This window comes from Melanostigma gelatinosum (assembly GCF_949748355.1).
Source record: "Melanostigma gelatinosum genome assembly, chromosome: 11".
Classification (NCBI taxonomy): Eukaryota; Metazoa; Chordata; class Actinopteri; order Perciformes; family Zoarcidae; genus Melanostigma; species Melanostigma gelatinosum.
Genome location: NC_136644.1, coordinates 16049494 through 16193672, shown reverse-complemented (window position 1 = coordinate 16193672; position 144179 = coordinate 16049494). Strand labels below are relative to the sequence as shown.

The 144179-nt window shown below is 41.0% G+C and overlaps 5 protein-coding genes and 2 long non-coding RNA genes across 8 annotated transcripts; 2 read left to right on the top strand and 5 right to left on the bottom strand.

The window, feature by feature from the left end:
* Positions 1–42604: 42604 nt before the first annotated feature.
* Positions 42605–50512, top strand: adra1d (adrenoceptor alpha 1D; the record flags this gene model as incomplete). The annotated part of the gene is made up of 2 exons (XM_079279518.1): positions 42605–43553; positions 49962–50512. The coding sequence occupies 2 exons, from the start codon at positions 42605–42607 to the stop codon at positions 50510–50512; spliced, it is 1500 nt and encodes a 499-aa protein (XP_079135644.1).
* Positions 50513–56502: 5990 nt separating this feature from the next.
* On the bottom strand, positions 56503–57573 carry LOC306784107 (5-hydroxytryptamine receptor 4; the record flags this gene model as incomplete). The annotated part of the gene is made up of 1 exon (XM_079277945.1): positions 56503–57573. One exon carries the CDS (start codon positions 57571–57573, stop codon positions 56503–56505), a length of 1071 nt encoding a protein of 356 aa, XP_079134071.1.
* Positions 57574–64237: 6664 nt separating this feature from the next.
* LOC306785190 (uncharacterized protein) lies at positions 64238–71979 on the bottom strand. The gene is made up of 11 exons (XM_079279433.1): positions 71866–71979; positions 71299–71363; positions 70832–70980; positions 68880–69059; positions 68532–68665; positions 67871–67935; positions 67487–67641; positions 67102–67370; positions 65812–65876; positions 65579–65718; positions 64238–65291 (listed from the first exon to the last, which is right to left on the bottom strand). Exons 5-11 carry the CDS (start codon positions 68631–68633, stop codon positions 65188–65190), a joined length of 900 nt encoding a protein of 299 aa, XP_079135559.1. The 5' UTR covers positions 68634–68665; positions 68880–69059; positions 70832–70980; positions 71299–71363; positions 71866–71979; the 3' UTR covers positions 64238–65187.
* A 157-nt stretch (positions 71980–72136) lies between these two features.
* LOC306784623 lies at positions 72137–72897 on the bottom strand. Its single transcript, XR_013772370.1, has 3 exons — positions 72841–72897; positions 72374–72522; positions 72137–72248 (listed from the first exon to the last, which is right to left on the bottom strand). It is a non-coding gene; the product is annotated as an uncharacterized lncRNA (long non-coding RNA).
* A 915-nt stretch (positions 72898–73812) lies between these two features.
* Positions 73813–75130, bottom strand: LOC306784622. Its single transcript, XR_013772369.1, has 4 exons — positions 75055–75130; positions 74488–74552; positions 74021–74169; positions 73813–73895 (listed from the first exon to the last, which is right to left on the bottom strand). It is a non-coding gene; the product is annotated as an uncharacterized lncRNA (long non-coding RNA).
* A 34592-nt stretch (positions 75131–109722) lies between these two features.
* mettl14 (methyltransferase 14, N6-adenosine-methyltransferase non-catalytic subunit) lies at positions 109723–121024 on the bottom strand (the record flags this gene model as incomplete). The annotated part of the gene is made up of 11 exons (XM_079279553.1): positions 120834–121024; positions 120228–120316; positions 118977–119061; positions 117943–118020; positions 114896–114983; positions 114720–114810; positions 114426–114567; positions 113940–114032; positions 110590–110706; positions 110184–110394; positions 109723–110024 (listed from the first exon to the last, which is right to left on the bottom strand). Exons 1-11 carry the CDS (start codon positions 120897–120899, stop codon positions 109723–109725), a joined length of 1362 nt encoding a protein of 453 aa, XP_079135679.1. The 5' UTR covers positions 120900–121024.
* Positions 121025–122176: 1152 nt separating this feature from the next.
* On the top strand, positions 122177–143577 carry prss12 (serine protease 12). 2 transcript variants are annotated; one of them, XM_079277771.1, is made up of 13 exons: positions 122177–122603; positions 124235–124373; positions 125466–125638; positions 126280–126430; positions 126994–127172; positions 127973–128114; positions 128210–128430; positions 131102–131243; positions 135371–135576; positions 136170–136248; positions 136984–137106; positions 140366–140661; positions 142307–143577. In XM_079277771.1, exons 1-13 carry the CDS (start codon positions 122270–122272, stop codon positions 142636–142638), a joined length of 2517 nt encoding a protein of 838 aa, XP_079133897.1. In that variant the 5' UTR covers positions 122177–122269; the 3' UTR covers positions 142639–143577. The 2 variants fall into 2 exon arrangements, 1 of the variants encoding a protein (XP_079133897.1); XR_013772330.1 differs by lacking the exon at positions 136170–136248 and having other exon boundaries at positions 142307–142447.
* Positions 143578–144179: the final 602 nt, after the last annotated feature.

The window sequence follows — 144179 nt, the reverse complement described above, 5'->3', positions numbered from 1 at the left end:
GCATAAGAATCGGACCAATGAGAGAACAGTTTGCTCGCGCGTGGCATTTGTTTACAAGATTTAGTCCGCTGTTAAATGTTGCAGTGTGAACACAAACCGAACAAAGGAGCAACTGCAACAACGCAAACGAACTGAAGGTGTGAAAACGCCCTGAAACACTGCAACAAAGTTTCAATAACTTTCAGTGACACAAGGCGTCAATTTTAAAGAGCAATACGGATGTGAGGACACACGCACAGGCTCAGAGGCAGATTATCACATTTCATTTACAATTCATGACCGACTAATGTAGCCAGGATGTCTTCGGACAAAGCATCGATGCGGCGCGACACAGTGTTGTTGGACACCGGGATCATGTCCAACTTTTTTGCTTCTTTCTCCCCAATCATACATTCCACCATCTCTCTGGCAGCTGGCAAGCTCACGTCTTCGGCGATTGTGTGCGGTAGCCCCTTTCTCGCTATTCTGTAACCAGATATGAAGCCCGTAGTGCGTCATTTATAGACCCAACACATGAATGAGACTCCAGTTGTTTTTGGCTGTTTTGTAACTCCTCCAATTTCGATATAAACAATGTAAGGGGCTTTTGACTTGCACTGGCATGCTTGGTGTTCAGGCGGCGACGTAAATAAGAGCTTCAGACTGTTAGCCAGAACCTCACTGCACACCACGCACTGTGGCTTTGGGGAATCTGCGTTGCCAATCCAAGTGAAGCCCAGACACAGATACTTTTCATCATATTTCATCTTGTTTTTCCCAGTCTGATGCTCACTCTCGTTTCCTCTTTTTCACCTTGACTCGATGGGCCGATGTGCTCCCGATTTGTCTGTGCTGCACCTCTCCGTTCCCCTCGCCTCCGATTCCTCTCTCTCTCTCTGTCCCTCTCCTCTTTTACGACCGATAGCTTCAGATGTCCCACCTGACAGTTTTTAAATTAAAATTACATTTTTTTTTAATATTTAATATTATTACACCATCAGACCGCCATTACACTTTTCCTCTCGCGCACCCCCTAGAGGCAGCTCGCGCACCCCCAGGGGTGCGCGCACCCCACTTTGGGAATCCCTGCTCTAGATAGATAGATATAAACTTTATTCATCCCCAGGTGGAAATCCGTTTGTAGCAGCAGCAATTTACAGAGTAAAATATAACGTATGGGATGCACAATATATACAGAACAATAAAATAACAGAGCAGATATTGAATTGAAGGAATAGATTAATAAAAAATAAGCCAAAATAGAATAGAATCGAAAATAGAAATGCACAGTATATACCATGAATATAGTGGTATTAATTAAATGAACAACTAGTAAACTAAACAACCTGGACAGTAGAGCCAGGATCACCAACAACAAGCAACAACCGTGTAGCGTTGTTGTAGTCATGTGAAGGACGATGATCTGGCCCGAGGTGTTTTATTATAAAGTCTAATGGCAGATGGCAGGAATGTTTTTCTGAATCCGTCCTTGTGACAGCGGAGCTGGATCAGTCTGTTGGAGAAAGTGCTCCGCTGTCCCTGCAGTAGGTGGTGGAGAGGGTGGTCCGGGTTATCCAATATGGACAATAGTTTCTTCAGTGTCCTCTCCACCACCTCTTCCAGATTGTCTTGTTTGCAGCCAATGATGGAGCCGGCCTTCTTAACTAGTTTGTTAAGCCTGTTAGTGTCACCGGCTCCAATGCTGCTCCCCCAGCAGACTACGGCAAAGTACAGTGCACTGGCCACAACAGACTGGTAGAACATCTCCAGCATCTTGCTGCACACGTTGAAGGATCGAAGTTTCCTCAAGAAAAAGAGTAGACTCATCCCCTTCTTGTACACAGCGTTGATGTTGGTCTGCCAGTTCAGTCTGCTGTCGATGTAGACACCCAGGTACTGGTACTCCTCCACCATGTCTACATCCTCTCCCAGAACTCTCAGCGGTTGTGGAGCCGTCGTCTTCCTCCTGAAGTTGACCACCATCTGTCGGCCACGTTCAGACGCATGTGATTCCTACCGGCCCACTCCACAAAGTCATCCACTACTGCCCTGTACTCCTCCCGTCCATCCCTTATACACCCGACCACTGCAGAGTCAGAGAACTTCTGCAGATGGCATGACACAGAGTTGTACTGGAAGTCAGTGGTGTACAAGGTGAACAGTTCCCTGTGGGGCTCCAATATCACTGACCACCGTACCAGACAGCACACGGCCCAGGCGGACAAACTGTGGTCTGCCCGTGAGGTAGTCAGTGATCCAGGAGATGGTGGACGCGTTCACCCCCACCACCCGCAGCTTCTCACTCAGCAGCACTGGTTGGATGGTGTTGAATGCACTGGAGAAATCAAAGAAAGTGATTCTCACAGAGCCACCGGATCCAGCCAGGTGCGACTGAGCTCGTTGCAGCAGGTAGATGATGGCGTCGTCCACCCCCACATGAGGGCTACCGCCTTCATATTGTTAAAAAAATATGAACTGAAGAGCAATCAGCCTGCATTTAGATAAACATAAAACTTGTGCATGGAAAATGAAGATTTGTTGTCATGAATTTACTTTTGTGAAGAGAAGAGGTGGAGAGCAGAGGTGTTTTAGAATAGCATGCAAATACACAACATCCTACGAGTTAATATAATCACCCCTTATCCGTCAGTTAGCAGGTCAAAATTAGAATGAAGTCCCTGTTAGAGTATATAATGCGGTCAGATGCTACTATGCATGGGAGCAATCAACAGAAAGAGTTTACGTAGGAATTTCATTTGTTAAACGGCCATGCAAATCATTCAAATGCTATGAAGAATGGCATTGCCAGTTAAATACAGAACAGAGCCTTGGCTAAGCCCCGCACTCTGCTGCTATTCCATCAAATGTCAGAACCATGGAGCCCACACTGTCACTAAAAAAGCAATTTCAGAGAGAAGTAGACAGAAGGGACTTCAACATGCATTTGAAGGGTATATCCCGGACGTCAAACGGATTCAGCAAAGAAAACAGGAAAGATCAAGATAGAAGTTACACAGGTTTTTACGTAGAGGTAACATTTTTGAAACATTTAACTTCTTCCAACATCTCTTGGCAAAGAATATCACTTTTACTCAACTTTTAAACATGACTAGCTCTAAATTCACAAAATCAGACTGAAAAATCTGATTGAATTGCATTAAGGTCACTTTTTTTAACCTTCCACAGAGCCATTGAGCCCTGGTCAACGCTGGCCGATGCTAAGCGATGATTGGCCAGTCTGCATTCAAGGTCGGGACTTAGCAAAGGCTACTTGATTTCAAAATTGTGACCTGCTAACCCCGTAATTTGCCCCATGTCACTCAGGTTATCCTCACAACAACTCCTTATCTGAGACCAAAGACTACTGCGCGTTTTCTATTTCTGCTCCCAGGCTCTGGAATAGACTTGTACCACATTAAGTTATATTCCGCCATTGACAGATTTAAAGACCCACCTTTTTTTGCTTGCTTCTAATTCAGTCCAAGGCTGCCCCATGTCAAGTCCCCTGTTTAATTATTTCAAACGTACTTTTACTGCTTTTTAATTTGTTGATTTTTTTCTTTTTTGGGGGGTATAACATTGTTTATTATTCCATTTTATGCATCTTTTGTTTTTTATATTCAGTTTTCAATGATAAATATGATATATAAATAAACCGACTTGACAATATTCTATTTTCAACATTGTGACCACTGCAAAACAATATCACAGCTCACTACAGTGAGTGCACTATGTGCATATTTTGTGTCCGCTGTTGTAGAAACCTTCACTGTCAGACTAACAGTGCAGGACATGGCATAACAATAAGCCTGAGAAAATCTATTTTACTGGACGACCGAAAACACATGACATGTTGACGGGAGGAATATAGAGAATGCATGCAAATTGTAATATGGCAGATATTGTAGGACACACACACCTACACTGTACGTTGCTGAAGGCATACTTAAAACCGTGGAGGTAAAGTTATAAATTGGCCTTCTAATTAATGCAGAATAGATACATGCACAGAAATGGAAGTGCATTTTCTGACTGGCTGTAGTTTAAGATTGTCTGACAGTCACCTGGACACTGGGCCAAGACAATTCTCCTTTTCTGTTGTGCAGCTCTTTGCAGAAATATCTATCAGATTTTAAGGTTTGAAATTAAATTAAAGATGTATTATACACCAATGTACTCCTGCATCAGAAACATGTTCAGGTTCATAGTGACTCAATGAATATGAATTTAACTACCTCCTCAGCCTGAATGAAGAAGGATTACTGAAAGGTATGACAAGGCGGCTCCACAAAGACTCACTTTGTAATCTCTTTTTCAAAGAGATGGAGTAGTAAACATGGACGTGTTCCATTTCAAATCCATTTCACTGTACTTAATTGAAACCTATGGTTTAATATCTTAAAGCGCATTTTGTGTGAAAATGATGAACTCCGTAATACATTACATGAGATTTTTTTATAATCAGCTGTGTCTTCCGCAAACATTTAGCAAAGTATTACGTAATTACACGATGTTGTAATGGTAAGTGGAAATTCAGGGTATTATTGAGAAGAGACGCAACACGGGTAAGGGCACCGTTTATCTACATTCAGGATACATTGCTATGATCACACAAAGCTGCTAGCAAGGACTGACCAAAAGGGCTAATAACTGGATTTTTCCTCACAAAATTTGAATCCAGCTTGTTAATTAAACAATATTATTTGTTTATTAAAAATAGGTTTGCCATGGTTTTCAGAAAAATATAGCAATATGCAATAAATACCACAGTGCCTGAGGGGACAGCAACAAGTAATTGCAGTACACTTACCAATGCTGATATTTAAAGATAATTCACCCAAATTACTAACAAAACAAAAAAAAGCTGTCCAAGTTGTCACTTGTCTTGATTATTATTTGTGAATGTAATTTATTGACGATGAGGCTTATGGATTATCTTGCAGTGTGTGGACAGAAGTCACATAGCCGTGGGTAAAAAAACTAAACTGCATAGTCAGATACCATGGGACAAATTGGAAAAAAAAATCGTGATTTGAGGGAATAGACCCATTATAGTAATGTTATGGTAATCAAATAGACAATGTGTACTTGCATTAGTTGCAACAATACTTCAAAGGCAACAGGGTCGCATGACATGACACAACATGGCCTGTGAACTGTGAAGCAATATGGTCACACAATAACACCGGCCTCTGATCAAGGATGTCTTTAGTGTCACATGTAACTGGATTCCTTGATCTTTTTTAGCTTTCCATTGACTTGCTTGACTTTAATCTTTAATCTGGTTGTTTTAGTAATAGAGAACATGGGAATACCAACTATAGTATCTACTAATTGCAAATTAGCATGTGCACTGAGAGGAAAGCCTCTGTTTCAGCACAGCTCAGAAACGGCACACCAACTCCTTTTCCTTCTCTGTTAATGAGTCCACTCATCTGACACCGTTATTACCTCCCATCCACAGCCTTCACCTCCTCAAGACACTTCCATCTTCCTTTTATCTACCTACGTCTCACTGCCATCCAGACCCCATCATTAGTCAGGTGTAGATGCCTCGGATGTCGACCTCCAACCTTACATACACGATGATGAATGGGCCTGCGTTTACAGTCAGGTCACTCTCAATCTAAGTCATGTCTGTGAAAATGCCACAATATCTGCCACTGTCTACCTAGAGACATTCCAATAGCGGTGCTGAGGCTACTGAACATGGCAAAGAAAGTCCTGATTGAAATTCTGCCCGTTGCATCAACTGTGCAGCAGAATGTGATTGGAATAATGGCAGTAATGATGGAGATTGCTTGGCAGCACTTGGTTGGCCCCGAGTAGAGCCTGAATTGAGTTCTTCAAGATCTTTTTTTGTTTCCCGGCATGAAGAAATGTGTTGCAAAACAACTTTCAGTTTACTAAAAGCATTTGGAAAATAATTGTTGATTTATAGCTAGGTGCAATAGCTATAAGCAAACACTTTGTCTTCAGTGTCAAACTAATCACCGATTTGATTTCATGCATGGGAACAAAGCCACTCATCAAAAGCTCAGCAGAACATGTTTTTAAAAAGGATCCTATTTGATGTCATCCAGATGTTGAAAATCAGCTCTGTATATTTGTGTTTACAAGCATCATACGGACAAGAACATTTGTATCTGCGTGCTTGTGAAACCAATTAGTGTGATGGAGGATTTCTGCTTTCTTGGGACTCTTAAAACCTGCCGGGACTTAAGTCAAGTTATCAAATCATATCCGTCAGGTATACTTTATTAATCCTGCAAGGGGAAATCTAATTTTTGAACAGAGGAAATTGAAAAGAAAATGCCTCCAGCGAGAGCTTTCCCGATTCCTCTATATCAATAGACTGTAGATTTAATAATTTACAGTTTAATAACTACCTTGCACCACAGAGCAGTCCTAAACTGTAGTAAGAAAGGGATTTGCTCGAGGTTGAATTGATATATCTGCCTCCCAATTGCTCCACACCGACGCAGTGCTGTCCTTAGTTAGAAAAGGAGGGATTTATCACAGAAGTCAACACACTGAGTCGACTTAAAATTATTATTCACCTCTATGGATTCAAGCTCATAATAGGCTCTCATTGTTTAATTTTCTTGGAGCAAAAACGTATTTGTATCATTCACAGATTATCTTTTCTGCTAATGAATCATTTTCTGAAGCTCATAAATGAAATCCCCTACTGAGGCTAATAGCCGTTTATAGCTGGCACTGATGGATGTATTACTGGAAACTAAACTTCAGACTCATTGAAGAAAAAATGCAAATCTGGAGCCAGAAATGTTTTTAAGCTTCCAGATTTGTGTGCTGTGCAACCCACTGCACATGTGCATTCGGGATTCCTATGCAGGCCCCGCCAATGCGTTCCACCTCGGTCATAGATGGTAACCGCCGGGTCTGAAAAGTGTAGCCAACATGGAAGTGCTTCTAACTTGCCATCTTAAGATAGCCATCAGGGGGATTAGACTCCTTTTTGCAACTCTGTTGCAAAAAGGAGTCTAATTGTATGGAAGTCTATGAGAAAATTACCCTACTTCTCATTTGATTTATTACCTAAATATTGTAAACATGAGTATATTGCTAGTTTCAAGTCTTCTTCAATACAGCACGATGTTCATTTAGTAAATGATGGTCCAAATTAGAGTAAAATAGATGATAAAGCAAGGTCTGTTTCAAGGTGTGGCTTAGTCACCACTACGTCACTACCACGGCCTTGTTTTTGTCTTACAACTTCAACCATTTCACACTGTGAGAAGGCTAGTTGTAAAATTTAGCCCGAACAAATGTCATATGAAGTTCGGTGGTAGCCTCCTTAGCTCCACCCTGTTGTCACTTCTGGATGCAATAATTCGTGACGTGATGGTGACGGCCAAAACACAGAACTTGGGCTTGAAAACTGTACAAGTTAAATTGTGGGTATTTTTGGCACAAACGTTTTACAAGGAAGAACAATGCATGGAATACAATTGAATTATTGCTGGTTCTGCTGCATGTTGCGGAACCTTTTTTCAATTGCCAATCAAGTTTAAAAAATCTGGCCCCAAAGAGCTTTATAAAAGAAGACCTGAGTGGTTTCCCCCAGACATTGCTGAGATTGAATTTCCTAAAATAACAGTAAATATTTGACACAGCCCAAGCAATCTTCAAGAATGCTGTGCTTGGCAAAGACTCGTTGTTATATAACAGAGCATCACTTGTGATGATGTGATAAGTAGTGCAGATTGTGTAATATTTACATAGATGTAAGATATGAAGAACTGCAAAATGCAAGTGATCAACAGTGACATGATACTTGATGGTGGCTTTGGACGTGTTCAAAGTCAATAGTTTCCTTGTATTACACAAAAAGATGAATAGTTCACATATGTTATTCAAAGTTGGCCATATTTACATGGACATGCAGTACTGCTTAATCTGAATGAAAAGTTTTTGTGCAGAGTCCACTCCTGATCTTGTCTGAGAAGTTGACTGTACACCAGGATTCTCACATTGCAGATTGTCAAGTACAAATCCCAGATAGAGTTGCAGGGGGTTCTTAGCAAATAGAGAATAGCTTAATTTCATGGTTATTTAGTTTTCTTAATGTAGAGGGCTTTAAAGGGAGAGTGTTATCATGAGTCCTGCTCGACAAAACACAAATGTTGTGGATGCGGTCATCATCATGAGTCCACCGTAGGACATGGTCGTCTATACAGAAGAATAAAAATATCATACACTGGTTTAACTTAGGTGTGACATTGATGTTCACGTATCCTAGCTCATATCTTGGGAGCCACTGCTTCCTAACACCTATTTTGGTCTTTTTTGGAAAAAGAAGAACAAAAGCCTCATACGTCCACACAGCTATTTACGGCCAATGTAGGTTACATTCACATACCTTTGACAACAACACATACAGCAGTACGACACTTGTCAGCTTGTTATTGTTTTGTATCTTGTTCGATTACTTTGCTGCTCCTCACATATAGTTACAGTAAGTAATACAATATAATTTAAATATAAGTGAAATGTTAATTCTTATTAACTCCATTTTGCCTGGGGTGTATTTCACCATACGCCAGCAGAGGTACTGTGGCTTTTTTTGAAGCACTACATTTTTCAGGGGGACTGGTTCCAAGAATAACCTCCATATCTTAATGTAGCAATTCAAAAGAAATCCCCTGAGCAGAGGATTTGCTGTCACATTACAGTTTAGTTTATCTCTTGTGTGTCCTGGCTCACATTACACCATAATTTGTTATTTTTCTCTTGTTTTAGTGAAAATAAGAGCCATCGGAAACCTCCTAAGTCTGGCCATGTTTATGCCCTGTGTTTGTAAGTGCAGAGGGTCTTGGCAGGATAAGGACAAAACAGCACTTGGTAGCCTCTGTAATGTGCTGTAATCAGATAGTGCCTAATGGTCCGCTCGGTGTTAACTACTATGGCAGCTCTTTTAACATACACACACACCTAACGTATTGGCTGCGCGATTAAGTCATTATTAACCAATTTCAGGATGTAAGTGTGCTTCATGAAGCCTAGCTTTATCTAAAAACAAAAAAATGTAGGAAAGAAATCATGAGCCGTAGATGTGTGGAATATTATGGAAAGACGCAAAGGAGGTGTGATTCTTGAGAAAGTATACTTTTATGGCTTTCATTTTGTGGCTAGACATTTCTGAGTCATGCAGCAGAGAAATGAGACAGAGAAAACAGAAATGAAACCCTTATTTGGCATTCAAACCTTTATTGTTATAGAACGAAATTGCTTTCTCATTTTTTTCTTAATCACTTTCTGCTATCTGTAAGTGGTAGTATGATGACTATGCGCAGAAGTAGAACTTTGGAATTGAAAGAAAAGAAAAGATGATATCTATAACCAAGCCTTCTCTATCCTCAACATCATCTATAAATGGCTGATTGCAAAGAGAAGGGATGTTTGTCTTCATTTTATTTAACTTTTTTGCTCCCATATTTTCTAACCTGAACAGGACTCTCTCTCCTCTCCTTTTAGTATAGTAAGTTAGTATAGAAACACACTTCAAATGCCTCTTTCCCCCCCCAATTCCTGGCAAATGTGAGTGTTAATCCTAGCATACCAGCATTGGCTGCACAGAATGTACTTGTGCACAGTTGTGAAAAACATGTACGACCCAAAACAGCTAGAGCAAGCATGACTAGCCAGCTACTAAATGCATCTTTGTATCACAATATTATCTTTATTGCTGTCTTTGCACTCACTGCTTGTGTTCTCTGATCCTGCAGTCACAGTGTAAACTCATGAGTAAACTGAAACCATCATTATACATCATAGATAAGAAGTCATTGCCATTCTCTCTCACATTGACTGACTCGTGACATTGTGAGACTCACCATTACTCAAAGTCCAACGAGATGAAACTTTATGGAACACAAAGGAGGCGGGATCTATTTAAGACAACAGACGACAAATGCATCTCGTCCCCTTTGGAATGAATGGGGTGTGGATTCTAGTGTAACTCCTCAGGGGAATTTAATACTGCTACTATTATTATTATTATTATTATTATTAACAGCATTGAGCATGTTAGTATGTACGTAATGGCAAGATCAGCAGGGAAAAATGTGATGAGTGTCATCTGAAAATATGTTCTTTATTATTTTAGGAAAGGCAGGTTTGGTGGTCAAATTACAGCAGTACTTCAGGTACAAAAATAGGGGCCTAAAATTGCTGTATATGGAGTGGAACCGTAATTCGCCCTTTTTAAATGGCATTTTTTTCTTTTGCTGGATTGACCAATTCTCTCAATGTCAGTGTTTTGTTTAAGATTTGCAAAGATTATACATGCAGGATTTTGATCCAAGATAACCACTATTGCAACAATTGAATCCAGTACGTTTTTACCTCAAAGATATAAGTCGTATGCTATGAAACGTCCTGTCAATCTGATCTAGTTCACTGTTTAAATGTACAGTGTGGAACAGTTCTGCAAGTAGTCCTAATTCTTTCCTAATTTAGTTAGTGGTTTAATGATGGTAATCCATTTCAACAACACACAGTGCGTGTTTGTGGAACCTATGGGTCATTTGCTGTGCTCTACTTATGTTTTATTTCTTATACACAGTGCAGATGGAAAATCATAGCTGATGGTGACCAATTCGATTGTGTCACTCAATGCTACAAACAAGGCCACAACCGTGGTATATGGATTTTTGTGTGACGTAAGTCAATATAATAGTTCCATCACAAGCTTGGCATGAACACTGGAGATGTTGAGAAATCAAACAAATACAGATCATGCCAATAATTGACTGCTGTCATTTCCTAACCTACACATGAGTTGCACCTAAATGTAACCGAACCTTAACCATCGAGGTGGTAGATTTGGAAAGCATTGGTATTCTGTGGATAGGGTCGCTAGATCAAAAAGCGCAAAATAATTGTTTTGGAAGGCAATGACAAGATTACCGGTTACAAGAGGAAAATTGGATACAATATTTATATCAGTGTGTCGACTCAAACGTCTATCACACCGAGTCCTCAAGTCTGCCTCTCCATAATAGCAGTGAAGATTGAAGGACAGCTGTAGAAAAACTACCATATTGGATTATTCATGCATTAAACAAAGATATATAAATGTGTTAAACAGGACCTGTGTGTTTGTAATATGTAGTTGTGTATCTTTTAGTTTTTAGGCTGGCATAAGACTGAGAAACAGTCACTACTTTAGAATGTTTTCTTTTTTGACAAAACCTGCTGCTTAGAGGCTAAAACGTTAGGGGATTTTAGTTAAGTTTCCTGACACTTTCTATGTACGGCCGGAAGCTTCCCCGAATGACATCCAGGTAATTGTCCCACAACTAAAGAAGAGGGCAGCCAAGGGATTCATCTTCTTTATATGTTTGGAGTGGAACAGGATGATTCTGAGCCCCAGAGCTCTTACCACTTGGCAAAGGCTCTTCACCTGCAAGATCATTGCAAGGAAACAAATGCCTCAGTTTCCTGGAATATAGTCTCAGATTGCATACAAGGAAATCTCTAAGGATATGGGTCTGACTATGGATAAGCCTTGGTTGCAAGGGGCTATATTTCTGGGGTTCCAGTGTAACTGGGCCAAGACTTCCTTTTCCGTGCGCTGCTCATTGATTAAAGTCTGATTTGCAACTGTAGTCATACAACCAGATGTTTCCCCAGTTTACAAGCTTGTGACGTCACCAGTTAGTTTCTGGACTGCCGATTTGAAGCCTTGAGTTTGGCATTTTGTATTTGTTTATTGCAAACGAAAGTGACATGAGAGGGTGGAGCTAAGAACAACCGAAAACTAAATATGACATTTTAGGCAACCATAAAGGTTACGATTAACTTTCATGAAATGAAAACGCACTGAGAAAGGGTTAAAGATCTAAAACAAATACCCAGCTGACAAGCAACCAGTTAATCCCAAGGTAGCTCTACTCTAAAGCTTCCCCTGCTTTGTGGTCTACTTTTACTCTAAATGGGACCATCATTTACGAAATGATGATCATGGTGTATTCAAGAAGACTTGAAACTAGAAATAAACTCATGTTTACAATGTTTACCGAGGTAATAAAGCAAGTTAAAAGTAGGGTCATTTTTGTCAGACTTCTGTACAATCCAACTTCTTTTTGCAGCCAGAGTCGTCGACCCCTGCTGGCTATTAGAAAGAATGCAAAATTAAGGAATTTCTGCATCTGCTTCACTGTTTAGAACAAGAGGTTGCAGCCTGAGGGATGAAAAAAGTGACTAAATGAAACACATAGAAAGGTTGTTTCACATATCACTCGCAAATCAGATGGATTGTCAGATCTGCTAATCAGATTTGTTTTAGTGTGTTGAGCCTTGTGCCAGACGCTGAACTGGAGAAAAGGCATTCGCTACATGCAAACAATACAAATGGTCATAGGCTTGGTTCGTTGTTGTCTAAAATGATACTTTGTTGTGCTCTTGCTGTACTCAGTTTATAATATCTGGTTTCTGATTCGTATAACACTGTGTCCATTGCAGGTTGCAATCTTTAGCATGAATGAGGTAGCTACAGGTCAGGGAACGAACATACACAGAAACTGACCTGAGACGGGGATTGATTTAAATATTAAAGGACAGATTATTAGGAAAATGATTGTCCACAACTTGGGATTCTTTTAACCAAAGTTTTTAAACTGGTACTTGCATGGAGGACACACATTGATTACGCCCTGGCACAGACCCTGGAAACCACTCCACCCTCATTCTCCCGTTTCCAGTGAGAGGCATCAGTCTTCTCAGTCACATGAATCCGAGAAACTTTGCTCTTATTTACAAACAAATGGCTCCTGAATTTACCGACAACTATGACTGCTGGTGTGACAGTTAATAAATTACGTGTTGATTCAGCATCTCAGACAAATGTTCTCCTTGGTTTGCCTAAACTCTCAAGAATGCATTTATCCAAAATGATAAAAAAAACATGAAGCTATTCTCTTTGGTGAGCTAGACTCTCTACAGAGCCGCCTGAGGCTGCGGCTCACTCGCTGCTGTGGACCTTATCTGAACCATCATAATACACACACACACACACCAAAAATGACAAATGAAATAATCAAAGCACATTTGTTTGTGCTGATCTCTTGGAAATGGAGGTTGTTCAGGGGAATGCAATGCAATTACAGAAAGTCAGTGAACATAGAGAAAGTTGTAGTCAAGCTTGTTCAGCAGACACGTACATGTTCTCTGCAATGTTCTGTGCAGTGCTTTTTCTGCATAAAAGCAAAGCAGTGTGTAGCAAAAAGTATGACAACCAAATAGTTTGATTTAGATCATTCATATTTTATGTCTGTAGAGAAAAGATACAATAGGTGAATACATGTTTGATATAGCAATGTTCAAATCAGACTAAAAGGAGAGAGAAAAGATCAAATATAACATGTAGAAAAGACAAAATATTACATTTTAAACTCAAGAATGAGATATTGAAAAACAAGAAACAAATGGGTTTAAAGAAATTAAATCTACCACTGTTTGAGATACAAGTTATTTTCAATTACTGGCTTTGCAACTTTTATAATTCAGCAATAAGGAAGTCAGTTCATAGCCATTGAAAGGTTTGTCTTAAGGACACACTGAGCCAGCATCTGCTCACCTCTTCTCTGAAATACTGCTGAACTGTCAACGGTATTTTAGCAAATATAGCAGAGTGGTTAGTTTCCTCTGCAGGTGCTCACTTCAGCAAAAGAGGACGCACTGAAGGGCATATTGTCTCAGCTTACACATAAATAACTGCATAAAAATCACAACATAAGCAGAGAATCAAAACCAGCTTATTTCAAGGGCAGATACAGCATACCTTTTTTAGATGTCCCATGGTGATATTTAAAAACTATTTTTTATGCATGTATGACTGCTAAAGAGGAATAGACATGAAAACATAAGGACATATTTTGCTGTTCAGAGGACAATTGAAAAACAATAAGATGGACATCAAAACAGATTTAACTTGGAATAATGCTGAACTTATGATAGATAGATAGATAGATAGATAGATAGATAGATAGATAGATAGATAGATAGATAGATAGATAGATAGATAGATAGATAGATAGATAGATAGATAGATAGATAGATAGATAGATAGATAGATTTCTCTCACAACTATTCAAAATACACATTGGGCTCCAGATGGGAGAATAATAGAAACTAGAAAATTCCTAAATACATTTTGACAGTGTGGCTTCTACTGCCCGAAGAAATCGCAATATATACACACGCCAATGTTATCGGTAGTGTCATTCAGGTTCAATTGAGGTAGCGCTACTCTTTTTTTCTGCATTTTACATTAATACTCTTTGATTGAATCTTGTATTTGTGGGGCTTTTATTTTGAAAGGGTGGGACTGGGTGGGTGAGAGAGGGGGAGAGGAGACAGAATCATAATGTTTGACACTAAAATGAGAGGCTTCATCACAAGCATTCCAGTTTTCATTCTGTGGGGCTTTTAATTTGAAGTGGGGGGGGGGTGAGAGGGGAAAAGTCCCCTAAAAATATCTAAGACCTGAATGACTGTATGATAGAGAGAGAGAGACAGAGAGGGAGAGGGAGTGAGTGAGTGAGAGCTAGTTAGATGGGTTGAGTGAGTAGGGGAGAGAGAGACAGACAGACAGAATATATGGCTGTTCTGTTCTGTTCAGTTCATTTGAGGGTGTGTAAGTGTGCTCGGAGAAGAAGAAGGAGAAGCCTGGAGAGTTTCAGTTAAAGGGACTTAGCTTGATGAATCCCCGAAGTTAAGGAGGCTGTAGCGGACCACAATTCCTTTTCCACCACCTGCTCCCGGGATCAGCACACCTCCAGTAAGGCCTGGTCCTCCAAGAAAGCTCCGTGTATTCAGTCGGTTCATGGATCCTTGCTGCTCCGATTGTAGTCAACATTTTCTTATTTTGAGCTTAACAGGTCCAGAAACTGAATCATACTTACGGTAACTCCATTAAACACTCTCACTCCTCTCTTTTTGCTCCTCCATGCAGCTTTGGCTAGTTGATTAGTTGTTCCCTTCCCCCAGCTCGCAGGTGTGTCTCATTTATAGCCTCTCTTTCCCCACCTTCTTTTCCTGTCAGGTTGGAAAAGGGCTAATATGTGTATTTCTGTTCTGCTACAATACACACATACACCTACATGTACACACATACTCATTTTAAAATTAATTATTTTTATCCTGAAAAACTGTAAACACTGCCAGCAAGGTATGCCTGTGTAGTACAAAACAAGTAAAAAGGCATTTCGTTGTTCTTTGTACTTTATCGACATGGATTTGAAGTAGAAGTGAACTGAAGTGCCCCTGAAGTAGAGGAGAAGTTCACGGAATACAAATCAATATTTTCACATCATTTATTTAAACTTCACCTGCAGCAGCAGGGATACGTGATATCCATTGAATGACCATGCAGTCGTCTGTCACAGTAACAATATCAAAGGGCTTCACAATAAAAAGCAAGTTCAAATGTGGGAAATAATTCCCATGGAAAATGAAAATTGAAGACATGCATTGAATAAAGAATGAAACATCAACCAAATACACATTCACTGTCAGTATCAACTTTAAGGTCAAATAACGTCAAATGAACCCGGAATAATGGCACAACATTCCCGCCTTGAACAGGCTGAGGTAGGAGCTAGTGTTGACATGCATATTTCTACCTTGAAGAAGGAAATGAGTGAAGAGACGAAAAGTCAAATTGTCAGAACAACAAACAAATATGTCACTGTCAAACAATGTCACCTATATTTCTCTGTCACACCATCTCTTTGCACTCTCACCCAAAATGTTTTTTGGGTGAGACAAACAGCATCTCATTATTAAACAGGAGTACTGAGGAAATTGGAAGGAGGAAGTTTATTGTTTTCAGCCTGCCTTTTTTGGCCATGTCTCTCTACTTCACCGACTGAGGCTACCTAATAGACATAGTGCAGTTTTATTATTGTTTCTGTTGCAGAAATGAAATGTCTCACAAGATATATTTCTCTTGTACATGTCCTTTGAAGTTGGAGTATTGCCATGTGGAATTTCAATGAATGACCGGTGCTATTTTTAGGTACACTTAGACTGATTTGTCTTTACCACTTAAGTATCACGCTAAAGAATTATAAAAGCATGCGCGCACACACACAGAACTGCCTGCAGATAGGAGGCATGATGCAATACCATCAATTATCTGTCACGATTTATGAGCCAAATGGAGTCAGACAGTCATGCAGCATGCAAGTTTGTAATCTTATTCTACTGTGGACCACAGGACTCCAGTAAAGAACTGGATTTAAGTCAAGAAGACACTAGTGCCTTTTACCAAGGAGATATATTCCTTTCATCCTCTATGTAATTCTCGGCTGGAGACGTATGGATATTGTAATGGAAAGGTGCAATTTGTAAGGAACAAGATGATAGTTAATACGTGGCAACTCAAAAAAAAACACGATCCACTTTGCTGAGATTTCCAAACTGAATCTGAGGACCAAATGCTATTTGCCAAACAGATGCAAAAATAGATAACTGCTCAGAGCGGCAATCACACTTGGCTATGAAAGAAAAGAAAATGACAGTCCAGTTCCTCTGCAAAATGCTGAGGTTATGTGAACCGACCTGTGTGAACACTCTGCGGCCAAGATGCAGCGACCGCAGAGACTTTCTTCTTCCTCTGTGGGCTGAGGTCACAGTGGCTAATTAGTGTGTTTGTTGTTGCAAATGTTACACAGCAGATAAAAGCAAACTGCTGGAAAGAACAAAAAGAGAGGAATGGTGATTCCCCAAACTGCTGGGAAGTGGGGAGTCACAGCAAACCCAAAAAAATAAATAGATTTTATGAGAAATGCTACTCCGTCGACCAGTCCACAGCACATACTGTTAATGAGAAGATATGAAACATGTTTGCTCATATAAACACCACTGGCCATGTTAAGCTGTTCAGGTTGACATTTTGAAAGGGATCAGCATATATGGTAGATGGGGATTGTGATGACCAAAAAAAACAGAATCCCACATGTGTATAATGGAAGCAATTGTAACGCATAAGACTGAATTAACAATATGCTTCTACGTGTGAGAGTTTGTCCATGTCTGCTAATGGTAGTCAGAGACAGCCCCGGCAGACATGTGTTCACTCAACAGCTTCTGTTATACATGTTCAGATCACACATCCACATCTCTTGGACGAAGGGCCAACCAGGCCCCGAGTCCACGGCCTCACCTACATCTACAGCCATGAAGAAATGCAACATGCGGTGTGAGACGGGACATAAGCGCGTGGTATCCAGGCTAGGCTAATGGCTGTACCATCTATCCTGCTGACGAATGTACGAACATTTGACAAAAACTGGATTATCTGAGACTACAGAGGACTGCACAGCAATAGATGAGAGACTGCTGTCTTTCATTTTCTCAGAGTTATGGCTGAATGTAAACATCTAGACTGATTCTCTCTCCACAGAGCAGATATAATAACAGCACTGACTGCGTGACCTGCTTGTGTCTGTAGATCAACAAAGCTTGGTGTCAAGATGCCGTAGTTGTCTCCAAGCACTGTTCAGCACTTGTGGAGTTCATGGTTATTAATTGCAAACCATACTATCTGCACAGAGAGTTTACAGGCATTAGAATTGGGACAGTGTATATCCCCCCAAATGCTAAGGAGGCTCTGAAAGAACTGCACAACACCGTCACTGAGCAACAGCCCATCCTGGTGTATTTTTCATTTTATTGGGAGATGTCAACTGTCAACAAAGGCATGAAACGCATATACCCCCGCTCCCACTTTGGTTCCTCAGAGCAAATCCCTGTTATGCTAATGCCTGCATACAGATTTTGGGTGAAACTGGTAAAACCAGAAAGCTAACAAATCTCAGTGTGGCCTGAGTGGAGTACCTCAGCATTACAGGACTGCTTTGAGACAACAGACCGGAGCATCTTCAGAGAGGCAGTCACCTACAACCAACACACTTACCTGCAAGAGTACACAGAGGCTGTGACGGGCTTCATCAACGAATACATTGAGGATGTAACAGCAACAAAGACAGTCACTGTGAGCTCCAACCAGAATCCCTGGATGACAGGGGAGGTCAGCTCTCTGCTGAGGACCCAAGACCCTGACGTCAGAGCATGCGACAGGGCAGCTCTCAGGACAGCATGTCCCATGGTATCCTGAGAGCAAACCCCTTTTTTTTTTTTTGCAGTATGTTGCACAATGTGTCGTACACCAATGAATGGAACCTAACCTTGTAACACAGGAATGTGTGGCTATCAAAATGTGTGTTAGCACGATGATGTGACCTAATCAAATTGACAATTTGTAATGATAGTATTTTAGAAAAGGTTATGTCCTTAAGAAATGTGCCTGTCAGACTGTTTTTACATCCGCTTTCTGAGCATGCACCTCAATTTGGGGAAATGTGTGAGCACCAACTTGACAGCAAATGGGGAGGTTTAATAGTTTAGTCGATACACTTCAAATTATCTAACTGCTTCTCACACCTGTCAGTCATCCCCAGGTAGGAGAGTGTAAATTATTTTCAGTAATTAACACCAATCTCCAGAACGAAACAGGCAATGAGCATAGACTGAGGAGAAATGTAATTATCAAATGAAAACAGACAACACCTGGCAGGCTGCCTGTAGGTTGAAAAAGGCACTGATAGAGGTCTACCCTCAAATTTAAATTATTAAATACATCTCTCCAGTCCACATAACATATGGCTCCACAGTGGACACAGTGAACTTGTTGACAGGCAGGCCTGTCAGTCGTCATTAGTTTCTGGAACTCTCATAACCACTAATTAATGACCAATCAGAAATGACCGTTCCTTCAAATTACAGTTAAATCTACACTCATTGTAGGTTAATGGCCTCAGTCTTGCATGGTGCTGTTGGTTGTCTTTCATCCTGCTTTATAGTCAAGATTTTAAAAAAGAACGTCCTGCTTTATCGACAAAAAGAATAAAAATACATCACAATTAAATAAGGTCAGCTCAGATTGGGTCACGTCAAGAAACCTAGCTTTCCATCCAGTCTTGTCAGATCTAGGACCAAGCAAATATTGAGAGACATCTTGTATCTACTTCTCAATGCCCTTGTTGGAATATTTTCCAGGATTTCCGCCAATGTATGCAAGAGAGAGTGAGCAAGCATCTCTTTTAAATTAAATCACTCATTTAAATCATCAGGCTCTAAAAGTTGTAAAATGCAATAATAGCTGAATCCAGAGTTACTGTCGTGCTGCCGTTCATATGAATGAGCCCGAGACAGAGCAGTTTTGAAGCGGAGTTAAAGGAAATGCTAGTGCACACTGCTTCTTAGCAGTATTTAAAAGGTTGAGATATTATCACTTTACTTTGTCTATCAGCCAGACTAAACACCACTATTTTTTAAAAGATGAATCAAGAATATGTGGAATGGGTACACTCTGATCCACCGTAACATCTCTGTCAAATAGATCCTTTATATTGGTGAGATCATATCTAAGTGGGGATTTTAATAGGAGTGTATACACTTCAACTAATCCTTGCGTAGGATTATCTAAAACCAAAGCATAAGAGATGTGGTAATTCCTTTGAGACATCTATTTGCCAGTCAAACCAGAATGACATCAGCTAAATGTTACCTGCACTTTCTGACCTCACTTGTGTGGTACTAATTAGCTACAGTATGTAATGAATTCGTTTGTCATTAAATAAAATAACCGGTTTTTCATTTTCCCTTTCTTCTTTATTAGCTGTGTCTTTGTAATAACTATGTGGGTATTTGCTATTAATGAGCATAGCAGAGTGGATTTCTCTATAGGGTTTAGTAAAAAAAGAAAAAATCCTGCTTTAACACTTTATTTCAGTGTGCAAGTTTTACGCCAGTGAGAATACAATCTATTTCAACCAACCTGTCACTGGAGTTTCCATGGCATAATTGGGAGTTTGCTGTTCAGCTATTCTTGCAATTGTTTTACACGTATAATATTGGACGAAGTAGAGGAGTAGCAGCAGAGTGTAAGATTTTCTTGGCATGATGGAATTCATATTCATATTGCTCCAGGCTTAACACGTCCATGATCCCACCAGACAGACTGCACAGTTTAAACCAGGCTGAATATATGCAAATAAGCACACACACCCTGTAATCCTGTCATCCACTGTTATCCTGCACCATTGGATCCCTATCGGTTTCTATACATCTTACATGTTGCTACATAATCCTGGATTACTTCAGAAATTGAATGCGTCCGCTTTTGGGTTTCAGGCCAATCCTCCATGTTACCTGTATTTGCGTTTATTTTGCTTCTTGATGAGAATTGTCTTGTGTGCAGACCCACCTCAGTCTTGCTAGGTTGTCAATGAGAAGATCCAACATCCTAGAACCTATTTTGTTGTGTCAATGTCTCATCAAATTGTTATTATTACGATGTATATACATTTCTATGTAATAATTGAACATTACTTAGAGGTCATGTCTATTCTGCAATACTGAATGCTTTTTTTTTGTCTCAATGTTCTTCTTGCTTTAGTGGACATGAGTTTCTGCTTAGATGCTCTGTCTCAACTTCTTTTCCACACTGTCTGATACTAATGGTGCCCTCCCTTACCCTCAGTCCCTCATCTTTTAATATCCAACAACAACAGCTACAAATTGTGCCACTGGGTCTGTTGGAACAATGCATTCCTGCCTTAACTGTGCTGGTGACTGTGGTGTGGTGTGTGTGCTACAGAAACAAAAAGTCAGTGTCAGCAAATAAACAAAACAAATGTCATATTATTGCATTCAGGGGAGGAGAAAACTAGTGTACTTCTGCTGTCAGTGCTTTTGCCAATCAAACTCTATAGCTAAAGTCAAAAGCCTGCTGCTGCAGCAAAGGTGTCACTGACTTCAGGGTACAAATGTTTGTTTGCAATTTACAGGTTTGAATTGTAGAAATAGAATCACTGGCATGACAGAGAAAGATCTGTTATAAAGATTGCCATGTTACCCGTAATAGTGCAATTGTCTAAAATCATATGAGAAACGTCAAATTGATGTTGTCATAGCAACCAGCCCTGCTAATGGTATGACCGTGATGACAAGACAATGAGCGAGAGCAGATTTTAAATGCTACACATACATAAATGGTGATCCTATGTCAGACATGGCGTCTGAGTGTCAAAGATGGAAAACATTTTCCATCCAGCGTAACATTGATTCTTGCTTTGTTGTTATGAATGAATTTATATAGCGCTTTTCACAGACAATAATATCACAAAGTGCTTAACAGAGCAGACATTTAAAAGCATAAAAACACAATGTGACCATAGGGTCAATAAATTATATACACAGAGAAAAGTAAAAAATAAAAAATAAAATAAAAATGTAAAACATATTTTAAGAGCAGGTCTAGGAGATGGGTTTACTTTTACACAAATGCCAGCCTAAACAGGTGGGTTTTGAGCTGGCTTTTAAAAGTATTCACAGTATCTGTGAGGCGCAGAGTTGCAGGCAGAGCATTCCAGAGCCTCGGGGCCACTGCCTCAAAGGCTCGGTCACCACGGGTCTTAAATCGTGTGCGTGGGACTGACAGAAGACCTAGAGCGTTTGACCTGAGAGTGCGGGCGGGTGAATAGGGGTGAAGTAGATCAGCTACATAAGCCGGAGCCTGACCGTGAAGTGCTCTGTAAGTGATGGTGAGAATTTTGAAGGGTATCCTAGATGCTACAGGGAGCCAGTGGAGAGATCGGAGTACGGGGGTGATGTGAGACCGTCGATTTGTCCTGGTGAGTAATCTGGCGGCAGCGTTTTGGATGACCTGCAGACGGTTAAGAGCAGATGCACGGAGTGATGTAAAAGTGAGTTGCAGTAGTCAATGAGTGAAGAGATAAGTGTGTATGATCATCTCCAATTCAGGTGTTGATACTACAGATCTCAGTTTACTGATATTTCTTAGATGGAAGAAACATGACCTGGACAGCTGCTTAACATGAGGGTCAAACGACATGGATCGATCAAAGAAAATCCCAAGATTGCGCAGGTTGCAATGGGCAGCAGAGGAGAGTGGACTAATAATCTGCCTGATCACGGGGACAAACTCCTCTGGAGCAATAACTAGGACCTCCGTCTTAGAGTCGTTGACTTGCAAGCAGTTTTCTGCCGTCCAGTCTCTGATGGCATTGACACAGTCCAGGAGAATACTTAATGTGAATGCCTCGCTGGGTTTGAATGACAGATGGAGTTGGATATCGTCTGCATAAAAGTGATAGGACACATTATAGCTTTTTATAATCGGCCCCAAAGGTAACAGATAAAGGGGAAATAACAGAGGCCCCAGAACCGAGCCCTGCGGTACACCACAAGACAGTGGAGAGGTAACAGACACAAAATCACCCACAGAGACATTGAAACTTCATTGAGGTAAGATGTAAACCAGTCTAACGCTATGCCAGATATGCCCACCCAATCACGTAGCCTCTTAATCAGGATGTTATGGGCTACAGTGTCGAATGCAGAACTAACACAGAGCAGTCACCTGTATCAGCACACATGAGTGTCATTTGAAACCCTCAGGAGAGCGGTTTCAGTAGAGTGTTGCTTACGAAACCCAGACTGGAACTTGTCGTACATGTTGTGCCTCTCCAGTGCAGCAGTAAGTTGTTTAGCCACCACTTTCTCAAAAAATTTGGACAAGAAAGGCAGTTTTGATATGGGCCTGTAGTTCATGGGCAAAGCTGGATCTAAGTTAGGTTTCTTTAATATAGGCTGGATAGTGGCATGTTTGAAATAGGAAGGGACAATTCCTGTAGACAGAGGAATTGACAATATATGTTACTGCAGGGCCAATAGTTAGCAGAACTTTCTCAAATAGAGAGGATGGTATTATATCCAGAGGTCAAGATGACGGCTTTGTTTTGTTAATTAAGTCCATCAAATCTTGAAGGCTGATAGGCTGGAAAGAGCCCATAACAGCAGGAGATTGCGAGGAGCTACAAGTAGATGAACAGATCCCAGGCTGAATGCCAGACCTAATACCTGTTACCTTGTCAATAAAATAGATAAGGAATTTGTTGCAATCATCAACAGAACAGCATGGTAATGTAGAGACAGACGGCGAAACAATTGTTAATTGTGTCAAACATAATCTTGGGATTTCTCTTTGAAGAAGAGATTAGGTTGGCAAAATAAGCAGTTCTAGCTTCATTTACTCCAGTATTAAAAGAAACTCTGAGGTCTTTGAGATATGAGCGATGCACTTCTAGCCCAGTAGCTTTCCAGAGCCGCTCTGTCCTGCGACACTTCTGTCTCAGGCTGCACACAGCGTCTGTCATCCACGGAGTAGTGTTATAGGCTGCCTTGGTCCTTTCCTTAAGAAGTGCCACTTTATCCAGCAAAGTGGTGCAATGTTCATTAAATGACTGTATCAAGAGTTCAACATCATTGAGATTTGTGTTAATATCACAGCAGAAGTGCATAGATAACTGATCAGCTGTACTCTGAGTAATAATGCGGGAGTGGAATGTTTGTTTCAGACACAAGGGGTCAGCATTGACAGAAAGTCACTGATCAATAGGTCCTCAGAGAGGACACAAGGTCCAAGGTGTGACCACCCCTGTGAGTAAACATGTTGCATGAAATTAAAAGATTCAGTAATATTGAGAAACTCAGTCTGGTCTTACAGTCTGTGGTATCATTGATATGCAGATTAAAATCACCAACCAGAAGCACTTTGTCTAGCGTGATAATAGAGGTCAGAAAGTCTGTGAACTCTGATAAAAACTGACCTGCAGGACCTGGAGGTCGGTAAATTAAAAAACAGAAAAACTGCTTTAGTCGGCCCACTTTAGTGAGCTGCAGCGCAAAATTAGCATAGGATTCTGTGCTCCCCAATTGGCAGGAAAGCTGATTCTTCCAGACCACGGCAGGTGATCAGAAATGACTATAACAGTGTGTAAAGATCTCAGTCAGTGTCATGCATCCCTGCAGTTTTTTTAAGTGTCTTATGCTTCGTAATGAACATACTGCTGTATACACTTTTGTACCCGAATATCAACTATGCACATATATTAGGTTCTTTAGTTTCTTTCCATTTTGTCTTGCATCACCACAAACACTCCTTTCTGTGTTCTCTGCTGTGAATTCCTCATGGTGTTTCTGTTTTCCTGAGGGACGATAAGGAGAAGATGTTTAATGAATGTAAAAAAGTAAGCAGCTCACGGAACCCATGCCCATCAGATTTTTGTATACTACAGTATAAAGTGCAGAAATTGTTGCCGCTGTCTCTTCAATGCTTTTTGAAAGCCCCCTAGCCTAAACATACCATCAGCCTCCTGAAGATGTGGCTTGCTTTTGCACAGTGAAACACAACATGCAACTTGACCCAATGTTTGGTAATAATTCCAGCAATCTAATAGCAGCAACTTGATAATCGCTTCAATATTCATGCTATTTTTCAACCAAAAATAAACGAACAAATAAATAAACATAATCAGGGTCCAGTTGTTTAAATGTGCTGCTTTTCTTTCATGTCACTGTAAACTGAATCTTTGTTTGGAAAAATCAAGACATATTAACGGACCAACTTGGGCTTTGATATATATTTTTCACAAAATAGAAAATAATCAGCAGTCCAGTCAATAATGAATATAAGTTATTGGCATCCCTAAATTGGCCAAATACATAACACTAGCTGTAACAGTATGAAGAAAAAAGAAAAAAAAAGGTCGGTTAGTATTTGTTGATCGTAATGAAGGTCAGTGCTGACAGAAATTACATTCATGCCCTTTGAAGTCATATTTCATTGTCAAACCAATACCTCAGCAAATACATAGTTGTCAAAACTGATAAAGATGCAAGACTCATACATTTCCTAAACAGCTTTCTTGTTCCAAAGCTTACATTTAAAGAGATTGTCATCTCAGCTAACCTGACCTGCCAGATGGTTTGTTACACAGAACCATCTGAGAAGATGTCATTGGAAACTGTTTGGGAAAGGGCAGGCACTAAACCAAAAATAAATCACTTGACAGGTGATTGGATGAATCGTCCGTCAATCATCACACTGTCATCTGGTGAAAATGTGAGAATCCAGCTTCCCTGCAAGGCAACATCTGAGCAACACTGGTAAATCAAAAGTATCTTTGGCTTCATATTGGTGCATCCATGTCCATCAACAAAGCAAGAGTGAGTAATTTCTAATTTGGAGTAATGACAGGAAGAATTTAAAAAATCCCTTTGCCAGGAAAGGGATAGTATTGGGTTCATACTAAACGATCAATGTCCATTGATTGATATCAAAATTTCCAATCAAAAAAGCTGTTGGAGGAATTTATTTGTGTGTTGAGGAGAAAGTGCAACATGTTTGTGTATGTAATTATTAAAGAAAGCAAGCACAAATTGTAATTATGGAGGAAGTGATTAAATCAGACATAACTGTCAGATGTAAACAGGAGATGGATTTGGAAAGAATTTGGAAGTGAACCCCCTTATTGTTCTTATCCTTCGATCGACTCTCACAAACTCTCTCACAACGATAAGTCATGGTAAATTAGTCTGTGGTGAGCAGCCAGAATTCTAGAGGGGATCAGCGTTGATTTCATCTGTCCACATCCACACTGACACTCACTCAACCAAGTGCATGTAGTGTGAGAAAGGCGCTGCAGGGGACACGACGAGCAAATCTCAGGAGAGTGGTCCCAGTAAACTCAGTCGGTGGTGGGTAATTAAGTGGGATTGACATCGTATCGGACAGAGGCCAAAAGAACAAAACAAGCGGATGAAAAATGTTGTTTTAATAGTAAATGCGTGCCTGTGTTTCACTTTATTACCCGGTTACTGGGAATGACTCAGCCTCTATTGCCTGAAGCTGGTAAATTTCAGAATTGTCTTTCGTTTTGTTAGATCCTGGGGTACTTCTGGCCCGATACGGGGCTACTTACTGACTCAGCTCTCTATTAAAAGATTGTCGAGCTGGTGTTCTGGCGAGGGAACTCGCCTGGCTCCGCTAACTGCCGTTACTCCCAACGTCTACCCTGCTTCCTCCGGTCAGAGCGCACTCGGCCGAGAGACCAGTCCTGGCCCCGGGCGCTCCCACCAGTCGCGTCGGTTATGGCAGCTTCCCTCTTATGGATCCGTGCTCTTGGTAAATGCCAGGTTAGGTTTTAACGGCTAGGATTAATTCTTTCTAAAACCGTAAGGGATTGTTAAGTGGATTCGGTCTCTAGGATAACCTTTCAGAACTCAGTTGTTAGACATACAATGGCTTTAACTTTTTACTACCACGAGGAACTTTTTACTACTTGAGCAAATTAATGCACTTGAGAAATTTACTTTAAATGCAGATTAGATATTTATTGCAGGTTATATTTGGTTAGTTTGCAAGGGTTAAAGCTACAGCTCACATAAAATGTCACTACACTTGATTCGTTACGTTAATTTTCTTCTCTGATTATACTCATTAGTTTTAGTTGCCGAGACGGCTCGGCTGGAGCTGGATGTTCAATGGTGCGATGAAAAAGGTTATTTTGGAGTTGTTAGGAGCGAAGGTCTGGCCAGACCCTCGGTCCTCCTGCTCTGCAGCGGAGCCCGTTCAACAGTCCTCAAAACTCAGTACAAAGTCTTTCTCGGGCTGCTGCGTCTTCTCCGTTGTCCAGATGTTAAGAGTCGAGCAGTGGGGAGAGGAAAACCTCCGTCTTTAATTCTTGTTGTCCACGAACAGCGGTCTTCTTTCCGTGAACGGAGACGAAGTCCTCAATACATCAGTTGCGATCGTCCGTATCTTCCCTCGGTGCTCTTGGACGGCACTCGTGTTGAAATCCCAGTGTGCTGCCTGCAAACGTCTCCTTTTATGTCTCATTCGGGCTTTATCAGCCCCCTCCTGTTCAATACATGATCTCATCCCCCCACCCTCTGGAAAGGGCGTTGGGTTCGAACATGTCCGTATAAGTCCAGGCTTCCTGCCTCTGACTCATCTCTTGCAACATTCTCCTCCTAACTCCACCCATAACATCTGCCTCTGATTTTGCAAGTCATCCTGACTAGTACATTTATCGCAAGTCATTCTGACTATACATTTCTATCTCAGCTTCAGTTACACAGAACATTTGTTAAACACTTATTACAATAGTTAAATCACTCTATGCAGTTACACATTCGTTACATATTGATTAAACATTTCGTTATATAATTCATACACTTTATCTTTTGATTACACTTTATTCTGAGTATATGCTTTGTGCTCTTATATCCTGATTCTCCCTTGAATGTGCTCACATGTTACCGAGGCAGCTCTGAGGGGTCAACTCTTCTTGACAGTTTGTTTTTGAATCTTTGCAAGTCCTTCCTCCTGGCTATATTTCAAAACTTCTGACCCACCTCAGCATTGTTAGGCCCCTGAGATCTCCCTCCACTGCTAGTCATCCCAAGGTCTTAGCTTTAAAACTGCAGTAATAAGGTTTTTTTTCTTTAGCCTTCGAGACTATAGGACAGTCTAATTAGCAGACTCTATTCTGTTTATCAAGAAGTGCCTGAAAACACAAAAGATTGATCTTTATGTTCATCTTGCAGTCTCACTTTTTACAATGTGACATTGTTTTCAAAAGCTCAGTGTTGATGTCTTTCTGTGAGTTTGTGCACCACAAAGTCCTTCATAATCTGTTCAACTGCTCTGCTCGGCCATTCTCAAAGCATAATGTAACCAGCAGTCTCTTTGCCCCACTGATCTCCTCAAAGTTTTCAAACATTTCTAGCTGAATGAGGCTCTGCAATCTACCCTACCCTATAAAACTGAAACATGTCTGATCAGGTATAGATCCCACCCTCATGTGGCTTATTGTCCACACAAATGTAAACATCACCACCTCCGGTAGAGCGCACGGTAGATCCACTTCATCATAAACATTTAAACCAGCAGTGTTATTCATGCTTGTGCTAGTGAGCCATAACTATTCCATAAGTGCCGAAATTGTAAAAGATATCGTACAACTCAAAACTCCAGTCAAATTCTGCTCAATGTTTCATCAGCACTGTCTCACAATCCCCAACCCCGGAGTGCAGAGGAGAGAGCTGGACTGCAGCCTGTGGACACTCATGGTTAGACATGCACCTGTACTTCTGGCCCGATACGGGGCTACTTACTGACTCAGCTCTCGATTAAAAGATAGTCGAGCTGGTGTTCTTGCGAGGGAACTCGCCTGGCTCTGCTCACTGCCGTTACTTCCGACGTCTACTCTGCTTCCTCCGGTCTGAGTGCACTCGGCCGAGAGGCCACCCTGGCCCCGGGCGCTCCTACCAGTCGCGTCGGTTATGGCAGCTTCCCTCTTCTGGAGCCGTGCTCTTGGTAAATGCCAGGTTAGGTTTTAACGGCTAGGATTACTTCTAAAACCGTAAGGGATTGTTAAGCGGATTCGGTCTCTAGGATAACCTTACAGAACTCAGTTGTTAGACATACAATGGATTTAACTTTTTACTGCCACGAGGAACTTTTACTACTTGAGCAAATAAATGCACTTGAGAAATTTACTTTAAATGCAGATTAGATATTTATTGCAGGTTATATTTAGTTAGTTAGCAAGGGTTAAGCTACAGCTCACATAAAATGTTACTACACTTGATTCGTTACTTTAATTTTCTTCTTAGATTATACTCATTGGTTTTAGATGCCGAGACGGCTCGGTTGGAGCTGGCTCTTCAATGGTTCGGTGAAAAAGTTATTTTGGAGTTGTTAGGAGCGAAGGTCCGGCCGGACCCTCGGTCCTCCTGCTCTCGCAGCGGAGTCCGTGCAACAGTCCTCAAGGCTCAGTACAAAGTCTTTCTAGGACTGCCTCAGTTGTTCAGTTGTTAAAGTCGAGCAGTGGGGAGAGGAAAATCTCCGTCTTTCAATCTTTGTCCACGAACAGCGGTCTTCTTTCCGTGAACAGAGACAAAGTCCTCGAATACTTCAGTGGCGATCGGCCGTATCTTCTTCTCAGAGCGTCTGGACGGCTCGTGCAGAAATCCCAGCTTGCGGCTTGCAAGAGTCTCCTTTTATCCTTGATTTGGGCTGTCTGTTCCCCCCATCCGATTCTGAACACATGATCCTTATCCCACCCTTATGCGTGTGTGCTTCTGTAGTTCTCCTTTTGCTTCTATGAGTCACCTCTTGCAACAGACTTTGCTGCCACGTGTCTGTTTTTCCGACCTACGCCCAAAAACATCTGTTCCTGACTTACTCGGTCTGCTGACACACCATGACAAACACTTTTCCACATCTCAGCTCCGGTACACAGATCATTATTATAATCAGTTTTTACATTTGTTAAATCACTCTATGCATTAAACATTCGTTATATAATGATCATAAACCTTATCTTTCGATTATACTTTAACTATTGATTTCTGAGTATATGCTTCGTGCTTTTATATCCTGACTTTCCCCTGAACGTGTATGCATGTATCCAAGGTGGCTTTCTCTGTGAGCTCAACTCTTCTTGACACACCGGAGAATCATCATCGTCAATCCAAGATAACATCAAATAGACTTAAAGAAAACAGAAAGAGAAGTATCTGGCAAAACAGAGAGTTTATAGTTTCAACAATATCTTATACATTATACCACGTAGTATTTCAGCTTTTCATAGTTTTGTTTTTGGTGAATGGTTGCAGTGAACACAAGTGAGCGGTCACTGGAGACACCGCAGTGCCCCACACACTCTGTGATGGTGACTTGACTGAAGACATTTCAATCAGGAGAGACTTGTTTTGTAATTTAACAATGATTTATTATACAAGCTTCAAATATGCAAAGTGCAAAGTCTTTGGCGATTGGACTCCATCCGGAAGTACTATCACCGAGGGTAGGGATACAGAGGTCCAATAGGCCTAATCCCCCAAAAGAAATGTATTTATATGAATAAATAAATGCCTTACCTACTGCTGTGGTGAATTTCCTACGAAAATAGACAATTTGTCATGAGAGAAATCTAAGGGTAGAAGGAGTAGATGTTAGACCAGAGGTAAGAGGACCGGTTGAGTCAACGCAAAGGATAGAGGAATGTCAAGACGGACTGCAGACTAGGATACGGGTGGTCTGGAAGACCGCAGAGACAGGATAGTGTGGGGCTAGATAGCCCATAGTGTATGGTAGGATTTCAACAGATCCCGAAATATATGGCGGGGTCGGCCCTGCGGCGGGTCCGAGCGCAGGACGGGATAGGTGAGGGTCAAGCTAGACCGCAGACAAGGACAGGTTGGGTCCTATTCGACCGTAGGGTAGGATAGGAGGGGGTCACGTTTAGACCGGAGAGCAGAATAGGGGGGGGGGGTTCAAGGGAGAACGTAGAACAGCATGGTTGCAGGTCTTACGGCCCCGGCATGTTTGGGGTCTCACTGCCTCAGCACAACCAGACCGGGTGAGCTCACCCGGGAAATTAGAAAGCATGTCATACTTTGACAGGTCACACAGCACTGGGACCGTGAAACAGAATGTGTCATATCTGACTGCAAAATTAGAAATTGTCATCCTTGGACACAGTCTTACATCACTTAGACCAGGAAATGAGAAACGGGGCACCTCAGACCCTCCTTTTCTTTTAGGAAAGGAAAACGGTCCCGTCCGACCAGGAAACAGACACGTTAAGCCAGGTCACGGTCACCTAGGAAAACAGTCACGATAAGCCAGGTCACGTGAGACCAGGAGAATGGGGGAAGCAGTGTTACACCAATCAGGTGGAGGAAACGGTCGAGTCACACCAGAGAAACTAGAGCAAGGTAAACGGGAGAGCACAGTCTTATACCGTTCTGATAGGATATCCATTTGCACAATATAATGTGATCCATACCTTAGTGTTATGATAAGGAACATTTCAAGAAGGGTATAATGCAATCCCCTGCTATGAGCCAATACTAATAATGTGACCTACCAATGATGCACCAATTGATGTGAACATGTCACCACCACCAGTTATATGCAATCCTTACCGGATTTCCAGGCGTCAATGATCTTTGATTATCGAGGATAGTGTTGAGATCGGGGCGAATGTAAGATGTGAAGGCAGAGGATGACCAACGTCCCAATTTTTGTAGGGTAGCAGCGGAGATGCCTTGGTTAGCTGCCGAAGTAGCAACCCCTATTCTAAAAGAGTGCCCTGAGTATAGCTGATTCTAGTGACGATAACCTCCCAATGCTAGTTAACCACGTTTAGCTAAAGGCACGTTACCTGGGGTAAGAATAGTAGAGCAACTAATAGGTCTTTATAATAGGAATTTAAGCATGGATTTGAAAAGGCAAAACCCAGAATCTATCCAAGCCCTAGCTACTGTGCAAGCACCTCCGCATTTGGAGTGTTTAAGCCATGAGTTGCCAGCCAAGTCACGTACCCATTAGACCAGAATAGTGCGTCCAACAAATTAAATGACGTGCCAAAACTGCCAGAAACAACGTCCACATGACGCATGATTTATGCATGGCTTGCCGTACACATTTTTAAGGCTTTAATGCGCTTGCGTTACCATACGTGTCTAGTAAACCACTGGCCTTGACAGAATCCCCCAAAACCCACGGATGGCCTGCATCCGTGTTGACGTTTTAGTGAATCAGTGAAACTCACCAGCTTGTTTGCAGAATGTTACACCATTCAAGTGATCGCACAGTGACCTGACACGCAGGTCAGCGCGGCACCTGTCATCAAGGTAGATTGTGCATCTTAGGACAAGGAAGATGCCATGTCCAATGGGAAAAGCGCATCCCTGAAGGATGAGCCTGAATGGAGCTAATTATACTTTATGTGTAAATGTCCAAGTATGGTTTTGCCACATATCCGTCCCTGTCAGGCATCACAATAGCGCAGTTGTGGCAGATTACTGGCTGCAGTGCCCCTCGTCTTGGAGCTCTGAGGAATAATAGCCCTACTCCATTGCTCTTCTGCGCACATGAACTCATCTCTGCCAGTGCTGCCTGTTTACCGATTTGGTCTTTTACTTCCGCCAACCATGCCCCACACTTCATCCCGCATGCCTTCTCGTTACATAACTGATGTTACAGACTGTCACACTTCACCATTGGTAGCCGTTCTTTGCTTTGTTATCATAAATACCTTTAAATCCCATCCTGCCTCGTGTCCCTCTGCACTAGTCACAGCTTGGGAGCCGGGTTACGACATTACACATGGCAGTCTCCAAATCACCGAATGTGGACACTTTAAATCAGCCTTATATGGACAGCCTCTTAAATGTTCATTCCTCCCCTGCAGTTTAACCCAGTGTGTTTCATATGTCCAGAGACGATTATTCCCAGCAGCCAGGTGACGCGCCACGAAGCAAAATCATTTGAGCAAGCGCATCCATGCCAAAATAATAGCGGCCCAGATATGAGCTACGAGCCCAACAATCTGAATCCTATCACATGATTTCACTGCCCAACTATGATGTAAAAGAGAGGAATAGAGCTGAACCAAATGGTTTAATAACCATAAATCATGTTGCTGCACACAATGCTATGTGTATGACAATACAATGTAATGTCCTACTTCCATTTACATCGCTTCACCCTGATTGCACTGAACTTTTACCGCTGCATGAACATCCAGTTCCCTTAATTTACTAAGATTAGGTACTTTATCTTTATAAGATGCAAGTACTTAAAAGCTTCTGTTATGCAATTTTAAACTACAAATGCCTCCCTTACTTCACCTGACATATGCCTTTGACTTCTTGATTTAATAATCAGCTGTTGATTACCACGAACGTCGATACAACTGTTTAAGCTACTTCAATGTATAGGACTAAATCATCGCGCACATTTAGACAGACTGATGTTCCAGACCTTTGCATGAGGAAACGCTCTCAAACTGGACTTTGTTAAATTTCATTGGAACACTCTGCTCTATGTGTTCTTCTCTGAAACACCAGAGGTGTACCGACAACATGGGCTGTGAAGAATAAAACACTCGTGTTACTCATGGATCTACCCCTAGAATGTTGGTATAGCTGACACAAGCCATGACCCAACGTCCACAATGCCGAGGGATTGTAGTCATCTGTTACCTCATATTCATAAACTATTTTATCGCCTTAGCCAAGCCCTGTTAGGAAAGAAGGAAATAAGTAAAGTATTAAAAAGGTATCAATAAGCAACCAAGGTTAAATATCCTGTACACTATTGGACTTGCCCACCAAACCTTTACTCGAAATGCAAACTATGCTGTTCTGAAGCATCTCAAACGAATTGGCCCATCTCCTATCATCCCCAGACATGTCAATAGTGTTTTATCAGTGCACTATTGGTGACAAGCAATTGAGCATGAGCACAGCCCGCGCCAGACTGAATTCGGAGGTGCATGACAAATCGTGCTCACTTGCGGGCCTACCGGCATCACGCGCCTTCCGTGATTACTAGCCGCGAGTACCCATCGCGCCAATCACTACGAAGAGGATAACTGCTGCTTAGTTATGTTTATTTCCGCTCATAATGATTCGTAGTCTGGTGAATGCGCTCCACTCCCACTACTGGAACAGGCGCTTTCAAGCTAATCAATGAGTGATGCTGCGGAGCACCAGACGTGTGTCAGCCCCATGATTTCCTCATTTGTCGGGGAATGACGAGGAGCGGAAACAAAGTCTCCGTTTCAACAGCGAGGAGCCTGCCCTGTCCCGTGGAGCTGATTTACCATGGCGGCTGGCGGCGCCGATGTTAACAATATAATAGCAGCTGCATCGTTTACCAGAGATTGAAGACCAGTATCGATGGAGTGGATGGAGCGGATGGAGCTATCCGATGGAAATGACGCCGTTGTCTGCATTGGAGGCCCGGAGTGCTGGTGGAGAAAGAGTATGGGACGCCGCCTGCGGAGCTCGGATGAGCCTGGCGATGGATCGACTGATCGCGAGTAACTGTTAGACTTACTAGGATACCACCGCAAACTACTAGCCGAGCCAAGAGGGCTTCTTGCTCGTCTGCGGGGAGCCGCTGCACCGCGCTGGGCGAGTGCTCCTGCGCCGGCTCCGGTTAAACCTCGATGTTGAGACCCGACTCTTCCTGAAACGATCAAAGTCGGAATCCGCTATTGTCTCAGTTACGCCCAACTAGTTGTTGTAATGCTGCGTTCACACCGGTCGCGTTGATTTTTTGACGCACTGCAAAAAAGCGTCCAACGCACTGCACAATCGCGTCCAACGCGCCGCCGGTCGTGTTCACACCAGACGCCGCAAAATCTCGTAGCGCCGGAGAGGGGGCGTGGTTTATCGTCCTGGAAGCCTCCATCTGGCCGCCATTTATTTCCGCTGTCAACCGTGAAAGGAATAAGGACAATTGCTGCTTTGTACGTGTTGTGGAAGTCCCTCAAACATCGGAATGCCAAACGCCGTCATGTCTGGTTCATAATATTGTTCAGAGGAGCTCCGTGGATTGTATCGAGCTGTATTCACTGTGTCTAGCAAGCCACCGGTCGCTGTTTACTACAGCTGTAGGAACACAAAATAAACTGATTTGGCTGTGATTCAACGGCAATAAACCGACAAAAAGGGACTCCGAAATAACTACGTAATGATGCCGATTTGTAGGCTACTTGTCTTCTCAATGGAGCTCTGATGGATCGGTGCTAGGCTATGCTAACATCGTAGCAGCTCCACCAGCACTCAATAACGTCACGTAGACGTAAATACGGCAGCGTCTATTCATTGTTTGTATCGTATGGTTTACACACACACATGTATACACATAGTTTGGTCCGGTCTCTGTTGATATGAGGTATCGTAGCGCTCTGGGTGAACACAGACTGCTACAGGATTTATTTCCTGATTCAACAACGGCAGGAAGCCAGTGATGACAGGGGGAGCAACTCAACGCTGATAGGCTATCGCGCCACAGCGTCATGCGATTATGTCGCTGAAGTTGAAAAATTTCAACTCGCGCGTTGGCGATTTTGCGGCGTCCAACGCGTCCACCGCGTCCACCGCATCCACCGCACTGCAATAACGCGTCCAACGCGCCGCGCCATCGCAAAATCGAGGCGCGCCAGTCTCATCGCGTCTGTGCATAGACTTTGTATGTAATCTCGACGCGCGTCAAAAAATCAACGCGACCGGTGTGAACGCAGCATTAGGGAAATAGTATCGCTTCGCATCTGCTTAACGCTGAAATGACAACTGACAGCAGCAGAGAGGAGAACACTTTAAAGTTTGACAGCAACGAGCTGATTGGCTTAAGGAAACTGTGTGCCGAATCTGGTTGGTTGCTTAACCGTGCACGCCCCCAATCAGCTGATAGAGTAATTACAAGGAGAGGAGAGACAGCGATCACAAGCGAATGTCTTCCTGACTGAATTTGCGCATGAGCTACATATAGCCAATTTAATAATAGCTGTCAGTTTCGAGCGGCTTCACATGTTTTATATGCAGAGTGAAAAATGGGCTCTTCAGTGAAGGTCCGGATCTCTGTGACCTCATAGCTGGCTCTGGCCAGGCTGATCGCACCAGAAGCTCATTTCTCCACGGCCGTCAACAAACGATTCTGCTCCTCTGCTCCTGTCTTTCTGGCTGTTTGTCTTATCACTTGTTTGTAAAGACATGTCACCACTGTCCATATGCAAGTGTAAACTTGGAACAATTTTGGAAATTTGACATTTCCAATTCTTGGCAATAATTTATTCTGCCCCAACTCCTGTGAGTCACCTTATCCCTGAGCAACTTCATCAGTATGCATTTTAGAATATCCAGACAACCGTGGTGTTGTCCTGACCTCAAAATAGAATTGTTTTGCACAGTCTCACTCAGCAATACTCCATGGACCATGGTGCATATTAAGCTCCATAAAAGAGAAACTACAAATGTACAATGCCTTAAAAAATATGGGCATGCAACTGTACAGAATAGTCTTCCAGGAAAACTGCATCTGTTTTTACAAGCTGTAGTGCAATCTGAAATTTTCCAGAAAAATGCAATGAGAAATCACATTGGCGTAGGTCTGTTATGCTGCCAACAAGACACCAAAGTAAACTTAAGAACCGTAGGAAAACAAAAATCAACATTTCCAATGACCTGACAGCACTGCTTTTAGCTTCCTTGTAACCAACCCAACAAAAACTCTGCGGGCTCGTGTTATTTGCCATTTTGTTACACTAACTCTTTCTGTATTGTTTGAGACGGTAGAGTTAAGTTACATGGCCAGTTTAGTAACCAGATGAAGTCCCACCTGTGTATCTCTGACTGCCCAGACCCAAGTCTCCTCTCCAGTGGAAACCTGGGAGTCGCAGTCGGCATTTGTATGTAAGGGGATGTCAAATTTGAATATTCGTTCCTAAACTACACAGGATACCTTCTGATTTCACGACAAAAACCTAAATAAGGTGGCAGCTCGCCAGAGATCGCCTGAATGTTTTTGGCTTGCTTTTGGCTATGTTGTATGTCATTTAAATATCCAAAAGTCATCTCCAGTCTGATCTGGAGCGCACAGCTTTAGGTACCTGGTTCGTTAACATGACATAACGTAGTGCTTGCCCCTCAGACGCGGTGTCTCTCTCTCTCTCTCTCTCTGTCTCTCTCTGCGGCTGCATTTTCTGCCATCATTACAGTTGCTGTTGAATTATTCCTCATCCAGCTTGACCTAATGTTGCATTTAATTTCCAATTAATGAAAGTGATGATGTTATATTTATTAAATATATTTTTTTATATTCCAAAATCAGTTTTTGTTACTTTCAGAATATATATTATAATTTAGAATATTCGTTGACAGCACTAAGGTGTGTATCATGGCACATGGTGAGGATCTACCACACACATGCACACACACACACACACTCTCTCTCACACACACACACACACACACACGTGTTGCATCGGCCAGTTATATCAATCATGTAAATCATAATGCATTATATAATATATTGTGCTTTTCAGTCTGAATAGGAAAAAGCACATACACACACACACACACACACACACACACACACATCTATGACGGGCTGACTGCTAGCAGGTACTGACTTAATGGAGTGCCACACATCCTCTGTCTGAGCAACAACAGGTGCCTTGGAGATTTGATCCAAACAACGGGGTCTTCAGGAGGAACACTGGTTTCTTTTGGATGTGTCTCAATAATCGACTGATCTGTATTCTATTCGTACTTCTGTCTTTTCAGCCAAGAGCAGTGACCACATTTGGAAAAGGCACTGCCATCTGCCCCCTCAGGTAAGCAGTGCTACATGGACATAACGTACAAACATACAATTGTAATGTAAAGTGTCGATGTTCTTATGTGAAAATAAGACGTTGGAAGTTGGAGGTGGCCCTATTATTGCAAGTTTGCTATATAGTCTTAGTCTACATACCAACATTATGAAAAAGAAGGCTTTCTAAAAAGGTATTTCTTTGGCACGAGGAACAATATATGTCCTGGTGGGTTTTTAATCAATAAATAAATAATACAAGAATCATCCGAATAATTCCAAACCATCCAACCAAGGAAAGAAAGGAGCCCCTGCTTCGATGATGCCATTATTTAGAATGAATTCTAAATATGGTTTGCATTGGCCTGAAACTGATCACATCTGTAATGTGAGTTTCCAGAAATATCTGAACCAGTGTAGCTCATTGCTAATTCTTAAAGCTTATCATTTCAAGTGATTCACATTCTCCCCTGTGTGCATGCTGGTACTCTGGTCTTGCTCAGGTCCAGTGCCATGGCCTCCACAACTCACAGACAAACAGAATAATCTTGAAACATGCCAATCCAAGCTCACCATCATAATTCCAACAGCATTCCACAGCTGCCAGAATAACTGACTCCTTGTTTGATTTTTTGCTATTTTTGTGTTTTCCAACATCTTATTTTCAAGATTTTAGGTTTCACAAAAGTAGTACACTAACCTTTAGCTTGCCTGCAAGTCCAAATTCATGACCTCATTAAGAGCGTCCAGCATTGTGCATAAATGAAAGATTTTTCACAGCTGTTCTAAAAAACAAACAACACAAGTATAAATCAGATGGATAGCTTTTATTTCTCTATTCTGCTTAAAATAAACATGAAAGACCTCGCCTGCAAGGTTAAAAGTAAAGATATTGTCAAAATGTCTGCACTGTCATGGTCGGAGGACATTCGCAGGATAAAAAGGTGATAATATTGCAATGCACCCCAATGACACTTCTTTCAACCCGTCCTCTCTAAAAAATAGGTGCCTTTTAGTAATGGCATTAATTAGCCGAAGCATTGGTAAAGTGTGATAAATGCACCCATTTCCACAGCAAATCAGTGAATGCAACGAATTGTCCCTGTCTGACAAGGGCACTCTGCAGATACAAGGTGTAAATCAAGACTTTTGAATTCAGAGAGGGTGAGAGGCACATGCTGTTGCTGCTGGTTTACAGTAAAACTTGAGTTTCACCTTGAAGCAAAGTGGCTTCAATTTGCAGCAAAAACAGGAGCTTGCTTTTGTCATATCAGGGCGAGAATTTCCCCAAATAACACCAAAGTGCAGTGTAACACATGCTGATCAATTGTCTTCCCGAGTACAAAATGTGGCAAACCAAGAAGCAATTTGAGAAACTTCTGACCGTTTGACCCTCGTCATTTGAGCCTTTGAACAGTCATGACGTGATATCAAAACTCGACATGACTTGTGGCTGACTGAATCCCAGCGCTCTGGAGGACTGATAAGATGGCCCACAGATAAAGTCTAGGGCAGATTACCATATTGAGAGTCTGAGGGGGGAGAATGAGAAATGTGTGTGTGTGTGTGTGTGTGTGTGAGAGAGAGAGAGAGAGAGAGAGATGGCAAATATCTGGGCTAGCACCCGAAATATGCATAGGCAACAGAATGCCCCTCCTTCTCCTTTTTGTCAGCCTGCAACATCATTTAAAACATTTAAAACCACAGACAGAAACAGATAAATCCCTCAAAAGACGCTTTACTTTCATCACTTTGACGACAGACTTTTGACAAATGACTCAAGAAAAGAAAAGAAAGACATGAGCCAGGAGGCTGAGTGTTTCACTTCTCTGCTGTAAATAATCACATTACATTATTACAGGAAATACCAGGCATTTTGATAGAGGACGAAAGCCTCTGGCATGAGTGGAATGCAGCTGACGGGCAGGTTGTGTATGATACAGACTTTTCTTTTGCAATCACACAAGTAAAGATAACAAAATGTTGGGAATGCTATAGAATAGCATCATACATGCACCAATCTCATGGGAATTCATTGCTAAAGACTAGGAAAGCCTTGTGTTGCCATACAATGAGCCCATTTGAAAGAATTGCTTCGTGACCAACAGAGCATTTCATGAGCATTTCAACAGTGAGTGTCATTTAAGTCAGTCAATCACATGCAGTGTGCCAAGCCAAGCGATCAAATGAAAGGGGAAAAGACTTCCAGGATGCACCAAGTAGTTTGCCGTTCGGGGTTTCAGCATAATACATATGAAATGAATCAATGGCTATGAGGTTGAAGTGCTGGCATCTATAACTTGTGGGGTAAAAATTAACATCAGATTAACAGTGAAGCACTTTTATTTTGCATTTCCCAAATAGGACAAAGTAAAATAAACTGGGCTACATTACATCACTTCCAGCAAACTTCAAGGAGACCAAGAAGGGCAAAACAGCATCACCAATCAGTTTCCACCAAATATTCTCTGGTTGAGCTCAGCTAAAAACACAAAAACACAGAATCTGTCAGCACGTTAGTGTGCTGGTCACCACTGAGCCTGTATGTAACCAGTACAGACAACGTTATCTTCCCTTCACCTTTCTCTCCTCTGCTCCATGTGTGGAAAGAGTAAACGGAGACAATGTCTTGGGGCGTTCGCTCTATAATTCTCTCTCGTCCACGACTTTGGCTGCTTAAAGTAGAGATAGCTAATTTATTGCACTCAGGGATATTTTTATATAGCAGCAGTGCTAATCATTTAGCAGGAGTGCTATTCATTTCACTGTATGCAGGGGAGACACTGGAGCCATAGAACTGCAACTGATAGAATGTGCACTGTAGCGCAATTTGAAAGAGTTCTCTGTAAAGGCAGATCATGGAGACATTTTAATCGTTCACATTTTACTGTAGTCATCGCTCAGCCCTATTACCAAGTTTGCCATATCAACTCAAAAAAGTGATGATATATCAGTGTTGTGTTCACACCTTGTTTCTGCTGTCCCCAAGTGGCCAAAAAGAGTTTGAAATGCAAACAGTTAAGGTTTACCCAAGTGTCTCTTTCAAGAAAACATATCTAACTATCCAGCGATGTTGCTTATTATTACAGTAACTGATTTAGAATAGTTTCGAAGTGAATATGCAAGTAATTGTACACTCGAGCTCGGGGAACAACCTGAATTCCTTTTCAAATCAAATAATAAGAGATGATGTGCAAACCACAATCAGCAGTGAATGATTAGCATTATGTGAACAACACCAGTGTAGTATCAGCAGAAACGATAGTACCGTCTTCTATAAATCTGGAATTGGATTTACTTCTTGGATACAATAATATTACGTCATTAGGGGGGGGGGGGGGTTGATGATATAACATTAGCAACAAGACCACTTATGTCCAAACAAACAGATGAGCTCTCTGCACTCTGCAGTCTGTGCAAACAACTGCTTATCAGTTATATAAATATACAAGTGACTTCCTCAGTGTAGCCTCACAACAATTAACCCCAAAAAAGACAAAACTCAGAAAATAAAAAAATGATGGATAAAAAAAATACAAGCTATGACACCACAGCACCTGAAACTTATCTTCGAATAAACAGTAGAATAAAACATTACTCCAGTAGATAACGTGGATATGTACAAACAACAAACTCCACAAAAAACGCAACAATATTAGGTTTACAGCACAGGAGAGACCGCACACACAACTACGTTGCTTAGCAATGATGCGATTGTTGACTTTCGGAGAGTTCAGCAGTGTGTTGTTGCACTCACCTGTCTAAACGGCACCGCAAGGTCCTCTGCTCGGTTCCACTTCTCTTCTCGTTCATTCTCAAAGCATAATGAAACCAGTCCATCCGGCCTTTTTTTCCCATAACAAGTCAACTTGAAGTCTTTGTCCCGCATCACCAGTCCACTGCGCTCAGCAAGTCCACTGCAAATCAGGGATTAACATGAGCATGTTAGCATTTACCATGTTAGCCAGATGCAGCGTGCCCTGACTGTTAAGGTCAGGAATGTTGTGTGTTGTGCATTACAAAAGTTATTAATTAAGATATATACAAAATTTTGCAACATCATGCTGAAGTACAAAAATGCTAATTGAAATCACAACCCATATGGGATCCTTAATTTAACTGTGATTGCATTGTCATGGCAAGGCCCGGCCTGTGAACTCAAACTGTGAATGCAAACATTTATATAAAGCAGAACGTCTCCTCTCTGGAGCTCCGCCCGCGCAAACACACCAGGAGCATCTTCTCTGCTGCAGCTGCTGATTTAACTCCTTTCATCTCTTCCATTCAGGACTTGAACACGTAGTGAAACACAATAACCTGCTCGTGGTGGTAAAGTATCGTAAAATTTCATCCGATCGATGAATTATTCCATTTAATCTAGCCAACAAAAGATTTTAAAAAACATATATCAATATAATCTTAGTCCCTTTTTAAGGTTACAAAACCGAAATGTGTGTTTTCTTGAATGGGTTATCTAATAAATAAGAAAACATGAATAAAATTGAAATCTTAGTCGCAAATCTGTTTATTAGTTGTTGGCATTTCGTTTGGTAATCTTATCTGCAGATTATTTTAAGCAACGTTTCATGCATTTAACCGATGACACTTTTTGTCCTCATTGATATTTTATTGAAACATGAAAGTTTAGACAGTGATGTTGTGATGCTCTAGTATGAGGGGAGACAATAACGCTCTTGTTCCCTCATTGACTTTGATTTGCTATAGGCATCTAGAACAATTGAATGATCAGATGATATATGGACCAAAGTAGCCCACCAATAAGCCCACACACACAAACACGCACACATAAAACAACCATGCCGGGATTGTTTGTCCGCTCTGTGACTTTTCCTTTTGACCTCTTCTCTCCCCCAGGCTCCCTGGTGGTTTGTACAGACCTGTCTATATGCACAAAAGGTTGGTGCCCGGTGGATGTTAAGATGATTTGACAGATCCTGCTTTTTCTTATATTTGAAGGGTGGATGAGAGGTTGTCTCGGATAGTTTTCCATGAGGGCTTTACTGATAGATCCATTGAAACAACAATCGTAAACACTTATGACCCGTTAATGAAAACATGCCAGATAAAGAAGTAAAAACATAAAGTGGCAGGACTACTGGAATCCGTGCCCATATTGAAAGTGTTGCTCTATTGTGGAGACTCTGAACGCACCAGTAAATATGTGACGTGTGGGTGGAGCTGTAGGTTCAGACCTGCTGTACCAGTTCCGACTCTGTGATCGGGGAGTTTTTAACAAAGGATGCCACCGTGGAAAACCACCGCAAGGAAAGAATGCGTAAAAATGCATTTTATGTTTTTGTTGTTATTGCCTCAATTGTTTTTTGGGTGCGATTTTTTTTTTTAAACAACAGCTTCATAATCATGCATGCATTTGCCTGCAGTCATATGGACTTTTGTTTGGTCGTTTTGTTTTTTTAGATATCAGTCGCTTGAGTCGAAAGACGACCGCTTCACTGGAAATAGAGACTCATTGCGTTCTTGAGAAAACTTACTCTAAAGTTCTCTTTATGGCGTTTCAAAATGACTGACTTCAACTTGAGGAACGAAAGCAATGGGATATATTTGGCTGAAGCTTTTAATGGATCTGTTCTGGACCAAATATTTCCAAACGACAGCATCACGACATGCCCAAACTTCAATGTGGACTCGCAGGTTGTCGGGGTTGGGATCTTTCTCTTCGTTTTTATTTCGGTGGCAATTGTTGGGAACATTTTGGTTATCCTGTCCGTTGTGTGCAATAAACATTTGCAGACGGTCACAAACTTCTTCATTGTCAACTTAGCCATGGCAGACCTGCTGTTGAGCATTATCGTGCTGCCTTTCTCTGCATCTCTAGAGGTTCTGGGATGCTGGGTGTTTGGCCGGGTTTTCTGTAACATCTGGGCAGCGGTGGATGTGCTCTGCTGCACCGCATCCATCCTCAGCCTCTGCGTCATCTCCATCGACCGGTACATAGGTGTTAAACACTGCCTGAAATACCCGACTATTATGACAGAGAAGAAGGCAATAGCTATTTTAGGGCTCGTTTGGGTGTCATCTACGGTCATCTCTGTTGGGCCACTCCTGGGATGGAAGGAACCGCCGCCTGTGGACGACAGAATCTGCAGCATCACAGAGGAGCCCGGCTACGCGCTCTTCTCCTCTCTCTTCTCCTTCTACCTCCCGCTCATGGTCATTCTCATCATGTACTTTCGGGTTTACGTCGTGGCCCGCAGGACTACTAAGAGCCTAGAAGCGGGCGTCAAACGAGAGAGAAATAAGTCGATGGAAGTGGTCCTCCGGATACACTGTCGCAGCGTGCTGGAGGACGCGACCAGCTCAAAGAGCAACAAAAACCACCCGTTTCGAAGTTCGCTGTCGGTGCGGCTGATGAAGTTCTCCAGGGAGAAAAAGGCTGCTAAAACCCTCGCCATCGTTGTGGGGATGTTCATCTTGTGTTGGCTGCCCTTTTTCTTCTTTCTGCCTATGGGTATGTATGTCTTATGACTTATGTGGTTAAATGTTCCCCAGCGCGTCTATTCCACTGTGTATCAGAATCAGAATCAGCTTTGTAAGCCATGTATGCTTACGCATGGAACTTGTCTCTGGTTTCCACTCCACTCTCAATGTACAAACACAAATTTACAATAAACAAGAAAATCTATGTATAAAGAATAAAAAGGGCAGCAAAAAAAAAGTAGAACGGATGTAGGTATACACATTTAACCGCTATAATATAAGTATAAATATATATCCGAGAGAAAAGGTATATATGCATGCATAAAGGGATGTTATAACGTGAGAGGCTATGATAAGGACATCGAATTGATTCATTCTTAACATTTCTAGCGCATTAAATGAATTCAATGAACTAAAATAACAATTCAACACGTGCTGATTATGAGGTAAATCGTTTGCAGTGATATATTTTCAAGTTAATTCATTTTAATGTGAATAGTTATGAATTCGTGTCACTTGTGATTAAACTGTATCAGCCTGTAGCTCCTCCTTAGAACGGCGTAGATCTTTATACAACGTAATATACTTGCTGACAGTATTAAACCAATAAACTACAGTTTATGAAAATGTTCAACATAAACTACAGTAAGATTGAGGTATTAGAGAAACTAGAAAACGGGACATGTTGAATTTCATTCACTGTTTATTCAAAAATACTATGCCAGGAAGTGATCGAAACTAAGATTGTTCTAAAAACAAATATTTTGGTGAGTGCAGGTCAAAACTGCAACTTGACTAATAATGTGGCTTGTTTTCATGGCTGTCATTTTTTTTTTGCAAGCATATTTTTTCAGATGGCTAATATAACATTCTTAAAAGAGCAGTCATAATAGACTAACATTCTACACCAATGAGAATTTTCCCAACATGTTGCAACTATCACAGCCGCCTAAAGTAAAATACCATTTCCAGTGGGCTGCCTGTTTTAGTGAGTGTAACACAATTAATATATGTATAATATATTTGTTTGTGAAGGGGTTTGTGTTTCATTATCTTCAAAAAATGTTTACACTGAGGACTAACAATGGGTGTTAATGTAAGCAACATGCCACAGTACTGATTGGATGGGACAAGCCCTTCAGAGGGGATGATGAATGAAAGTCATTATGGATTATACATATATCAAACTGATGCAACATGCATATACAGCTGCACTTTCAGAAACTAGCCTGACAACACACACTTATGGTGGCCTCATGAATGTTAATTTAGCATACTATATCACATAATTGATTGTGAAAGCCATTATGAACAAATGGCCAGTGTCTTATCAGATATAGCACGTACAGACCTCTCATTCTTGCTGCACCTCCAGATTTGTTGAATACAATTACCGTCAAGCTTGCAGGGAGAGAGAGGGTGCAAGAAATTAAGTGGAAGCTGCTCATAACTTTACTCATTCAATGGAAGTGAAAAGGGCAATATTTGTATCCAGAAGTGTTAGATGGATATATACTCTATCTCCTCTTGTGATTGAATATAAGCATGGACAATAATGAGATTGATTGTTAGTGGACTACAAATCAATACACCATCACAATCTCATATCATTTTTACAAACATATTACACAGCCTCTGCACCTGGTAAACATCACCCAGGATCTTAAGTCTGCAGAGTCCATTATTCTTAGTTTGGCACTATGCTAAAAAAAAATGTATTTCAAAAGAGAAAACAAAAAGGGAGCTCTGCCAAAAGGAATCATCATCTTGGAGATTAAGTTATTTAAAATTGTTGCTTAGATGGTAGAGGTCTCTAATTGGCATGATCTGTTCTGTTGAGGTTTGTTTCCTACATGACCGATTGACGAGTGTGGAATAGTCACCACCCACAATTCTTAGCTCTGCTTACTGGTCAGTCAGTCAGAGAGATCGATGTTGGAACATTGTTGAGAAATCATTAACCTTTTGCTGAGAGACAAACATATTTTTAGTACCTCTTGTGCCAATCAGGCCCGTTCTCTGTGATGATGGAGTAGTCTGACTCATCTGAAGCTCCAGAGAGCGCCCGAATACAATTAGCTTATATTAGTGCACCAGACTCATGAATAAACTGATGGAATAAAAAGAAGTGGCCTTTCAGAAATACTTCTCTCACAGGGAATATACATTTTAGTTTTTAGTATGAATTATTCAACTGTATATAATTTGCTGCTTTTCCTTTATTTTTAAATCCAAGCAGCATAAAGTCACACATTCATGCGTGTTTCAAGTTTCCAATCATTGCATTTAGTTGACTTTCTTTGTTTTAAAGGTGTGCATTCTGTACAGTTACTTCAGTTATGCTTAGATGGATTTACATTTTTACTTTGAGCTGTATGAGGACCCATACAATTTACTTAGGGTGAGCAAATTTCAAACCCTGTTGATCAGGATGTGAGCCGGCAGTAATGGGAAGTTTGGAGAACGAAAATGAGCACAAGAGTAAAGGAACTTGGTTTATGGTTTCTTACTTAATAATTAGTATACATAAGACAAATAGCATTGATACAAGAATAAATGATACTCCCTGACACAAAGGAGAGATCCCCAGCACACAGAAAAAAGGCTGAAAACTTTAAATACTTCCTGGTTAAAACGACTTTGTTAACAGTAAGGGTAAAATTAGGCAGACAATTAAAGCTAGTAGGAATTTTAGTAACATCAGTATTTTCATTCAGGCATTAAGATACAATAACTTTAAAACATACATGTCAAGCTACAGTGATTCTATCTAAGGCTGAAATTAAAATAAAAAATGAATTCCTCCCCCATCCCAAGGTCCCGTTTGGTACAGTCCACAGTACCAACACCTGGTGGAGCAAGGGGCATTCATGTGTGCATGTTAATGAGAGTGCCATCCTCAACCAGGAAGTGGACGTAGGAGAGAACAATTATTAGAAATCAAAGCAAACAAGAAACAATAAAACAAATATTTGAATGAAAACATACTTAATGAAGCAAATGTATTGATCAACAAAAGTGGATCCTACATTTAGATGAGGAACACATGTCAAATAACTCAAAACCATGTATTTAACTAAGCTGATAAATAAAGGAGCGTTTCACCTGACTGGTGAGGGAGTGGGTGTATTATACTTGTACATGAAGAACACAAGGCTTTCTCTCTATAAAGGGTAAGTCTGGTGATATTCTATATTTTTCTATTTGTCAACAAATCCCATGAGAAGCCCAAAACCAACAATGAATTGATATGACCAACAAGTATTGTAATCTGTGACCTGATGAACCTAACTTCTCTGTGTTAGAGACTTCCTTTGTTGTCCATCAACAATACAAAAAAGCAATATCAATTAGCCACACTGTTCCTCTGAGTGACATGTTCCTTTATGATGAGGCACCTGTGGAGGGAAAAATCTCCTCATGATGAAAGTGGAGCAGGCCAGCACACGTGGACTGATAGCTTTACAGTCACACGGCGCTAAAAACGTTACCGAAACTGGTTTACCGTCAAGAAGGATTTTAATCCTGCTGTTGCAATTACAGTTATACAATGGTGTACATTAATCTCATGAAATAATACACTATTCGCCCCACTTTGGAAAAACTCTTCCCGATCACAGTAAACACGTCTGTTCTGGATCCTAACCTAACAGGAAGAGAAAACACTTTTCTATATCCCGCCCACATATTCGTTCGCGACTCCTCCCCTTCCGTCTATCTCAATTTTTATTAGCTAACTTCTCTATGCATTTCAGTAAACGCCTATCTCCACATCTCTCTCTCCCTGAGCAGCTAACAAATTCAAATTCTGTCAGTTATGACTTACTCCCTTCTATGATAATCCTTCAGTATAAAAGCTAAACTTCTGCAACTTGGCAGAAGTTTCATGTCTTATTAGCTACTAATCCTACAACACTTTATGTTTATCTTAATTATGCATTCCCAATACCTTATGATTATGACTAATGATGAATTCTTAATTATGAATTGTTAAACACTTTTATTTTATCTACTAAACACACCGTTTTTTGCTCAAATTTCTTACACCCCTGGGCACTGTCAGTCATTTATACACCTCCTGCTGCTTTAAACACTACCACAGCAAATCTGAAGCTGCAATTAGTCCTCAACAAAATCACTGTCTACTCCTGAGGAAATGGTTTTGCCTTTAATAATAAAAATAACGTATTCATGATACGTTTTTTAAGATTCATGTCTTCAGTATAGAACAAATGTGCTTGGGGCAGAGTGTTTTGAAAGAGTGTTTTGTTTTAGTTTTTTCATAGAATTTGTTGACAATAAGAAAATGTTAGAATACCATCAGTATAGGTAAGAATAGTGATCTTACAGTTCATGGCTAATCATTACAATATGTCATTTGGTCAACAAGACTCCCTATAAATGCATACCAGTGGTGTTCACGGAACTATAGCTTCATCCTTGAAGCATCAAATGTCAAGGAGATTATCCTCTAAACTCTTTCCACCCACCCGGACCTCCTCCTTACACAGACGTTGCTCTTTATACAACACTTACCTGACTTTCTCTAAATGTAAATATCCGTTGCATTAAGCTGTTTACTGACTTATACTGGGGTTTTGTTGGGGAGGAACGGTCTGCAGCTAGCAGACATCAAACTTTAAAAGTTATTGTTATCTAATAGGAATAAAACAAAAATCTTAAATATATAATCTGCTGTCATGGTGTAGTGGTAGTGCGTCACGGTACTGAATCACTTGCTGTCTGCCTTTAAGGTGATGTCATTTCAGGAAAGAATAACCAGTGGATAACATCACTCCCGTTAATCACTTATTCATCTTAGTCTTTAGTCAATGACTTACAGACGAGACGAAAGCAAAGTAAGAGGCAGGTAGCCGGAGCTACACAGAATATTGTTCATGCTGCAGAAAAACATAGTCAGAGAGAGAACTGTTTTATTATACAGTTTTTGTCTCTGAATAAATGGCACATAAAGTGTTCAGTATGTTATTGGTAGCTGATGTCAAAACAGCATGAACCATTGTTTGAATGACATACAAGCCATTTTGTATATTTCTAAATTGTACGAACACATTTGGAATGATAATGGCCTTCTGGGCTCAGGCAATGCAGACTTGACATTAGCAGTGTGACATGTTGCCTCTGTGGTCCAGGGTCAACAACTATGTTAAATTCAAGGGGGAGAAAAAAACAAATTACAATAGGATAAGGCAGCTTTCCATGAAAAATAGCATGTCATTTAATGTCACACCAAAATTGCCATAGCAAGTATGATAAAATGAGCAAAGCAGCTATATGGCTTGGGTTGATCGTAAGCAGAAAGAAAACTGACCTTTTATTGCAAAACGTTGATCTAATTAATGGTAAATTACCATTCTGTAATGTTATTTGGAAGAACTTTAAAAAGCCTCAATCCATTTTTTTTAAATGCCTTTCGGCAGTTTACAAGGAAACATCTTAGCTGTTACATTTTAATGCTCTGCCATCCCAAAAGAAGCTGATAACTGGAATATTTAATGTTGTCCAAGGCAGGATTTTTCATAATGCAGACATAATGACAAAGACATGGTTTGAATGAACCTGTGCACAAGCTAAGGCAGTGACATAATTACATGTGGAATCGGGTAGAGCTACACTACTTCTGTGCTGACTCATTCAAACGCCTGACAAGACTATATCCCCTCAGAGAAAGCATTCGCCACAGGAACATTTAAATGCCCTTCATGTTGGTAGCAGTCTGGTTCATGAAGACACATGTTTTAATCAATTAAAATCACTCAAGAAAGGATTCAAGTACTTTGCACAAATAACAAAACAACTCACATGTTCTACTCCAGCAAAAGCCTCATGAAAGGAGTTGTGGTTGAAACATGCTCAGTAAATATCTGTCCCCATGAATAAAAGTCCACAAAATGTCTCAGCCTCCCATCACTACTGGTACACAACAAATCACTTCAAAAAGTATGCTGTTAATACCTTACAGTCAAAGGGTTGAAACACATACATGTTGGACAAGCATAATACAATGGTATAGTGCATTGTTTGTTTCAGATTCAGGTTCCGGTTTCCTGTATAACTTTTTAAAAACACAAACTATTTAAAAATGGACTCATTGATACAACAAACCTTTTGTCAAATTGATATAAGATACAATTATTCAAATTACTAAAAAATATTTTATACTGATTAAAGTCCAGATTGACAAAATTAAATACAGCATAATTTTGCCAAAAATCTTTATCTGTTATTTATCATAGCATTCGGTATACATAAAAGAGAATACAACATATCTTACTGTACCTACATTGAGCTTCAAAGGTCTTAGTTTTGAAAAATATCTTGTGAAAATTTTCTTGAATTTTTAACAGAACAATGACAGCATTGTGCATTTACTGTATGTTTCCTCACAAATATTTCTTATGGATCCATCTCCTTTTAGGTGCCTTCTTTCCAGCACTGAAGCCATCAGAAACGTTGTTTAAGGTGGTCTTCTGGCTGGGCTACTTTAACAGCTGCATCAACCCCATGATCTACCCCTGCTCCAGCAAAGAGTTCCAGCGGGCATTCACTCGGCTCCTCAGGTGCCAGTGTCATCAAAGACAGAGGGTCCTGCGTCGCTTCTATGACCACAGGTGGCGGACGGCTGTCAAGGGAATGACAAGGGATCAGAGGGGAGACTGTAAGCCCGGCTATGCTGCGCACGAATCCTGTGACAACTCTTTGTTTCACAAGGGAAAAGGGCCCTCGCTAGCTTTCAAGAGATGGAATCTGTTTCCACCTCTGCAAACATCTTCTTTTCAGCTCAAAGAGAAAGTGAACAATCTGTCAAATAAAATCAAGGGAGGGCCAGGAAAAGGAACCAAACCTGCATTGGGTCGGATGGATACAGTAGACACAGTCTCTATGGGGAGTTACAACTCTTGTGAGCAGAGCAGTTATCAATTCATTGATCTGGAAGACTGCTATGGTCTTAAAGAGACTGACATTTAGGGGGCAACCAGAGAATCTTTTATTCATTTTCAGAGCGCCATATTGGACCGACGTGGGACGCACTTTTTTGTTCACAAAACATCTGTGAGTCCAAGCTTGATTAAAGCTGCAGACTGAGAACAATGACTTGATCCCAGCCCAAACAGGACTAAACGTTTTTCTCAATCCCTCACTCACATCATATTTATATTGATAAAAAATCTTGCCATTTAAGTGGACACAGTAGTAGCCACATTCTTTGCTGTCACTTGGAATCACTGTGCATCGACATTACACAGCCTAGTTGACACGCATACGCCCTTTCGGCAAGACATTTAACATTAGCCTCTATATTAACGCTTATTTCTTTAAATTGATATATTCAATTTATATTTCAGCTGATTTCAGACAAAATAAGAACATACAAATGTAAAGGATTGAAACAAATATCTTGAAAACTCTAACAGAGCAAAATAAGAGTTATAAGGAACATTTTTGTTGTTGAATGTTTGAGGTTTAATGAAAAGTAATATGTCAAAATGAATCATGATATTTCATAAATTCTGGGGGTTTTTACAAGGCATTGTAAAGGTAAGAGTCCGCCTATGAATAAAGATGCTGCACAGTATTTATTCTAACTGTTGGATTGAGGAGTTAACTTGACATTGATATGTACACTTATTTGAATAAAAATCCATGTGTCCTCTTCGCCCGCTTAACTGTAATTTCTTTGCCAAGTGAGTGCTAATGTGAGATAAACATGCTTTTTTAGGGATACTTCATAATGGTATGTTTGTTGACGTAATATATAGATGAGAAATAAAATAAAAAGCAAAACAAGTTGAGCCATTGATTTTCTTTTTGTACAATCTGCCTCATCCAGCAGATGTCACTATTGTTCTTTTTGTTTCACCTCTTGCATCTTTTCACCTTTAAGTCTTGTGCTTTTGGGAAGCAAAATAGTGTGTTTTGACAAATTACCAATAAAATTGATGGAAATAAATCAATATCTACACGTGTCAACCAAGGTGAACAGAGTAGTGGGAATCTCCTGACACACAAACACAAATACAAATTGACAACCTTCACAAAAGGCTTGAGCTGCAGGTAATTGTTGGAATGCTGTTAAGCATTCCAACTATTGTTATCCTGTTTCTTTATTCCACTATTTCTTCCGTCCCCCGTTTCGTCGCAACGCTTCTTCTTCATTTTTTAAGCTACAGAAACCGTTCAACTATCAAAATGTTCAGCTCCTTCAGCTCATGTCTGCTATGACTTTTTCTATTTCTAACCTTTAAACCTTTTGAATTATTAAGCTTTTAGCAACTTGTATTTGAATGGGATCTCTATGGAGAATATTTACAAATCCTCTTAAACTTCTTCAACTTTCAAATCCTTCAACTTCCTCATACTTTCAGCTACAGACACCATTTCAACTTTCAAATGTTGAGAAAACCCTCAACTATTGCCAACATGATTCATCTTTTTGATATCTTTTAAACTTTTTGAACTGCAGCAATTTAACTGTTATGATTTTTCAGCCCTTTTCTGACTTTATAATGGGTGTGTATTGCGCAGCTTAGAGTGCGTGATGTCACCGCTAGAGTGAAGAGCGGCTTGAGATTCTTGTGAAAAAAACATTTGTATTTTGCCACTGTGTCCACAATCTTCACTCTTCATGCATAATTTCTGGATGTAGAAGTAGCTAATATTGTCCTTGTCGTAGAAAAATTACTGTGGAATCCCACAGATTTCCACATTTGACACGGAAGCTGTTAATTGAGAGGAAAACCAACTTTCTGCTCCATAGAGACCAATGTTAAATTTTGCTTCAAAAACATCTTCCACAGAACACGGTACCCCATTTCTAGATCGCCAGTTAAGCCACAATTATTACAGAATCTGTTCTTCAACTCATTCTTCCCCTCAATTATTAATATCGGAGCAATAGGAGCTACGATTATGGGAGTTTTGATGATTTGTTTGAGAGGTGTTTCCCTGTTTTATCTCCATGAAATGGCTTCAGGCACACAGGTGTTTGCGATTGAGCCAATTAGTGATGTTGATAAACACACAGACTCACAGACACACGCGCACATACACTCCTCTCCCTCTATCTCTCTGTGTCTCTCATACAGTCATTCAGGTCTTAGGGATCTTTAGAGGTATTTCCCCCCTCCTCCCCCCCCCCCCACACACACACGCCATTTTAAAATAAAAGCCCCACAGAATGAATCCTAACTGAAATGCTTGTGATGAGCCTGTCATTTAATAACCGGTTTGTGTTTATCGAACATTATGATTCTGTCTCCTCTCCCCTTCTCCCCCACACCCCACACCCCATTTCAAAATAAAAGCCCCAGAGAGTGAATTCTAACTGAACTGCTAGTGATGAACCCTGTCATTTAATAACCTCTGTTTATGTGTCAAACATGATGATTATGTCTCCTCTCCCCCTCCCCCCCCCCCACCCAGTCCCACCCTTTCAAAATAAAAGCCTCATGGATTAACTGTATTTAAACGTTTCGCTCAAAATTAGGCTTTTTTGTTGAAATAATGAATGCTCTTACTAATACTGCGACAACTACTACTACTGCTAATATTTCTAGTATTACCACTACTACTACAACTTTTGCTGTTGCTACTATTACTACTACTGCTACTGCTATTACTGCTACCATAAATATTATTACTACCACTACTGCTATTACTACCACTATCACTACTATTATTACTGATACCACAACTGCTAATACTGCTATTCCTGCTACTACCAGTACTAATAACCAGTACTAATACTACTCCAGCTATTAGTACGACTGCTGATACTACTACTTCTCCTACTTCTAATTACAAATACTTCGACGACAACTTCTACGACTACTGCTACTACAAATACTGCTACAACTAGTACTTATTCAAATGCTACTCATACTTATACTGTGAATAATACTTCTACTACTACTACAACAAATATCACTACTGCTGGAATTATTTTAAGCTACAGAAACTGTTCGAATATCAAAATGTTCAGCTCTTTCAGGAGAGGGGTGACATAACTTCATATTTGTAATCTTTCAACTTTTGAATTATTCAGCTTTTTGCAAATTTTTAAAAATTAGATATCTATTTTCAGCAATGTTTTTGAGATTCATTTCAGCTTTCAGCATTCCAACGCATTTTCAGCAGGAAATGCATTTTCTAGTTTCTGTTATTATCCTCATTCCACCATGAGTTTTTTCAAATGTTCTTTGTTTTTACCCAGGCGAAAGTCAAACAGTTGAATTTATACTTTTTAAAATCTGTAATCATGACCATAAATGACAGAGAAAAAAGAGCTCCATGAAGAGAAAGAAAGCGATGAAAGAAAATAGAAGAACGTTCTTATCGGTTGACACCTCATAAAGTATACAAATTCAATGTACCGGTACACAAATAAAAAAGCATAGCTTGTTGTCATGCTTCACATTCTCTTTTGTTGTGTTCTTTGATTGATGCCCTTCCAAATATTTAGCAGTTTATACTCAGTCACTCTTCTGTCCCTCAAAAAGAAAACAGACTCGAAACAACATAACTCCATCAAAGCCACAGTATTTTTTTAACTGGAGTGATAAAATGTACTGGCTCCCACTGCAATGTGTGCACAGTTACACAAAGCAAAATAGCCTGCCAAAGAGACTGCCACTGCCTTGACTCCTAATTGTGTATACTGACAGCACTGGCATTTTAACAAAGAAAGACTTTGACTATGGTTTAGAGCAGACAAACAGACTGACAGATAAACATCTAAGTTTATCATTTGCACAAAGCTGTCTGGTCTTTGACTGTATTTTGAGTATGACTGTGCATTCTGGGCACTATGTCTGTGCCTTGCAGGATTAGATTATAAATGAAAAGAAGATGCAATAGCAGAAACTAATATATCCTTAGGACCAAACAAAGATCCACAGTGCTGACCCACAAAAACAAAAGAGAAATAACTATAGTTACACACTAAATGAGGTTTTGGGAAAATATACTGCAAGAATTTCTTACTCAATGTTCGTAGATTGATTTAAGGCCTTTTGTGCTATGCGGGAGGCATTGTGTGTCATTATACCACAACATAATCCAGATTCAAGATTAGAAGAGCAACATATAGCAAGTAGAGACTAAGAAATGGGACACATTTCATGTTTCTAAAATAAGCATTTCAATTTACTTAAGTGTAAACGCCTTAGAGATGAATCATTGCAGATGCAATTTGTAGTTATTTCATGACAAACTTTGAATTCCAACTTCATGCTAAATGTTGATTTTAGAATAGATAAAGCATTTTTATACTGTCTTATATTCTTGTATGGTGTACTCTCTTTTTTAAATGTGTTATGATAAAATAGAAGCAACTTGAGAGCACTCACTCAGGCATGCGCTCAATCATCCACCACCTGCCATTCTGTCACAACATCTTGAGATCTACTACTTTCTGAAATTGTTAGTGTCGCTAAACTGTGCTGCAACTCCTGAATTCCGTCTATCCTTTCTCAGACAGCAATCCTTTCAGAAGAACAATCAAGAGACAACCTCATTGAGAAAAATATAAAAATACAAGTTCAAGGCAAGACGATTTTTGTAATTTCACCTTACTCTCGCCTCAAAAAGCCCAATTGGATGGGTGCCACACATTGAAGTTAGCCAAATATATATATTTAAATTTAAATAATGAATTGGTTTATTATTAGAGTATGAGCTGTTTTCATAACGTAAAAAGCTATATCAACACTGCATCACAAAAGGCAGAAAACTGCTCATTTGTCAAGCATGGAACATTTCAACAAATATTCTTTTTTCTTAAACATCTAGAGATGCAGTTGACAGGGATACAGTACTCTTTCTAATTGGTTTTGATTCACCCTTCCATAAAACAACTGACACATTTTGATAACAACTTGTAATTTGTCATCTTGGTAGATCAATTCGAGTACATGTACTGTATATTTGATTGGGAATAAAAAGTGGCTCGAAATTTTCATTTTACCAAAGAATCCTCAGCTGTTTTGTCAAATTTTTCTCACTGGTCCTGCCCAAAGCTGTGGCTTGTTCAACAACTGCATTTACTGCTCCTCCTCCACAGTTATATTACACAGATTCCCAGAGTAAATATGAGAGGTACAGTCAAATCTCTGCTTTGCCTTTCATTGTATTTTGCACACTTACCTTCAAACTTGTGCACCTTTATTCTGTATCTGCATGTTTTTACGAGGATGTTTTAATTGTCCTGCAGTTGTCGGAAGACATTCCTGTTTTGATCAGCTTGACCACTGTGGTCTTCGTTCCCTCTGAAAGAGTTCCAAATCACGATCAACACATTTTTTTAGTAATGACAGAGAGACATTAAAAGAACAATCATAATACAATAATCATCAATAATCATCTCTTTGAATTCGTATTGTATATGTATTACAAATATTAATATCAACCTCTGTAATACAGCCAGGTTATGTGACGATACTTAAAGTCCAAATGTCATTTGTCAAAAGATATGCCTGGCCGCTCTCATTTTAAGTATCAATAAGGTGTTTACCTGAGATGTAAAGCTCTGTTGTGTCATCATAGCTTCATCAACCCCTTTAATGTGGCCTCTTCAAGTCTTGCACATTTTCCAAACCTTTGCCCTTTTTCTTTTTAGTTCCAGAGAATTCAATATTCTATGATCCTTCTAATCACTAGTAGGCCGACATAGATTGAATAAAAAAATGTATATTTTCAATTGTAGCAATGTCTACGCCCTATCTGTTCTGGCATCCTCTTGGATCCTTTTGAACCCTTATTATTATTGAAAAATCATTTTTCAAGCATAAGATTTTCAAAATATGTAAAAAAATGCCACGTCACTGATATTTCTTATCGTAGAAATACTATTCCTCCAGTTTTACCAAATTAAAAAGTGACATTTATTTACAAAAATGTAGCCGTGTCTGTTCACTTTGTATGCCTACAGAAAATGTACAGATACTATCTTTATTTTAAGGTTAATCTGCACGTTCATTTGCCTCTTTCCTTGTGTGCGACAGGTCCATCCCAGGGGAGGATCCAGGCAGACATACCCTGCAGCCCATGAACATCAGGAATGCCCTACGGAAGGAACGGTTGAAGAACCCATACAGGAAGGGATTTAGAGATGAGTTGATATATCCTAGCCATAAAAATGTATCCCAGACAACCACCTCCGTGCTGTAGTCAATAAACGGATCCACAATGTTGACTGTAAAAAAGGGCATCCAGAAGATAAGGAAAACTCCCATGATGATACCCAAAGTTTTTGCTGCCTTCCTTTCCCTTTTCATTGTGTTTCGGTGTCTTCGTTTCTTGCTTGAGTCTTTGCCAACTCCAGCAGCCATCTGGCTTTCCATGGCGCTGATCTGCCTGGCTTGCCGTTTAGCAGCTTTGAAGATCTTCCAGTAGGCTATTAACATGATAGCCATCGGCAAGTAAAAGGCTACCAAAGAAGCCATGACAGCATAAATGCGATTGACCAAAAACACACATACATCTTTAGGAAGCAGGATGTCCACACCGGCAATATGGAGATCTAGCATTATGGGGCCAAAGGAGATGAGCGTAGGAACAGCCCAACATATAACAATAAGGAGAGCTACCCGACTGCGGGACATCTTTAAAGAGTAAACTAGCGAGTTGCAGACAGCATAGTAGCGGTCAAAGGCAATGCAACTGAGATGGAATATAGAGGCAGTGCAGAGCATGACATCTAGGCTAGAGTGAAGCTTACAAAATAGGACACCAAAGTACCAGCATCCCTCCACGGTTCGAATCATACTATACGGCATCACTACCAGGCCAACAAGGCAGTCAGCCACTGCCAGGGACATGACAAAGGAGTTTGTGGGTGACTGCAACTGCTTGAAGTAGGCGATGGACAACACCACAAGGACGTTTCCCACTACTGTGCAGACGATGCCAACAGAGAGGAAGGCATATAGGAAAATGCGAGCAACCTGGTTCCTCAATGTAATGCAGGATGGAAATTCAATCTGAAGAGATGTGTTTGCATCTCCAGGGAATCCCAAACTGCTGTTGTCCATGGTCAGATCAAGGCTGTCAAAACACACACAGATACAGTTGTTAGTAATGAGTGTTTTGGTCACACTCCTCCGTAGCACATTAACTGTGAAAACATTGACAAACCACCCAGGATTCTGTTTGTTTTGTCCCGAATGCTGCTCCATGGTAACTTCTCATTAGTTAATCTCGAAAGAAACACTCTGTGTCAGATAATACATTGCAGAGCTTGAGCAGGTAGAACATTTTCATACGAGTCATTAGGTTAGTTGAAGGGGAACTTGACACCACACTCACATTTTCTTACGAAGACATTTCGGAATGTTAACCCTGCCTGTTACATGCATCTCATACATTATTGGAAGTCTTTGAGAATATTGGTCATATTTTATTTCACAGGTGTGTTTGCTTCTGGGAGCAATTACGTGTTTTGCTCCTCTGGATTCATACATTGCACATTACAGTATATCACACAACAGAGTACATATTACTGTAAAGAATATAATAAGAATACATTTTTATGAACACTACAGGGACAGTGCAGTGGTGATGGGAAAGTGATGCTGAGTGAATATAGAGTTTTGCAGGGCTTGTGGACTTTGAGGGGAATCTCTCTCTCTCTCTCTCTCTCTTTCTCTCTCTCTCTACACATTGCACTTTTAAAATTGACAGAACTATAGACTTCTGTATTTTCAACTAACCTGGCTGTCTATCTGTGTATCTTATATAAAGGCTGTTGGCATACTAATCATTTATTTAATAAAAGCATGTGAACATGTCCTTTACTTTGCCAGTTCCGTCTGCAACAATAATACAGCTGTATTAGAATCTGTTATTGTGGTGCAATACCTCTGTTTGCTCATTAACCACGAAATAATGTTCTTATTGTCAATTGATTTACACTGCCAGTAGACAATAATTAGTACAATTTTAGTGCAAAAGCTTACTGTACGTAATGTCTTACTGTCAAGCTTATAAAAATGTAATTTAGTTAATAATAAAGGTTGCCTGGTAATAATGACAATACCGTAACATATTTAATTAAAAGATAATGGCCATCTCTTAGTTTTGTCATGGATAATAGGTGGTTACATCCTTTGCAATGCAGCAATACAGGAAAATACAATACTATGAGTATGATGGTAGGACTGTCAACAGGATTCTTCCATCTGATTCTACAGAGAACAGCTCAATTACTAAGAATTTGCTTAGTTATAGAAGTCAGCATTTAAAACGTTTTTTGAAATCAAGATTAAATACAAAGGGTTGTTGATTGTAAAACGTCACATCATGCACGACCAGAAAACTGTGTAAAAAAGGACACTCACCTGTAAAGCAGAGAGATGTTCGTCTGTCCCCTTGTCTGCATCGTACTGCACCTTTTACACAGAGATGAGAGGGATGGGCTGGGAAGTGGGCTGTAATGAATGCATGCAACAACAATCACAGTCACAAAATACAGTCTGTTGCCAACTCCCCTGCCAACTCAAATCGAATGACTGTCAATTTGATTCTTATCGTGATATGTTGAATAGGGGCAGACCAGTATTTGTATCTGTGTATCACTTTGGAAGGTAAACATTTGTATAGCAGAGCGTGGAAAAATGATGTTATTCCCAACACTAAAAAGACAGGAAACTATATTTGACACCAAACCGATGTAAGAACATGACGCTGTCATTGAAACCATTGATAGATCCATGAACTGTATTGCTCCGGCTGACAATACACTATGTACTTTACAGCAAAACAAACTAAATATATTCTCCAGAGTCAGTGGACATCCTGAATGTTTTTGCTGTCCGTCAAAATACTTTGGTTTTTTTAGCCATACTATAAAATGTGGGTCTAGGGATGGCAATGTCAGTCATTCTACCACCACTTTGGTGCATATAGAAATAACTACATGTCATGCAATTTTTGTACATTGACAGTCCCAGAGGTGTATCCAACTGACTTTGGTGATCCCTCCCCTGAAGTGCTGCCAGCAAGTGGATAGATATTTATATATATCGAAACAACTGGGATGGATTGCCATGCCATTTGGTTCAGACATTCATGTCTCCTTTAGGAGCTGTAATAACTTCACCATGGACGAGTCATCTGTAATGAGTCAAATGGAAGTGGAAGTCACTGAAGTGCTGTGTCTATCCCAAATAGAAATTATTTAAAAAATGTTGTGTTGCTTAATGTTTTGTATAATACAATTCATTATTAAATTGGAGCACAAAAAAGAAATAACAACACTAAATAAAAATAGAAGATTTACAACATCACAATTTTCTGTTTTAAATACATATGATGGATATATTATTATTATTATACTTACAAGTGCAACTTCACTTACTTCATACCCTTAAAACGGCTCGCATCATCCCTTTCATGTGTTTCAGTGAGGAGTAGAGCGCAACCAATCCTGCCAAGCTTGAATACCTTGGGCCTCAGCCAGTGACAGACATATCTCAAGTGTGGCGGATGTGTTCTGATTAAACATGGGGGGATTTTTAATGAAGGGTGCAATAAAAGGCAGATTGGCTCAGATTGTTTTTTTTTTGTCAGACCAGTCATTCATATGTGTAATGCAAGTGTGCCTTACAGACAGGATAGACTGGCTGCACATCTGTTCCTTTGTTTCTGAAAGAGGAATGAGCAGAGGTTGATTCCCGGGGTAAGCGGTAAATAAAGTGACCTATCTAATATGATTAAACATGTCATTATCAACAGTGTAATATTGATGAATAATACTACTATACCTCATGATGCTTCAAAATTGCATTATAATATTCTGGACTACCCTGTCTTCATAAAATGCTTGATTTGTTGAAAATTTGTTGAATTAACATGATGGGATAGGTTTTTAATAAACAAATCTGAAAAGCTGCAAAACGTTGCTGGTGAACATAATCCAGGTGGAAGGTAGACAATTTCTGACTGTTTTAAAGAAAAGGTTTTGGTTGTTTTTTTCGGTAATGTGGAGTAAATTCCATTTGTTTCCTTTCCTCAACTTAATTAAGCTTAGTTACCATACACTTACACACTCTCTGTGATTACCCGTCTTAAAAGTGTAGTGTGAAGGATTTGGCGTCATCCAGTGGTGACTTTGCAGATTGCAGCCAGTTGAAACTTCTTTAGTGCCCCAAGCTTCTAGTAGAACCACAGTGGCCGATAAAATATCGTATAGGTGAATGGACAGGAGGTGTGTCAGTGTCAGGTGATGCACCAGGAAGGGACATGTTTTTTTTACCAGAGCAAGAGAGCAGAGGAAGAGAGAGACCGCATGAGAAATATTTGCTTTTGATCAACACAATAAAATCCACCTGAACTGGAAATCACGACCAGACATTAAACTTCTTGTCTGAGTTACAAACCGACTAAAATGGTGCATCAGTGGCCTTTTGATGTAGGCTTTTTTTGTTGTTGTATTTTTTCCAATAGCCACTACAATGATGACAATATTATCCAAATAGACCTTGTTGCAGAGATACACTCAATTCATTTTGGGCCGGAGCAAGAGCATAGGGTGGAAGAAAATGGTTTGTGGAGTTCATGTGACTTCATTCACTGAGTGGACAAAATAAAGAAGATAATAAATGGAATAACAGTCATTTCTTTTTCAGATTTTTCAGATGAATCAGAATCAAAACTCATGTCAAGAGGCCAGGAGTGATGTGAGAGCTGTGTGACATTGACTAACAGCAAACAAAACTGTAAATAAAACATTTTAGGGATGAAAGACCAGGTTTGAATGAGATTTGGGGCAATGCAGCCCTCTTCTGGTGTGTCATTCCTATTGCATGTACTGTATGGGAAGATGACAAGTTGTTGTTAATAAGCAACAACTGGATTTTACGTTCTGTATTAATAATATCACTGATGCACAAACTACACTCATGATGTGGTCTTTTGTTCAGATTAATAAAACAGCGCTTCCATGTGTGACGCTAGTTGATACTCACACAGTCAGCCATGAAAGCATTTTGACATACAAGATACACATATCGTGTTCCAGAAAATGAGTACAGTCCTAACTCTGATGAGTATGTTATTAGTGTATTCTATTTGTAGGCCAATAATGTTATCATGGTGCTCTTGTAGTACAGACCATCCAGGTAGCAACAGTGGGATCCCCCATTGCCTGTTACTGGGAAAAGTTGTTGCCCAGCAAATATTGACTGCATGGCCCCCATCAGACATACTGAACAGTTGGTCATGTGCTTTGGGGATGGAGTGGCTAGGAAAGCCCTATCCAAGAAATGCCTGGCAGGATGGTTTTGTGAGTGCATCTCCCAAACCTATAGGCAGGCACGAAGAGACCCTTCCACTGTGGAGTGCTCACACTCTACATGCAGCATGGCAATGTCAGCGTCCTTGTTCAATGGGGTGAGTTTTGAGGACATATGTTCAACGGCAATGTGATCAATATATTGTTCATTCATACTTTTCTGTCTCTTTGACATGTCAGGCTCCTTTTCAGGGTCTGTGCTCGCTGGAACGATACAGGACTGGAAAAAAGGGCGGTGTGCGTCGGTTGTGTTGCACCTGCCGCTTGTCTTTCGGTCAATGTTTTGTCGCGGCAGGGCATGCATTCATCTGGCTCCAGCCACTGTACCCACAGATTCCAGGAGAGGGCGGAGCCTGGGTTATTTAGAACAAAGGTTACAAAAATGTAACCCTAGTTCTGGTGGAGCTAGGGTAGAGCCCTCTTACAAGGGGGCCCTGCCTGTCCTGTGTGTGTGCGTGTCATCATGGCAAAATGTATTCCTGGAGACACCTATTGAAGCGGGAACTACCCCAGAGGCGGTTTTGAGTACTGTCTGTTGAGATCCAAATAAAGGCTGAGTTTGAAGACTGCTGTCGTCTGAACAAAGGTACCGTAAGTAGTGGGGTAGGAAGTTGGGAATGGGCCATTGGCCCACCCAATTTATGGCCCTGTCCCGATTTGGTGTTACAGCTGGTGTGAGTGGAGTGGAAACCGGAGACAAATTCCATGTATGCGTAAGCATACATGGCCAATAAAGCTGATTCTGATTCTGATTGTTGTGGCAAAAGCACCACCATTATGGTGTGGCTGAAATGAAGAGAAGATACGTAGTTCTTGGAGTAGCAACCACTGGGACTGTTTAATGCACACAATGGCAATTCATAACAAATCCAAAGTATTACTTCTTACAGCTTACTCTGATGCTGCGTTCACACCGGTCGTGTCGATTTAATAATAATCGAAATAATCGCGTGACGCTGTGGCGCGATAGCCTATCAGCGTTGAGTTGCTCCCCCTGTCATCACTGACTTCCTGCCGCTGTTGAATCAGGAAATAAATCCTGTAGCCGTCTGTGTTCACCCAGAGCTCTACGATACCTCATATCAATAGAGACTGGACCAAACTATGTGTATACATGTGTGTGTGCAAACCATACGGTACAAACAATGAATAGACGCTGCCGTATTTACTTCTACATGACGTTATTGAGTGCTGGTGGAGCTGCTACGATGTTAGCATAGCCTAGCACCGATCCATCAGAGCTCCATTAAGAAGACAAGTAGCCTACAAATCGGCATTATTATGTAGTTACTGCGGAGTCCCTTTTTGTCGGTTTATTTTCCGTTGAATCACAGCCAAATCAGTTTATTTTGTGTTCCTACAGCTGTAGTAAACAGCGACCGGTGGCTTGCTAGACACAGTGAATACAGCTCGATGAAATCCACGGAGCTCCTCTGAACAATATTATGAACCAGACATGAACCACAAAAACAGCACACCTGGTCTCCTCATTATGTCATGCTCTATTGTCCTCATCTGGATCAAGATAACCTTTTGGCAGAACAAATGATACATGTACGGGAAATGTTTTGTATGTAATTACAATTCGTCTGGCGCATCTTTATCATTTCCTAGGAATGTGCTTATGAAACCAAGTGTCAACAAAACAAGTTGTATGAGGATTTCCTTCAACATGATAATTATTATAATTGTTTGCCTTTGGTTGACATGGTTTCTCATGCATCAATTCTTAGGAAACACAATTATTATTTGATCAACTATCGTTACGTCTAGGTGGGATTCTGACTTAGAGGCATTCAGTCATAATCCCACAGATGGTAGCTTCGCACTATTGGCTCCTCAACCAAGCACATACACTAAATGTCTGAACCTGCGATTCCTCTCGTATTGAGCAGGATTTCTATGGCAACAATTCCCAATGTAGTGGTAACTAATTCAACTACCGTCGGGCGGCAATTATGTTGTGGCAAAAGCACAGTTGATCTCCACATGGCTGTGCTCAGTCACGTTCAGGAGCAGTCGATCACGTCTTGTCACTCAAAAATGACTTTTAGGCAATAAGCATTTGGAACAATAAAAAATATTCTGTCTTCATTACAGATACATTCACCTACAACAGACGATGTAGATGGATTGTGATTCATTGAACGTGTATAGAGAAGCATATTTTATTACAGTGTTCTGTATGTCTTGGCAATGATCATGAATATTGTTGTTGACAGTTATAAATACAGAAAAAAGTTGGGAATGATTCGATTCAGTCATCACATAACAGATATGTAATCTATAACAGCACTAATTCTAAATGTTAAAATGTGCCATTCTGCTGACCAATCATAATGAAATATTGTATCCTAAAAGAGAGTCGAAAAGAAAAATTTGAAAACCAACAAGGTCATTGGAAAGGTAACATTTTAATAATTTTAAATGAACAAAGATACACATTTATTATTCCCCTTCTTGAAAACATACAGGAAGAACCGGTGTTTAATTTGAAGAGTTAAGCAATTACAATCAATAATCTTTCTAAATGTTAGAATAATAGCAGGACACTTTTAAACTTGCATCTACCAATCCACTTGTCATACTATTAACTTGATAATGGATGGTTCTGCAATCCCAACATAGTGCTTAATGACAGCTTATTTCAATGTTCAATGATATTTTCTTTACTACAACATTCTCATATGGCAACTGTGGTGTTGTTAACGTAAGCTACCTGAAACTACATGGTTATGGTTGGAGAAAGATCATCTTTATAATGATTGGTCTCACAAGTAATATAAGTTATTGGTCTTCAGCATCAACATTAGTTCTACACCCCTAGCTGTTGGCATCACACTAGATTAACTGCACAATTCTTCCTTCATTTGCACTTCACAATGGCATCAGATGTAAATTGTGTCCTGCTAAATCGTACAATGCTTTAATTGGAAATAAAATCCTAATAAAATCCTACATAATTCCTATATGTATTTGCATGTTTTAACTATGTTAACAATGTCACATGAAAAATTGCATATGAAGAAGCATTGCCAAAACAAACACATTGTATGACATGTGCCACAAAAATGCCCATAAAAGTGTCATTAAGTATTTTTGATTACTCACAATCTTTATGATAATGAAATACAATTGAATTAAAACACAAGCGATTGTAACATAAAATGTGGAAAATACTGAAAAACTGTCTCAATCTTTAACACAGTACACATCTTTTCACCAAAATACATTGTATTGGTAAATTTCATTATGCACACTTGTTATGTATTTTGATTTTAGTACGATGGCACATTGCTTTTTTCTCAAACTTGATAGCATAGCAAAAGCTATTGGCAATTTCCTTGGGTTTGGGTTAAAAGTCTATCAGCATCTGTGCTACAGCCAGCAGTGTTAATGAAAAGACAGCCAGTGAGCCCAGTGTGGACTGAGGAGGACTGCTTGATGTTGATGTTGACTCTGAAATATAAGAAAAAGCAAAGATTGTAGTGACTGTTGGATTAAGTGGTCAGTGAAAATATCTGGACAGAAAGTAATTAAGTAAAATACTTTAGTTCAAAGTTCAAAAATATAGGCTAAAAAGGAAGCTGCATCATACTTTTATATTTAAAAATGAACAAATAATTACAAATATCACATTGTAATATTAATTTCATAATTTAAAACACTAACATATGTAAAACCATGAATTTAATACATTTTGAAGTAAAACGATATACTTTAAGTTTAAGTCACCAATAACTTACGTGCAGAAACGCTGCCTTGTATGATGTTCAGGGTGGTGCTGCTGAGTGCACTGCTTAATTGTGAAGTTGCAATGTCTGCTGCAGGAACTGAATTTGTATTATCAAACACAAGGGTCAAGTTGGTTCTCACTGATCCACTCCTACAGTGACAAAGAGGTAAAGCAACACTTTTTAAAGCAAAGTCAACAGCAAATGTGTGGGAGAAGTTGGTTCGTGATCGAAATTAATCTTACGTGAAGCTGTTTACAATGCTACGCCTGAAGGATGATCGATAGAGATTTCTAGCCACGTTGTTAACCTGAAAGACAACATTATGGTCATTTGCAATTCAAATATACAAAAATGTCTACAAGCACCAATGCACCAGTTCCCTGATTGCCCTGTAAATCAGGGATGTTGCTAAGGTTTGAAGACAATGGCGATTGAGCTGAACTGGGATTTGGCACAAACTCATTTTGGGGACGTGTCTAACTTGCAGCAAGGGAGAAAAGAAAAAGAAACACCTTTCAATATAATGCAATAATCACTGTGTAAATTATAGAAATTTTGATATTGAATTCTTAAAACATGGCTCGTGCATACTGTATTCAAATGCAGCAACAGCTCTATGAGCTACAAAGCTCTTGCATCATTTTAGTACAGGCTTTCATTAATTAACATTATCCCAATTAAAAATAGTAGGACAAATTTGATATTTTCTCAAAGATTATGTTTGGTATTGCTTGCTCTGGTGTTGTTAGACGACAAAAATGTCTGCTTCAAAAAAACTGCCATAAAACACAAAAAAAACAAAATAATAATAAAAAAAAAAATGCAGAATGAGTTTACATACAAGACGTGCTTTTCTTTCCGTTTCAAATCGCTAAATCCATCCAAGTTTGTATGTTTTGTTTATACTTTGCTGAAGTGTGTTGCCACATTTTGATCAGGTCATGTGTATTCTGGTCAATTGGCCACTGATCATTATCAGCTAAAATCTCTTCTAAATAGTTTGATCGGTGAACTCTATAAAGGCCGATCATGAGAATTGATCAGATGAATCAATGGGGCGGATGTGTGTGCTATATCGCACATACACTGGTCCCGGCACTGTGGAGCTCGCCGCTGTGCGTCCTGTGAGAACAGTTTGATTGTTCGAACAGTTCGATCAGTGACAACGCTTCTTTCTGTGCCCATGTTAAATTACTATGCAGACTATAAATCTATAGACCAAACGTGTGTAACCAGTTAAAAATGTCCTCAGTGGTTAACTCTCATGACAACAACATTGACTTTGTCTAATTGTTTCCATGTGAGAATTATAGGGACAGACTGAATGATTAATCTACATCAGTGCAAAAATGTAAGCAACATGTGTGTTCCTATAGTCAGTGTGCACGTTGAGAATTATTTAAAAAAATACATTATTTGCAGTTATATTTAGAAGACGCTTCTGTTTCTTATGATGTCCATGGAATAGTATTGTAACAAAATAAGATCTCAGTTAATTTGCAGTACACTATTATAAGGCAAAGACATCTTACCTCTCTGACCACTTCTGCAGCCAAAGTCTGAAACTCTGTTGATGATGGGTTGGAGAGGGCGGCTGTAAATGCTCGGTCGAGACGAAACGTAAGGCCAAGGGTTCCCTCACTGGATGTAGGAGGATCTGTTGATGCAGTGGTGGTTGACGTAGTTGGAGCAGCAGTTGGGGCCACTGTAACATTAGGAGCAGCAGTTGGGGCCACTGTAACATTAGGAGCAGCAGTTGGGGCCACTGTAACATTAGGAGCAGCAGTTGTTGCAGATATTCCTGTAAAAACAAAATGCAGATGGTTGTAGCATTTGAAGAAGCTTTGGATGCAGTAAAACATGCAGCTCTGCATACTGTATAAAACATGACGAAACAAAACATAAAACAACTCTTACTTGTTGCAACAACACTTGATGTATTCAATGGCAGGGAAAAGTTGGAATTGTTGGACGCTGCCTCCACCAGAGCCATTACCACATCACTAGTTTCTGGCACTGAGCTGCCATTGTTATTCAAGGTCAGCTCTGATTCTACCACAACTGAACCTTGTCTGTAAGAGAAATGATAGTTATCATAATTATTGTTGTCTGTTATTTGTGACAACTCAGTATGAAATGGTAATATACCGCAGACATGACAATGACAAAATTATTAAGAAGGGAAAACAGCCACTCAGGTTTGAAGAAACACTTAGATTTGTGAGATAACTATAGCTTAAATAAGACATACTGTATATAATTTTTTTCCTCAAATGTTTCATCAAGAGTCATTTCAAATACCTGAAAGATCTTATCTCGATTCGTCGGAAAAGCATTCCAAATGCTTCTCTGAAGACACGTTCAAGCTGGGGAAATGAAACATACAAATGGTTAAACAATATCTAAACAAAATTAGGACGACAGATGGGACAGGATTGCTATTACAAAAATATGATGTCATTTTGGTTGTTTATTCTTCCATTTTATTTCAAAGCTGCAAAATCCATCCGTAAACACTAGATTAGCCAAATATTGTGACAATGTTTGAAGTGTCTGCTTCCTATGTATGCATATGCAAACACATTGACTTGTTTCTTACTTTTCAAAATAATTTAAATTTCTACTGCTCATGATGATCATTTGTTTCTCACACCGGTTATGTTTTTTTTCCAAAAATACATTTAGGTCATGTGAAAAGTCGCCTATATTCTAGTATGCCTACGATTTACCTCTTTCTCAAACACTGATCATTAAAAATATCATGAGTTACACATATGTGCTGTGTTTTTAATTATATTTGCTAATGTCCTAATAAAAGCTAATTCATCACTGTCTTCCTATTAATGTTGTATGTGCTGACCTGCTGCATTGTCATTTGATGTTCTGTCATCAAAACGTTTCATTCTGTATTTAAATACGATTGTGGAAAGATGAAAAAAAAAATGAATATATAACAACTTACCACTAGGGTCACTTCGTTCTTTAATGTATTGAACTCTGGTGAGGAGTTGTTTCCAAGTTGTGGTGTAAAGTTTTGCACCAAACTAAATTCCAGCATTATCATTGAGTCTGCTCCTGGGACAGCTGTAGTTGTGGCTGGAGAAACAGTTGTGATATCTGGTTGAGCTGATGTTCCATTTACGAGTAGAGAGGTTGCATTTCTTAGAAATATATTAAATATGAACTGGTACCAAATTGTACAACTTTAGGAATATGACTTTGTGCGAACATTTTCATACCTATGAAACATGAAGATTTGTTTGAGTAAAATCATGTAATGATGTATTGAGTGTGGGAGACTTTGTATTACCCAGTGGTGAGGTCACGTTGATCGGTGGTGAGGTCACATTGATCGGTGGTGAGGTCACGTTGATCGGTGGTGAGGTCACGTTGATCGGTGGTGAGGTCACGTTGATCGGTGGTGAGGTCACATTGACTGCTGGTGTTGAAGGTGCAACTGTAGCTGGGGCATTAGTTGGTGCAACGACTGCTGAAAATAAAGATTATGAAGTCATTATTGTGTCCTTTAAATATATTATTCAAATCATACATTCAGTATGTGCTTGCTATAACTATTGAGAAAATTTGACATTGGGAAATAATATGATGTCATACCTGTTGCAGTAATAGAAGATGTGTTGACATTGAGGGTGAAATTAGAGCTGGAAGACGCAGTCGCCAAAGTTTCACCCACAGAACTGGCATTTGGTAGTGTAGTCACATTGTTGAAAATCAGTTCAGCTGCTACTACAACGGATCCTTGACTGTAACAGAAATGATTTTTGAAAAGTTATGTTTTAATGCTGTAATCTTATTAGGCGTTTATCCCCGTTATTGTTTAACTAAGGCTCGATGACAAGGATGACGTTATAGTAATAATTTCAAAAATATCTATTTAAATATGCCAATAACATTCTGGATACTGACTTCTCATACCTATGATATAACATATCATAACAGAAATATAAAACAAAGTGCATTGTTCTGCTCTGTTGTCATTCATAACCAAAGAAAAATTATATTATTTAGCATTGAAGTAAAAATTACTTTTTTAAGAGGTAGTGGCGAGCAATGTTTTTTACCTGAAGCCGATGATTTCAGTTCGATTGAAGGCAACTCCAAATCTTTGTGAATAGACAGTGTTGAGCTGTGAATGAATTTTGTTGAAAGATAAAACAAACTTAATATGGGAAAAACGAGTTGCTATTGTAAGAAAAACAATATTCCATCTTTTTTATCTCCTCTTATGCTTTGTATTTTTTTTATTCATGTTTATTACTTTTCAAGAGAGTTTAAATATCTACTGCTCTGTCCTGATGATCATTTGTTTCTCACACCGGCTATGTTATTTTTCCAAAAATACATTTAGGTCATGTGAAAAGTCACCTATATTCTAGTATGCCTCCGGCTTACCTCTATCTCAAACACTGATTGTTAAAAATATCATGAGTGACACATATGTGCTGTTTTAATTATATTTGCTAATGTCTTAATAAAAGCTAATTCATCACTGTCTTCCTATTAATGCTGTATGTGTTAACCTGCTGCATGAGATGTAATGTTCTGTCATCTAAATGTGTCATGCTGTATTTGAATATGATTGTGGAAACATGAAAAAAAAAGAATCAAATGAATATGTAAAAACTTACCGCTGTGGTCAGTCTCTCCTTTAATTCCGTGAACTCTGGTGAGGAGTTGTTTGTAAGTTGTGATGTAAAGTTTTGCTGCAACCTAAATCCCAACTCAATTGTTGGCTCTGTTGTTGTTGCAGGTGGTGAGGTCACGTTGATCGGTGGTGAGGTCACGTTGATCGGTGGTGAGGTCACGTTGATCGGTGGTGAGGTCACGTTGATCGGTGGTGAGGTCACGTTGATCGGTGGTGAGGTCACGTTGATCGGTGGTGAGGTCACGTTGATCGGTGGTGAGGTCACGTTGATCGGTGGTGAGGTCACGTTGATCGGTGGTGAGGTCACGTTGATCGGTGGTGAGGTCACATTGATCGGTGGTGAGGTCACATTGATCGGTGGTGAGGTCACGTTGATCGGTGGTGAGGTCACATTGATCGGTGGTGAGGTCACATTGACTGCTGGTGTTGAAGGTGCAACTGTAGCTGGGGCTTTAGTTGGTGCAACGACTGCTGAAAATAAATATTATGAAGTCATTATTGTGTCCTTTAAATATATTATTCAAATCATACATTCAGTATGTGCTTGCTATAACTATTGAGAAAATTTGACATTGGGAAATAATATGATGTCATACCTGTTGCAGTAATAGAAGATGTGTTGACATTGAGGGGGAAACTAGAGCTGGAAGACGCAGTCGCCAAAGTTTCACCCACAGAACTGGCATTTGGTAGTGTAGTCACATTGTTGAAAATCAGTTCAGCTGCTACTACAACGGATCCTTGACTGTAACAGAAATGATTTTTGAAAAGTTATGTTTTAATGCTGTAATCTTATTAGGCGTTTATCCCCGTTATTGTTTAACTAAGGCTCGATGACAAGGATGACGTTATAGTAATAATTTCAAAAATATCTATTTAAATATGCCAATAACATTCTGGATACTGACTTCTCATACCTATGATATAACATATCATAACAGAAATATAAAACAAAGTACATTGTTCTGCTCTGTTGTCATTCATAACCAAAGAAAAATTATATTATTTAGCATTGAAGTAAAAATTACTTTTTTAAGAGGTAGTGGCGAGCAATGTTTTTTACCTGAAGCCGATGATTTCAGTTCGATTGAAGGCAACTCCAAATCTTTGTGAATAGACACTGTTGAGCTGTGAATGAATTTTGTTGAAAGATAAAACAAACTTAATATGGGAAAAACGAGTTGCTATTGTAAGAAAAACAATATTCCATCTTTTTTATCTCCTCTTATGCTTTGTATTTTTTTTATTCATGTTTATTACTTTTCAAGAGAGTTTAAATATCTACTGCTCTGTCCTGATGATCATTTGTTTCTCACACCGGCTATGTTATTTTTCCAAAAATACATTTAGGTCATGTGAAAAGTCACCTATATTCTAGTATGCCTCCGGCTTACCTCTATCTCAAACACTGATTGTTAAAAATATCATGAGTGACACATATGTGCTGTTTTAATTATATTTGCTAATGTCTTAATAAAAGCTAATTCATCACTGTCTTCCTATTAATGCTGTATGTGCTAACCTGCTGCATGAGATGTAATGTTCTGTCATCTAAATGTGTCATGCTGTATTTGAATATGATTGTGGAAACATGAAAAAAAAAGAATCAAATGAATATGTAAAAACTTACCGCTGTGGTCAGTCTCTCCTTTAATTCCGTGAACTCTGGTGAGGAGTTGTTTGTAAGTTGTGATGTAAAGTTTTGCTGCAACCTAAATCCCAACTCAATTGTTGGCTCTGTTGTTGTTGCAGGTGGTGAGGTCACGTTGATCGGTGGTGAGGTCACGTTGATCGGTGGTGAGGTCACGTTGATCGGTGGTGAGGTCACGTTGATCGGTGGTGAGGTCACGTTGATCGGTGGTGAGGTCACGTTGATCGGTGGTGAGGTCACATTGATCGGTGGTGAGGTCACATTGATCGGTGGTGAGGTCACATTGATTGGTGGTGAGGTCACATTGACTGCTGGTGTTGAAGGTGCAACTGTAGCTGGGGCATTAGTTGGTGCAACGACTGCTGAAAATAAAGATTATGAAGTCATTATTGTGTCCTTTAAATATATTATTCAAATCATACATTCAGTATGTTCTTGCTATAACCATTGAGAAAATTTGACATTGGGAAATAATATGATGTCATACCTGTTGCAGTAATAGAAGATGTGTTGACATTGAGGGTGAAATTAGAGCTGGAAGACGCAGTCGCCAAAGTTTCACCCACAGAACTGGCATTTGGTAGTGTAGTCACATTGTTGAAAATCAGTTCAGCTGCTACTACAACGGATCCTTGACTGTAACAGAAATGATTTTTGAAAAGTTATGTTTTAATGCTGTAATCTTATTAGGCGTTTGTCCCCGGTATTGTTTAACTAAGGCTCGATGACAAGGATGACGTTATAGTAATAATTTCAAAAATATCTATTTAAATATGCCAATAACATTCTGGATACTGACTTCTCATACCTATGATATAACATATCATAACAGAAATATAAAACAAAGTGCATTGTTCTGCTCTGTTGTCATTCATAACCAAAGAAAAATTATATTATTTAGCATTGAAGTAAAAATTACTTTTTTAAGAGGTAGTGGCGAGCAATGTTTTTTACCTGAAGCCGATGATTTCAGTTCGATTGAAGGCAACTCCAAATCTTTGTGAATAGACACTGTTGAGCTGTGAATGAATTTTGTTGAAAGATAAAACAAACTTAATATGGGAAAAACGAGTTGCTATTGTAAGAAAAACAATATTCCATCTTTTTTATCTCCTCTTATGCTTTGTATTTTTTTTATTCATGTTTATTACTTTTCAAGAGAGTTTAAATATCTACTGCTCTGTCCTGATGATCATTTGTTTCTCACACCGGCTATGTTATTTTTCCAAAAATACATTTAGCTCATGTGAAAAGTCACCTATATTCTAGTATGCCTCCGGCTTACCTCTATCTCAAACACTGATTGTTAAAAATATCATGAGTGACACATATGTGCTGTTTTAATTATATTTGCTAATGTCTTAATAAAAGCTAATTCATCACTGTCTTCCTATTAATGCTGTATGTGCTAACCTGCTGCATGAGATGCAATGTTCTGTCATCTAAATGTGTCATGCTGTATTTGAATATGATTGTGGAAACATGAAAAAAAAAGAATCAAATGAATATGTAAAAACTTACCGCTGTGGTCAGTCTCTCCTTTAATTCCGTGAACTCTGGTGAGGAGTTGTTTGTAAGTTGTGATGTAAAGTTTTGCTGCAACCTAAATCCCAACTCAATTGTTGGCTCTGTTGTTGTTGCAGGTGGTGAGGTCACGTTGATCGGTGGTGAGGTCACGTTGATCGGTGGTGAGGTCACGTTGATCGGTGGTGAGGTCACATTGATCGGTGGTGAGGTCACATTGATCGGTGGTGAGGTCACGTTGATCGGTGGTGAGGTCACATTGATCGGTGGTGAGGTCACATTGATCGGTGGTGAGGTCACATTGATCGGTGGTGAGGTCACGTTGATCGGTGGTGAGGTCACATTGATCGGTGGTGAGGTCACATTGATCGGTGGTGAGGTCACGTTGATCGGTGGTGAGGTCACGTTGATCGGTGGTGAGGTCACATTGACTGCTGGTGTTGAAGGTGCAACTGTAGCTGGGGCTTTAGTTGGTGCAACGACTGCTGAAAATAAAGATTATGAAGTCATTATTGTGTCCTTTAAATATATTATTCAAATCATACATTCAGTATGTGCTTGCTATAACCATTGAGAAAATTTGACATTGGGAAATAATATGATGTCGTACCTGTTGCAGTAATAGAAGATGTGTTGACATTGAGGGGGAAACTAGAGCTGGAAGACGCAGTCGCCAAAGTTTCACCCACAGAACTGGCATTTGGTAGTGTAGTCACATTGTTGAAAATCAGTTCAGCTGCTACTACAACGGATCCTTGACTGTAACAGAAATGATTTTTGAAAAGTTATGTTTTAATGCTGTAATCTTATTAGGCGTTTGTCCCCGGTATTGTTTAACTAAGGCTCGATGACAAGGATGACGTTATAGTAATAATTTCAAAAATATCTATTTAAATATGCCAATACCATTCTGGATACTGACTTCTCATACCTATGATATAACATATCATAACAGAAATATAAAACAAAGTGTATTGTTCTGCTCTGTTGTCATTCATAACCAAAGAAAAATTATATTATTTAGCATTGAAGTAAAAATTACTTTTTTAAGAGGTAGTGGCGAGCAATGTTTTTTACCTGAAGCCGATGATTTCAGTTCGATTGAAGGCAACTCCAAATCTTTGTGAATAGACACTGTTGAGCTGTGAATGAATTTTGTTGAAAGATAAAACAAACTTAATATGGGAAAAACGAGTTGCTATTGTAAGAAAAACAATATTCCATCTTTTTTATCTCCTCTTATGCTTTGTATTTTTTTTATTCATGTTTATTACTTTTCAAGAGAGTTTAAATATCTACTGCTCTGTCCTGATGATCATTTGTTTCTCACACCGGCTATGTTATTTTTCCAAAAATACATTTAGGTCATGTGAAAAGTCACCTATATTCTAGTATGCCTCCGGCTTACCTCTATCTCAAACACTGATTGTTAAAAATATCATGAGTGACACATATGTGCTGTTTTAATTATATTTGCTAATGTCTTAATAAAAGCTAATTCATCACTGTCTTCCTATTAATGCTGTATGTGCTAACCTGCTGCATGAGATGTAATGTTCTGTCATCTAAATGTGTCATGCTGTATTTGAATATGATTGTCGAAACATGAAAAAAAAAGAATCAAATGAATATGTAAAAACTTACCGCTGTGGTCAGTCTCTCCTTTAATTCCGTGAACTCTGGTGAGGAGTTGTTTGTAAGTTGTGATGTAAAGTTTTGCTGCAACCTAAATCCCAACTCAATTGTTGGCTCTGTTGTTGTTGCAGGTGGTGAGGTCACGTTGATCGGTGGTGAGGTCACGTTGATCGGTGGTGAGGTCACATTGATCGGTGGTGAGGTCACATTGATCGGTGGTGAGGTCACGTTGATCGGTGGTGAGGTCACATTGATCGGTGGTGAGGTCACATTGATCGGTGGTGAGGTCACGTTGATCGGTGGTGAGGTCACATTGATCGGTGGTGAGGTCACGTTGATCGGTGGTGAGGTCACGTTGATCGGTGGTGAGGTCACGTTGATCGGTGGTGAGGTCACATTGATCGGTGGTGAGGTCACGTTGATCGGTGGTGAGGTCACGTTGATCGGTGGTGAGGTCACGTTGATCGGTGGTGAGGTCACGTTGATCGGTGGTGAGGTCACGTTGATCGGTGGTGAGGTCACGTTGATCGGTGGTGAGGTCACGTTGATCGGTGGTGAGGTCACATTGATCGGTGGTGAGGTCACGTTGATCGGTGGTGAGGTCACGTTGATCGGTGGTGAGGTCACGTTGATCGGTGGTGAGGTCACGTTGATCGGTGGTGAGGTCACGTTGATCGGTGGTAAGGTCACGTTGATCGGTGGTGAGGTCACGTTGATCGGTGGTGAGGTCACGTTGATCGGTGGTGAGGTCACGTTGATCGGTGGTGAGGTCACGTTGATCGGTGGTGAGGTCACGTTGATCGGTGGTGAGGTCACGTTGATCGGTGGTGAGGTCACGTTGATCGGTGGTGAGGTCACGTTGATCGGTGGTGAGGTCACGTTGATCGGTGGTGAGGTCACGTTGATCGGTGGTGAGGTCACGTTGATCGGTGGTGAGGTCACATTGATCGGTGGTGAGGTCACATTGACTGCTGGTGTTGTTGCATTAGTAGTAGCAGCTGATACTGACTTTGTTCCCACTAGTCCTGTACAGAAAGATGTCACAAAGATTAAACTGAAATTCCGTCCAATTCAAAATATTATTATCATTATTAAGTGTTATAATTAGAGTCTCCCTTAATCTCTGCAACTTTATTACTTTAATGTCCCTTTCTCTCTCTCTATCTCGTTCTGTCACATATCAAGCTTTTTGTCTGGCTTCATTTCAGAGTAAGGTCTTTCTTTTTACATGTATTACTGTCGTAAGGCTTTCCCTCAAACCCCTGTACTCACACTTAAATAGACTCTGTGCTCGGATTTCTGCTCAAACTGTATGCTTACACTCAGATACCGGTATATTGTTGCTTGCACAGATTTCCTTTGATCCAGTTTCAGCCCTTCTCCTCACACTTAGGCTGCTTGCTTGTAAAACATCTGCTCTCAGAGTTCTCCTCTGCTCTTTGATTTTTTTATGCAATAACCCTGTAAAAACATGAGCGATGTGCTGATATACGTATATATATATATATATATAGTATATATATATGTATAAACTAAAGAAAGAAAGCAATATCATAAAGCCTTTGAGGAAGGCAGTTGAACCTTTTAACTACCTAGCCCTATTTTTAGGCATCTGCTCGAAAATTGCATACCCATACTCAAGAGAGTCCAGAACTCTAACGACAAGGTCTATTTTAATAATTTTGATGGTGTAATACAGGTACCACTTGTGAGATGTGTTCAATTGTGTAAATATTGTGTCTATGTTACTGGTTAATAACTGATACACTTATGGCACAGCTCAAATTCAAAAAGTTCCAGGTTCGCCTTTTTTCAAATAATGCAGATTGAAGCCTAAAAACACACCACAGACATAGAACAGCACGTTTCACATGTCCCCACAACATTTACTTCGATTGAGTGACGCAGGCCAGTATAAATGGTCTGATTCAAGCAAAATTTTGATTTTCGGAACCAGCAGTTGCATTGCTATATTATACTTTTATATAATTTCTATATAACTAAATATTAACTACCGGTATATATTCACTTTTCTTATCACTAAGAGTGTTCAATAATACCAATAAAGCAGTTTGACACCATTTGGAATAATTTTGAGCAGTTATGAGTGTCATATCTGTCAATCATAAAAATATATGAATCATTATGTGTGTATGTGAGCCTAGTATGGCCTGGAGTCGCCGATTTACTCGTGAAACACCTTTTTCGATGTGGGATAGTCCAACGGGAGCCATGCGGGGGTGTTTGATCGTATCCGGGTCTGTTTACTGACTAAAAATCGGAAAATGCTGGGCGAACCCCCCTCCCGACATGGATTGGTCCACCTCACAGAATCGCCTGCATTTTGTCATTCATTCTACCAGCGGATTGATATCAGTCACAGACATGCAGCACAACATGGGGGACACAGCTGCGCCAAAATCGGCTGGAATAAATCCGTATTACCCAATTTTTTTTCTCGTGACCTGTGGCTGATGTTGGCATATATATCCATAAGTTTTGAACAGTTTGAAAGAGTGTTATTTCGATGACGCTGTTCGTCTCCGGGTCGAATCACGAGCCTGTTACATGTATTCATTTGCCATGTGCGATCTATGCTTCGTGATGAGAGAGCCATACAGCGGGCATAGTTCATAGATTTTTGGCCAAAACTGTGGCAAATCTTCTAGATATCTTCCAGATATGATATTAGTTCATGTATAATTGTGTTTGCAGTGTATAAAATGGCTTACACGACGTTGTTACCCATACGTTCTTCGTTAAGATGGTATGTAGCATGTGTGTAGCAGTCATTATATTCGTTTCTGAAAAGTGCATTTTATGACACGCTCTTCGCTAAACCATCTCACTCTGCCCCCAAAATGGGGGGCGCTGGTAGCCAGAAGGTCCAGGTTAAAGAGTGACCGACGTCAGGGAGTAAAGCGAACGCAATCGCAACAAGGCAAGGATCATCTCGTCGGTCAACACTACACCTGGCATACTATTGTTTGGGGAATTTTTATCGGGTTCTTGCACAAAAAATCCAAGAGCAGAGGAGAACTCTGAGAGCAGACATTTCACACAAGCATGAAGAAGCAGCCTGAGTTTGGGGAGAAGGGCTAAAGCTGGACCACAGGAAATATGTGCAAGCAACAATATATCTGCGTGCAAGCATACAGTTTAAGCAGAAGCAGAGCAAATCCATGCGCAAGCCGAGGCTATTTCAGTGTGAGGACAGGGTTCTGAAGGAAAGCATTACAAAATCTGAACGTGAATTTCACAAGTTATGCTCTCAAATTAAAAAAGCACACTCTTGAATAAAAATAGGAAAAAAAGCCCCATAGTTACACACACACACAGAAGCATGCACTGCAACAAATACCTGCTAACAGGAGAACAATTATCAGAGGATCCATCCTCCTTTTTTCTGGTTCCTGTGAAATATCAAGAACACATTATCAATACATTCCAAATAAAGTTTAGTATGCAGAACCAATATGCAGACTGATGTAATTTGAATACAGGTTACAATAATTTGCCAGTTTATTGTGTATTGAAGTAATGCATTCTAACACAACAGCTCTCCAATAAATTCATTCATAATGGTTATGATGTTCAGTTTTAGTAGAAGCTGTTTTTAAGGTTTTGAGTAACTGAAAGACCAGTTGGATGTTATAGTTAGAAGTACAATTCAACAGCACAAGTAACATCCTGTGAAGTGAATATAGATTTGAATCAACACATCTTTGACAACTGTTTCAAGAAAAACTAAACCGTATCACCATTTTGTGGGATTTATTGCAAGGCTGTTGTATTTGGCCACATTAGTTCTAACAAAGTGCACCTAATAAGCAGCAAACAAAGCCTCAAATACAGCATAATAAAAAAAAAGGTCTCATCTTCCTCTGTGTGGCAATGACACACTGATAAACTCATCCTCATACTGTAGCCATGCTTAAGACAGTTAACACATTCTGAGTGTGAGAAATGACAAGATCGGGTATGTCAACATTCTGGAGAGACGAGATTGGGTAACTTCGTCATGTCTTACTCTGTCAGATAGTATCACACCTCCAGGGCTGTTAAAGATTCAAACAGCAAGTGTATGGTGCGCCTACAAGACGATCAAGATGTTCTTTCATAAGCTCAGTTCAATTCATGCACAGCCTAAAGCACAATATGATCCATTTATATTTCTCAAAGGAAATCATTTATGTGACCGCTGACCAGTTTATGAGGCATTTCGACTGTCTGTGTGGATTCAATTCACATTTCTGTCACCTTTAATACATCTCATATGGGCCAAAATCAGACAGAAGTGTCTGTCAGGTCTTTTTCAAACACCTGCTTTTTGATACCAGCTCAGTAGACAATAACAATACATATAATGACAAAGACAACACATCATCTTTTCAATTATCTTGTCTCAATTCGATTTTGATCTGGACTCTGCCACCTTTGGACTTCAACATTTTAATATCATCCGATATTGATACACTTATGGTTTGTAGGATTATTAATATAAGAGAGACAAACTAATTCATTATTCAAGATGACATCCTGATGCGGTATTGATCTGTCTAAGCCATGTATGCGTCAACCTTTCAGTTTGAGATTATCTGTGAAAAACTGAATTAGTTTTGAGTAATTTGGATTCGAATACATTTCTTTACTTCATACCTTTTCTCCAATTAGAAGCCATTTTTTTGTTATTATTTAATTATTATTAAAATAATTTCATGGCAAATATTTATATTTGTCAAATAAAGCAATTATTTTACAAGAGTTAAATTAATTCCCATTAGACAATCTCGGTGGCTACAATACGGGACGTTCTGCTTTTTATATTCATTGTATACAGCTGACAGAACATGAAGGTGCAAGATAGCAGCCACACCCTGACAAGCCAAGCATCACAATCCATTGGTATATAGGCTATTGAATGTTTAACTGTTACAGCCTTCAGAATCATAGCCGTTACTTTTAATAATCAAAGGTGTATCGGAGCAAATACCTGAAAAGTTAAGAAGAGTCAATAAAAATGAGAGCCGTAAATGTTTTACACATCTTAAAGGAAAAGCACAGATTGTGAATTAGAATTAGAATTTCTTTCTTTCTGACCCCAAATTGAAATGCCTTCATTAAAAATCACACAATTCAATTCACAGTCACAAAAAAGTGGTACAGAAAACCACAAAATCCAAAGTACATAAGTATTTATGCATGGGTTGAACATTGAAAAAACAAAAGCTACCTTTATGGCATCCCATATTCAGCCTTTTTAAGGTAAAAAGTTAATTGATTTCTTATGGTTGACATTTTATATGTATATCCATGTCAATATAAGTTGTTGCTTTCTTACCTCAGTGGAGTCCAACTGTGCAGAAAATATTGTTATATTCGCAACAATTCTTCAATGACTGGTAAGAGCTAACACTAAGAAGGTACCGACACCTTGAAGACGTGAAGATGGAAGTTAAGTCTTGTCAGTGACTGAGGGTTTTGTTAGACAGACCAGAAATTCTTCCTTTTCAAACCTCTGACGTAACTTGCAGGACTGGTTCTGCTGTGTTATTTCCATGTTAAAGGAATGACGTAGGAGCTAAAGCACAATGTGAAAGTGCCAGGAAAACGGGGGGGGGGGGGGGGGTAGTTGAAAGATTTAAATACCAATGTAGGGTGAGTAATGAAAGCATTCTGGCTGTTTGAAACATCCATGAGGTGTCACGATACAGTCTCAGCCTCTGGTGGCCATCACTCAACTCTGCCATCAGTTCTTGTAAAGAGCCGAGCTGCACAGTTGATTTGTCTGTGATAACACAAATGAAAAGAATAACTTTTGGTAAATCTGTGTAACTAATCTGCATCATTACCATAAAAGATCAGCACGGCCTATCAACTGTCTCATCCAAAAGCAAAAGCTCAGACAGGAAGACTGCTTCACTCCTTTAAACTCATCTCATGCATCCATTACTGTATCCAAGCAATGTCAATGTCAGGCATTACAAAAAGGTAAAGCGTCTACCATTTAATGTCACTCTTTGTCACATACTCTGCTGTCATACTGTAGTAGTTCCAACATTAACATATTTAAAATCCTTTAAAAATGTTTGATAAATTGTATTTGCAAAACATTGAATTATCAAACACATTATGTCATTACTAAAGTTGCCCTAGGCTATTGTTTATTTGTATTTATTAATTTTATTTCAAAGGGACCATGTACAGTTTAAAACATAAATGTCACCATTTGATGCACTGTACCAGATTATAGCTTTAAGCTAATTCACATCTGTAGTCCCTTGGCAGGTCAAAACTAGGAAAGCACAACAACAAACACTACAAGGTAAAGACACAATACAAAGATATACATAAAGGAACACACAAGACACACGATACAAAGCTACACACAATAGCACATCACAAATGTATGTTTGTCAGATAAAAGCAAGTCATAAAGACCATACGATTTGAGGTCAGTGAGTACAGAGCTGAGCAGCATTTAACAGACTTTTTAAGTTGCTTTTGAAAGTGCTGATAGAGCTGCAGCTCCTCACATCGTCAGGCAGGGTGTTCCTCTGATGTGTGGCTTTTACAGAAAAAGCTGATTGACCAAATGCAGTGCAGCAAAATGGTATGGTACAGTCTCGTATGGAGGATATTATTGAGGATCTAATAGAATTTACTGAGCGAGTATACACAAAGTTACAAAGTGGAGGAGGGGCCAAACCATTTCAAATTGTATAAACCAGACACAAATTGGAAAATAATCTAAAATTCTCGAAGCTCAGTAAATTGTATTTCTCCAGTACCCTACAGTGGTGAAAGTTCAATGGCCTTTTGTCCAGAAAGCTGTAGGCAGATCTAAAAATACAGCACCAACTACTCCTCCCTGATTTAATTGGCTCTATTAAGTGCAAGGTAGCAGTTTCTGTGGAATGATTTGTTCTCAAGCCAAGCTGCATACAATGTAGACCATAAATGCTTGTGTTAAGAAATGCTGTCAGTTGTTCAATGACATATTTCTCTGTACTGGCAGTATACTTGTCGGTCTGTAATTACTGGCATCAAGGTGGTTTCCAGGTTATAAAATAGGTGTGACAATGGCTCATTTCAAGTCATCAGGAAACAAGCTGTGTTTAAAAGACACGTTAATTAAATGAGCAATGATGGGAGTTAAAATATCTTTGTGAAATTTAACAAACATGGTGTCAGATTGAAAAGCATCCCTACATACAAAATCAGCCTACTATCACCTGAAGAATATATCAAGGATTAGAGGACTTATGTCTCAACAGGATTTGGAAAAACTTGTCCACGCATTTATCTTCAGCAGACTGGACTACTGTAATGGTGTGTTTACAGGTCTCTGTAAAAAGTCCGTCAGAAAGCAGCAGCTGATTCAGAACGCTGCAGCTCGAGTCCTCACTAAGACCAGGAGGGTGGATCATATCACCCCAGTTCTGATGTCTTTGCACTGGCTTCCTGTCCAACAAAGAATTTACTTTAAAATCCTACTGTTGGTTTACAAAGCACTGAATGGTTTAGGGCCAAACATACATTTCTGATCTGCTGCTACCTTATGAACCATCCCGACCCCTCAGGTCGTCTGGGACCGGTCTACTATCTGTTCCCAGAGTCAGAACTAAACATGGAGAAGCAGCGTTCAGTTTTTCTGCTCCACATATCTGGAACAAAGTCCCAGAAAGCTGCAGGTCTGCTGAGACCCTCAGCTCATTTAAATCAAGATTGAAGACCTTTCTGTTTGCTGCTGCCTTTAATTGAACCACATTCAATTAATATATTAATCAATTTCCTGCATGTCTGCATTTTACTACTGTATTTTATTTCTTACACTGTTCTTAATTGCTGTTAAATCTCCTTTTCTTTTGCCTTATGTTTTGATGCTTTTAATGGTTTTAAAAGGACTGCACAATATACCGCCATTTCCTCCGGGACCGAGTTTGTGCAAGGCTTACACTATAAAACGCAGATCGGCAGAGATCTTTTCCAGACGTGGTTTGTGTGCGAGTAATTGCAGAATTGCGGCAGTGTATGGTTGATTTCGTGCAGCGTAATGTCTCAGGGAGACATCAATTATTGTTTCAATGTATGTTTTAAATCTCCTTTACTTTTTACTACTGAATTTTATTTCTTACACTGTTTCTTTAATTGTTTTTAAATCTCCTTTTCTTTTGCCTTATGTTTTGATGCTTTTAATGGTTTTATGTGAAGCACTTTGAATTACCTTGTTGTTGAAATGTGCTATACAAATAAACTTGCCTTGCCTTGCCTTGCCTTACATTATCCATTTGACACAGACACAGTGTCAACAAAGAGTCAGATACAATACCCAACCCATCACAAAACTACCATAAACTAGTGCTGGGCAAGTTAACGCATTCATTTTGCGTTAACGCATTCATTCATTAACGCCGACAATTATTTTATGGCGCGTTAACGCATTAAAAAAATATATATATATATTAACTGAAAGACAAGAGACAATACATATACATAACAACAAGAGGATGACAAGAACAGTGGGATAAAAGCCAGCAAACATCCTATAGTCAGACTGTCTCATGTTTATCGTTTTGTATTAGACATATGATGTCCCTTCAGGGTTGCCGTAGAGCAGCGGTTCCCAAACTTTTTAGGCCGCGCACCCCCTTCTACATCCCGACCGGGTTCGCGCATCCCCCCCCCCCCCCCCCTTAAAAAAAAAGAAAAAAAAGAAGCAACAGAGCCTTTTAAGCCTTCATAGCCGCATAAGAATCGGACCAATGAGAGAACAGTTTGCTCGCGCGTGGCATTTGTTTACAAGATTTAGTCCGCTGTTAAAATGTTGCAGTGTGAACACAAACCGAACAAAGGAGCAACTGCAACAAAGCAAACGAACTGAAGGTGTGAAAACGCCCTGAAACACTGCAACAAAGTTTCAATAACTTTCAGTGACACAAGGCGTCACTTTTAAAGAGCAATACGGATGCGAGCACACACGCACAGGCTCAGAGGCAGATTATCACATTTAATTTACAATTAATGAGCGACTAATGTAGCCAGGATGTCTTCGGACAAAGCATCGATGCGGCACGACACAGTGTTGTTGGACACCGGGATCATGTCCAACTTTTTTGCTTCTTTCTCCCCAATCATACATTCCACCATCTCTCTGGCAGCTGGCAAGCTCACGTCTTCGGCGATTGTGTGCGGTATCCCCTTTCTCGCTGTTCTGTAACCAGATATGAAGCCCGTAGTGCGTCATTTATAGACCCAACACATGAATGAGACTCCAGTTGTTTTTGGCTGTTTTGTAACTCCTCCAATTTCGATATTAAAATATGTAAGGGGCTTTTGACTTGCACTGGCATGCTTGGTGTTCAGGTGGCGACGTAAATAAGAGCTTCAGACAGCTGTTAGCCAGAACCTCGCTGCACACCACGCACTGTGGCTTTGGGGAATCTGCGTTGCCAATCCAAGTGAAGCCCAGACACAGATACTTTTCATCATATTTCCTCTTTTTTTTCCCAGTCTGATGCTCACTCTCGTTTCCTCTTTTTTCACCTTGACTCCGCGATGGGCCGATGTGCTCCCGATTTGTCTGCGCTATCCCTTCCTCCTTTTCGGTTTCCTCCATCTCATCTTCCTCTGACTCTGGCTCGATTTCTTCTCCCGGTCTCTCCCCAACGCACCTCTCCGTTCCCCTCGCCTCCGATTCCTCTCTCTCTCTCTCTGTCCCTCTCCTCTTTTACGACTGATAGCTTCAGATGTCCCACCTGACAGTTTTTAAATTAAAATTACATTTTTTTTTAATATTTAATATTATTACACCATCAGACCGCCATTACACTTTTCCTCTCGCGCACCCCCTAGAGGCAGCTCGCGCACCCCCAGGGGTGCGCGCACCCCACTTTGGGAATCCCTGCCGTAGAGAAAAGGCGACTTCCGCTGCTCTCCCTGGAGACTACTGTACATCGCTGCGGTAAAGTCAGCAGACATTCAGATCTCCGTGGTCAACTCAGCAGACACTTACCGGTACATGTTAGTGCACCTATATGCTGACATTCACGGTAAACACATTTAAACGGCACAGATCGGGAGCGAGCGAAGGACTTTGAAAGTTAGCGGAAACATTAACGTGAGACAACATCCGGTTTCTTCAGATCAACATCCGGTTTTCAGAATAAGATGCCAACAAAGTATGAATTATATTCACATTAAGTATGAAACATGCTACCTGCATCTCGTGAACCAAATGTTATTGACCTTTTGTTCATATAGCAGTACTTTTAAAATAAAAGTGCGCAACACACTACTTTTGAATTAATTATTGAACTTTGCCATAACAATGCGATTAATCGCGATTAAATATTTTAATCGTTGCCCAGCACTAATATAAACACAACTACTTTAGACAAAAGTCCCTTATGTATGCTAAATGTAAAAGTGATTTCGACACACTGTCATACCTGCCATGACGTAAAAGATGACAAAAGGACAACAGTGTAGGTATAGGTAGATCCACGCAACACAACTCATGTCAGACATAAGTCTTTAGTATGCTAAATGTACAGATGTGACATTGTGGTCATACTAGTCATTCCAAAAAGAGGTGATACGTAAAAGATGACAAAAGAACAACACTAAGCAGCAATCTTCACTGTTAACTTGTTTTTACACTGCAAGTATATTTGAAGTCATTTGAAGAGATAGATAAGTTATCTGTGTTATCTGTTCGTTTGTGCATTTTATTTTATATTTCACTTTATTTTATATTTTACTGTCAATTTTAATATGTTTCTACTTTTCACAAAAAGTAAAATGATCGAATTACAAAAATTGAATATCGGAAAAGTTCTTACAAAGTGTCAAAGTTGTCTGGAGCATGCACCTAACAGGAGTCTCAACCCGGTCCTCACGTCCGTGAGTCCAGCCAAAAAAGCCTCGAACCGCTCTCCTCTCCTCTCCTTTATCCTCCTCTCCTCTCCATCCTTCATGTCCATATTCGGTAGACAATAGGTCCTTCTCCGATTATTTAACAAAACAGTAGAAGCGTTCATTACTTTCGACAGGTCAACTTTTAAGGTCCCGACCACTTCCCCATTAATCCTTTATTACTCAAACAGGGGTGTAATGGGAACATGTGATACACGCTTCTGATCGCTCGCCCCCCTTCTTTATGACCTCGAGAACATGCACTCATTGTATTTTCCTGTGTCACATGCTTTAAGGACACTCGCATGATTATACTTCGCTTAAGGATATAAAGACATACATTAAATCTAAAGTCATCCCTTGCCCTTCACACAATATGGGAATACATGTAACGATATAAGGGTCAGCCATATGCTCAAACTTTATGATGCCGCCATTACGTTCTTTCTTTGTTGTCTCTCGCCCCTCAGGCTGAGACAGTTCGTTTAGAGTATCAGAGTTCATCTGTAGTCCACACCAGCACTACAGTCTTCTCCTCTCTACAAGTATTTGTTTAAACATAGTTACATCAAATAGACTAATCAATTGATGTTTTTTCATTATTTTTAATACCACGATAGTAGCGTGTCTCGGACATTATTGGTGGATACCTCAACAATACCATGGCAATAAACGGTTCTGATTTGAAGAATTGATGTCCTATGCATTGAATGTGTTGTAACTTTGTTATGTTGTGCATGCTGTACACATGACATCTATTGCACTTCTGTCCATCCTGGGAGAGGATCCCTCCTCTGTTGCTCTCCCTTAGGTTTCTTACTTTTTTTGCTCCCCATTAAATGTTGTTTTGGGGGAGTTTTTCCTGTTCCGATGTGAGGGTCCTGGGACAGAGGATGTTGCATGTGTACTGATTGTAAAGTCCTCTGAGGCAAATTTGTGATTTTGGGCTATACAAAATAAATTGAATTGAATATCTTTTTTGAGTATCTATCGCTTGAAGCAGCTCATTTATTTTGGTCTGACAGACCCATAGAAATGGTTTGGTACACATTTAACAAATATAGAAATACAAAACTTGAAGCATTAATGATTAATTGATTTTATCATTTAGGAGCACCACTCCCCAGTTTTGGAACCTCTGGTTTAGGCTACCTGACTCTCAATCAGTCTACAAAGACACCTAATTGACAGCTGCATTCATGGCTATGAAGAAACTTAGATTGGGAATCTAATTATATTAATGTCACGTTTCACCAAACTTTTTAGTAAGAAAACGTCTTGTCTAAGTATAATTTGTGTAAGGAAGTGTAAGTATAATTTGCTACAAACAATGAAAAATGTTTTGAAAGGACAATAGTTTTACCTCCACGGAATAAGTGTGCAATAAGTGTTTTTTTTTATTTAATTTGTTATGTAAAATGTTTTCCAGTTCCTTTTCACCTGCTGAAATTATTTTATTGCCACTTAAAATGTAAGTGCAAAAGGAGGCAGACTAAATTAACATTACAGACAACATTGTTTGCAAAAACACAGTCAAACTACATCTGGAGAAAACATATCTCCAGAGAAGAACTCAAAGTTGGTAGAGTGTCATGTTCTGTCTTCTGTTTGGAACTGCATTTTTAAGTCTTTAGATTCTCCTGCTGAAAATCCCTTTTCGGACACGTCTGTTTGATTTAGATTCACTGCAATTTAAAAGGCAACAGTACAGGGTGGGTGCTGACAACAGATGCCTGACAGGAAGACACTTCAAGTGTTAAACCTGCAGAACAACAGTAGCCGCACAATTCAGACTCATGAGATATAACTTCCCTCCACAGGGACTATAATAGCAAGTTCGATTTGATTAATGCGATGAGACAAAATATCCTGCATCTTTGTTTCCCTTTGTGGAGACACAGTGCAGTACCAAGTTTCTGTCCCCTCTTTGTCACAGACATACTTTGTACGAGGGAGTATTTTAATGTCCAGAGGATTTAGCTTATGCTTAAATGATAAACATAGGCTGTCTACGTTATAGGGCCACTGCAGAAAAACAACCTTTGTGTGCAATACATTTGATTTAAAAGGCATATATTCACAGTTACTGCTGTATAAGAAAGTCAGTTTTGGAATTGATTTGATTACAAAGATGATATAAAGCTTGTTTTAGTTTGAGGAGGACGTTTGCAATATTTATCCCGGAATACCAAAACGTCATGTGAGCAAGGGGACTTCCAGCATGTGTTTTGTGGTTTTTCTGTTGGGAGGGAGTATGTTCCAGGTGTCAGGCAGGTTTGCATTGTTGCATTGTTGTCATTTATTTTCTTTTGAAGAGCTATTGTACACTGTAAGAAATTTGAGCAAAGAACTGTATGTTCAGTAGATATAATAAAAGTGTTTAATAATTCATAATTAAGAATTCATAATTAGTCATAATCATAAGTGTATTGGGAATGCATAACTAGAAAATGCATTTCCTGCTGAAAATGCGTTGGAATGCTGAAAGCTGAAATGAATCTCAAAAACATTGCTGAAAATAGATATCCAATTAAAAAAAAATTGCAAAAAGCTGAATAATTCAAAAAGTTGAAAGATTACAAATATGAAGTTATATCACCCCTCTCCTGAAAGAGCTGAACATTTTGATATTCGAACGGTTTCTGTAGCTTAAAAGAATTCCAGCAGTAGTGATATTTGTTGTAGTAGTAGTAGAAGTATTATTCGCAGTATAAGTATGAGTAGCATTTGAATAAGTACTAGTTGTAGCAGTAGTGATATTTGTAGTAGCAGTAGTAGTAGAAGTTGTCGTCGAAGTATTTGTAATTAGAAGAAGTAGTAGAAGTAGTAGTATCAGCAGTCGTACTAATAGCTGTAGTCGTATTAGTACTGGTTATTAGTACTGGTAGTAGCAGGAATAGCAGTATTAGCAGTTGTGGTATCAGTAATAATAGTAGTGATAGTGGTAGTAATAGCAGTAGTGGTAGTAATAATATTTATGGTAGCAGTAATAGCAGTAGCAGTAGTAGTAATAGTAGCAACAGCAAAAGTTGTAGTAGTAGTGGTAATACTAGAAATATTAGCAGTAGTAGTAGTTGTCGCAGTATTAGTAAGAGCATTCATTATTTCAACAAAAAAGCCTAATTTTGAGCGAAACGGAGCTTCTAATAAAGCATACGCACACACGTTTCACCAAAATCCCACACTTTAATTCCACTCATACGCCCTCTGTCTCCTCTCACAATCCACTGGTTATTGTTGGAATGCTGTTAAGCATTCCACCTATTGTTATCCTGTTTCTTTATTGTTGGAATGCTGTTAAGCATTCCAACTATTGTTATCCTGTTTCTTTATTGTTGGAATGCTGTTAAGCATTCCAACTATTAGCCTTCGAATCTTTATTCAACTTCTATTTCTTCCGTCGCACCTCTTCTTCTCTTCATTTTTTAAGCTCCAGAAACCGTTCAACTATTAAAATGTTCAGCTCTTTCACCAGAGGTCTGCTATGACTTTTCATATTTCTAACCTTTAAACGTTTTGAATTATTAAGCTTTTTATTTTCAATGGGATCGCTATGGAGAATATTTTCAAATGGCTTCAGGCACACAGGTGTTCGCGATTGAGCCAATTAGTGATGTTGATAAACACACAGACTCACAGACACACGCGCACATACACTCCTCTCCCTCTCTCTGTGTGTCTCTCATACAGTCATTCAGGTCTTAGGGATCTTTAGAGGTCTTTCCCCCCTCCTCCACCCCCCCCCACACTCACACGCCATTTCAAAATAAAAGCCCCAGAGAGTGAATTCTAACTGAACTGCTTGTGATGAAGCCTGTCATTTAATAACCTCTGTTTATGTGTCAAACATCATGATTATGTCTCCTCTCCCCCTCCCTCCCCCACCCAGCCCCACCCTTTCAAAATAAAAGCCTCATGGATTAACTGTATTTAAACATTAAACTCAAAATTAGGCTTTTTTGTTGAAAAAATGAATGCTCTTACTAATACTGCGACAACTACTACAACTGCTAATATTTCTAGTATTACTACTACTACTACTTCAACTTTTGCTGTTGCTACTATTACTACTACTGCTACTGCTATTACTTTTACCATAAATATTATTACTACCACTACTGCTATTACTACCACTACCACTACTATTATTACTTTTCCACAACTGCTAATACTGCTATTCCTGCTACTACCAGTACTAATAACCAGTACTAATACGACTACAGCTATTAGTACGACTGCTACTGCTTCTTCAAAAACTGACTTTACTATTACTACTACTACTTATTATACTACTACTACTGTTATATAAAATACTATGACCACTACTACAGCTATTACTACGACTACTGATAGTACTACTTCTACTACTTCTTCTAATTACTAATACTTCGACGACAATTTCTACTACGACTGTTACTACAAATATCACTACTGCTACAGCTAGTACCTATTCAAATGCTACTAATATTTATACTGCTAATAATACTTCTACTACAACTTCTACTACTACTACAATAAATATCACTACCGCTGGAATTCTTTTAAGCCACAGAAACCGTTCGAATATCAAAATGTTCAGCTCTTTCAGGAGAGGGGTGATATAACTTTATATTTGTAATCTTTCAACTTTTTGAATTATTAAGCTTTTTGCAATTTTTTAAAAATTGGATATCTATTTTCAGCAATGTTTTTGAGATTCATTTCAGCTTTCAGCATTCCAACGCATTTTCAGCAGGAAATGCATTTTATAGTTGTGATTCATTAGTAAATGAGATTCTGATTGAATATTTTTGAATACAGTGATGGAATTTGAATTTAGATTTTTAATTTTAATTAATTTTTTAATTGATTAATTATTCATTCTTTTTAAATTTAATTGTAATTGCGATTTTAAACCTTTTGAATTCTGAGTTGGAAATGGATTGTGATCTTGATTTTGATTCTGATTTAGATGTTGAGTTTGATTTAGGAATTCTAACTTCAATTTTGGATTCGAGATTCCTTCACATATCCATTATTGACTAATTTTGCTACATTTACTGTTTTACATAGTTCCGAAGAATCAATTTTGACACGGACAGCGCTAAAATAGATGAGAGATCGTTGACCTCTCATACACTACAGACGTATGCTGACATTTACTGCTGAACTTTGGGCAGTTTTGTGTTTGTTTTAGTCAAGGTGCGTGATTGAGTGCATCCAGATCTGGGAAGTGGAGCAGTGGATCCCAGTTTTGGAGTCAACGACCGCACACAATACAGCACAGAGGGTGAGTTGACTTTGGTTCATGTGATGACAAGCATGTACATTTAATACACACATTTGAATACTCCTAGGCTGCGTAATGTTTACATTAAAGAGGCAGAGAAGATAAGTAAAATAACTGGTAGGAAGACTAAAATGTGAATTAAGAGAAGTAGAATGCATCAGAAAAGATTTGCAACAGCAGATAGAGGAAAGACGAGCACAAAGTAAAGAAGATGAGGAGATAAAGACAATGCAGCGGCGGCTGCTGAAACTTCAAGTAGCAGAGGTCGACAGAGAATTAAATAGAAAACGTCAGGCCAAGAAGCAGATGACAGTAGCAGAAGCTCAGCCTCCTCCAGCAGCACCTCCCGCTCCATGTCAACAAACTCCAGCAGTACCAGCCCCCACCGTGGTGTACTACCAACTTCCACCACATGACAGAGGCAGAAGTGGTGCATCCAACAGAGGGAGAGGTAACTATAAAGGGGGGCAGAAGGTCTTGTAAGTAGAGGAGTGTGCTACGTATGTGGGAGAGAAGGTCATTGGGTGAGAGATTGCCCTCATAAAAGAGCAGGAGGACCGTTCAGTGCAGCACCACAACATGCTCCATTCCCATCACAACATCAGCAGCACCTAAGACCAACGGGACCATCTGGACCTCCTCCCATGAGACATCAACAGATGCACATGCTGTCACCAGGACCATGGGGAGGTTCAGTGTATAGCCAAGATACATAGATGATTGCCACGTGATCTCTTACAGCAGAGATATCGTGGTGAAGGGGAGATTGGTAAGGTGTAAAACATTGTTTTGTAGATCCACATTTAGAATAGTTTTCAGTGAAGGTGCTACTCACAATTTGTGAGATTTAATAACGTCATGATAAACCACAACTTTTGAATTTAAATACAGCAAAATCCAAGGCTTCTAACTCAGTGATAGGTCTTAGCCTAGACTTGCTAGCTCTAGAAATTGAGAAATATACGAGAGCTCTAACTAACATGAGCCGAGTTTTGTTTTCTCAGGTGACAAACGCAGAAGCAGCAGCTGACGAAGGGAAGCAGGCTGACATGTCACCAGGCAGTCTGGTGTGGATAAAAGTCCACAAGCGCAAGTGGAGTGAACCAAGGTGGACAGGTCCATGGGAGGTAGTATTGGCAACCTCACATGCAGTAAAGGTAAAATGGGAGCGACTTGGCACCACCTCACTCACTGTGCAGCAGCAAAGGTAACGAGTAAGACACTCGCAGAGACAGGATTGAACATCAAACAGGCAAAATTTGAAGCTAAAGACACCTCAAAAGAGGGTTTAGACAGTACTGACAATGACGTTTCCCCCACTGTTTAAGCGAGGCCTTCCATTAGGAGACTCTAGGTTCAGTGGGTTATGGAAATCTGTAATTATTTGCTTCCTGATTTCAGCAGTTTCCCTCTTAGTATGGAGAATTAAACACAGACAGGAACCAGAACACATGCATGACTACATCGAAATTCGACATTTAGCCTCAGTAACTAATCAAACCGATCTCCGACCAGGTAGAGAGGCTTCTCTGACGACACTCACCTATGAAAATGTAACTCTCACTCTTACGTTCAAAGAAGGTACAGCATAAGTATGAAGAACCAAAAGAGGGGCCGAGAGCCCGAAGGGAGGTTTTGATGACCAAGTGTACATAGATGTCATAAGGGTGCCAAGGGGGGTGTTGTTGAGGATGAAACTCACCCTAACATGGAGGAGGCCAGACCACACGTGTGTCCAGCTGCTTCGTGCAGTTCACACGCTGCAATAATAACGTTACCAACACTGGTTTACAGTTAAAAGGATTTAATCCCACTGATGCAAGTATGATTACAGTTAAACATTGGAGTACATACTCCTATGAAATATTACAATATTAACCCACTTTGGAAAAAACTACCTCTGGTCCCAGGACACAGCCGTCCCAGGGAACCACACGCTAGAAAGAGGCAGAAAAACACTTCTATCCCGCCGACATATTCGTTCGCGACTCCTCCCCTCCCGTCTATCTCAATTTATATTGGCTAACTTCTCTATGCACTTCTGTAAACGCCTATCTCCACATCTCTCTCAAGTAAACAAGTATGTTATTAAAGTGTATATTAATAGGAAAAGAAGTGCAAGGGTATTTAAGGAAGAAATTGTCTTGGGGATGTAAGTGTCAGAGTCAGTGGGGGTCCCGGGCTTTGTTAATGAGTCCAACTGAAGACGGGAAGAAGCTGTTCTTGTGACGTAAGGTCTTGGTCCTGATGGACCGCAGCCTCCTGCCAGATGGAAGGGGCTCGAACAGTTTAAGTCCAGGGTGAGAGGGGTCGGCTACAATCTTGGACTGGGATGGGTGGTACAGACATGAGCCCCTGCTGGGCTGGGGGAGGGGGGGACATGGTGGTCTGGAGCTGGTGGATGGGGTCAGGACTGTCCCATTGTCTTTCAAAGCGACAGTAGAACTCGTTCAGCTCGTCTGCCAGACGTAGGTCATTCATTGAGTGTGGGGGGGGGGGGCTTTAGGTTTGTAGTTGGTGGTCTGTCTGAGACCTCTCCAGACAGAATCAGAGTCACTTGCTGAGAGCTGGTGTTGCAGTTTCTCAGAGTACTGTCGTTTCGCGTCTCTCACCACCTTGCTAAACCTGTTTTTTGCCTCCTTGAGCATGTCCTTGTCCCCACTCTTCAATTAAATGTTCCTTCTGCAACCTTAGCTGTCTGAGTTCTGCTGTATTGTGGGTCGTAGTCATTGATGTAATGAATACGACCCACAATTGGCAAACCCCCCATCTAGCGGATTGATACTCAATAAAAATGCATGGAATAGCTGTGATGCAGTCAGCTGTTTGTATATTTCCTTTAGCTGTCAGCTAAAGAAACCGTCTAAAATAATACAAGTGGGCGAACTGTTGTTCCCCATAGCATACAGCCTATGGTTTCCCTCCACTGTGTCTCAGGCAACAGAGTCGCGGCTGGGGGTTGGCGATGTACTTATCTGTGTTATCCCTAGTGGCCCTATACCAGCCAGGGACCGGTTAAGAGTAGTGAGTGAGAAGTCAGTAGGCAGTCATTGGCAGTATAAAAGAGGCAATAAAGAGGTTTAAATGTATGAGCACCATCGAGCATGACTCAAAATAGTATGCAGTTTGCTGCTGAGAGTGAGGGATTAGTCCCTCACCCACGGACACATGCACTCATGCATGCACACATGCAAACACACCAGCGATTGCATGATTCTCCTGACAGAGATAATAATAACAGAATAGAATAAGGTTGTAATTAAAGACACTGGTTGCAACATTTTGTAATCCTCCTCTCGATGTCTGTATGGATATGACGCATTACACATACCAGAACTCATAGTTGGGCAACCTCAAGAAGCGCAGGAATTTCCCCAAGACTGAATCCAGTTTGCCAACATTCTGGAGAAACAAGTTTGAGTTACCAGAAGTGCTCCATGGCTTTAGGGGCTTTTAAACATTCCAGCTTTTTGATCCACCTACAGGAGTAGTCAAGAATTTCAAACTTTAGTTTTTATTTTGTAATCTGTCACAAAATAAGGAATTGTGCAGATTAGACTTGAAACTTGCTGATAAAGTATTTAATCTCTCTAGAATATAAATGACACTTTTGAATAATTACTGTTACGTTCCCCTTTTGAGTCCAAGGGATGAGGGGAGTAACAATATAAAAATTCCCGGGGAAACCAATGACTTAACAAAGTGATTTAATAACAATAAACGCTGCTCCACAAAAACACACAGCTTCTGGGCTGCCACTTGGATCACTGGCAGCGGGGGGGCCTGTCGGTCTGGATCTCGCAGCCTCTTATCCACCCTGTCACTGATCAGCAATTGAGGCACTGCAGCTGGGAGACAGGGAAAAGGGCTGCACCTGAATAGACACTGGGAGTGGGATAGAGAGGGCACAATGGAAACACGGCACGTAACACCCCCTCCCATAAGTCCAAACACCCGTTTGGCCACAATCAACCCACATAATATATACATTTACATTATAACAACAAACAACAAAAACCTCACCCACGGGAGAGAGCATCAGCCACCACATTGTCTGTTCCCTTCTTGTGCTTTATCTTGATATTATACCCTTGGACCAGCAGGGCCCAACACATCAACCGCTGGTTATGGTTGTGATTCGTGTATACTGTGACTGGCGATGAACTGGAGCCCACATACACTCAAAATGCTGAAGGGATAGAAGCATGGCCAGCGTCTCCTTCTCGATGGTGGAGTAGTTCAGCTGGTGGTGCTTGAACTTCACAGAGAAGTAGCACACAGGATGGCACACATCTCCCTCTCCTTCTTGCAACAGCACAGCACCGGCTCCCGAAGCGCTAGCATCAACTTCTAGTTTGAAGGAAAGTGAGAAGTTTGGAGCAGACAACACCAGATCACTGCAGAGGAGACTTAACAGCCTTAAATGCATGATTATACTCACTGGTCCACACAAATGGAACAGCCGGACTACACAGGTTGGTAAGGGGCGTAACCACTACAGAGACATTTTTTTTAAAAAACGACAGTATCCAGTCATACCCAAAAACCTGGGAAGTTCACGCCTGGTGGGGGAGGCTGGGGGAGGCTGACAACACAGCCTGAACTTTCACCTCCACTGGGCCAACCTGTCAATGGCCAACCTGTTTCCCCAGGTAGGTTCCAGCAAGCTACTGGAACACCACTCCCAGTCTTGCAATGTGGTCTGCCAAGTAATTTGAGTCCACCACAACATCATCAAGGTACACATTACAGTGGGGCACATCCCCGAGCACCAGTTGCATGAGTCACTGGAAAGTCGCAGGCGCATTTCTCATGCCAAAAGTCATACAAGTCTACTGCATAAAATGGTCTGGTGTTACGAATGCCGAGATGTCAGATGCTCTAGAGCAGGGTCACTGAGAGCTACTTCAAGGGTACTGAGTAGTACGAAGGGCTACTTGTTTGATACAAACTTCCTGAATAACAAAGTTGCACAGATCACCTTTTAATAATACTAATATATGTGAAGAGACTGTCTGATCACATGTTCATGTTAATTATTCCTCACAATAATTATTAACAATGATTTCCACAACAATGATGGTGAAACACAGATATATTTAAACATGCAACATTTGTTTCTGTTCATCTGTTTCAACATTTGAAAGTCAGAGGTATCACATATGATATTTTTGTAAATATCTTTCTTGACAGTTTTGTATGAATAAGCACAAATTATTATTTTTGTGCAATATTTGAGTTTAATGTTGTCATGGTGTAAATGTCTGTTAGTGGGAAGCCTGGCATTGCATACTGATGTTACAGATGTTAAAAAAATGCAAGGTCAAGTATCCACTCAGTGTCCTCGAGCAGCGAGGCGTCTTCCCCTTTGGATTGCATAAACTCTTTAATTTGACCCAAAAGGGACAAAAAACGTTGCAAAATTCGTCGAGACCTGTAACAATTACATTTTTAATAAAACAGTTATAAGGCATATATACTGTATTGCTTCCAAACAGAGGCCAATTTTGCATTAAATATTGCTATGTATTTGTCCAATAAAGCTGATTGTGTCTACAAGCGATACAATGATTCAAATACATCTTAAGAAGCAATCTATGTCTACATACACTGTTGTACTGCTACTAATTTTACATATATTACATTTTTGTGGTGTAGTGGAAAAAGGTAAAACCAAAGGTGATTCTGAGCAATTAATTAAACAAACAGTCAAAAGAATGTCACTTTAAAGCAGTATTCTAGGGCAGTGATTCTCAACTGGTGGCTACCTTATCACTGACAGGTCGCTGCTATGGGGTTTTCGACTTTAACCCTTTCAAGGTGTGTTTTCAGTTCATGAAAGTTAATTATAACTTTTTTTTGTCGCCCAAAAATGTGTTATTCAGCATTCGGTTGTACTTAGCTCGACCCTTTCATGTCACTCACTTGGTTGCAAAAAGCCAAGATGACGAGGGACAAAATGGCAAACTCAGAGATTCAATATGGCAGTTCACAAACCATTGGGTCACGTCCCGGTGACTACGCCTAGCTATGCTGGGTGAGCGCAGTTCAAGATCGCGGTGACTTTGGTTATATTAATTTGTGTCTGAAGAAATATCATTGATTATCACACCTGATAACAGTCTTTAGCCAAAAGTATTGAAATATTGCATTGTTGAAGAAAATACAAGAGCTGGTAATACCCCTTTAACTGAACAAACCTTTTACCAACTTCCCTAAACAAGCAGAGAACAATGCAATGTCTGGAAAAAGAGGGGAAGAAGATAAGAATCCCTTTTTCTTAAGCAGTGAAGTGAATCCTGCAGATATGCATTGTCATGCATGCTCAAAAACTCCTGACTGTATGCCATCACCGGACACCGTGCACAGTACTCCTGCTCCGAAGAAAACCAGAGCCAACCCTGACTGAAATGCAAGACAATATTTTGAGACTGCTGCTTGAATAAAAAAAACGAGAGGGCTCAACAGTATAGACGAGAAGGCTAATCATCTGGAGAAGTTGATCAAACTAAACAGAAAGAAAACTGTTTTTTAAATCTTTTATATAGTTTTCAAAGATATGAAAGCAGATGTCACAACACACACAACAAGACGGCAAACCGCCGACCACAAGAAAAGAATATCTGAGCTTGAAGGCAAGATAAATGAGACTGAACACTAGCAAAGAACAAGCAATATCAGGCTAATTTGCCGTGCTTTCATTCTAAAACTTGGACATAATCTTCGTTTCCACATTGATGTCAGCTACAGAGTTGGAAAGAGAAATGGAGGCAAGGTTTGACCAGTGTTCACAAGATTCACAACTAAAGCAACCAAATAATTGGTATGGAAGAATGCAAAGGGATCCAAGTATTTTATGTCCAGGAAGCTACAGTTTGTTGAAGAGCTGAAGGTGAAAAATAAAGAAACTCGTATCAGGCTGTGGCCCCAAATATAGGTGGCACGTAAAGAAGGAATAAAACTGAGCCCCAATAGTTCAATATATAGCACTTGGAGGCTCAACTCTTTTTTATGATTTTTGACATAACTGTTATACCGCACATAAAAAGACATGTTTGAGTTGTATCTCCTTCTAGCCATGATTGAGATGTTTCGATAGAGGTGCAGGACTTAAATATTGAAGTGAAAAACAAGGCCACAGACTGCTTGGGGTTCAATACCTCGGCCAGATAAAGCTGAATCTATTTGAGGGCGCTGATTGGCTAAATTGTATTTCACTCATTTATATCTTTAATCAGCAATTGGCTAAACTGCTTCATAGACCCGCCTCTTTTGGGCCAATTCTCGATGGCCTGCTGACACGTGCACACAGGTGGAGAGGACGGGCAGGAAAAGCATATATTTTGCGCAGATAGGTTCTTTTGACGTGAGGTCTTGGTCCTGATGGACCCGCAGCCTCCTGCCAGATGGAAGGGGCTCGAACAGTTTAAGTCCAGGCTGAGAGGGGTCGGCTACAATCTTGGATGGGATGGGTGGTACAGAGACATGAGCCCCTGCTGGGCTGGGGGAGGGGGGGACATGGTGGTCTGGAGCTGGTGGATGGGGTCAGGACTGTCCCATTGTCTTTCAAAGCGACAGTAGAACTCGTTCAGCTCGTCTGCCAGACGTAGGTCATTCATTGAGTGGGGGGGGGGCTTTAGGTTTGTAGTTGGTGGTCTGTCTGAGACCTCTCCAGACAGAATCAGTCACTTGCTGAGAGCTGGTGTTGCAGTTTCTCAGAGTACTGTCGTTTCGCGTCTCTCACCACCTTGCTAAACCTGTTTTTTGCCTCCTTGAGCATGTCCTTGTCCCCACTCTTCAATTAAATGTTCCTTCTGCAACCTTAGCTGTCTGAGTTCTGCTGTATTGTGGGTCGTAGTCATTGATGTAATGAATACGACCCACAATTGGCAAACCCCCCATCTAGCGGATTGATACTCAATAAAAAGCATATATTTTGCGCAGATATCATATTGAACAAATATTACTGTGTACATTCCATATTTCAAAAACACAAATATTGACAATTTGTATCATTTTCTTTTTTTTTTGTCGCTCAAGGAGGGGCGCTCAAGGTGGGGCCACGCCCCATGGCCCTCTATTGGCCAGCCGCCACTGTTAAAGAGTCTGTCCATTCTTGGTTAAAGGCTCTGGTCTCTCTGGTCTCGCTGTCCACTTTCCTCATTTTCAACACAAGAATGGCATCCATAGGGATGCCCCCTGATACCCGGTTTTAAATGGGAACCGATAAGACAGTAGTAAATACCCGGAGTATGGGATAAGGTCCGGAGTTAACGGCTAAACAAATCAGGGAAGTTGTGCAGGAATATGCAGTGTGAAAAAACAACAACACCAGACCCTTTGAGATCTCATCCAGTACCTGAAAGAGCATGGTCGAAAGTTTAAATTGATCTATTCCATAAATTTCTACAAATTTCAAAGTCAAGTAGCACAGAACACTTAAAATCAGATCAAACTCATTTTAGTGTTGAACGTCAGTCCATTGTGGTCCATTTTCTTAGCTCAATTTCTTCACATAACGTAATCAGCTCATCACATAGACAAGTCTGTTGATTTAAACTGTGTGGTATTGTTGTATTCGCTTTCTATTTCATCCTTACTGACCGCCAGAGGCAGTGCTTAACACTGGATGTATCCCGTCTCGCGCATGCGCAGGTCGAATATTTATATCAACAAAGTCACGTGTGACCTCGGATGACCACCGTCATCTATAAGTTCCGGTGTCATCCTGAGCTCAGTCCTTTTTTTCTTCTCGCGTCGCAGGTTAGCTACCATGGTAGCTTAAACAAGGATGTGTCTACGATCAAGACATATTAGAGCTCGTCGCTGTAGCCTTGTGACTACCGGTCGGAGTTGCGGTTCTCTCGCCCTCCAAAGGCTGCGACGAGCTGTCCCTCTTCGGAGGGAACGGTGTGTTCGCCGTTCGGACATCGAGCCCCGGACTGGTGAACGCCCCTATCATCGGTCGTCACCAGTCTGATAAGGGTCAGCTAAGTCGTGATGACAGCAATCGGTAAGATCGATTAACGTTGTTTTCTATAACAGTTGCTTGTTCCACGGTTGGCAGAGCGCTTCCGCTCTAGTAATCGAGTGGCGCGCGAACGAGAGCGTAGAATTACGCTGTCGGCCCGCCCTTCACAGTGTTACGGCTATCACAGTTAGCAGAGTGTTCCGGCTCAGGCAAACTTTGTGAGACACTAGTCCGCATTGGCGTTGTGTACATGGAGATTAATCTTTACATCTGACGTAATTCGCAGTTAGCAGTGTCTTCACTCAGGCTAACTTGGATGCTAGCTGGGACTGCGTCCATCAACTTTGTAAACCTTACGGCTGTCACAGTTAACAGAGCGTCCTCGCTCAGGTTAACTCAGTGGAAAACTAGCTAAACAAAGCTGATACTGGGGCTGTAGCCATCAACTTTGTATCCTTACAGCTGTCACAGTTAACAGAGCGTCCTCGCTCAGGTTAACTCAGTGGGAAACTAGCTAAACAAAAGCTGATACTGGGACTGCGTCCATCAACTTTGTATCCTTACGGCTGTCACAGTTAACAGAGCTGTCACAGTTAACAGAGCGTCCTCGCTCAGGTTAACTCAGTGGGAGACTAGCTAAACAAAGCTGATACTGGGACTGCGTCCATCAACTTTGTATCCTTACGGCTGTCACAGTTAACAGAGCGTCCTCGCTCAGGTTAACTCAGTGGAAAACTAGCTAAACAAAGCTGATACTGGGGCTGTAGCCATCAACTTTGTATCCTTACAGCTGTCACAGTTAACAGAGCGTCCTCGCTCAGGTTAACTCAGTGGAAAACTAGCTAAACAAAAGCTGATACTGGGACTGCGTCCATCAACTTTGTATCCTTACGGCTGTCACAGTTAACAGAGCGTCCTCGCTCAGGTTAACTCAGTGGAAAACTAGCTAAACAAAGCTGATACTGGGGCTGTAGCCATCAACTTTGTATCCTTACAGCTGTCACAGTTAACAGAGCGTCCTCGCTCAGGTTAACTCAGTGGAAAACTAGCTAAACAAAGCTGATACTGGGGCTGTAGCCATCAACTTTGTATCCTTACGGCTGTCACAGTTAACAGAGCGTCCCCGCTCAGGTTAACTCAGTGGAAAACTAGCTAAACAAAGCTGATACTGGGGCTGTAGCCATCAACTTTGTATCCTTACAGCTGTCACAGTTAACAGAGCGTCCTCGCTCAGGTTAACTCAGTGGGAAACTAGCTAAACAAAAGCTGATACTGGGACTGCGTCCATCAACTTTCTATCCTTACGGCTGTCACAGTTAACAGAGCTGTCACAGTTAACAGAGCGTCCTCGCTCAGGTTAACTCAGTGGGAAACTAGCTAAACAAAGCTGGTACTGGGGCTGTGGCCATCAACTTTGTAGCATTACAACGATCACAGTTAGCGGAATGTGCTCGCTCAGGCTAACTCGGTGAATGCTAGTTATACTGAATCAACATTGAGGTTGTGCCCATTGATGGTTTTTACGCATTACGGCTGTCGAGTTCGCTCCGGCTAACTAGACTAAGCTAATACTCGGTGTGTCCATTGATTGTTGTAAACATTATGGACATATCGGTAGCGGATATCAGTTAGCAGAGTGCCCTCGCTCAGGCTAACTGGTAGCACACCAAGAGTTACAGCACCTGTCCAAGTGGAGAGTGTCCTCGCACTGTAAGGACTGTGGTTTTTTTTTGTCCGTTTTCACAGTAGCAGAGTGCTCTCGCTCAAGCTAACTGGTGGGGCACCAATATCTGCAGCAACTATCCGAGTGAAGAGTGTCCTCGCTCCCCTCTCACTATGAGGACTGTTTTCCTGACCTGTTCCACAGTGGCAGAGTGCTCTCGCTCAAGCTAACTGGTGGGACACCAATATCTGCAGCAGCTGTCTTAGGGAAGAGTGTCCTCGCTCCCCTCTCACTGTAAGGACTGTGTTCTTTTTGGCAGTTTTTCACAGTAGCAGAGTGCTCTCGCTCAAGCTAACTGGTGGGACACCAATATCTGCAGCAACTAGCTTAGTGAAGAGTGTCCTCGCTCCCCTCTCACTATAAGGACTTGCCTGGCCTGTTTCCACAGTGGCAGAGTGCTCTCGCTCAAGCTAACTGGTGGGACACCAATATCTGCAGCAATTAGTTTAGTGAAGAGTGTCCTCGCCCCTCTCACTATAAGGACTTTGCCTGACCTGTTTCCACAGTGGCAGAGTGCTCTCGCTCAAGCTAACTGGTGGGACACCAATATCGGCAGCAACTATCTTAGTGAAGAGTGGCCTCGCTCCCCTCTCACTGTACGGACTGTGTTCTGTTTTGTCCGTTTTTTACGGTAACAGAGTGCTCTCGCTCAAGCTAACTGGGGGGACACTAATATCTGCAGCAACTATCTTAGTGAAGAGAGTGGGCTTAGAGAGTGCCCTCGCCCCTCTCACTATAAGGACTTTGCCTGACCTGTTTCCACGGTTGCAGAGTGCTCTCGCTCAGGCTAACTGGTGGGTCACCAATATCCGCAGCGGCTGGCTAAGGGAAGAGTGTCCGAAGGATCACTCGCCACTGACTGCCCCCTGCCTGTTCTCTTAACATTCAGCAGAGCGCTCCCGCTCGGACTGATTTGGAATTCCGCATAAACTAGTGGGACAAGGGTTCCACCAGAATCGCGGCCATGTTAAACTCTCCCGGCTGTAGGACCTGTATAGCTCCTCTTCAGCCGGAGGACGGCCCTGACCTCTTGCCCTAGCAGGGAGAACCCAGGCAGGACCTGCGGCATCACGCCTTGAGCAGTAAGGTCTGCTAGGCTGGCCGAAGTGGAACACCTGATGCGGGAGGGCTACCTCCCCCTGTCAGGGCAGCTGAATCCAGACCAACCTACCCTGGTCATTTGTATGGCGCTTGCACGCCGGGCATACACAGCAGCTGGAACATCCACCTGTGAGTGCCTTCTTCAGGCACCTTCCCGCCCTCACCACCTTTTCTGTTCCTCCCTCCGAGGAATATCTGAGGGAGTTGCGTGCAGGGTGGAGACACCAGGGCTCTCTCCCGCCTTACATCAGACCATGCAGGAGGTGGCAAATCTGGCCTTGCACGTATGCCAGCCAGTTAGACGACTATGGCGTCCATCAGTTTCCCCTGAGGAGACTCTGAGGCCCGATGCCAGATGCCCTCGACCCAATGTCGGGTCAAGGATGACCTGCTATCCAGGGCTTAGGACACAGCAGCGCTGTGCACCGTATCGACAACTCCCTCTCCCACCTCATGCTTTCCCTCGCAGATTCTCTGCAGCGGGCTACTTCGACGCTTCTGCTCAGTGATGCTTCATTGCAGGCGTTTGCGCTCATATCGAGGGAACGTGGATGTATGATGTCCACCCTGGTTCAGACTCGCCGCCAGGTTTGGCTGGCGCAGTCACCCCTATCTGAGACATGTAGGAGGACCCTCCATACTGTCCCAGTGGAGCCTGGTGAGCTGTTCGAGTCAGCTGCTGTACAGGCGCTTCAGCGGACTGTTAGAGCTAGCCAGACCTGGCAGCAGTTCTCTGGTCTTTGCAGGGACATGCCTGCACCCCCAGACCTAGGGGTCCCACTTTTGGCCCACAAGGCCGTTTCTCAGCCTCCAGCTTACCCTAGTAGCGCAACAGGCCTCGGCGTCCTGCTGAGCGGCCGGACCGCTACCTATACAACCCTACTTACGTCCCCGTCCCCCCCGGCAGGGGTGCCAGGAGATGTCTCCAGGCCGGCTGTCAGGGTTCTTTCTCCCATCAGCGGATTTCCAAGGGAGAGTGGTTCACGTCTATCGACGCCTGTTCCCATGGTGCATCACCACAACTTTCAGTCCTGGGTGCTTCCATTCGGACTCTCCCATCTCCCCATGGGTGTCCACAGTGTGTTACTGCTGTCCTTTCCCCCTGCAATCGCAGGGCGTGAACATACTGCCGTACTTAGACGACTGGCTGACCTAGGCGCCGTCCCGGCTTCAGGCGCCACAGGACACTGCTCGCCTTCTCTCACGTGGCCCGGTAGGCCTCAAGGTGAACATGGAGAGGAGCTACCTGAGCCCTTCTCAGAGCATAACCTTCATTAGGGTGGCCCTATGAGGGCCTGTCTGTCGCCCCAGTGCGGATGGCTGAACAGCCTTCACTTGGATGCCAAGTGGCACAGATACAGGGCAATAATATTATCGAAACAGTGTCTATTCATCTATTCACTATCCCCATGGAGGGAGTGCATATCTGGCGAACAGTGTCCCAGGAACCGAGCCCCAGGGGCTCGGTTCCATTCCACCAGGAGATTGTCACAACAGTTACCTGCCTCTCAAGGCGGGTGCAGGGTGACAGAACGGGACAGCCTGGGGGCAGTTGTCTGCTGAAAGACCGCAGGTCCAGGTTCTAGAGCTAGCGCTCGAGCACTTTCTTCCATGTTGAAGGGAAAGCATGTGCTTGTCCGGTGGACAGCACCTCTGCTGTGATTTCCCATGAACTATCGATGGGGCACCAGATCTGCAGAAGTTGCTACGGGGATCACCGTGGCCTTCTGACTTGGGAGGCCCCTCGCCTGACCAGCCTGTGGGCAATGTACCCACCAGGAGAATGGAACAAGGTTGTGGTTTTCCTGTTCCGTTACAAGCCTCCACCGGGAGAGTGGCGGCTGCATCCAGACGTGTCGACCCACTGCCCCCACTGGGTCTCCCTGACGGAGAGGACCAGCCCTCTGGGTCAAGATGCCCTGGCTCACACGTGGCCAGAGGATCTTCTTTATGCCTTTCCACCAGTCCCTCTGCTTTTGCTATAAGCTTGTCAGAGTTCTTCCCCGACAGGAGGGATCTCCTGTCACAACTAGGGGGTCGGATTTGGCGTTCCAATCCCTGCCGCCTTCAATTAGGGGTCACGGGAGGGCCCGACCGGATGCTGAGTGGCTGCATAGAACCAGTCTGACGGACTATTCTGAATGCCAGTGCGCGGTCTACCTGCCTGCAGTACAAGAAACAGGTGGAAGCTGTTCTCCGACTAGTGTGCGGCTCAGAACAAGGTCCCAGTACAGCGCCCCGTGCCTGCTGTACTGAGTTTCTACAGTCTCTCCTGGATAAGGGCCGGTCTCCCCTGCATGGGACCTACCCTTGGTACTGGACAGCTTATGCTTGTCCTTTTGAACCCCTGGCACAGGCGGAGCCTAGATGGCTATCAGCAAGACGGTTTTCTCCTTGCTGTCAATTCAGCTCAATGTGGGGGCGAGCTGCATGCCCTATCAGTGGAAGAATCATGTCTGAGGTGGAACTCAGATGGCTTGGGTGTCACTTTCTGGCCTAAGGCAGTGTTTCTCCCAAGGGGGTGGATACGTTCACATATAAACCGGCCTATCCAGCTGGCAAAGTTGACCCCCCCCTCCCCCATCGGGAGAGGAGAGGTCAAGGCTGCTGTGCCCAGTGTGGGCCCTCAGAGCTTATATGGAAGCCACCGCCTGCATAGTCAGTTATGGTGAGCCTAAGAAGGGCTGTGCTCCTTTTTAAGAGAAAAAGGAGAAACGGCACCTGTCCCACTGGATAGTGGAGGCCATTGCCGATACATACAAGGCGAGCGGCTGCGCTCGGCCATCCGGGGTGAAGGGTCACTACCAAGAGTGTCTCCACACCGAGGGCAAGCCTGAGTGGGGTGCCTGTGGGGGATACATGTGCGGCGGCCTCAGGGGCATCACCGAGCACATTCACCAAACACTACAGAGTTAACGTTGCCGACCCTCACCCACTGGGGAGGGTTCTTGGCCAATTTTCTCTGCCGGAGCTATAAGGGGTAGTTACTGTGCTTCCTCGTGACTCTTTTGGTATAAGTCATCCAGTGTTAAGCACTGCCTCTGGCGGTCAGTAAGGATGAAATAGAACGAAAGTTACGAACGTAACTACGGTTCTATGAATCCTGGATGACCGCCAGAGTTCTTGGTCACTCGGAATCCCGTGAACTCGCGAGAAGATTCCATAGGACTGAGCTCAGGATGACACCGGAACTTATAGATGACGGTGGTCATCCGAGGTCACACGTGACTTTGTTGATATAAATATTCGACCTGCGCATGCGCGAGACGGGATACATCCAGTGTTAAGCACTGCCTCTGGCGGTCATCCAGGATTCATAGAACCGTAGTTACGTTCGTAACTTTCGTTTTATAGGCAAGGCAAGGCAAGGCAAGTTTATTTGTATAGCACATTTCAACAACAAGGTAATTCAAAGTGCTTCACATAAAACCATTAAAAGCATCAAAACATAAGGCAAAAGAAAAGGAGATTTAAAAACAATTAAGAACATTCATTAAAACATTAAAAAACAGTACAAGAAATAAAATGCAGTAGTAAAATGCAGAACTGCAGGAAATTGATTAATATATGAATTGAATGTGGTTCAATTAAAGGCAGCAGCAAACAGAAAAGTCTTCAATCTTGATTTAAATGAGCTGAGGGTCTCAGCAGACCTGCAGCTTTCTGGGACTTTGTTCCAGATATGTGGAGCAGAAAAACTGAACGCTGCTTCTCCATGTTTAGTTCTGACTCTGGGAACAGAAAGTAGACCGGTCCCAGACGACCTGAGGGGTCGGGATGGTTCATAAGGTAGCAGCAGATCAGAGATGTATTTTGGCCCTAAACCATTCAGTGCTTTGTAAACCAACAGCAGGATTTTAAAGTCAATTCTTTGTTGGACAGGAAGCCAGTGCAAAGACATTAGAACTGGAGTGATGTGGTCCACCCTCCTGGTCTTAGTGAGGACTCGAGCTGCAGCGTTCTGAATCAGCTGCAGCTTTCTGACGGACTTTTTACAGAGACCTGTAAACACACCGTTACAGTAGTCCAGTCTGTTGAAGATAAATGCATGGACAAGTTTTTCCAAATCCTGTTGAGACATAAATCCTCTAATCCTTGATATATTCTTCAGGTGATAGTAGGCTGATTTTGTAATTGTCTTGATATGGCTGTTCAGGTTGAGGTCTGAATCCATAACTACACCTAGATTTCTGGCTTGGTTTGTGGGTTTTAACATCAGTGACTGAAGCTGAGCGGTGATTTTCAATTGTTCGTCCTTGGTACCGAAAACAATTACTTCTGTTTTATCTTTGTTGAATTGAAGAAAATTCTGGCACATCCAGTTGTTGATTTGTTCAATGCAGTTACCCAGCCCTTGTATGGGATTATAGTCCCCTGGTGACATAGTTATGTAGATTTGTGTATCGTCTGCATAATTATGATAACACACTTTGTTGTTATATGTTAACAAATGTGAGGCACATGCGAACCCACAGTTGCACACCCAAAGCTTCTTTTAAGTGTGTTTATCCTGGATGTCATAGAACTTTCCAGAAGTTCAGAACATTGTGTTTCTAAAGTTTTTATTTTGCTTGTTGTACAATCACTCGTCATCAGAGATTGAAGATACCAGCCAGGTACATACCACTGAACAATAGCATACCACTTCAGGGATAGGTACATACCGCTGAGGTTACCCTCATGACTTTAGTTAAGCCGGTCATTAAAGATTTTATGATTGTATTTGTTTTCGTCTAAACATGCAGTACATTGTGAGTTTTGTGATCGAATACAAATGTCCCTTTATTGTTTGTCTTGAGAACATGTATTAAACTGCAACAATTATGTATTGAATGTCTTTTGTTGTTCTTTTATTTGTTGGGAATTAAATGTAAAAGTATTGGGTTGTATTACCCTTTGTAAATAAACGGTAACATTCTGACATATACCGTAAAGTCACCGTAAACCCCAGTTATCCTACTATCACATGAGGTTTAAAAATAGGGCCACAATTCATACAGGACAAAACTGCCTTTCCGAAGTGTCAACCCCCTCCCTACCACAATTATCTCCCTCAAAATCTCATCGAACACATTTATTTAAGGTAATAATAAAAAAGCTTCAAGTCCAAAATTCTTTCTCACTAGTGCCATTCTACTCTGCAATAGATTAATCAAGATTAGTTCGGGATGGTTTAAGAGGTCAAGGCAAGGCAAGGCAAGGCAAGGCAAGTTTATTTGTATAGCACATTTCAACAACAAGGTAATTCAAAGTGCTTCACATAAAACCATTAAAAGCATCAAAACATAAGGCAAAAGAAAAGGAGATTTAAAAACAATTAAAGAAACAGTGTAAGAAATAAACATAGTTAAATAAACAAGGCTAAACATAGTTGTTTGTGTTTGGCTTGGCTAGTGTTTGAAGGTAAACATGGTGTTGTTCACTTGCTGGCTAGTCTAGCCAGCAAAAACAGCGAGTGAAAGAACAGCTAGCAAATTTCAGGGCGGCATTCAGCATTTTTGTGGTTGATAAGGGATCCGCACACATGAAGAAGTTGGGAACCACTAGTATACACAATGGTTCTCTGTTGCAAGGAGCAAGCATTGTCCCACTCACCCAAATTGTGAGTGGGACAAAATATAATTAACACAATTCAAATTAAATAAACTGCTTTGATTTTACTGCATCAAAAGTTTGTAAAATATAAAAGCTAAGACAAATGTATGACCTTATGATGAAAAGGTGACCAAGCGTGTCATTTTCCCCACCTCGTGCATTGCAGGAGTCATTACTTCCTCTTTGATGTCTTTGCTCTGGAATGTTTTAATGCAATGAATGTTCTTAATTGTTTTAAAATCTCCTTTTCTTTTGCCTTATGTTTTGACGGTTTTATGTGACGCACTTTGAATTACCTTGTTGTTGAAATGTGCTTTGCAAATAAACTTGCCTTGCCTGCTTGCCCCTCCCACCTACGTGATGTTACCACAATGAGGCCATGGAATTTAGACTGGGTGGTTTGCCAGCTAGGGACCAACAAAATAAGTTTTTCTCACAGATAAGCTGAGAAAATAAACAATGTGTTGTTTTACTGTCCCATTGGACATGTTAGAATCACCCTGGATTCACCCTACAATTTATTTGAAAATGATAAGCACAGAATACTTCTAAATCTACCTCATGTCAATTCCTTTTGAAAAGGATTACTGTTAAACAGTGCCAGACCCAAAGCTGAATGATTTCTTCAAAGTAAGTTGAATGGTATTCCTCAAATAGCACCCCTCCAAAACTGGCTGGATGACGTGTGACATACATTCCTCAACAGCACATTTAGAGAGCGTGAACAACAGATCACAGCCAACCAGCTTCTATCGAGCCGATACTCATGACATGCAAACACAAATGTCAAATATTTTGGCCGATGATGGCGTCATTACCTCCATGAACTAGATATTCAAGGAGAAGACAGACAACAAAAATAAACACACATTAAAAGTGAAAATAATATTTATTCAGACAATACCCTTTTAATCTAAAGTATATGTATGAAAAAATATAAACAAAAACACAAAAGTTCAAAAAGATTGTTCACATTCACTAACTTCTCAGCTGTCACACACTAACCATAGCATACACTGAGTGCATTAAAATAAGCTTGTGTTTGCAAGTTAAGCAGACGGGGATTTCAAGCATCAGTCTGGGTGGCATGAGCCCTTTGCTCTAGCGAGGTGGAAAGCCCCGATGTAGCCCCCCCCTGCCCCTGAACCCTCCCCTGTCCCCGCGGAAATTTGGCCGGTTTCTTTCACGGCCTCGGTCTCCGCCTCTTCCTGCATTTGGCCCACCACGGCCCCCTCTGGTTGCCCCACCACCACGTTCCGACTTCAGCTTAGCGGGGGGAGACTTAGGCCGCAGCCTCTCTATATCCTCTGTGCAGCCAGACAGGTGGGAATTGACAAAATGCGAGGCGTAGCTCTCTTGGTTAAAGTTACTGTTTGTCAAAGTAGGACCCACGGTCAGCCAGCCTAGAAGGAGAAGAAAACCAAAAAGCAAAAACATGAGTATTGAGAAACAAGCAGAGGCACAGAGGAAGACGAGACACTCAAACTAAAAGCAAACATAGCCCACTGTACAATACGCAGTTATCACCTAAATTGACCATGGAAAGAGATTGTCCAGCTCACCTGGTCTGATGGTCGAGTCTCGGCCGAACAAGTGCAACCTCCTGCGGCCCAAACAGAAGTGCTCAATTATGTGGAAGATCTCAACAGGCTTCTCTACATTTCCCATCTCAGGCTCCTCAGTGATGATCAAGTCAATGTCCACGTTAGCATGGATGAAGTCACCGTCAGTACTCCTACGGACTGTTCCCTTGATTCCCATTAGGCAGTGTTCCTGGAGGGAATAGGTTGTATACATCATAATATACAGTTTAAACTGCTTTTACTTGACATTCATCATATGTAGAGGAGTTCATTTAAATTGGGTATCTATAATTACAATTTACAGATAAAAAGGAACAAATCCCAAAGCAATTTGATTTTGTAAAATTTACATTAACATGTACCGTATTTCACATTTCTGCTGTACCTTGGTCCTCTGGAATACTGCTTTTGGGTCCAGTGCCTTGGTCTTGCCTGGGTTATTCTTGTTGGTCTTGATCCAACAGATATCCTCACAGCGCCTAAAGCCCCACTTCCTCAAACACTGAAATGGGTGTAAATACAGTTAATGTGATGGACTATGCACTACACACACTCACCATATCATAATTATGCAGACGACACACAAATCTACATAACTATGTCACCAGGGGACTATAATCCCATACAAGGGCTGGGTAACTGCATTTAACAAATCAACAACTGGATGTGCCAGAATTTTCTTCAATTCAACAAAGATAAAACAGAAGTAATTGTTTTTGGTACCAAGGACGAACAATTGAAAATCACCGCTCAGCTTCAGTCACTGATGTTAAAACCCACAAACCAAGCCAGAAATCTAGGTGTAGTTATGGATTCAGACCTCAACCTGAACAGCCATATCAAGACAATTACAAAATCAGCCTACTATCACCTGAAGAATATATCAAGGATTAGAGGACTTATGTCTCAACAGGATTTGGAAAAACTTGTCCACGCATTTATCTTCAACAGACTGGACTACTGTAACGGTGTGTTTACAGGTCTCTGTAAAAAGTCCGTCAGAAAGCTGCAGCTGATTCAGAACGCTGCAGCTCGAGTCCTCACTAAGACCAGGAGGGTGGATCACATCACTCCAGTTCTGAGGTCTTTGCACTGGCTTCCTGTCCAACAAAGAATTGACTTTAAAATCCTGCTGTTGGTTTACAAAGCACTGAATGGTTTAGGCCAAAATACATCTCTGATCTGCTGCTACCTTATGAACCATCCCGACCCCTCAGGTCGTCTGGGACCGGTCTACTTTCTGTTCCCAGAGTCAGAACTAAACATGGAGAAGCAGCGTTCAGTTTTTCTGCTCCACATATCTGGAACAAAGTCCCAGAAAGCTGCAGGTCTGCTGAGACCCTCAGCTCATTTAAATCAAGATGGAAGACTTTTCTGTTTGCTGCTGCCTTTAATTGAACCACTTTCAATTAACATATGAAATAAATTTCCTGCATTTCTGCATTTTACTACTGTATTTTATTTCTTACACTGTTTTTTTCAAAAACGTTTTAATGCAATGAATGTTCTTAATTGTTTTTAAATCTCCTTTTCTTTTGCCTTATGTTTTGATGCTTTTAATGGTTTTATGTGAAGCACTTTGAATTACCTTGTTGTTGAAATGTGCTATACAAATAAACTTGCCTTGCATTGCCATAGAGATATTAATATTGACAGTTCATATTTTTTTGACAGTCTGTGACGTCCAGCCGTCTGTTGTCAGAGCAACATTACCTAAACGCTGCGGGGGAAGTTTGTAGCGCGTGTGCTGCTGTTAGTTTCCTGCTCAGCTAGTTTAGCATAGCGCACTTCCCAGAAGACAGGTGCCTCAGATGACCGTAGAATGTTTTTCTTTCCTGGTGAGAGTGACAAGACAGCTTGTTGTCTGTTACGTCGTGGTGGGAGTGTCAGACAGTACAGGCGAACTTCAAATAATTGAAGGAAGGATGAATGGAAAAATGTACCGAGACATTCTTGATAGAAATCTGCTCAACTGGTTTCAGAGAAAGAAAATAAAGCTGCTAGAATGGCCCAGACGATCAGCTGACTTGAATCCAATAGAAAATCTATGGAAAGAACTAAAGATCAGAGTTCATAGAAGAGGCCAACGGAACCTTCAAGATTTGAAGTCTGTTTGTGTGGAAGAATGGGCCAAAACCACACCTGAGCAATGCATGGGACTAGTTTCTCCTACAGGAGGCGTCTTGAAGCCGTCATTATCAGCAAAGGCTTTTGTACGAAGTATTAAATCAATTTCAGTCAGCGTGTTCAATACTTTTTCCCTGTGTCATTCCATTTTTTTACACATAACTTAATTTCTGAACTTATTTGTTTGTATTTCTTTGTATGTATGGATTACTTGGGTTGTTACCGACATCTGTTGAAAAGTTCATGTCAACAGCATCTTTAGAAATATATTTACTGAGAAAAATGGTGACTTGTTCATTTTATCCGCAGAGTGTGTGTGTGTATGTGTGTATATATATATATATATATATATATATATATATATATATATATATATATTAGTGCTGGGCAACGATTAAATTAGCATTTAGTTATCGCTACTGAGAATTTATCAAACATTAAAAAAAAGGAAAAAAACATGACATAGATAGGTTTGCAGTTTTCAAGGTGTATATTTCAAATTGCATCTATTACACACATGAAAATATAGATGTGAACACCGACTGAATATCTATTATCAGAATGATTATAACTGTATTATAACTGCTACTGTGTAAAGGGAATACTGCTGTTAAAAAGCACCTTATTTGTTTCAAGTGTTTGCAAACCAATTGTTATTGCACTTTTGTTCATATAGCAGTACTTTTAAAATAAAAGTGCGCAATACGCTACTTTTGAATTAATTATTGAACTTTGCGCATAACAATGCGATTTATCGCGATTAAGAACTGTCATCGTTGCCCAGCACTAATATATATATAAAAGCTTAAATGCAAAACTTGACATCGGTTTGCCTCGATTCAGTTTTCCATATTTGACTGTGAGGCAGTGTTATTTACAAGCTCAAAGACGACATACATCACATCGATGACAGACAATAACATAACAAAGTGATAAATACTGCTTAAATAAGGATTAAAGGACTTATGTCTCAACAGGATTTGGAAAAACTTGTCCACGCATTTATCTTCAGCAGACTGGACTACTGTAACGGTGTGTTTACAGGTCTCTGTAAAAAGTCTGTCAGAAAGCTGCAGCTGATTCAGAACGCTGCAGCTCGAGTCCTCACTAAGACCAGGAGGGTGGATCACATCACCCCAGTTCTAATGTCTTTGCACTGGCTTCCTGTCCAACAAATAATTGACTTTAAAATCCTGCTGTTGGTTTACAAAGCACTGAATGGTTTAGGGCCATTCAAGTTTATACAAATAAACTTGCCTTGCCTTGAATTACCTTGTTGTTGAAATGTGCGGTACAAATAAACTTGCCTCGCTTGTCTGACAGCCTGCCAAACATGAATCAGGGTGTGTCTGCAGTCAGGCTGAATAGTTTAATCTGTTTTGAACAGACGAGATCATAACATTACATGAACAATTGCCCAACTGTCAGAAGCACACTGAACCAACCAGTTCCTGAATGACTGGCAGAACGCAGTGTTAAAAAGAACTTGCAAGCCTCACATTGCAAAACCTTGAGAACCCAGTAAAGAATGAGAGATGTATTGCACACAGAGTAAGCGTTTTCCTGTAATTGACTTTGCGCTTTTGATTGATTTAAGGACAATGTTACCATTCTGCCCAAGTCCAGGCCTTCACCAGAGCCGCACCAGAGAAAGACAAAGGAACGAAGAGAAGATATCTCCTCAATTTCCAGTTTCATGATCTGCAATCGCAGAGAACAGAGAAGGGAAAGAGGGGTGAGGGGACACAATGTCATAGTCATCCATGCAGGGTGAATAAACCACTCACTAATCACTTTAAGACAGAACAGGACAGGTGATTCTGCTATGCCATCTTCACATCTGGACATTGACAGGCTCATTCTGAATATTTGTCACCACCTACTGGGAGAAGGTCGGCATACTCCTACTTATTTGCACTCACAAGCTCTTAACATTGTGCGTTCACACATCACCGATACTGACTTCCACACCATATGGCATTTAGAATTACAGCTTAGAGATGTGGCCCATGAGCCAGTCATAACAATATTCTATATTTTTCACATACTAGCACAAACTGCTAAATGTAAAACCAGTATAACATGCATACATACATCATCCCAGGTCCAGAAACGCTCAGTGTGGCTGATGCCTGATTCTCTGTAGTATTCCTCTAAGGGAGGCTCAAGCAGAATGACATCAAACTCGCACTTCAAATCTTGCAGGTCAAAGTGCATTGGATCAGCCTGGAGGTACCTTAAAACACACACACGCACACATTATAAACATTTTAAAGTTAATACCAACTTGATCTCAATTTGGTCTTCTCAATTAAAGTTTTTTTTGTCTCTAGGTGTAATCACATTGACATTCCGGTAAATATCTACTCTAATATTCATTTCAAATACATGGGAGGAGTGTTGGTGGTGGAGATGAGCTCGTCCTTCAGTCGGATCAGCTCTCGAAGCTTAGGGTATTCTTCAAATCGGTCAGCCAAGCCTAAAACACAGAAGGCAACCAGGTCAGAACCACACACAAGCACGCACATGTACATGAAACAGATAAAACACAAGCACACACTCACCAACATCTCTGATGAAGTTTTGTGGCCGGTGCCCTGTGTCAACAAAGTGCTGACAGTAGTCATTGTGAGGGTTCAAACTCTGGGTACCCTGAAAAAGAATGAATGAAGATAAATAAGAAATGCAGGAGGAAGGGTAATAAGAGAAATACATCTGCATAAACAGAGCCAACATATCGCTGGGTTGTGTATTCAAGCATTTTAACAAACATTTGATGTCTGGAATTGGAAAAGTTCTAATACAATTTCTGCAATATCTAAAAAAACTTTAAAACCTTTAGTTTTTTAACATAATAATATAATATAAACACCACTCTGGATTTATAGGGCTTTTTTATTTTAACAGTGTGACGTTGTACACACTCTTTACTTGATTAAATGCAGATCATGTGCATTGTAAAAAAATCAAAACTAATGATGCTGCAAACAATCAATAATGTCTGACCGAATTTCCTTTTGCTGTAGCTACGTCTCATTTATTATCCTAATTATAATGTTGAAAGTGAGACGTACAAATACGTGTAATTCAGTTTTCCATATTTGACTGTGACGCAGTGTTATTGACAAGCTCAAAGACGACATATGTCACACCGACGACAGACAACAACATAACAAAGTGAAAAATACTGTTTGTCTGACAGCCTGCCAAACATGAACCAGGGTGTCTGACACAAACACATTTAAAAGATGGACATTAATGATCCACAATTATGTCCAAAAGGGATCAAATTGACTCGTTTTTCTTTGGGAATATAACGCTGTTATTGCATTTGAAACAACATCAAAGAACAGAAAACTAACTTTACTTTTAAAAACTGCACACTACAAGAGCTATAACTTAAACCATCTTCAAATATACCAATTGTAAAATGCAATCAGTCACCACATTAATTAAATCACAAAGGGACGGACAATCACTCTTAAAAGCATTAATCAGAATCAGAATCAGCTTTATTGGCCATGTATGCATGCGCATACATGGAATTTGACTCCGGTTACACATTACTCTCATCGTACATACACACATATGAAATAGATACAATAAACAAGAGAAATATAAGAAAAACAAGGACATTTAACAGCTATATACAATATCAGTAAAAAATATGTCCCACACAAAAGTGTGGGACATAAGAGTGATCAGCGGGTGAATAAATAAAAGAAGCTCATTCCAGAAGTGCTTTGACAGAGTTGTCAGGCAGTATAACCTCATCTGAACACCTGTGAGATTAAAGAGGCTCGCATGACCCTGTTATACTTACCATATGACAGAGGTGGGTTAAATCTCCCTTACCTCCAAGGATACTATTGGGCTGCCCAATTACGAGCAGCTTCATATTGGTTTGAACACCAGTCAACGCGGCACTGGATAAGGATGGAGGAAACCACAACTTCCAAAATCCCCTTATATCTCTACCTCTACTCAGCAAACGTAGCCACTTTGAAGAAACACACTGCAAAACCCTTTGTTAAAAATACGCTGACAGTATGGCATGAGGTGTTAAGCTATCTTGGGGAAGAAACTCCTCGATCCCAATACTCACCTATTTGGGGGAACAGAAACTTTACGCCAGGTACTAACGACTCTGGTTTTAAGTTATGGGCAGACAGAGGTATCGGAAAGATTTCAGATTTATATGATTGTGATACTCTTACTCTTAAGTTTTAATGACACCAAGCAAATGTTTAGCACAGCTACAAAACATTTTTTCAAGTATCTCCAGATAAGAAGCTTCATAACAAAGACACAGAACTCTGTAAATCTCCCCTCTCTAAATTCTTTCGAAAAGATAGCTTTAAACCATTATGGATCAGATGGACTGATCTCAAAGTTCTATCAGACTATCATAGCTGCAGCAAAAGAATCCTCCGATGACAAAAGGCTAGCATGGTGTTCAGACCTAAATGAAGAAATCACTGAAGAAGAGTGGCAGGACATATGTCTACAGAGTCATGTCCAAACAATAAACTCAAGGTTCAAACTTCTCCAGTATAAATGGGTGATGAGAACATACATTACTCCAGAGTTACTGCATCGCATGTACCCCAATACACCGGATGCTTGTGTTAAATGTGGTATACATAAAGGTAGCTTGTCTCATTGCCTTTGGGAATGCACCCTCATTCAGGATTTCTGGAAAGAGATTCTTACAATTATATCTAACTGTATTAACGAACAACTTCCATTATGTCCAAAACTCTGTCTTTTTGGGTGTTTCCCAGTAAACTGTACACTTAACAGTAGCAAAAAGAAGATGGTCATATTTTGTCTTCTTGAAGCTAAACATAAAATTGCAATGGCTTGGAAATCTGTTCACAGGCCGAGCAAACGAAATTGGATAGAGGGACTGATACAGTGCCTCGCCCTGAGAAACTTACATCTGCAGTTAAAGGGAAATATAACATCTTTGCAAAGATTTGGGGCTCATTTATGGAGTTTCTGGAGGGGGAAGATTTTGTTGTAACCATATAGTCTACCGTTTTCCTTTTTGTTTCCCTTCCCCGTTTTTTTCTCATTTTTTTTCTTCTCTGACTGGTCACATTAGGGAATGTGGGAGCATTCTATTTGTTGGGTATAATATGTATCTACCTGTGCATGTACATATCTGTCACCCTCTACTGTTATTTTTAATTTTTGTTCCTGCTGAGAAACAGTCAGTAACGTCCAACAACACATGCCATTTTTATCTTTATTTGAAATCTCTCTAAGTGCCTTTTGTTGTGCCTTGTTTGTGTATTGTGGAAAAGCCAATAAAAACATTTGTAATAAAAAAAAAAAAAAAGAGGCTCTTTTTCCTGCTTCTCTCATACACATGGGACCAGTATTACCAGTGCAACTGTAGATTGCTTAAAAAGGCCATGCCTTGCATGCACAGAACCGGTAACACAAAAACTGTGTCAATGTGCCAAATACTGGCACTATTTCTGTTGATGTTTTCTAATGTAGCTATACTTTCTACCTGCTTGATATGCTACAACAGCATAGTTAGTGAGACGCGACATAAAAGAGACATTGTGTGCATAAAAGAAAGGGACAGCAAGAGTCTAACCTTAAGGAAAGTACTTGAGTCCTTGTACACTTCCTCATATGGGTTGCTTTCATCCAGCTGCTGCACCTCCACCTCATCCTAAAACATAAAAACACAACGAGGTTCATCTTTGTCGTCTATGAAAAGTTAACCTGCGTATGAGACATGTGTGGTTGGTCGATGAGTACAAGTGAAAAAATATTGATCATAAATATTCATAAAATATGAGGGAAATCACATTCATGACAGTCATTTATCCCATAATAACAAATAAAACCAGTAAAGCTGTTGGGATAGTAAATAGAGGGGAAAACATACATTATTAAAGGACTTACGGTAAAATAGTTACGATTCATATTTTCAAATCAATCAGCTGGAAAACAAAGACTAAGCAGGAACATTGTTAATCCTGTATTCTGCGCAAGTCAAATATTCACCCCAAAGTCATCCGGAGGTGAACCTAATATTTCACACTATGCTCAAATATTTAATTCATATTTTACTATATCTTTCTATCGTGAGTTCAAAATACCAGAGGCTGAACTGCATCAGGGCGATATTGTAATCATTTTGGACGTCCCTTTACATTCTGATCAGTAGTTGGGACTGCTGGTTACCATGTGGTTATTTCATGAAGACTATGTATTTTTTTTGAATTACCAGAAAATGTGCATTATTATGATGAATCAAGAAATGAAAACCCCTATAGCGGGATTAAAGTTGTTGGCCATATCACCCAGCCTAGTAGCACAGACTACTTTCAATAGAGCTGGCTAATCGTCTGAGACCCTCAGGCAGGCACCCTCTTAACTGTCCCACTGGTCGGACAAAAGACCACACCTCTGTTTCCAGTGTCCTGAGAAGATGCAGTTTGTTCAGTCTGTGTCTTCTTTTAAAATATTCCCCCATACAATCACTCAACAGCTTGTCCTGATTTTAGTTGTCTCCTCTTCTATTTATTACACACACTTTGTTTTATCTGCTGCGGTTGTTTCCTCATGTATTTTGATTTTATTGTCTTTCTAATTTAACCCATGTAGATTCAAAATGCTCACCTTTTGTTCTTCCACATCTTCCTCTGTGTCCTCTCCCTCCTGTGCCTTCCTTTTGGAGGGTGCTGCTGAACTGTCAAATGAAGCCCTGCAGAGCACACACAACACAAACAGCACAACAGCACAACATTTACATGTTAGTCTTGGGGATGACAAGACAAAACTGGCGAGCAAGATGGACAAATGCTAACAAAGATATGTTGAAGAAGAAAAGAGCGAGGCTGTGAATGTAGCGAAATGAGTGAATTCAACATGCTCAATATGTGCACAAACACAAGGACTAAATGGCACAAATAACTCAAAAAGGCTTGGGCAGCTACTCTGCTTAGCAAGCTTTGTTTGTGTTCTTCATGCCATTAAGTCAGTTTAGTTCATGCGTTCCCAAGTTTTGGTGAATTTGGGCTCGCAAGATAGAGCCAGCACAGCGCACACAGGACAAACAATTACACAGGACAGATCATCCACTCATTGCATTTTATGCAACCAGCATCAGATTTTCATAAAACTAACCACAGAAAAAACCTCAGTGCTTAAGTATGTGCCATTTTGATGAAATATTCTACACACAGTGGATTCTACACACATATTGAAAATAGTTCACACAGCTCTACAAATAACTGTGAATCACTTAAAACTTCTCTCGACGCAAAATGTTGTCTGGCGCTCTACATTTGCATTTATAATAGCCTACAGGTAGATGTGTGGCTGTGATAAGCAACATGATGTGATGGAGATTGTTTGGGTTCAAAACTAAAAATAATTTCCGGACCAAGCCCCAGACAACAACACGTTTTCTTTGAGGAAAACTCTACAGGAATCCCAAACTGTCGGTGCATCCTGACAGGGAGGGCTCGGGTGACTCTGGAGACTTTTGGTGCCCCCCACTTTCAGGTGTTTGGAAGGGTAACTCCATTACAGAGATCAGAAAGAAGCCATTATTACAAGTGGGTGCATTAGAGGCTGTGGCAATCATAGATTATCACATTTCCTACTTCCACCCGCTGTAATCAGCTCCCCCAGTCATGACGTACCGAAACTTTTAAACCCCAAAACACCTCCATCACAACCTCATAGCAGCCACATATCTACTTTAATCAGGAGGGACCTTAGGGATTCATAAGTGGAGCGAGAAGATTTAGGTGATTCAAAATGTTTCACGGACATGTCTGTTGATATGCAGAAGAAACTGTATGTACAATTAATCAATGTGTTTAATGTGTTTGGGTGGGGGGGGGGGGGTATTACATATCTTACCTGCATGTTTCTCTTGTCTCTTCAATCTCCTTCAGTTCATCTTTACTGTTTAGGACAGCTCCGATGCTGTCTGCACTTTCAGCGCCCAACTGTGGTTAGACAAGAATGAGAAAGCCAGTGTAAAGTCACATATTTTCAAATTCTGGTATTGTCTCCTTTAATATATTATGCATTGTTGGACTCAACGTTGTTGTACTTAACGTTTCCTTTCTCATTGTTTTGTAATGCTGTTATATAGCTACAGATTCAACTATTCTCACAGAAATAAAGCTCTATCTTACCTCACATGTTACACATTACGTTACTGTAAATGGATCTCAGTATATTTTCTTAGTAACTCACTTCTAGCGTCATTGTAACTGACATGGCGTCATTTGTGTTAGCTATATTTGCTCGGATAGCTTTACCATGTTGATTTACGCGATACACGTTATATTCAGCTAGCTATATGATCACCCATGTGTGCCACAGAACTATGCCCATGTTCACCACAAAGTCCAGCATCACCATTTTGTTATCTAGCAGCTCCAAAGATGGTGAATAGATAGAGCTTAACTTAGCTAAGTTAGCTACGTGCTAACAACAAGAGGCTACCTGTCCACTTGCCTGTTGAGCTAAAAGCTGCCGCCTAAGTTTTTGTCGCTCGCGGATCTCTTGTAGTCGACTGTTCATATCTTCAGTTGTAATGTTTTCTTAATAATGCGAACTTTCTAGTACATGTGGTCGTTGTTACAACAACGTTTTTCATATAAATGTAATCGGCTGGTTATCTATAACGTTCGACAACAATTAGCTAACCTCTAATAGCCGCTAAAAATCAAAATGGGTGTGCTCGTTATGGACACCGGGGTGCTCGGGTTCAATTTAGGGTCTTAGATGTAACTTAGTTATCCGGCAAAAACGATGCTTATGACACGGGCTGCGCCTGCTCAATAGTTGCAATCTCAGTCACGTATACGGGCTTTTTGCATCCGCAACAATCTTGGCAGCCCGGTTGGAATGGGTCAACAGGCGAACGGAGCAGTTTATCGAGTGTCGACTCCGCCAAGCTGGGCGAATTTCGGCGTACGCTGGTCATAATTACGAGTGCACATGTCTGGGGTTGAATGGACGCGGCGTGGTGATGTCACCATATGGCGCTTTAGTTTGACGTTTCAAAATTGATCCTCCAATCAGATAATACCATGAGGGAGACACCGGTCACTAGAGGCGCTCTGTGGTCCATTTCAGTCTGTCTGTGATCGACATGATCATAACATAACACACAGGGATAGAGCGAGTGTATTTAAAAAAAGCATTCGCCATACACGACCGTCCTGCGCCAAACTGTATCATATCAGTAGTTGTGCTGAACTGATGTGGCTACAAATATACTTTTCAACGTTGTGTTTGTTAAGTTACATATGGATCCATATGAGTTGATGGATGAACTGGGTTCAATGTAGGCTACTGTAGGTTCGTGTTGAAGGATATCGCTTAAAAATGACGATGAGCTTCAGAAAGTCATAAAGCATAGAGATCTATAGAAGCATATTGAACAAAACTAACAAGTAAACAACTGGCTACGCGTTTTGGCCATGCCCGTGTTGCCACAATTAGGCATTTCTCAAAGTTGTGGGCGCTCTAAATGGATTATAAGGACTATATACGACTGACTGCTTACAGTGTCGCTAAATATCACATTATATAGGATGGAGCCCCCTCTACTCCGCAAATTTGCTCTAGAAACCATTTCATGACTTGATTCAATATAGGATTATTTTTCATAAAATAGCCATAATAAATTGTGTAAATCGCAATGTGGAGGGGGGGGGGGGGGGGGCAATTACTCCGAATATTGGATTTCGGTTGGCGGGTTGATTTCCCAGTAGCCCACGCAAATAGGAGTTTCATTGATCCGCGTCGTTTCTCCTTTCCCGGTTCACACTCTCGTCCCACGGCAGGGCGATGAGGCTGACTAAAAATCGTCTCCTCAGATGATGATAGAAGCTGCTGCTGATTGAAGCATCGTTCTAAGCTGCCAATACAACCAGAGACCAAACATGAACGCGGCATTTCTTGCTCTAACAGCCGCGCTTTTTGCTGCGAATAGTGGCTTCTGTTATTCCAGTAGCGTCCCTTCATTCATCCTGCCGTTCACTGACTGCGTCCAGAGCCGTGGGAAAGGCGGTTTCTACCAGGGAGCGATAGACGTCACCGAGTCCGGCACCCGGTGCATGAACTGGACAGAAGTGGACGGCTTCACGGAACGCAACCCGGGAAAGGGAATAGGGGAGCACAATCACTGTCGCAACCCGGACGGCAGGATTCGACCCTGGTGCTTTTTCATGAACCACAAAGGCAGAGTGGACTGGGGGTACTGCGACTGTAAACAAGGTAATTAAACGCAGGCCGATATCACACAGCAATAGGTGTTGTGTTGCTTTTCATGCTCTTCTGTAGAAATATGTCGAAAACAGTTTGAACTAGACACACAGGAACTGAAATGACCCGACCCAAACAAGCCCCTGTAATTTGTTACATACTAAATCATTTTTGTGGGGCTGATGAATAGCAGATAACTGTGCAGTTGTTTTGTGTTTGGTGTGCGACTGTCTTAACAAATCTATCCACTGGTGTTAACCTCAGGAAGCCCAAGCTTAAATAATTAGACAGGACACACCTAAAGAGTCCCAGGTGTGAGTCAGCTGTATGCAGATGGCATGTCGAAGCACATTTGTGCTGTAATGAGTGCACAGGTATTTGCTTATATGGCGTAACACAGTCTAATGGATCCCAGGTGTAAGATAATAAAGTGAATAAGCTCAATACAAATCTCTCTTCTAAATAGTTTGCCATGGGAACACCACACTATCAATAAGCACACAGGCTTGCACTGCTGAGTGTTGCTAAAATGAAAAGTGATGGCAAAGGATGGCCCCTACATCTCTGGATTGATGAAAGGTAGACACGTAGAGAGAGAAAGAGAGTGGTGAGAGGAATAGAGTGTGTGATTTACATCTGGCACAAGACAAGCAGCCTGTGGTATTTTTAGTGTCGGGCAAAGCATGGGTAAAATATCTCCTGGTGATTAAAACATGGAATTGTCATTCATTGATGCAGTTATTACAGATGTTTGGACAATTACAAGCCTTTAGAAGGGGTGGGCAAGTTTGAAGTCTGAATTCTGTTAATTTTATGTCTATGACCTTTTACCGAAATGATATACAGCCACACACCAGATGTTGTCTCTGATTTAAGTTCAGATATGCTGATGGCAGTAACAGGCAGGCACTTACCTGTATATATGTGTGTGTGTGTGTGTGTGTGTGTGTGTGTGTGTGTGTGTGTGTGTGTGTGTGTGTGTGTGTGTGTGAGATAGAGAGCATGCACCCTTACATTATATGTTGCCATAATAACTCTTCCCAAAAAACAAACTTGTTACTCCAACAATAAACAACATACACCCACACACACACTGTAAACCATGTATTTTATCTGGAAACTTCTTGAAACATTCAATTCCAAATCCTGAATAGGACGTGGCTAAAAGTGATATCTTCAACTGTATGACAGCAAGGTAGGCCTATGCCACACGGAGGAAATCCCCTTTATTCTCTGGGAAAAGAAAAATATGCTGAGTGGATAGCTAAATATGTCACTTGCTGTGAAAATGAAAAAGACAACCAGAAGAACGTCTTGTTTTTTCATCTTTTTATAAAGTAATTGTGATGTTCTGACACACAGGAACTGTTTTGTCTTTGGATGTCATAATCTGAAGTGCAATGATAAGTTCTATATGCAGCTGTTTTGACACAGACCGATTCACTGCTTCATTCATAAGACAGTTCTACCCCTGTAAATGTGCTCTCATCTCATCTCATCCTGCTACTTTACTCTCTCTGACACCCTGCCTATATCTTGTCATATGGTGTGACACATCTCTTTCGTGTCATCTTTTATCCCCCATTTAATATGTGCTGTATTATTAAACATCTGCTGTTCTCCGACCCTCTTTCCATCCCCAGGGTCTGTGCGTCTGCAAGGAGGCCGCTCCAAGCTTGATGGCAGGGTGGAAGTCTATCTGGGAGGAGTGTGGGGGTCTGTCTGTAGCGATGACTGGGGGGACGAAGACGCTGCAGTGGTTTGCAGACAGCTGGGCAAGGGGTGAGAGAGCACACATGCATACACATGCGCTCAGATGTGCAATATTTGCCTCTCTCTGTCTGCCTCTTGCTTCTACACACGTATTCAGACACAAGTGCAAGTACAATCCACATCTGTCGTATGAATTCACAATGTGAAGCAGCCCACAGAGGTCTGACATATGGTTACAGTGTGTTGGAATTTTGGTGGGAATTTAAGAGAATTTAAGAATACTTACAACGCAGACATACATATGCATGCACTCTCTCCACAGTCTTTGTACTTTTCTTGTGTGACCCTTGCATTCCAACCCCCCCCCCCCATTCCCCAGAGGTATTTAAATACCTTCAGTGCTCAGCTATTTACCTTGTTACCAGCTCTCTCTCTTTGTCTCTGTCTCTCTCTCACATACATGTACGACTGTGTCTCATGGTCTTGAATTTTGAGATGCTTTAAGAATGGATTTGCAGCGTCTCAAGGGAGCCTGCAGACAGATCATACATGTCAACGGTGTTCATAAGCTGCGGAGCGTACACATGTTAACATGCATGCTGACAGGAACACATGCCGCTGTGTGCATATTCACACAGGAGTGAATACAAGTCCTGAGCGGAAAGGAAAGAGGGCAAATGTCAGACATATGTCAGCTGGAATGGTTGGTGATGATTTTCACGCGGCCAGTGATTGAAGCTGTTGGGTGTAAAACTTCTGACCGCATTGGCCCTGGAATGGCAGATCATGAACATACAGACGGCTGAAGGTTACTGCTACCAGACGTGAATGACTGCTGTACGTTTTCCTCTCAGATGGTCCGCCTTTTGCCTCGCTGCAGGATTTATCTCAGATTATATGAAAAAAAGTGTCAACTCTACTGAGGTTGCATCTATCTTGAAAAATGTTATTTGATGAGACTGGAGGGGAAAAAAAGTGTTTCTGTAGCTCACCTGGTGCAGCGCACATGCAACATTTACTGAGGCTTTGATTCCACCCTTCCACCCCGCCTTTCCTGGTTCTCTCCAAGCTAACACCATCCAAGAAAGCATTACTGTCCAACAATTTAAATTAAATTTAAATGAGTAAAAGTAAATTGTTTGCTTATCGATCCCATTCCAGGATCTCAGGTCGTGCACGTGAAGTTCCCCTGTTTCGGCCAAGCATGGCCAAGCTCCATTGGAGGGCAGTCCATTGCCAGGGAGAGGAGCCAGACCTGCTCCAGTGTCCTAAGACTACTTGGAATGGAGGGGAATGTCCTCAGGCTGCAGCCATCACTTGCATACAGCAGCAAGGTACACACTCCTCATAGGGAATTATAGCTCTATGATGGATGGATAGAGGTGTGCATGAATATAATGAGATCTGATAACTCTACAAGCCTTTAACAATTCTATAACCCCGACTCAGTTTTAGAATCATCCTCAATATATGCTTTCAAATGAAAAGTCACAGCGTTTTTCATCAGTCTGCTTAGATTCTTTAAAGTGGCTAAAAGTGAAATTGAGAGCATATCTCTTGCCTCTCAACGGCTCTTAACGTGGCGATGTGGAGATACACCAAATCTGTTGATGTATGTGAAGTGGACAGATGCTAGACCTGGGGGGGAACCGGAGGGTGGGCACTAAGCTTCTGCAACGGCACCGTGGGTCGGGACGGCGTTATTAACAGTACTCGCCATATCAGCCCAGTGGGGCACGCTCATATGCACCAACATGCACTCGCGGCCATCCTGGCTATGAAAACAAAGCACAGTGAAGCTCAGATAACAACACAACACAGAGGGAGAGTGACTTCATTCTCTGCTCAGGTAAACATTACTCCACCATATCTTCTCATAGCAAATAGTTGTTTGCTGCTATATTAATGCTCTGTACATCTAATAGCAGTCATTTAGGTAGAATATGTGGTAATGTGTATTCATGCTTGGTTTCAGCGGTAGTGGTGCTCCCTATACGGCTGGTGGGTGGTCGATCAGGGTCAGAGGGCGCAGTGGAGGTCTTCCATGCGGGGCAGTGGGGTTCCATATGTGACGACCAATGGGACGACAGTGATGCAGAAGTAGTGTGTCGACAGTTGGGGCTGAGGTGAAGGGGCACACACACACACACACACATATTAATGTTCATATTCAGATTCATTCTATCTTGTAGTTAGCATAAATGAAATACATTGTGAGTATGAGAAAACAAGGAAAAAGTGTGAAGATAGAAGCTTAGATGAGTTAATGTGGGTGTTCAGCCGTGTGTCTCTCCCTCTGTCTCCAAAAGTATGAGAAGTATTCTTTCCATTCGGACACACAGAGAGAGGAGCGAGCAGTAAAGAACATCTGGGGGTCAGATAATGAATCAGGCTCATTGTTCCTGCATGAATTCTAGTACCACAGAGAGATGCATATTTAGCAACACTACACTCTCCGCAAATGCTCGCGTGTGCATTTTGTGTGTATGCCACTGTGGTGTTGGTGTTGCAATGTCTATCGATTCTCATATATGCAAAACAAGCAATTTTCCAAAAGTTTATTTGAAATACAATAAGTTTATTCCATTCATGTAAACAACTTGTAAGCCGGTCATTGCATCTTTCTTTTTATTGTATCACTATTTCTGTAAACCAAACCTTTCTTCTGTACCTTCTCTGTTCTTTGTAGCGGTGTGGCAAGGGCATGGGGCCAGGCACATTTTGGCAAGGGTTCAGGCCGTGTGTGGCTGGACGAGGTGCGTTGCACAGGCAATGAGCTCACTCTGGAGCAGTGTCCAAAAAGTGCCTGGGGGGAACACAACTGTCTGCACTCTGAAGATGCAGGAGTGTCCTGTAACCCTCTTACAGGTAGAACAAGAGCCTGACTTGGTATAAGCAATCCATAACATTCACATTTGTATCGTTCACATATACATAGACATGGAAACGCCGCTAGAAATGCACAACATATTGTAGCAAAGGGGTTTGCATGTATGACCCCTGAAGCTGTGTTCCTGGAGCCAACAGAGATTTTGACTTGTCAAACACAGATGTAACTGATTGCATTAATAATGGTTGCTTTCCATTTCTGGTGCCTAAACTGAAGAGAGCAATCATTTCAGTTATTAGTTACTCCTGTGCCTTTCCTGTTATGACCAGTCAAAATGTTCTCTTTGAAAAAGGTATGGCAATTGGTCTCAGGAGAGACAAACAAATCAAAGACCCCCAAGAGAAGGGTGCAAGGGGAAAGGCATTGGAGAGGTGCTTTTAGGAGAGCTCATGGTGGATAGACCTTGAAATATGGAGGTTGACTATTGCCCATCTGTGTGGTTTCACCACTTACAAGTAGAGGATTAGGAGTCCGGTGTGTTGCCAGGTGACCAATGTGTGAAGGTAGAAGTCTAAAGAACTGAATCCTGGCTACAGAGACTGGCTTTAAAGTCAGATTAGGATCTCCCAGAGCTTTGCAGCCAGAAATGACTGCATAGTGTTTTGTTAGGAATTGCAGCATTCTGTTGCAATATTGTGATCAACAATTCAATCTATTTAAGATCTTCTTTTTTTTTTTAAAGCTACATGCGTATGGAAGGCCAGGAAAAAATATCTACATTTTCAAATGTATCCTCATTAGCGACTCACTCTCTGCCCGTCTCTGTCTTCATCTCCAGATGGTTCCGTTAGGTTGGTAGGGGGCACAAGCAGCTACGAGGGACGTCTGGAAGTATTTTACCGTGGTCACTGGGGAACCGTGTGTGATGATGGCTGGACAGACACTAACACACACGTCGTGTGTCGACAACTTGGTTACAGGTAATGTGAAGAATGTGCGCATACAAATAATATTATATGAACTTTTAACAAGAAAACAATATGTGAGTTTGTGTGTGTACATGTCTACCTTTCAGATTAGGTGAGACTCTCCTCTCCGAAGGACTAGACATCACACCAGTCCCACGCTTTGGGGTGGGGTCAGGTCCCATTCTGCTGGATGACGTGAGCTGCACAGGGAAAGAGCCTAGCCTACTGCTGTGCAACAGGAAGGAGTGGCTCCGTCATGACTGCACACACCATGAAGATGTTAACATCGCATGCACCCCTGATCGCATTGGAGAGAGCCTTCCAATGAGTAAGATTGCATCTTATCTTACAATAATACCTTAAATGGTTACAGATAGCATAGAAACTATCAATGGGCGAGAGAGGCTCATTATGAACTTTAAAATGTCGTTCATGTATGTAATTAGATACTGATACATATATTGTATGGGTATATGTGTCACAGTTTTTGGACTTTGAAAGACAAAGAGTGGGCTTTTTGAATATGGTAATGGTCTTTCTCAAAAATCCCATTCTGCTTTGAGAGTTGATCCTGACACAGAAACGCCACTCGTAACTTTGCTTATTTTAGTCCATATTAAGGCTTTTTGATGTTGTTGATCATTTGATTTTATGTCGCCATTGTTGAATCCAATTCATCAATCCTCTTTGAATTCGGAGTGCCTCAGGGTTCAGTCCTCAACCTGTTTCTCTCCTCTTTCTATTGCAGCAACCGCAATGTACATACAAAGAGATTGAACATTGTGATGTCTGAAAACCCCTTTTTGTTAAATCCAAATTCATCATCATTGGTCCAGATATAGAATCTCCCCTAATCTTGTTTTACTGTTTTCTAATATCATCATCATCCCTTGTATTAACAATAGTACAACTCTCTCTTCAGTCCTGTTTCCCTGAGATTCAAAAAGAAAAGATTCTATCTATTTAACCTGCATTGTTTAAATTCTCTTTATATACGCAATGTAAACTTTTAAAGTAAAGTTATTACTCGAGGATGCCACAGCCCATGTCCTTTTTAAGATCCAGTTGGAGACTATAAATCACTATTTTAGAATCTCTGCACTGGTTACCCGTGTGTTTGAAGTCTATTTGAATGAATATTTTCATCACTTTTACAGCTTTCATATGAGATAAGCTCCAGGCTACTGACCTTTACTCCCCCTTTTGCTGAGCTCTGCCTGAGATCGTCTGGTTCTTCCTTTTTAGTGGTTCCGAGGTGGAGACTAAAAACAGTTTGTTGTCAGAAATAGGGGTAGCATAAAAGAAGCACTGTAGAAGATAAACTTTGCACGAATAGCACTCATCCTTTAAAGGCAGTGAAGAACAGGAAACCAAATGATGAAAGCCTCCATGTAATTTCCTTCACTTCATAAAATCCGGTAATGGAAGTGCAAGCTGGTCTGAAATCTGTTCCTGAGATCTCTGCCAAACTCAACCTGCAGTCAATTTGATCTCTGTTACTTCGATGAGTAAAGCCAACATTCTCCAACAGACATATAGAGGATGATGTAAGTCATAACTCTAATAGGCACAGCTGTTAGTTGGCTTGTCCTGCCTTTATTACTGGGACTCTTGTAAAGTCGTCATGATTAAATGGACCGACTGCAAACCTATACCTAAAGTAAGTCTCCCTCATGCCACTATTCCCAAATGCAAGACCATAACTATCAGGCACCAGTGGGGTGATGTGTTGCCAGACACACATAACTCTGCACCTTTTACTTCTTCATAAGAGGAGACAGAAGGGTTCAGTGGTGTTACTACTTGCTGAAAGAGGGGGAGAGGGTTGAATGGTAGCACCATTAATCCAGCCTATTTCTAGAGCCTTCAGACACTAATAAAGATATGTGAGCATAGAGCTGGATGGAGCCAGTAGTGGCTGAGATTTGACCTCATACTGTATATAACGTGATATAATGTTGAATCTGACAGATATGAGTCTGATAGGTCTGGTGAATGTCACAGAAAGGATACATCATGTTTGCTTTCAGTGATGATAAGTTGGGTTTAAGTAGCTTATGTTTTTGAAGAAGAGTCTGAGGGACACTCTCGCTCCACAAACACCCTCTAAAGAACGTGTGTCATTACTACATAGCATTCGTGTGTGTGCATGTGTTTGAGTGTTTGTGTGTACACAAATCCCTCTTTCCCGCTCAACATGCGACAGGCAGATTGGTTCATGTTGTTTTTGGAAAAGGAGACAAAGCAGATAAACCAGGATTTGCTTTGAACTCTCTCTCTCTCACACACACATACACACACACACACAGTCTGGTGTGGGGGACCAGCACATTAGGGTTGTATCAGAGCAGCAATTGAATGCGTGTGTCTGTGCGTGTGTGTGCTGAGAGGGTTTGTATTTCTAAGGGAGAGGACAAAGATGAGCATTTCCTCAACAGCAAACACCGACAAAGAGATAAACATTCCCACAATTAACTCTCCCTACCTTATTTTCTCCCTCTTACAATTATTATGTGCCACACACAAAATGTTTGAATGTGGCATGCCATTCAACTCAACACAGTGCAATACAATGTTTGAGCTACAAAACACAACAACCAACTTCATACATCATAGTACACAATTCCAAACACTTGGCAAGAGTGTAAACTGATCCTGAAATTGTCCACACATGGAAGAGACATAGGCATTCACGTAAATGTGATTAGTGTGCATGTGTGGGCAGACAAATGAGGATGGATGGTCTAAAAACAAAAGTGGTTATGTGCATGAAAACAGACAGGTGTTCAAGCTACTTCCTTTCTAGGGAACATGAGCACACATGCCCCATTCACTAGACTTGCTAGCCTGGAGGATTTTTTGGGAGAGTATGTGTGTAATTGAGTACTTCTAGACTCAGGGGTTTTGGGTAACATCAGAGAACAAAAATAAACCCGTGCCAGCAGCGTGAGTCTATGTGTTGTGTCTAAATTGCGTTTGTGCACATGTGTGTTCTTCAGGTGTGCTGGTGAGACTTGTGGGAGGAGAGAGCCCGAGGGAAGGCAGAGTGGAGCTCTATCTGACTGGACAATGGGGGACTGTGTGTGATGACGGATGGACTGATCGTGACGCCGAGGTGGTTTGCCGACAGTTAGGATACAGGTATGTACATGTTCAACTTGCACACTGATTTGCATGCATAAGCAAAAAGAATGCCATATGGCAAAGTTGTTAAAAGTGGGTATTTCCACACATTGCTCACAGATGTAGGTTCCGTTAGGAGGAGGAAATATTACCAATAAGTTTCGAGAGATGGATGCATTTTACGGATCCAACGATTATTTTCCTTATCGATTGTCGTGGTCCATTTGTCATTTGGCTAACAAAATGTCATGCTAATGAAAATGCCCAATAACCCAAAGATCAGTTTACTACAATAGATGGCTGAGAAAAGCTGAAACCATTCACTTTTGAGAAAGTGCTTTTTGCTTCAAAGCTGAAATGATGACAAGTTAATTAGCTTTGACAGTTGACTCAGTTGACAATTTTCTGCTGATCATTTTATTTTCAGTCGTGGTCCGTATGTTGGAATGGAGGTAACATGTTGGAGGCATTGCAATGTGCTCACTCTATACATTACACTTTCCTTAAGTGAATCCAGACGGCCTCTGTTTGCAAAATCAATCACCACTTCTAAACCTGGCATTTGTTTTATACACTTGCTCCCGCTTTCTCTGTCCGTCTTTCATCTCTCAACCCTTCTGTTTTCAGTTTGCACATCATCACGCACGTCTCGAGTTTCAAGCAGACCTACAATGGACAAACTAAAGTATGCTTTGAATCATTTAAGATGACTGTATTTTATTAATCAATCTGTACAAATTGTGCGCTCAAGTTTTTGAGCACTTCTTACAGCTGCTGGTGTGCTGCCAGCTGCTTTTATTAGGGGTTTTAGCTGTGCCCTTTTGCAGAGCCAAGATAAACATCCAATTAAAGGGCAGGCTAATTGTGCCTATGACTCATTCACAGTGACAAGATATTTTGAGGGAAAGCCAACTACCTCATCTTATTCTCTCGCGTCCCATTGTCTCTTCTCACTGAGACACTGTCCAGTTTTCCAAAACATTGGCAATGGGATAGCAAGGGTCAACTGTACTGTAAGAAACTGTCTTTATTTTCTCTCTTATCACTGCTCCTCCCGCATGCTTAGTTCACACTACACAACTTTGACCCTGACTTTCCGTCTTTGGACGGAAAGCCCCAGATCAGAGGGAAATCCACGTACGCCCGTGTCACTACTCGCACCTGATTTTGTGACAAAAACTAGCTTGGAGACCTCATCAGGATTCCAGATGAAGGATCTTGTAGCGTGTGACCCCCACTGTCGAAAGTCAGTCATGTAGTGTGAAAACCACACAACTTTAAGACTCACCATTGAAAGACAACAAGTTGTGTAGTACAGCGATCTGACTACTTTGAAAGTCATGTAGCGTGGATTTGACTTTAGCCACCCAATTTTCTGTGACACATCTGTGTGTAAGTGAAAGCCACATCTGGAACACATAAGCGTGAGAGAGGGGAAGCGTGTTGGAGGCCTGTAAAAGCCCTGTAAGGATCATCATTCTGTGTGTGGTGAAAGGTTGTTACATACTCAGCAGGTCCCCAAGGGTTAGAGGTTGCTCTAGGGGTGATACAACTAAAATACACACACACACTTTCACATACAAATTATATGCAAAGACAACAGTTTGACCCAGAGTCACCTTGAATAAGAACCTACATTAAACATGCACATGAAACATTTTTGAAATTGTATTTTGGCAACAATTTCATTTGCTAGTGGTTTAAAAGCCTATAATGTGGATTGAAATGTACCGAACGCTCTTTGTGCCAATAGTCTGAAAACAGTAACTGACTTGAAAGCAAAGGGAGCTTGTTTGTCTAACTTCAGGCATTGATGTTGTATTTCTGCAAGTGTGGCAAAAGGCAAAAACGCGACTGTACGACACATGATACAAGGTATGATCCGTTCTAAACAGCAGGTAGTCATATAGAGGTCAACAGTCCAAGAGCGTAAACAATAGCGTAAACAATAGCAATGAGTACACAGAGTAGAACAAAGACAATCTGGCCGGGGGACAGGGAAAACAAGGGAGTATATAAAGGGGTAGACCAACGGCAAAATCAGGGGCAGGTGAGTAATTGAGGCCAGGTGAGGATAAGCAAGGAGGCGGGAAACGTATGAGTGCATGAACTGAAACAAAAGGAGATGTTCGTATATCAAAATATAACAGGAAACTCTAAACATGTATAAATAGGCTCGTTTGAGATGAACTGCGCCTCACCTGGAAAGTGGATGAGATTGGGCGGCAGCAGCAGGGAGCGTTGAGAAGGAAATGTGGTCAAGTCAGTTTTTAGCTGCCTTTAAAGAATACACAGGAAGTCAAAGTTACATCCTGTTAGATCCGATCTGTAAGCTACTTGTAGTTTGAAGACCTCATTCGGATTTATTTATATGTGTTTGTAAATGTACTGCATATTTATGTGGAAATGTGCGTGTAACTGGCATTGTTTGCTATCCTTTGGTATGTGTGCCTGCGAAACACGTTGCTGCTTGTTTTAAGATGTGTTGTATAAATAAGCTCTATTATTTCCAATCACACAAGACATGTTTTTAGATTAAACCTTTGTCGTACAACATGACTATGAGAATAACCAACAATCTAGTGTTAAGTATTACAATTACACAGAAAAATAGGATTTTCTACAGGATTGTAATGCAGTTGGTGGAGAGCAACTGCGGCGCCTGGCTGTAAAAAGTGAGGTTATCGTTGCCCACTTGCTCATGACGTCAGAGCAAGTCAGGATCAAGTCGGACACAAATCGAACCGGCATTGTGCGGCGATCGCCGGTGATCTATTCTGTGCAGGACTGGCTCATCTTGGACGAGCCTAATAACATGGAAAAACAACAAACAGAAGACCTAAAACCTTGAACACAAAATTCTCGACACTTCATCATCTTCTGAAGATGCAGCACAGTCCAGTCTTCACAAAAACTCAGAGGGCATAGAGCCAGATTGTGACAACCATGTGACAACAAAAGGAACAGTAAGAGGGATTTCTTAGATTGAGGACTTGTTTGAAGTTTGTCCAAACTGCATTAAGTGCCTGTTACCTGCGGCTCATGATGCAACCAAGTCAACTTGGCTGCATATTTTATTCCTTTCAACATTTAAAACTGATCCAACAAAAATGCAGCCAAGTCAGGACATATATTTTGAAGATAATTCACGGTACATGGACAGTACATGAAATATGATGAGAAAGAAAATACTTGGCTTTCCGTTCTAAGTTGAGCATTTAGTATCCAAAACAGATTGTGTTGCATTTTTGACACATGTTGTGTTACTGTGTGTTGCCACAGAAACACACAAAGCAGGCTTGATGTCAGGCTCTCGGCTTAGTTCCAAGTGACTTGGAGGTTCGCGCTTTGCATACTAAGTACTGCTCGGGGAGCCATTGGAGACACAGACACAATGATAGACGTCTCAATAAGTGGCATGAGATTCCCTTTGGATGAGTGGGGATACAAGACCTGCCACCCCAGGGACGCAACATGAGATCCTCTGAGTCGGTTATCTATCAATCTTAATCTTAATCTTAATCTATCAAACCTCGACCTACAGTCTCCTGTGTTAGCTGTTTGCTAATTGAAGTCAGAGGTGAGAAAGTGACAGAAATACTGTTATCAGATTGTGAAAGTGGTTTGACCTGGTTTGCGTCACAGCCAGAGAATGTCAAACCATAACATCTGTACGAAGATGCCAACACCTATATGCTTACACATGCAGAGAGAAGGATGTGTCAGGCAAGCATTCAACTTTTCAGTGTTTGTGACACGATTATAGGTAATGTGGGAAGATACACAGAATTTAATTATTAAAAAAACATAAGTTATATTCACTTCATACATTTAAAAAAAAATCAAATCAACAAAACCAAAAAGATATGATGAACTAGATGTTCTAAGAGCTAAGCTTGAATTGTTAAAAAAAGAAGCTTTTCAAGACTTACTTAAATTTTGTTTTGTTGCTTTTGAATCTGTTGAAATCCTGTCTTTTGATATACAATGCTTTTATTCTGAGACTAATTTTGCCATTTGTTTTGTCTCCAGCCTTAAGATGAAGTACTTTTTCGGCAGTTCTAATAGTCTTCCAGTTTAACAAAATGTATAAGGCAATGGCAATGAAATGTCTGTGTTTTCTGGGTCCCGTCCATCCTCCACAGTGGTGTGGCAAAGGCCCGTGTGATGGCTTACTTCGGGGAAGGGACAGGACCCATCCACGTGGACAATGTGAAGTGCAGTGGCGAGGAGCGTTCGTTAGCAGATTGCATCAAACAGGCACCCGGCACACACAACTGTCGCCATAGTGAGGACGCCGGGGTCATCTGTGACTATGGTGAATCGCAACCCAGCTACAAAGAGCTCAAAGGTCAGTCAGGTCTGTTTTTTTACTCAAAATAAATGGAGCTCTTGTGATTGATTTGGAGCATATGAGTGTGCATTGAGCACGCATGAGACTAGTGTGTTTCGCAAACATTTCAGTTATCTGATATACACTGAGAAATGAATGAGAAACAAATAAAGAAAAGCCAGGAGGTAAGCGGGCAGCAGTTCAGTTTGTGCGTATCCAGATGGTAAAATGGAGAAAGCAATGTTATTGCGTCACCCTGTCTGTCACACATCAGGGCAGACTCGCACAACGCTATCCATTACCTGCACATATGCTATTACTTCCCTTTCTCACAGGCACATACTGCAGAAAGTCAAACCAGTGCAGGAGGGTGTTTTGTCTCTTCAGTATGATGAATTACATCTTCTACACACAGACTATGAAAATGATCCCCCATTTATTGAATTTACTTTATTTCGGGTTCATATGTAGTCGTGAAAGATTTCAAAAATGAAATCTAAATATTTAATAAGAGCAACATCTGAGCGCAAATGTATGGTTTAATAATCATCACCCTCCCACACACTCTCACATATACGCACACCCAATGGTTCCTCTTTTGTCTCTGTCAGATCCTGTCAACTCAATTTGTGGTTTGCGGCTCATACACACTCGCCAGCGCCGAATCATAGGAGGAGAAAACTCTCTGAGGTAAGCTGGCTGGAAGGGACATTAGGGATTAATGACAGCACAGAGGACGCCTGCCAGAGACATATAGAAAAAGAAAATTGGACACATTTTCAAGTCAACAGGTCTGAGATGGAAAACAGCTGATCTGAAGCCACATGCAATGGTCTATCCAATTGTGTGTACTTCCAAAAAGCGTTGGAAGTGAGTGAGTGACCAAAACAATTTACATAAAAGAGAAACAGGCGTACATGGCCAATCCAGAAAAACTCGCTGGAATTGAAGAAGAAAATCCAATGGTTATGACTTCCTCTGTTTTGCTTTGTGTGCGTGTGTTTATGTTGTGTGTAAGAAAGATAGAGAGAGACGGAAAGAGGTTGGGATCAACAGAGAGAAAAGCAACATTTATGCGTATTTGTATGCAACCGAGTGTGTGCGCTCACATTTATGTGTTTGTGTGTGTGCATGTTTAGATGACATCCTGCATCCTTACACTTCACGAAGATGCATGTAAACACTCTGCCTGCCAGGTATGCTGATGTTTAGTGTCCTCCAAAAAAAAAAAAATCACAAATCATGTTTGGATAGAATTCCTGTCACTCCTGCTGGCTATGCCTGTTTCAGGCTCTGTTTTTATCACTCAAGGTTCAGTAACCACAAGCTGACTTTTCAGTACATAGTGCTTTATAGTATATTTGTGCACTTTTATAATTCCTTGTGTGTTTGTGTGCGTGTCTGGCTTTGTGCTCATGTTTGTAGGGGCGGCTGGCCATGGCAGGCGGCGGTTCGTTTGCGAGGATCTCGAGGAGACGGGAGGTTGGTGTGTGGAGCGACTCTCATTGACACCTGCTGGGTCCTCACCTCGGCACACTGCTTCAAAAGGTCAAACACACACACACACACACCGACATCACCGACATCTACTTACACACACATGCATGTGTCACAATTTGAAAGGCCATGTTGAACTTTTAACAGCCAATTCATCTCATGCAGCAGGTTCAGTATGGAGGCCAGGAAATAATAACCCACCTTCACTTGCGTGTTCACGGGCCTCTCATTACACGTGACACAACATGGCTCATCCTGGCCACTGGTCTTTTCCACACGCCCACAACGCTGGACAGACAGCAATGTCTACTGTCAGCATCAGTGATTGGCTTGTTAAGTATGGTGGCATTCTACATATAGTAAGAATTAAATATACTATTTCAATACACTAAGTACAACTAAATCATGCAATAATGTAGTGCTCTAAGCCCACTGTGAACCCACTTTCAAAGCTGCTCTCCTGACGTAACGCAATACCTTTTACATTGTCTGTTTGGATTTTCTGCACATGTTTGAGGTTTGAAGTTATCTTTATTCAATGAAATGTGGGTGTACATAGGTATGCACTCTTCCCACAGCTTGAGCGACGCCCAAACTAAACAAACGAGTCCGACAGAGGCATGAGAATCTCAACAATGTAAGCAGTGATCAGTGGGTGGTGCAGGCTGTGGTTTGTGGTGCAGGCAGCAGGGAGACAGCCAGAAATCCATCTGGTCTGGGGGCCTCTACATGGCACCGCCATCACGAAATCAATCACTTCATGCATAGAGCAGAAAAGGCAGCAAAAAAAAAAAGAGCTGAGAAAGTTGACGGTTGTGAGGACACTAACCCTAGCGCCTGGCTTTTAATATTTGTACAGGACATGCAAGGTTCTCAGACTGTATATTAAGAATAATATCTTTTGTGTTACATTCCCAAATATTAGTTCCAACATTTGGGTTTAGGAAAACCAGAACTCTTTACCGGCAGCTCTACCGCTATAATTCCTGATATTTCCACATTAAAGAGAGGATGAGGTCATTCACTAAATCCTTTCCAGTGCCATTTCTCCAGCCATTCCCAGTCCCTTTCCACTGCCAGAGTTGTACTCCTAATGCAGGAACCTCAACTTTGCGATGTGTCTTGTACACCTTCTTCCTTTAAAACGACACACACAGGAAACAGACATCTGTGCTATGCTGCAAATTAAGACCACGAGGGATGTAGCAATCAGGACTTCTACGACTGATTAACGGAAGCACTGCAAGTAGTTGACCACCAGTGTAATTGCAGACTGACATAAATCATTTTACTGTCTGACTGTTTACTAGCAATGGTAAGTCATTTAAAACGGCACAGTAGTCACCATAGTAACCACAATAGTTAGCCTCAAACACTACAGGCGTTAACAGTTTTTTCTTGTCGTTGAATGTCATCGCTCGCTTGAGTAAATAAATGACAGGCTTTATCCAAACACATTAATTCTATGTTAGTGTTGTGCTTAACGTGCCAGGTGCTCACTCAGCTACTGCCTCAGACTTTGCTTCCTATATTGAACAGGTTTTAATAATTGATTGTGGCTCTTGGAATTCGCCTTCACATTCAGATTGATGACACTCCTTTAAAATACATGTTGCTGACTGCTGCAGATTAGCACAACATTTGTACAGTAAATCAGCACAACGTCCCTAGTGTAACATTTAAGTGTCTCTGGTCGGCTTTTTATTTTGCTAAGAGGAGACTCAAAGTCCACACCTATACACTACATATTACATGACAGAAATCAAAGTATTTTTAGCTGTATGTAAGATAGTTGTTATGTTAGACATTGTAAGCAGACACAAGGTGTCAGACACGACAAAGTACTTATCTTGCCTGCCTGAACACATATCAGTCTTCAGTGGCCTGAGCTGTTAGCCGCAGCCATAACAGCTTTGAAAAGTAATTTGCTGCATGCAAGCCAGAGCATGCAGACCAAGGTAGGGACTTCCGACTTCACAGTGTCACCTTTCATGCATGGTAACCAAAATAGGGTGATACACATACAAGCACACACAGCAACAAACAAACACATACACCCATGCAGTCAAACAATATACAGAAAATACATCAACAAGTTAGCATACCCATCTCTTCCTGCTCTAGATTGCACAGATGACGTAAAGGTGCAACCACCAAACACGATCATGTTACCTCATCCCTTACACTACCATTAGGTGCCATTATCAACACATAATAGGTTGATAAAAAAATGACCTCAGGTCAGCGGTCACATGCTGTCAACATATTTAACCTATTTATAGCTTCTTGCTGTACAGCTGGTGTCAGGCCAACAGTAAGATTTGGAACTGTTATAAGCAACAACAGCGTGTGAAAGGTAACTTAGATGTCACATTCAAGCTCCATTCTAATCCTGAGATTTCACCTTCATGGTGGGTATGTACTGTACGCAAATGACTGCTCAGCAATCTCCGCTCTGCCAGGAACTTCGTGGCATTCCCAGGTCAGGAAATCTTTCCGAAACACTCTACCAGTTGTAACTGGACACAGACAGTTGGCTCGATTGAAAGGCCTCCTTCCTTCTCTTCTCTCCTCTCCCTTGTCCCTGACTTACCCGACTCCTCTCTCCTCTCCTTCGCTCCCACTTGACACAAACATCTTCAACAAGTAAATTGAAAGCATGGAAACACTTAATTATGTCAACCTATGAGTCAGTTGAAAGCATAAACACACAGACACAATGACAGTTGTTTTGTTCTCATTCTCGCCTATAATCGCTCTTCCTAGAAGCAGTGTAGCGAGTGTGTAAACCTTCCTTGGTCATGATTCATAACGAATTGATAGAATGTATAAAATGCACTTCAATAATGTTGTGTTGAAGAAAGGGGTACAGCTGAGATAAATAGAAACCATGTAGCTGATAGGTTTCTTGGGAAAAGCTTTTAGGACCGTCTGATTGAGCATGAAACATTAATAAGGCTTAGGGGGAACACAAACAATATACATTGTTGAAAATGTTGCTAAAAACAAGACTATTTTAAACAAGGGGTATGAAATAGTAATATTTCTTGGAAAGAAAAAAACATGATATACATACTTCAAGGGAAGGTGACCTGAGCCAAAACACCTGTGTGTCCTCAGTGTTGGTGCTTGTACTTGTTCAAGCTCTAGATGAACTATGACCCCAGCCAGAGCTCGTCATTTTGTTGTGCATGGTTTATGTATCAGCTGTGGGATTGCTCACACACACACACACATACACCCACGCACACACACACTCACTCTTTCTCTAATGGCCTCTCTTGACCCATCCCTGTATTGATCTCTGCAGGTATGGAAACAGCACCAAGCAGTACAAAGTTAGAGTGGGCGACTACCACACCCTCGTCCCTGAGGAATACGAAGAGGAGTACGGCATCGATCAGATTGTCCTCCACCCAAGCTACCGCTCCCATAGTAACGATTACGACTTGGCCTTGGTGCGTCTGTCACCGGGGGCAGTGGGCCAGATGCTGGGAGAGTGTGTGTCATTCAGCCGTCATGTTCTTCCCGCCTGTCTGCCCATGAGGAAAGAGAGAGTGCTCAAACAAGCCAGCAACTGTCACATTACCGGCTGGGGTGACACGGGTGAGGGTGTGTGTGTGTGTTTGTGTGTGTGTGTTTGTATGTAAAGGGTAAGGTGGATACTGAGGCCTTGAGGTGACATCATTTCATTTCATCCGAGCATTTAACGGGAAGGCGACACTGTCTCTGGAAAAGTGTAGGACCTTCACAAATGTAAATAATTTTATGTTAAGGGAAATGCAGAAAAGATATAGATGACATTAAAAGACAGATCCAGCGAAATTTTAGTTTGTGCTTTTTTCCATCTCAATAATGTTAATTTTAGCATTTTCCACAAGCACGTGCCATGACCAGGGATTATATTTTCTTGAGCCAATCTGCCTTAACACTGTGTGGTCATAGAGAGAACCAACACTGTAGAGGCTTGGGTTCAGTTTTGTCAGTGGCTCCCTTCAGCTTGGATGTACCTTCCATCGTCCATGTGTGGAAAGCCATGGAGGGTCCATGTCCTTGTAGAGTGGGTTACAGTAGAAGGGAAGAGGAAATTGGAGGACGGAAATATTTTGGCCACACAAGTTCCGCGCTGGTAATTGAACAAAGCAACCGGTGACACTATGTGTATCAGAGGATGCACATTTTTGTTGACAACAGACAAGAGTCGAGACTGGAGACAGCGTCTGCAGGCAAGGGAATTGTATTTTGTTTTAAGAGACACAGAAAAAGATATGTAATGGGAACCTTCTTAAGATGAAAGAAACAGCCTCCCTTAGACTCTGCCAGAAACCTTGAAGTGATCTCTAAATTAGAGCCCTCTAATGCCTGAAAAAAGTCAAAGCCTTTGATAAGAAGGTCGTCGCAAGTGGAGTCTGCTGCCGGCTGGCAAGACAAGGCAAATAAATATATTTATATTTTGCACAAGTCATGCACATGGGGAACACCCCGTGCTTCACATCCACACATTTGAACTGTCCTAAGGCACTCTCACCAGACAAGCACAGGCTTGTATGCAAGTTTCATATTGTAACCTGTGCGAGTATATTATTTCAAACATCATCACGATTGTGATTGATGCAGTTATATATAGCAGCAATTCTGTGAAAATGGCCGTTGTGTTTTCTTTGCAAACTTGTTGTGGTCCTGTAATGCCCTTAGAGATGACATACCGGGATGTGAGGCTACATAGTTGCAGCTGTGAGCCTTTGACTACGGTTAGCAGAAGGCTAAACTACTCGCAAACATTTTCTGTCCATATCTGAAACGATATTTGATTGCGTTTCTTGTCAGCTCTCTTTTAGACCCTCTTGTTGTTAAGTCCAGGTTGCTTTCCAGGCAGTTGTTGCAAATGCTGGAATAGTAACTTTTTCTGCAGGATTTTCCACCATTTAATCAGGCTTTGACCACCTGAAGGGAATCACACTGGCAGCTGCATTTGGAGAACAGCCAATAGGAACCCTCTCTCTGAACTGACCTGTGATTGGCCAAAGTCTCCCGTCACAGGCTCGATTTTCTAACGCCTACAAACGGAGCCAAGATGAGGTTCTGTAGTCTAGTTTTTTCTCAGACCACTTAAATTAAAATATGCTGAGATTATTATGAGTTATTATGTAATTTGTGTGCAATGACACTAAATATGATGCGCACACACACACCCTTCCACCTACCTTCTACCTCTCATTCTAAACTCTTCCGCTTTGCCTCTTTTTTTCAGGCCGCTCATACTCCAAGACCCTACAGCAGGCACCCCTCTCCTTACTTCCCCGTCGCCATTGCCAGCATCATTTCCACAGTGCCTTCACAAGCCGCATGCTGTGCGCCGGAAGCATCCAGTCAGAGAGGCGTGTGGACAGTTGCCGTGGTGACAGTGGAGGTCCGCTGGTGTGTGAGCGTCCGGGGGGAGGTTGGGTGGTTTACGGGGTCACGTCTTGGGGTCATGCCTGCAGGACACAGCAGTCTCCTGGCGTCTACACAAAAGTCTCTGCCTTCAGCTCCTGGATACGCAAGGTGATTGGGCGTGATGACAGAAAAGAGAGCAAGCGATGAAAGGTGAATGACAAGTTGAAACAATTGACTTCTCGATCAGAAAGAATGACTCCATCAACTGATACAACCATGGGATTCAGTCATGATTAACTGATGTCATGATGTTGTACCCGATGTAAGTTATAATCTGACAAATGGAGAGCACAATGCAACGCTGGACTTTTTACAAATAGAATTTTATTTTATATTTCTTTGGAGAGAGGAAGGCTTTTCTGTCTTTTCTCTGATCGTAGTCATTAGCACTTATTTTTATTATTACATATTCTCTTGAGCTGCAAGAATTTGAATGGAGTTAAATGTCAACTCAAGTAAACGGCTAATGTATTTCTTTTTGTTGTATCTGACATTGCATACTACACTAAAATGTTTTCTTTCCATAATCAAAATGTTTTCTGTGATTGCTTTTGTTATAAAGTGATATTGTAATTTATGACGTGAAATATGTGATTCAAAATGTTGTAAAGGGACCACAGAAAAACAGTATGCATTGCATGCGTGCACAGCAAGTATTTGGCATGATATCACCTTGCAGACCTGCACTATGAACCCCCTCTTTAGGTACTTAATGCATAATAGTCAGTGCTTTTGTGTTAAGCATTCTAGTCATATTGACATTTGCCAAACTGAAATATATGTTTCAACATTATTTCATCATCGTTATATGTAATGTTTCTGTGCTCATTGTTTTGCTGCGTAAAAAGCAGATGTCAGGTCTTTGTAATTACTCAGGCATTTCCATAATTGACATCGAGTCAGTATTTGTCCTTGTCTCAGTGCTGCTTGACATTTGCAGAGAAAGGAAAGGACTAACGTGTCTCTGAATCAAAGCACATGACAGTGTTGATTTGTCATATTGACACTGTTAATTCATGTCGTTAAGTGTTGTGGCGGATTTGACAACACTGAATGGAGACAATTTGAAAACACGACACTGCCTTTTTATTTGTGTTTGCTGTATATGTGTTATGATTTAATGTACTGTAACAGTTCTTTATACATTTTGTAAAAAAAGAAATAAGTGAGTTTTTTGTTCGTTTAGTTAAGACACTCAAAGTTTTGAGTCATAATGGCTGTAGTCTGTTCACGTAAAAACATTCACTGTATGTACTTTCTAAATTGTTGTCAGTCCCTCACATCTGAAAGGTGACAGTAGCTGGAACAAGAGAGCTCTTTGAGGATTTCATCTGACTGCAAACTGTCAAAGTGAGCACCACTATGTCAGACAATGTGTACTATGCACACACACCGAAGCACACCCAGTGTCACTGATTTTTCCGCACAGTGGCTACGGGAATAGCAGCCATTTTCTGAGTTGTCTTCATTTGCAAGGCAAACAAGTCATGTTGACTGAACACCCATTTAGGAACTGGGACCAACAACAACAGCTACTGCATACAATCTTGGCAACAAACATACAAATATTCTCATTGTAGTGTCTATAAATCCTATAATTTAGCTACTGCTGGCTGATAATTAAGCTGCATTGTTTAGACATGTGCTCAGAAAATCAACACACAACGTTACCAATACATGCATTTATT

Bases quoted from the DNA above. Each gene is read 5' to 3' on its own strand.
- LOC306785190 (XM_079279433.1), bottom strand. From the start codon at position 68,633: ATGATAATGCTGGAATTTAGTTTGGTGCAAAACTTTACACCACAACTT. The intron at 67,936-68,531 runs GTAAGTTGTTAT...TCATTTCCCCAG, and splicing joins AGAACGAAGTGACCCTAGTG to CTTGAACGTGTCTTCAGAGA. The intron at 67,371-67,486 runs GTAAGAGTTGTT...TTGTTTTTACAG, and splicing joins ATCAAGTGTTGTTGCAACAA to GAATATCTGCAACAACTGCT.
- prss12 (XM_079277771.1), top strand. From the start codon at position 122,270: ATGAACGCGGCATTTCTTGCTCTAACAGCCGCGCTTTTTGCTGCGAAT. The intron at 125,639-126,279 runs GTACACACTCCT...GCTTGGTTTCAG, and splicing joins CACTTGCATACAGCAGCAAG to CGGTAGTGGTGCTCCCTATA. The intron at 127,173-127,972 runs GTAGAACAAGAG...CTTCATCTCCAG, and splicing joins GTCCTGTAACCCTCTTACAG to ATGGTTCCGTTAGGTTGGTA.